This window comes from Talpa occidentalis, unplaced genomic scaffold (genome assembly GCF_014898055.3).
Source record: "Talpa occidentalis isolate TD23 unplaced genomic scaffold, MPIMG_talOcc4v2.1 talOcc4.11, whole genome shotgun sequence".
Classification (NCBI taxonomy): domain Eukaryota; kingdom Metazoa; phylum Chordata; class Mammalia; order Eulipotyphla; family Talpidae; genus Talpa; species Talpa occidentalis.
The window spans coordinates 75,770,504-75,894,618 of NW_023601104.1; the positions used below are offsets into that span (position 1 = coordinate 75,770,504).

General features: G+C 44.4%; 1 protein-coding gene across 6 annotated transcripts; it reads left to right on the forward strand.

Annotated features, from left to right (window-relative positions):
• Positions 1-23,227: 23,227 nt before the first annotated feature.
• SUSD6 (sushi domain containing 6) lies at positions 23,228-119,401 on the forward strand. 6 transcript variants are annotated; one of them, XM_037503573.2, is made up of 6 exons: positions 23,228-23,281; positions 71,949-72,150; positions 108,417-108,614; positions 109,616-109,754; positions 111,943-112,370; positions 114,279-119,401. In XM_037503573.2, exons 2-6 carry the CDS (start codon positions 72,030-72,032, stop codon positions 114,302-114,304), a joined length of 912 nt encoding a protein of 303 aa, XP_037359470.1. In that variant the 5' UTR covers positions 23,228-23,281; positions 71,949-72,029; the 3' UTR covers positions 114,305-119,401. The 6 variants fall into 6 exon arrangements, with proteins under 6 accessions (XP_037359470.1, XP_037359471.1, XP_054547236.1 ...); XM_037503574.2 differs by lacking the exon at positions 23,228-23,281 and adding an exon at positions 29,977-33,956; XM_054691261.1 differs by lacking the exon at positions 23,228-23,281 and adding an exon at positions 33,967-35,002.
• Positions 119,402-124,115: the final 4,714 nt, after the last annotated feature.

Sequence of the window (124,115 nt, forward strand, 5' to 3'; positions counted from 1 at the left end):
AATTTCCCATCATGAGGTCACCATCGTCATGACCTAATTACCTCCCAAAGGCCCCATCGCTAAATATCATCTCTTTGGGGTTAAGGTTTGAACACATAAATGAGGTGGGGGCAGGGGGAGACACAAACATCCACTCCATAGCACTCACTTACTTTAGACCAAAAGCAAACAAAAAAACCAAAGCCCACAATGCAATGTCGACATTATCTCCATTTAAATTCCTTTTTCTCAGCCCTACCACCCACCTCAGCTCTGGGCTTGTATGCCCAGAATACAGATTATTCATTCCATACTTCTAAATCAAGAGTTGGTAAATAATGATCTATGACCAAATCCACTGAGTGTTTTTGTAAATCAAGTTTTTAGGGTTGTGTGCTGATTGGTTCACAAGATGTCTATTCTGCTCTTTGAGCAGTGCGGCAGAATCGAATAGTTTTGACAGTCTCTGTAACTGACAAAGCTTAAAATATTTACTATCGTATTCCTCACTCAAAAACCTTGCTAATTCCCGTTCGAATGACTGATAACCTGTGATAGTTATCACCGTACTCTGCACCTGCAAATTCACTTTGGAGCCTGCAGGGACCTTTGGAAGGCCGTTTGCTACCAGAGCGCACGATGTTAAAGTTAGCCAGTAGAGGGCGCTGGAGGAACGCCGCAGGAGGAAGGGGCTTCTCCTGGTTCCTGTGTGCTGAGCCCTGGCTTGTTCTAGCTCTGGCCGTGGGATGAGTGATGCAGGTTTGTGGGTCATCCTGTAGCACCCTGCTTCAGCTTCATGCCCAGGGAAGTCCCTTGGTGACCTCACAGCCCTGGACCAGGTGTTTTGATCGCCTTCCCACACCTTCCTGGGGGACACCATGTGCGCTAAGCCTTGTGCCTGTAGGACACTGACTTCCACAGGGAGTCAGCTCACCTAGACCTGGGAAGATGGTTTCCTGCTCACCCTGCTGTTGTGGAGCAGCTCTGCCCAGACCAACACAATGGGCTGCAACCACATCTTCTCTAGGGAGACCTGAACCCCAACTTTGAGGAAAGAGCTCCCTTTCCAAGCTGTCTCTCCTGAGTACTCTCAGCTGAGAGAGCCCTTGAGAGTTCCCTTTATGTGTTCATATTCACTCTCCTTTCTTAGTTTAATACCTCTTTGTATCAAGCTTCCTTTGTGTAAATGACTGTGTGCTTTCTGTGTCCAGTTTAGGTAACATTTGTTAAAGGTAGAAAGTTCTATCTCATACTTTATTGAAATAATCTAGGTTCTTCAGAGTGGGAAATTAGAAAATACAGGAAAAAAGGAAGGGAAAAATCACCTGTAGCAAAAGAGTCCTCCAAAGACCACCAGCTTAGTTGCAGTGTGGTGTGTAGGTGGCAGCTCTTGTAGCCTTTTGGCGGACAGGCCCATGTCTGTTTCTGCTCATAGCTGCAGAGGGCCTGGCACATAGTCGGCCCTCCTGCTGCTGCTTCCGTGAGAGGGGATGGAGTCTTAGTGCTGTTTTTCACACCATAGGTACCGTGAAACTGACCTCATCAAAATATTTTGAGCCATGAAGCCTCTTTGCTGAATCTTCAGAGTTGAGTATCTTCAGCAGGGGATGCTCATGTTGGAGAACTGTCCTGTGGGACAGGAAAGAACAAGCCTCGCTAAACAATGGAGGTGTGTCAGCCAGGAAATCTATAGGGACTCTTCCAGGAAATCTGATGGGGTTTTCGCTCACTTCTAGAAGGGCCATGCCCCATTCCATCCACAGACCTTTTGTATGACACTGGACAAGTGCCCTCATTCCTGAGGATGTCAGGCACTGGGGGTGCCACCCCAAGGGCATTTTGTCTATGAAATGTTAGTGGTTTTGTGAGAAAGCGTGGACTGTTGCTTCAGCGGGTCCAGTCTCCCTGCCTCTTTTGCTGGGTTGTCTGCTGTTGGCTGCAAGCCCCCTACCTGCTCAGTGCCACAGGCCCCTTCCACATGCCAAGGGGGCTACTCTGAAGTTACAGCTCCTGTTCCCCACAGGCCTCTGGCCCAACTCTCTGCCAGCATACACACACTCACTCACTCACACTCTCTCATTCACACTCCTTTTATATTTGATGGACAACCTTAACTTCACACATTGTACACCACTGCCCCCATATTGTCTTAAAACAGTCATCCTGATGCTTGCATGTGGAGATCAGAATTCAGTCATTTCTGGAGGTGGTGGCCCCTTCTGTTGTGTGTTTCTCTTGGGAATCTGGAATCTGCCTTTAGGCTCCTTTTTACCTATCAAAATACATTACTGTCTCACACAAGAAGAACAAAGAGTGCTTTGGAAACTTTGTTTAAAAAATGCTTAGCTAGGAAGTCAGGAACACTGACAAGGATCAGATAGGGTTTTTGCCAGGAGGCCAGTTGGAGTAACAGGAAGATAAATAATAAAAGAGTTAAATCAGCTGGGCCTCCCTGGTGGTGCAAGGGGTTAAGATGCAACCTATTAAGCTAGCCGCAGCCACTGCAGCATGAGTTTGATCCCCAGCCAGGGAGCTACCCACATGGTGCAACAGACCTCTCCTGACTTGCCCACTGCTCCCCTCAGCAGTGTATTTCAGTCAGTCTGCCTGTTCTGTTCCCCACTCTCAGTCTGGTGAATCCTCTCACCCCCAGCACCTCCGGTCTGTACCCCGGCACTTGTATGCATAAAAATAAAATAATTTTTTTAAAAAGAGTTAAATCAGTTATAAGAGTTGCTAAACGCATAAACAAGTGATCACAATGTGACGAATGCATTATTAATGAGCTCATTATTAATTATTACTAATTAATAATTGCCACTTACAATCTGTGATGGGTAAGTGGTTCAACCTCTGAGTCTGATTTCCTTTCTTGCATGTGCTCGTTGTAGGGCCACTGTAAGAAAACACTGTAGACAATGTGACGTCAACTACAGAAACTTATTGTCTCACAGTTTTGGAGCCTGGAAGCCCAAGATTGTGGTGTCAGTTGCTTCGTTCCATGATCCTTCTCTTCGACTTGCAGGTGGCCACCTTGTCAACTGTGTCCTTATATGTCCCTCTGCACTTCCTGTGTCATCATTTCCTTATGTGGACACCTCTCATGTTGGATTAGGGCCACCATGAGGCCCCTGTTCTGACTGAATTTCCTCCCCAAAGGCCTGATGTCCAGTCACATTCTGCGGTACTAGGAGTTGGGATGACAACTAATGAGTTGTGTTTTTTTTTTGAAAGATTTTATTTTTTATTTATTTATGCATACAAGAGCTGGGGTGTATGTCAGAGGTGCAGGGGGTGAGAGGATTCACCAGAGACAGAGTGGGGAGCAGAACCGGCAGATCTACTGAAATACACGGCTGAGGGGAGCAGCGGGTAAGACAGGAGAGGTCTGCTGTGCCATGTGGGTAGCTCCCTTGCCTGGATCGAACTTGGCTACTGAGGCTGCAGATAGCTTCTTAGTGCTGAGACTTAACCCCTTGCTCCACCAGGGAGGCCCCCAACAACTAATGAGTTTTGAGGGGACACAATTCAGCTCATGATGTCCATGGACGGAAATAGCGACTCCTGGCTCTCTTCAGTCATCCAGATGCTAAGTGCCCGCTGTGTGCAAGCACTGGGATTAAAATGATGAAGCTCTGTCTATGATGGGGGAGACAGGTAATAATTTGATCACCCAGGTTCCTTGAAGGAGAGGGACTGATGGAGAATGTCCTAGTCAGACACAAAGAGGTGGCCCCTTTTGAGCTCAGGCAGCAGCAGTGAGAACAGGAGGACAGAAGAATGTCAAAGACATTCATGTGAGAGAGCGCCGAGTCCTGACTGTGAGACCGCCAGGGAGCATGATATTCATGGGAGAGTTACCAATATTGAGGAGGGTTAGGTATGAGGTGAAAGTTCTTAGGTTTCTAATTTGTACAACTGGATGGTATCACGGTGAAGGGAATTGCCATTTTCTGAGTTTGAGAAGGAAGAGGAACAAATCTTGGGCCAAGATGATGAGTTTCTCTTTGGACCTGTTTAGTGGCCAGACCCATTGGGTGTCTAACCCAAAGACAAAGAGCGTGAGCTTCAGTGTCCACAAACCTGGGTTCAAATCTCAGCATGTCCATGTCTTGGCTGGGTGATCCTGGGAGAGTTACTCAGCCTCTCTGAATTACCATTTGTTCATAAATAAAATGGGTATTGTAATATAGCCCTTACAAGGTTGTTGTTGAGAATTAAATGAAATGTCATATGTTCAGCATACAGCAGAGTATACCCATGTACCTGGTACACGGGAAGAGCTTACTAATAGCAAGTTTGCTAATATTATTGCTACATTTGGATGAAATCATGAGTAAATCCAAACTTTTGGGGGGCTTGATTATCTTTGTGCATATAGACCCTGTCTCTAACTTGGATTTCAATTTTCTGGTCCACTTGGCAATGGTACCCTCTATTTATTTTGACCTTTGTTCTTAGAGATCAGAGGATTCCCCTGATGCTCAGCTCTTTGATAGAACTGGGTAGAAGGGAGGATTATTTTGTTTACTGAAGGCAAATTTTGAGATGGGAGCTCAGTGCTCACTCCACGTGCTCACCTCTGTGTGATGCCCCTCCTCTGCTTATTTGCTTGTGGTTTTAGTTTCAGAAACACCAAACCAAATCTCCAAAACCCAGAGGAGTGCTGAATGCACCTGAGAGACCATTTCACAAGGGAGCTTGAAGAAAATATTTCCCAGTTTTGGTGGTAGGAATGCCTTGTCCCTCCAGTTCTCTAAGCAAAGCACAATGCTTCACACTCGGTGTCTACATTTGCCATTTGGGCAATGCCTCACTAGCTCCTTCTTATCTCAACAAACTCTGCTCCGATGTCACCTCTTCAATGAAGGCTTCCCAGATAGACCTTCAGTCTGGGTTGGGCACCTCTTCCTTGTGCTTTTACCATACCCTGAGCATTGCATTTGGATGGAAATCTGATACATATTTTTAAGCATTTGATAATAGAGAATTTCAAACATTAACAGAAATAGAATAAATGATCTAGTATTGTTATTCTTGCTAAACTGGAACATCTGACTTTCTTATTTGGTTCACCCACTAGATAGTGATGTCTATGACAAAAGACCTCTATTTCATATTTTGTCCTCAGCCCCTGCACCTGACGTAGTCAATAGAGATTTGAGGAATAAATGGAAGTACACTTGGTCCCATTTCTCTATTCATATTCATCCTTTCCTCCTTTTTGGGGAGGCTTTTCCCACCTATACCTCAGTCTTCAAGAGACAAGCAGGGAAGCGGCCAGGGGCACTGCCTGCAGCGTGCAGGACTGAGTGTGTCTCCTGAGACTTCTCCTCCATCAACGGCTGGTGTGGGCTCTGTCACCATACACACGTGTCCACATTTCAGCTCTGCCTTTCTTTTTATGAATGTGATAACTTAATTAACATCTCTGGGTCTCAGTTGCATTATCTATAAAAACAGAAATTATGTTTGCCCTGCAGAGCTGTTGTGAGAATCAAATGTGCAACCCAATTGCTTGGCACACAGTAGGTATACGATAAATGCTGGTTTCCTTTCCTGTGGGTTTGGTGTTGATTGCAAGGAAATGACTTCATTCTCCGGAGGAAGAATGGTTGCTATTCATTATGCACCTGGAACAATGACAACATGGTTCTTTGGAAAATCCCAGCTTCCTCTGCCCAGGCAGAGGAAATGGAACCTCAGCCACCCTACAGGCCCAAGGCTTCTGTTCTGACCCAGGAGGCCAGGCTAGTCTAGGCAAAGTGAGAAGGGGCAGGAGGGCCCTGCCCCTGTGCACCCACCCCTGACATCGCCGCCCCAGTTCTGCTTGTCTGTTCTTCTGTGCATTCATTCACTCACCCGGCTCAACGTCCTTGAGTGCCCACTATATTCAGGCTCAGGGCTATGTGCTGGGACTGGCTGGTGAACAGACAGATGAGGCCACTGTCCTCAGCATTTGTGGTATTTGTGGGTTGGGGGAGGGGGGACAGGCACACAAAAGATAAGGGCTATGAATGAAAAGTGTGGTCTATGAGAGGGAATAACAGGGGCATCTAATGTGCTTTGGAGGATGCGGTGGGGGCTTCCTTCATGAAGTGACACTGAAGCCAAGATAAGAAGGACAAACGGGAGTTAACCAAGTCAAGTTCATGGGAAGAAGAGAACCCTTCCATCCTTTCACCCTTGTCTTGCCCTATAACCTCATCAGCTTATGGGCGCCCTGCCCAGAGCCCCCTGTCACAAAACTCTACCTGGGCCTCACCTAGCCCAGCCCCTCTAGCCCTCTCACTGGCCACAGGAACTAGCATCTCCTTCCCACAAAGAAAGTCACCCTAAGATGACAGCAGAGAAATGTGTTCCCTTCCAGGAGTGCTTGCATAGAAAGCGACAGATTCCAACACTGAGAATCTCAGGGCACTCTGGCCAGTGTTTTGGGGAGTCACAAATGTCTACTGACTCTATCCTGAGCACAACCCCACAGGGAAATCTTTCCTTTCTCCCCGTGTCCCTGAACCCCTTTTCTTCTCCCCACCAGAGCAACCCAGCAATACCCAGAGCCTGTCCTTCCTGCTTTGGCACAGTCAGAAACCAGGGCCCTGGGCAGCCCAAGGGACTGGGGAGGGCACGCAGGTGTTCTGTTGCTGGGCAACAGGAAGCAGCTCAGCCCAGGGCAAAAAGGGAACTTGACGTCAGCCGAGGCTGAGGTCAGCCAACAGATGGCCTGTGAGCCACAAAAGGAAAAGGAAAGGGTCACCAAGAAGGGGGCAAGACTGCTCTCATTTCCTTTTCTTGACTAGGCTGGCAGATCAGGGCCATGCTGCTAATCAGATGCGAGACCCTATGTGAGTGGTGTACTGCAAGCTCTTCTTAACTAGCGTACCTTAGAGATGCACTACTTAGAAGTGTTTTTTATCAGGCCTTGCCTGGTGGCACAGCGGTTGAGCACTGGGCTGAGAAGCTGCCCGCAGCCTCTGCAGCGCCAGTTTGATCCCCGGCCACCAGCGAGGGTCCCACATGGTATACAGACCTCTCCTGCTGCCCACTGCTCCCCTCAGCAGTGTATTTCTTCGTTGGTCTGCTTGTTCTGTTCCTGGCTCTGGTGAATTCTCTCACCCTCCTGTGCTTCTCTGACTGTACCCAGTGCTTGTATAAATAAATAAATAAATCTTTAAAACAAACAAACAAACACGAAGAAGTGTTTCTTATCATTACATAAGGAGCTTCCTCATTCCTTTTCATTGCTGTATAGAATTTCTTGTTAAGATAGATAATAATTTAATTGGGGAAATGGGCATTTTAAAGATGCTTGCTGATGTCTTGAATCATTTAGCAGAAGTGAGCTTGGTTTACAGGAGATAACCCATATACCTCCTCGAGTTACTGAAACTAGGATTAAAATCCAGATGAGGTCAAAACCACACTATCTCTGCAAAAATGTACAAAGACTGATTGACAGGGTTTGCCCCTGGAAAGGGGAGCCAGTTGCTGGAGAATACCCTTCTCACACCTTCTAAAGAGGAACTAATTGGAAATGAGTTGTTCTGACATCAACCATAAAATTGTGTTCCTTACAGCAGGTTCTCACAATGGCACATGAGAACAGGCACAATCTGCCTAAACACATGCTTGTTCAAGCACATTTGTACATGGTGCTGGGTAAACTGCAGTTTGAGAGCTCCAGGAGAGCAAAGAGGTCAGCGAAAGGGCAAACGCTGTGCATGCATGTGGCCGACTTGGCCTCCCTCTGAGCTGCAGGTCTGAATCTGCTTGTAAATCAGCTCAGGTGTAGAATGGAGAAGGAGATCCATGGTGAATATCTCATTGCGGAAGCAGAGGCATTGGCAGCCCACAGAGGGCTGTGCTATGAGGACAGAACATACCTCGGTCCTCTACAGGACCACCTTCTTGGGCATGAGACCTGTGCGGTCACACGGGGCCCCACATTGGTGCAGACTACACTTAATTTAATGTGCTGCTCTTTTTGTCATTCTTCATTATAAAACAGGGGGCCCCATATTTTATTTTATTTTATTTATTTTATTTTTTTAAAGATATATTTATTTATTTATACAAGCACTGGGTACAGTCAGAAGCGCGGGAGGGTGAGAGAATTCACCAGAGCCAGAGCGGAGAGCAGAACAGGCAGACTGACGAAGAAATACACTGCTGAGGGGAGCAGTGGGCGGCAGGAGAGGTCTGCGCACCAGGTGGGACCCTCGCCCGTGGCCAGGGATCGAACTGGTTCTGCAGAGGCTGCGGGCAACTTCGCAACCCAGGGCTCAACCGCTGCCCCACTGGGGAGGCCCGGGGCCCCATATTTTAACTTTGCATTGCACACTGCAAATTATGCAGCTAATTCTCTCTCTATTGTTTATAGGAGAGTGGTGACAGGATTTTATTTCTTTGCTGTTTTCAGCCTGTGCTGGTAAGACCCTGGATCTGCTTGGAAGCCTTCAGGGCCTGCGGTCTTTTAGCAGAGTCTTGGGCTCGAGAGTGCTATGCCTAGACAAGAAGGAGGAAGAGGACTGGAGAAGGTGGGTAGGATCGCTGGAAAGGCTTTGTCGCCTGTCTGGCCTAACATCTCACCTACTTACTTCACCACCACACAAAGGTGAGAGTCCTCAGGGGAAAAAATGAGTCAGCAGCAGCAGCTCATACCAGTGCACACAGAGCCTGGACCATCTGCATTTTGACCTGACCCAAAGCCTGAAGGGGAAAGGGCTGGGTACCTGCTCTGGCCTGGAATCTGAGGTATGTACATTCTATGCATTTCTATCCAGACAGTATCGTGTCTCTGCTTTCTCATGGACAATACTGAAGCTCCGAAAGTTTTAATAATTGTCACAAAATCACAAGAATATAAAGTATAGCAAAGAAGGTAAAGGTCTCACTTTTAATCCCATTACCCAGAGGCAACCACTAATAACCTTTGGTGATGTCTAAGTTAGGAGCCACCTCTGCAAGGATGCACAGGAACATTGCAACAATTGACTGGGCAGTAGTCTTGGGAAACTGGGAACTGGTCTTGCTTCTCACTTTGCACATATTGAATTTTGTATATGAATATTAAAAGATTATTATTTTACATAAATTATAGTACAGAGTAGGGTCTTTGAACTATGTAAGAAATAAATTAGTACTTTAATCGTTTGGAGCATATAACATATGGTTTCCTTACTGTTTAAGCTTATCCATGGTACATTTAAAATGTATTTATAAAACTGGAACTGTGAAGCAGGCATGGGTCTGAGAAGGCCTCCTGTGTTTCTTCCATGTCAGAGACCCTTGGCTTCCCGCAGGCCCCATTTCCTATATACTTGCTTGGGAGTTAGAAACCTCATTCTACCTTGGCTGCACCTCTTAGAGCTGTTTGACCTTGAGTGAGTTATTTGACTTCTCTAAGGTATGAGAGCCCTGCTTTCTTGCTAAGTAAAATAAGGCTAAAAGACCACAATTCTTGATTCATAACCGAAATCCCAGAAGTTCTAAAGTTCTATGCCCCTACGCTTGGCATAAAAATGGTAAAGGGATGAAATCTGACCTGAACTGCCATGAGATCATTTATAGTTTTATTTGGCACCCTTGATTGAATTTTGTACATGAATTTTTCAATCATTTCAATCCAGAAAAGTTAATGTGTGGGCTACATAGTGCTTGTATATAGTATACATATCCAGCATTGTATATAATATGCTGAATAAATGACATATCACCTTTCTAAAATCTAAGGAATTCTCAGTCCCAAAACACATGTAGCCCAAAATTGACAGGAAAGATAATGTATAAAAATAGAAGGGCAGAAATTGCTAATTACTTTCCCAATATCCATCCTTATCATCTAACTTAACAAGTGATGACATAGATGCTCAAAAACAAGAAGCAACTTGACAGCAATTTTGCAGGAAAACCACATAATTAGTAATACAACGACTTCCAGTTCCCAAGAAGCAATTTAACTCAGACACCCAAGATCCCCCAAGAGTCTTGAATACAGGATACAGAATCCTGATTGGTCATGTTAGGAAAAGGAATGTGGGGTCTCCCTGGTGGCACAGGTGTTAAGACGCAGCACTATGAAGCTATCGGCAGCCACTGCAGCACAACTTCCATCCCCAGCCAGGGAGTTACCCACATGATGCAGCAGATCTCTCCTGTCTTGACACTGCTCCCCTCAGCAGTGTATTTCAGTAGCTCTGCCTGTTCTGTTCCCCACTTTGTCTCTGGTGAATCCTCTCACCCCCTGCACCTCTAGCCTGTACCCCAGTTCTTGTATGCATAAATAAATAAAGCTTTAAAACAAAAAAGAGTTATGGTCATTGTAGAGATTTTGTGATAAAGATATCTTCAGAAGTTTTCTTGCAGAAAATGACCATAGTGATGGATTTTTACCTAATCTTTCTGAAATTCACAGGTCCTAAAAGAGCCACTTTTATAAGGCCTGGGATGGAGTGGGGGTAGGGGCTACTGGGGATCTGGGGTCTTGGGATTCTGGAGTGGTTGGACATCTGGAGGCTAGCATTTGAGGGCTGAGCATGAGTTGGTCTATAGTCAGAACTGTGCGTCTGTATATGTGTGTGTGAAAACTGAAAGATCCAAGGATGCTTTATTCAGTGCTTCTAAAATGCCATAGATGGGTCCACTGAGAAAGGGCGGGAGGGTTCTTGAAGGCTGGGGCTGGGACTGTGTCTGCAGGACCTGCTGCTGCAGGACATTGAGGCCAGAGACTCTGAGGGGATCTTGGGTGTCTGAGTTAAATTGCTTCTTGAGAACTGGAAGTCATTGTATTACTAATTATGTGGTTTCCCTGCAAAATTGCTGTCAAGTTGCTTCTTGTTTTTGAGCATCTATGTCATCACTTGTCATAAAAGTCTTGTCCTCCTCCGAGGCACGTTACAGAGCAATACTTCAGCATTATCTATGAAGCTGGGGAATCCAGAGAGCAGTAGTGTAGAAAGAGTATCATTGTTAATATGATCAAAAGATACGTAAATGCACTGGGGGAAAAGGCTTATTCACTGATACCCCTTAACCCTAAAAGGGAAAAAGGTGCATTCTTAGCCTTCTCTCTTAACTGCAAATTCCACAATAAATTGTTAAAACACAACTATTTCTGCCTGAGGGTTAGTATCAAAGTTGAACTTTAAGTGTGTATATCACATCTATTAACTCCTTGGGGTTGTAGAGCTCCAGGTGCCTGGGGGAAGGCCTGGAGCCTGAGCAAGTGGGAGCAGGCCTTCCCTTCTTGTCATTCCCGACTCTCTTTTCTCCATCCACAGTTTTTCCCAGCTCCATGGAGATCAAAGCTGCTCCCTAGACCATACAAAGCCATTGCTGGAAAATCCACATAAATGCTGCAGCTCTTTGCTGACTGGGGCTGGGAGTGGTGCCAGTCCAGAGATTTGGGAAGGGAAACCTTCCAAATGCTGGATTAAGCCACAGGAGCAGATGTTGCCTGTGACTCGCCAGCATTCAGGGAGCTAGGCAGGCAGCAGGCATGGGCTGGGATTTGGATAGTTTAAGGAATTGTTAAACAAAGACGGTGGACACTGTACCAATAGAGAGGTCAAGGATAGGTCAATAACCAGGCATCCCCAGGGGTCCAAGAGCTTGAAATGGCAGTCAGTCATTTCAGAGAGAACAGCCACTATACAAATGTTCCTGCAAATACCTCTCTGACGCCTCACTCACATGGTACTCAATGGATAGTCCTCCCTCTTCTGGCTTTTCATTCAGCCTCTCTGCTTATAGATGGGACAACTGAGTGTCTAGACTTTGCAAGGGATTCAGACTTTGAGAAATGGTAGAAATAACACAGGCACTGCATCCATAAACCATGTCTGTGCATAAAAACCAGCTACTCAGATCTACTGCTGCTTTGAGAAGGTGATTGGAGAAACCAGGGATGCCAGTCAGAAGACATATTTCTCCACAGGAGTATAGTTCAAAGCACCAAGTTGCTGAATCAGGGCAACATGGAAAATAATGAAATACCAGGAGGCCTGAAAGACGTGATGAAGGATACACGTTGCTGACTGCATTGCTCTGCATAAGGGTAGATTTGGGACAAAGACCCATTATCTCACAGCCTCAGAAAAGAACATTGTATGTGGAGTCAGGAGCCCGGGGTTTGCAACCTGTTCTGACGCTTGCTGGCTGGGTGACTCTGAGCTAGTTACTTGACTTTTCTGAGCCCATGTCCTGTTGCTCAAGTGAGTTAACTTACTGCCTCATGGGGTTGTTGTGAATGTGGACATGCTCCTGTGCTGAGACTTGGGGCACACATGCCATTTTATTAGCAGCCACATCCCCAGAGTCATCACTGCAAATGTGTCTGGGGCCGGATGTTCCATCAGCCAAGAAAATTCTCTCTACTGTCATTGTGTATCTCAGCCCAACTAGGAGGAGGCTTGTTCTCAGGAGGCTACTTCAGAAACTGTAAGTACATTCCCTTGAGTCTCACCTAAGGTATCTGCATTTTGAGGCCTGTTCCCATTTGTCATGTTTTTCCCATTTATTCTTGGTCTTTGGGAGAAAGGTTTTCATTTTTCTAGCTCCCTTGAAATTAATTTTTCTCTGGAAGTATTTCTTACCACCAAGGAAAATTTGGACCTGCCTCTATACAGATTTCCAAAGAAGGGAAGGACAGAGAAGAGGAGGGGAAATTTGGAGCAGCAAATAGAGAAAGCACAGAGAGATCAAGGTGACCAGGAGCCTAATGCTGGGGGGGTCACTGCCTAATAACTGTGGGAGCCAGCAGTCCCCATTCAAATACTTTCTCCTGGACTTCTGTCCCCACCGGGATGGAGAACAGCCTGGCCCTTGTGAGCTGTGTAGGGGACACCTATGTTGATTCTAAAATCAATACAATGTTTGCCCCAAGAGTTTCTAGCTTCTCTTCCCATCTACCCTCTTGCTCTCACCAGCCCCGTCACAAGTGCAGCCTATTGTGCCCAGCATGAGGCAGGCTTACTGTGTGCCCCCCACCCCCACCCCATGAGGTTGTATAGGGCTCTGTGCTCAGAAAGACCAGGTCTTGGTTTAATGCTCTTTTTTTGTCTTCATCTTGGAGTTCTTAATAATTTTATCTTTGAAGTAGATAAGTATTTTGTAAGTGAAATCCAGTGGATTAAAGGAAGCTTCATAAGATAAGATACCTGCACACAGCAGGGCAGGCGTCAGGAACACAGAACAATCAACTTGATGGCCCCACATGCACAAGCATGCCTGGGATGAGCTGGGGCACCTTTGGGCCTCATGGTGGCCAGGCCAGATCTGGGCCCAGGTGGGTGGCAGGGATAGTGGCAGCAGCAACTACAGGAGAGAGGAGGGGTTCTAGAAGAAGGCAGCCCTAGGGCCCCTAATGGGAGGCCCTCTGTGTCCCTGGAGCCCTTCTTTGTAGTGTCTGTACAAATAATAAATCTTGAACCTCAGCTCCCAGACAGGAATTGCAAGCCTGCAGGCAGTCTATTATTTTGTTACTACGAAATAAAAGCATATATATAGACATTGCAATAGGGCATACCATGGAATTATTAGAATTCTTCAAGGAGTTTAGACCATCTTGAAAACTACTTTTCAAATGTTTTCTTCCATTTTGAAACTACTACACAGTTGCAAAGCTGATATTCACAGGCTTAGAAAGGAAAATTACATTTAAATTTTGTTGCATTCGAAGGAGAACACTATTTTCATAGGAAGCTTCAGATAAACCAATTATGAATAAGCAAGAAAATTTCAAACTTTTTCCCTTGTAATTGAAGATACAATGAAAGAATGCATAAATAAGTATTTTATTTATTTTTAAAGATTTATTTTATTTATGTATGCATGCAAGAACTGGGGTGTGGGTCAGAGGTGCAGGGGGTGAGAGGATTCACCAGAGACAGAGTGGTGAGCAGAACAGACAGATCTACAGAAATACACTGCTGAGGGGAGCAATGGGTGAGACAGGAGAGGTCTGCTGCACCAAGTGGATCAGCTCCCTGGCCAGGGATCAAACTCATGCTGCAGTGGCTGGAGATAGCTTGACAGCACTGAGACTTTAAGCCCTGCACCACCAGGGAGGCCCAAGCATTTTAAATTATATACACAAGATGAAGTAAATTTTAGTTTCTTGTATGACCTCCACAAATTTCAGGAAATGTCAGAGGAAAGCATTAAAAGGTCACTGTATAAACTTACCTTTAAAATCAAATTAAAAAAAAAATTCAGACGTGCATGAAACTCATTTGCATAAATAATTAAATCAGCTTAGAAAAATTCTTATATAGAATCACCAGCTCCAAATGCTAAAATTTATTTTTTGAAATAATTTATCACAAATTATTCCAACATCATCATAGTCCATAAACCATTCTTAATATCTCTAGTAACAGTTGCACTGGCAGAAAACTCCTCAAAAGGAAAAATTATTGAAAATAATTTATGATCTTTAGTTTGCCCAGACAACTAACATCACTCTTAATTATATTGATTGAAATAAAGTTGCTAAAACTATACATTTTGATAAGCTAATAAATGAATTTTCAGAATGGCAAGTCAGAAAAGTCTATTATCAATCAGTACAATAATAAACTATTATTTGTTGTATTATATAATAATAGGGTACAAAAATACTTTTTTACAATTTTTGAACTTATGTTGTTGCTCATGTACCACTGCTGTTTTGTAAGTAATAAGGTATTACTACAGGCAAAAACTTTATAATCTAGTACCTGTCTCAGCACTTTTTTCCTGCACTTTGAACAAAGGCTCCGCATTTTTATTATGCTAAGGGCCCCACAAATGATGGTCTGCCCTGCCTCAGTTCTTTGCAGCCTTTCTAGATTCCAGCCAAACTGGAAGAGTTTTAAGAGTTCCTCTAAGACCTTTCCCATGGCCTAGGAGTTAAATCTCAGTGCTATCACCTTCATCGCCTGAATTCCATCGCCAGCCAGGGAGCTAACCCACATGGCGCAGACCTCTGCTGTCTCACCTGCTGTGCCCCTTAGCAGTGTATGTCAGTAAATCCTCTTGTTCTGCTCCCCACTCTGCCTCTGGTGAATCCTCTCACTCCCCGTGCCCACCTTTGGCCTGTACCCAGTTCTTCTACACAAAAATTAAAAAAAAAAAAAAAAAAAAAAAAGAGTTCCTCTAGACTCCAGACCAGTGGTTTCCAAGTGGGAGTGACTTTGTCCTTCTCCCAGGGGACATGTGGCAATATCTGAAGGCATTTTTTTTTTTTTGTTACAACTCTAAGGGGCTGCTGCTGGCATCTAGTGGGTAGAGGGCAGGGATGGTGCCCAAGTTGCAGGGTCTTTAAAGGAAGGAAAGTAAATAAAAGTCAGGTGGAGGCAATGCAAATGCAGGGCTCCTGACCACACAAGCGAAATGCAGATCCAGTACACAAAGCTCTGGATTTTTCAAGAGAAGGGGGACATCTGGAGCTTTTTTATGTGAGATGTTCTGATGTTCAAATACTGGCAACTAAAAATAAAATAGACACAAACAAATAAGCCACAAGGTAGACCAAACTCCTCTGCAGGAATTAGGGGCTGAGAGAGACAATTTGCTGCCATTGGACTATGTAAACACTTACCATTTCATATTGTTATTATTTGTGAATTTCTTTGTCTCCCCACTCAGCCTGGTCAGGACTTGAGGGTGCAGCCTGGAACAAAACAATCTCTAGTATATGTTCCACGAGTGAATGAATGAATGTACAAATGACTGAACAATACTATTTGTAAACTCTGGTAATCTAGCTTAACATCATAGTTCTTAGGGGGCAGTGTCATCCCCCCCTAGGGATTGTTTGGATATCTATGGGTATCCATTGTGTTTAGTTGTTAAGGTGATTGAGGCATTAAGAGGGTGGAGTCAGGGTGATACAAGTACTATCAGGCATACATTTTGTGCTCACTGAGTGACAGGTTCTGTTCCAGATACTTTATTAAAATAAACTCATTTGATCTTTACAATGGCTTTACAAGATAGATACTTCCATCATCTTCATTTCACAGACAAGGAGGGGTTAGTTGACACAGCAAAGAACCATCCTATGTTCCATTTACTCTTTTTTTTTTTTTAAGATTTATTTATTTATTTATTTATTTATTTATTTATTTATTTATTTATACAAGCACTAGGTACAGTCAGAAGCACGGGAGGGTGAGCGAATTCACCAGAGCCAGAGGGGAGAGCAGAGCAGACAGACTGATGAAGTACACTGCTGAGGGGAGCAGCGGGCGGCAGGAGAGGTCTGAGCGCCATGTGGGATCCTCGCCCGGTGGCCGGGGACCAAACCGGTGCTGCAGAGGCTGCGGGCAGCTTCACAGCCCGGTGCTCAACCACTGTGCCACCAGGGAGGCCCTCCAATTACTCTTATATGCCCCTCTGAGGCTTATATAGAAAAAAAAAAACTATGTATAACAAACACAACTATCATGTCAATTGTGGTACTTCATTTTTCAGCACTTCACCAAGAGCTTCAGAAAATCATACAACAACCAGAAACATTGCTCAAAGCATTTGAGTCACTAAAACCACATACCTACATCCATCTGCATTTATAGTTGCCAAAGTCACGGTGAGTCCAAGTTGGGTTGGACTCAGGATGGATCGATTGTTATTTTTTTAAGTAAACTTTTTCTTGAATAACTATTTGCTTCAAAAAGTGAACATCTCATTTTGAACTTTTGCAAAATGAACACAGCCTTGAAACCAGCACTCAGATCAAGAATCAGAACTCTCACAGCACCAGGGGAGTTCCCTCATGCTCCCAGCCATATTCCCCTGCAAGGAACTATATCGTGTATTCTTAACCCTTTCATTAATTTTGCTTGTCTTTGAACTTTATGTAAATGTAATCATACCTTATATATTTAGTGTCTGGCATCTTTCAGTCATAATCATATTCATGATATTTATCCATGTTGTTGTGTGAGTGGAAGTTTGCTCATTCTTGTTGTATGGCACACTAAACATTTATCCATTCTGTTATAGGACAGGGAGAGGGGCAGCCCAAACCCCGCAAACCTGCCTATTCTAAATGGGTTCGGCCATCCGCCGCATCAACACAAAACACATGAGAGTAATGGGAAGGATCTTTAATAAAACTAGGAAACAATACAGGAAAGGCAAAGAGTCTAGTTTCTAAATGAAGCACCCAAAGTTACCCGTCCCCTCGTGGGTAAAAGTCCATCCATATGGGATCGGCCCAGAACAAGGCCCCAAAGCCTGCTACAAGTCTAAAGCATCTTCCAGTGGGGACCCACAGAAAAGGGTCACAAACAACTGGACAAGCCCAAAAGGAAAAGAGCAAAATCAACATCAAGATAAAAGCTGCCATTGTCACCTCCCCACAGGTCTCACCCACATCTGTGTCACCCAGTCCACGACCAAAAGACAAGCACAGTTTCTTTACGTGTCTCTAGGCTCCATGCGCCTCCTCGAGGTCTCCTTGCTCCATCCTGCTTCCTTCCTCAGTCTCTTCTGCCGCTTCTCCTCTTCCTGCTCAGCTCCACCCTCCCTTGGGTGGGGCAGGGAACCTCCCCCTTTCCTGGGGACCACCCTGTTACAATTCTACTGTAGGTGGAATTTGGATTGTTTCCAGTTTTTGGCTATTATGAATAAAGGTTCCATGAATATTATTGTATATTTCCTTTAGTAAACATAAAATAATATTTTTATTTAATTTTTGCAATTACATGTATAGGCAGATTAATTATCTGTGATTTTTCATTTCATTTCATGGGTGGTTGTAAAGGGGTGTTACAAAATACTTGCTATCCAAAGGAGGCATGGGTTCTCAAGGAATAGTAGTGACCCTCTGGTTTGAAGTAGGTGCTTCTGTCCATGGTCTGTTCGTCTGTTCTGCCCCTTTTATCCTGTGCTCCTTGCTAGGGAGTGCTTGACTTGTGGTCAGTGGAGGGAAAGAGGAGAAACTTGCTTTAGACTGAAAGCTGAGACATGCAGTCTAACTCCTACCACTAGAGGTCAGGCATTCACAAGGAAGTGGGTTTAGCAGCCACTTCCACGCAGGCTTCCCCTCAGCTTCCTACCCCCAACTTGGTAATTGGAGATTGAACTCTGGGGATAAAGGAAAGGAGGGATTTTTAAAAAGAAATGTTCCTAGTGCAGCTCAGAGGAGCAGATGCGACTGACACACTTTATGAGCATCAAATATGTTTCACCCACCTTCCCTGTTAAATGGAGAATCTCTGGGTCTGTCCCTGAACTGTACCCCACCAGTTTCTTGCCCCTGACCTCACTGGCTAGTAAACTTATCTAGCATTAGGTCACCCGTGCTGGGTTTACTGCTCCTACCCCCTGGCTTTTGTAGATCCATGAGCTGGCAAATGTATAATAACTTGTTTTTGGAGTGAGAATGATTTGTACTATTTGCTAATTTCTGTGGGGTAATACTTCCAACAAGCCTGACTTCAAGCTATCAATGAAACTTGTTTAAAGGTGGAATTGGGAAAAGAGCCCAAATTGTGTAATATTATATAGTATTATATGTATGTAATAGGTGTAAATAAACTTGAAAGCATAGATAAGAATACAGTGTAGTAAAATAATTAGGAAGTGATGCATTTGAGGTATTTCTTACTTTAAAACTTATAATTAATTTAATTTTATGTATATCTTTCAGTTTTTAACAAAGTCTGAGTTTAACAACCAATTCACAGAAGTCTTGGACATTTTATAGTTGTTTGGTTTTTTTTTAAAGATTTATTTATTTATTTATACAAGCACTGGGTATAGTCAGAAGGACGGGAGGGTGAGAGAATTCACCAGAGCCAGAGCAGGGAGCAGAACAGGCAGACTGACGAAGTACACTGCTGAGGGGAGCAGTGGGCACAGCAGGGGGCATCTGCTTGCCACGTGGGACACCTCCCCGGCAGCCAGGGATAGAGCCAGCGCTGCAGAGGCTTCCCGCAGCTTCTTCGCAGCCCAGCGCTTAACCACTGCGCCACCGGGGAGGCCCCTATAGTTGTTTCTTAAGAGAGAGTATAAGCAGTCTCCAGCACATCCCTGCAGGTAACCGGTCTGCTCCCTTTTTAAAAAATCATGGTTGCATACAGTGTTGTCAACCAATGTTGTCTCAGTAAAAAAGAAGTAAAAATCATATTTGCCTTTTGCAGTGCAAATTGCAGTTGTATTACTTACTGCTACTTAGTAATAATGATGGTCTTTGTCTCTGTACCTTTATTTCCTCATCTACAAAATGGACACATTAGTATTATGCCTATTTTACAGGTTACTGCAAGATAAAGGTCGATCATGTATGTAAAGCTATTATTAGCACAGTACCTGGCAGACAGTGCGACATATTTAGTAAATTGGCAGTGGCTTCCAGAGCTCCATAGCCCTTCCTCTGCCTCTCTGAAGGGCAGGGGGGTGGGTCCCTCCATCTCTCCATCTACCTGTGGCTCTGGGGTAGCAGAGCCAAAATCATACAACCCTGCCTTCCCACTAAATCACCTGAAAATGAACCTTCAGGGCAGCCTGGAGAAAGAAAGCCACCAAGGGAATGTGGTGTCAAATGACTGGGAGCTGAGTGGGCGGAGCTAGTGGGCTAGTTGTGTCCGGAAGGGCCTCAGGCTGTGGGCTGTCTTTAGTGCCTTCCTCCTTGGCTGCCAGCCTCCCAGAGCCACTGCTAGGCCTTTGGGCAAAAGTCAGGGAAGGGAAGTAGTAGGTACTCAGGCTGGCTGGCATCCTTTGGTGGGGATCTGAGTCGGTTCCCCCTAAATACACAGCATGTATGTTTTCCACCTCCTTCATTCTTCTATGCATGTGAACTGTGGCCAACATGTTTACAGTATACCTGGTCCATGTCAGGGATAAACATGTTGTCCAAGACTTGTTAGTGCTTTAGAAAGTAGGAACAGGTGGGTAGGCCATGACCCTCTCTCACACACACTCACTGGGCAGGAGGGTCACATCAGCTCAGGAGAATATTTTTCAGGGCTGGATTCAGGTTTGGAGTGTAACTACTATTGCTCTGGGCAGTCCTGCTCTGGCCTGCAAAAGCCCCCTCTGACTAGTCCCAACAGGGCCAGGTATTCCCATGACTATCCAAGTTAGGCTCTTCCTCCTTAGAAGGGGGAGCTAGGAAGAGTTGTTTCTCAATTCTGCCAGTCCATCCTCTTGGACTCTGACATTCTGGGGTGATTTGGTATCCTGAATTCTGAATTCATGAATTCTCCCCCTGTGGTTAAGGGTTTTACTTGTTTACTTTCATGGTATATACTTTGAAGGCTGCTCAAGGAATCTTGAGTGGAAACAAGTATCTCCATGCTAACACCTGTCTGATGTCAGACAAGCCAGTAATTTATTGGGTGCTTCAACTTCCTTAACTGGGGGGGGGGTGTCATAATGTTTGGAACAGGTTGCCTTTTGGAATAAACAAGAATGAATTCTGGTTTTGTAATATACATGTTACTTAATTTTTGATGTCACAAAAACTGAGTCTGTTTCTCTACATGTAAACATACAAAAATAGTATTAATAATGCTTATTGTCAAAATTACTGGTTACATGTATAAAGTTCCTACCCAGTACTTGGCACACAATAGATGCTCAATAAACAGCAGCTGTCATTCCTACTGTTCTATGAAATAACCATAGCCTTGTGATGCTGGTTACACAACTCTATAAACACACTAAAAACCACTGAATTATACACTTTAAATATACTATTATACATTTAAACTGAATTGTATGGTATGCAAGTTGTGTGGTTTCTCAATAAAGCTGTTAAATTAAAAATATATTTTAATTATAAAAAAATCAATGATTCCTCCCACTTGGTAATGTCTAAACCAACATTATTCTTAACCCTCATCTTGGAAATTATCTCATTGATGACATAAAAATATTTAACACAGGCCAGGAAATACCACCCCATTTGGCAGGTAAGCGACACCAGGGCCATAAACAGAATGTAACAGGGGCTTTTGCTCAGTTATGTACAGGAAGTCTGTGGAATCTCAGGCAGGAGGGTGAGAGAAGAGGCTCCTGAGCCAGTCTTTACAAAGGGAGAAAAGAGGCTCACCCCTGATCCTGGCAATATGAAGCAGAAGGAGATGAATGTTAACTGAGGCTTATCCAGAATGCCACACAGGGTAGAAAGAGAGGCTCTGGAATGTCATTGTAGGGCATTCCAGGCAGGAGGAAACACGATTCTAGGCAGAAAACACGGGCTCTGAGATGTGAAAGTAGGTGGCAGCTTAGTGGGCACAGGTGGTGTAAGAGGGCTCAAGAGTGGGGATGGAGAAGATTTCAGTCAAATTGTGGCGAGCACAGTTTGGCGATTTGAATTTGTTCTGTGGACGCTGGGCCCAGGAGTTTTGGGCAGTGAGTACTAGATCTGCATAGGGTCTCAGGAGTCATTTTACAAAGACATAGGTGGTGCATGAGGTCACCAAACCGGTCAGTGGTCCTGCTGACTGCAGTGTAAAGACACCCTTCAAAACCTCCCCACCTCTCCACCCCTCCTGGCCCTCCTGGCCAGCTTGAACCCATCTTCCACTATACCAAGCTGCCTTTGTAGATGATCTGACCACACTTTGCTTCTCTCCATTTGTCTTCTTTATTCTTCTCCATGTTTTCCTTGCTTCCTTCCCCTTTGTCACCTTCCTGGATCTTGGGTGGGCCTGATGTTTTGGTCCAAGGGAGTTGCTGAGCTCTATTGTAGACCCAGAGTGGTGTACCCCAGTGATTTGTGCAGTGCGGTCCAGTAGAGGGGGCAGTGAGCAGGAAGGGCGAGATGTCTATCTTTTCCAGTGAGTCTGGACCTAGGAAAGCACAGAAGAAAAAAGGCAGAACAAGGGCAGGTTTGTGGAAAACATAGCTACAGCTGCAGTTCTGTTGGGCTCAGAAGGGGTGGGTCCTTTTAGATATGGATATGTGTGCAGGGTGGAAGGGAGGCTCTTTGCCTAGTTTAAGCTACCTCAAGGACAAGACTTGCTAATTCACAGCACTTCCCCACAGAACCTTCTGGACCTAAGCTTGGTGAGCTGCCCTGAGGGGGTGTATCCTTGTCCAAAGGGCATTTGGAGGAGGGGCCTGTATGACCCATGCTGCGGCAAAGGCTAAAGTCTCTGGGTCCAAAGGCGGACTCGGGCGCTGACCTCAAGTAGGAGGAGCTCAACATTTACTGAACTTTGGACATCTCCGAGACAGGCACTGTACAGGCCCTAGGACGCAGAGATAAAAAGTCACAATACTCATGATCTAGGGGCCAGAGGTCTGCAGTGAGATTACCCATGGGGCGTAACCACACAGGCTGCAGGGGAGGACCTGCAGGTAAAAGGTGGGAGGCGAGGCTCAGCCTGGGACACCAAAGTCCTCGGTGTGGTGTGGCAGGCTTCCAGCCCCGGCGCTGAACCTGTTTTCTCAACCTTGAGATCTGCCATTTGCTTTTAGTGTGCTGAGGAATCCCTTCATAATGTCTGTTAAAGACTCCGGAGTCCAGCCCTGGTTTACTGGATTCAGAGGCTGAAGGTGGCACCCCAACCTGCATTTTGACACCCACCCTGCCAGGGCAATTTTGAGCTTGGGAGTCCACGCACCCTAGTTTGAAAAACAATACTTTATAGGGAGATAATGACCTGCCTCAGTTATGGGTCTGATGGGCTATTCAAGAGCTAATCAGGCAAGGCGCAGAGAGCGCCCGTCCATTTGAGAGCCAGCCAATTCTTTGCAGATATTAGTGCCTTAATAATCCAAACACGTCCTTCCCAAATGCAAATAATGACAGTGCAGGAACAGAAGGGCGCTCTGCAAACGCAGCGCGCTTCCAGTCGGCCGGGTCCACTCCCAGCAACCGTCGCGGCGGCCCCTTTAAGGGCTCCCTTCTCCCCGCGCCACCTCGCTTCCCGCGGGGCGCCCGGCCCGGCCGGCGGCGCGTGCGTGCTGGCAGCCGGCGGCCGGCGGGGCCTCCCAGGGGGCGGTCGCGGGGCGCGACGCCGGCGCTTGTTGCGTGCTCTCCTGGCCCCGCCCCTTTCCCGCCTCCGCCCCTCCCCCTCCGCGGGCCCCCCGCCCGCGCTGTGCAGCTGGGCCAGTGACGCGGGCGCCGCTGCCGCCTCCACCGCCGCCGTCTTCGCGTTCCATTCTCCTCAGCCGGCGACAGCCTCGGCCCCCGCCTCCCGCCGCCTCCCGCCGCCGCGTCGGCCAGCGCCAGCCAGACAAGGGCACTCGGGGCCTCGCCGCGACCGGAGAGGGCTGCGGGCGCGCGCCGGCGGCGGAGTGGGTCCCGGCGGCGCGGAAGCTGCGAGCGCCCCCCTCCCGGAGGTCGCGCGCGGTTCCCCCGGTGAGTGGTCGCGGCGGCCGGCGGCGGCGGCGCGTCATTGTGTCACGGGCGCGCCGGGCCGGCTGTCAGGGGCGCGGGGCGCGCGCGCCGCCCGGAAGGGACGCCGGGGAGCCGGGGCCGACCCGCCGCCGCCGGCCGCCCTCGCGCCCCCGGCGCCGGCCCCGCTGTCACCCGGGCGCCCGGCCGCGAGCCCCGCGCTGGAGAGGCCGGCCCGGCGCGGGGCCCGAGGGGGACCCGGCGGCGGCGGCGGGGTCGGGCCGGGCCCAGGCCGGGAGGGGGTCGGGTCGCCCGGGCTCGGGCGCGTCGGGCCGGCCTCGCGGGCGTGCCAGGTCGCGCTCCCTGCCGGGAGCCCGGGTGCAGACCGCACTTCTGCGGGTCCCTGGACGGGAGGTGGGCAGAGGCCCGCTTTCTTCACGGCTGTTACTGTTTCCCCTCAAGCTGGCGAGAGCGGCGGGGGCTGCGCCCGGGCAGGGTGACTTGGCGACGGTGGATTTCCTGAGGAAACGTGGGAGCCGGTGTTTGCGCGCCCCGGGGCGCCCTGAAGCCCCCCGCGCCTGGGCTGGACTTTAATCTCGAAAACTTTTATTATCCGGGCTGAGACTCGCGGAAACCACTTCCTGTGTATGTGTGTGTGTGTAGACTTTCTGTTTTACTCCAGATTTCTGTGCAGGTCTAGCCCTCCGCAGGGCTGTGGGGCTGCTGGAATGGAAAAAGTTACCTGTGACCAGAGTAGGAGGGGAAGGAGGTCTGGGAGACCCGGGAGACCCAGGAGGAAAAGGCGACGCAACCAAATCCTGGCAAAGAAGTCTAAGGCTGATGTTTCCACAGAGTGTTCTCTCGGTGACAGGAGGCGTGCTGGGCTTTGTTACTGTGGTTAAATGGGGCTGTGTGTGCTCTGGACGGAGGTGCAGCAAGATTCGCAGTTCTGTTAAATCTTAGGTATTTGCTCCCTTTCTCCATCTGCAGAGGTGGGAAGCGTCTCTCACCATTCTTCGTGGTGGTTAGTTCATGTGTTGCTCTTTTCATTCTGCTGGTTTAACAAATATGTATGAATGGTGCACAGACACCTTTTAGTTTTGGGAATTCCACACCCAAATTGTGGAGGCTAGTAGAGACATGTGTGGGGCATCAAATTCTGAATTCTCTGGGCTTTGCATTTTTAGCTAGATGCATATGCAACCAAATGTGAAAATTTTCACACTTAGGGGTGAGGTGTTTTCTTCCCTCTCAGTAAAGGAGGTTATTTAATTAAACAACAGAAACCATAGGGAAAAGCTCTTAAGCACCAGACTTTGTGCTGAGAACTTGATCTCACTTTAATAAACAACAAACTTTTGAGGTAAACATTGTTATTCCTGTTTTCCCAGATGAGACCAAAGCCACACAAGTCAAATAACTTGCCCAAGGTCATAGAGGTAGTGTTTGGTAGGGCCTGAAATATTAACTGCTAGATTATATTTACTTTAGGTAAAATTGGTACCTGAGTCTTTCTAGAACTTTATCAAAGGTACTTCTTCAGGCTGTTTTTTGGATCATGAAATCTTAGCTCTTTCTCCAGTGTACACACTTACGGTATGTTTGCACAACATTCTTTTGTGTGTTCTTTCTTTCAGCACTCACAAATATTTATGGGATAAAGATTGTATGCCAGGTCCTGTGCTAGGTACTGGGGATACTGCAGTAAATAAGACAGAATTCAGTCCCGCTGTCATGCAGTTCACAGTCACTTAAATCAATTAATTTTGCTTTATGTTGCTGATTTTCATTGGTGGCCATTTGCTGCTTCTTAAGGAGTGAGTTAAATAGACAACAGAGCCACTGTACCATAGCACCGGATAAATAAGACTTCATGTCCACAGCATGACTTTTTGGATACTGTAGCGGAAAATGGCATATGAAACAAATCCTTGCCTTCAGCTAGATGGGGACATGTCCCTGAGTTCTCAGAGTAAGGCTTGCCCAACCTCTGCCCTGTAGTGTTTAAACCGGGAGAGCAAACATACTGTCAAATGGCAGAGTTTGACTTAATTTGCTGAGGCCTGCCTTTTCAAAGTCCAGAATTTGAACTGAGAGAAGAGGAGGAAAGGTAGACTAACATGTTACAAATGGAGACTGGCATATGAGGAGATCTCAGTACTTGGTCTGTTTCCTGGCAGGTCTCCATCCTGTGGTGATTGAACTTGCGCTCTTATGTAATTGTGCATCTCCTGGCAGGGGATTTCCTCCTTTGCTGTTGCTCGGGCAGCAATTTCTAAATCTACCCTCCCCCTCCACACGTGTATATACCTTCCAAAGGTAATAATTCACCTGGGTTCTTCAAAGTAAGAATGTCTTTCAAGTTTGTTTCTACTAAGTATTGTTTCACTCCCATGCTTTTCCATCCCCCAGATGAAAACTTGCCTTTTGTTCTCGATCTTTCCTTGTGTTCTTTTCCATATCCTCAGCTCTTCCTCAACTGACAAACTGGGCAGCAACCAGATAACTACTGGTATCTGGGCTAGGAGAATTAGAGTATCTTTAAAATAAGCTAGTGAGTCACACAATGTTCCTTGTTTCTGTACCATAACAAGTGAACAGCAGAAAATATCTTTAGCAGAGCTGCTTTGCAAGGAGAGAGAAGGCCAGATTGTACAGGTGCTTGTCCCTTTTCCTCTAGTTTTCCATCTTCCAAGAACAATTCACTGAGAGGTGCTATAATACTCACAAGCCTGAAATGCCCACTTGGAGACCTGAATGTTAGTTCCACTGGGCCTCGGTGTGTAATTGCCACACAGGAAGAATTTTACTGAACTTCGGCATGGACATGTGATCTCTTAGTTGAAGCTGACACACAGCACTCATTTCCCCTCTTCTATCTGCCAGGGACAGTAGGGAAGTCTTGTTTAAGAGACATTCCCTCAAGCAATAGCATAAAGATGAGAATGAACAGGGAGAAGCTCAGTACCTTGTGTGTGTGTTTACTTTGAAAGCAAATACTGCACCCATTCAGGCTTAAGTGTTAAGGATTGAGACACTTGGGTTAAGGGATGCATTGGGGCAAATGCATATTTTCCCTGGGCCACCCATGTATCTCACTGTAGTAAGATTTCATGTAGTGGAATGTTGTTGTTGTTGTTGATGTTGTTTAAATCAGTATCCTTAAGTTATGTTGCCACATTCCAGGGAACTTGGAAACTAGAGCAGTGAGAAATAATATCTATAGTGTGGGAGGGTTATTTCATTATTGGTGTGAGTGAAGGATGCAGCTTGATGTTGGGGCTGGGGATTGTGATGGGTATTTGAAGCTTCTAACACTTGTTGAACTGACACCAACAGAGCAATTCCAGGACAAATTGGGATGACCATCCTTTAGTATCAATGTCTGTTTGCTTTTACCCTGAGCTTGGATTCAAGGCAATAGCCATTGTACCCTTGGAGGATCACAAATTTGTGTCTCTGTAAAAATCTTTATCTGAAAAAGTAGAGTTAAGCTTAGGTGTTAGCAGGGAGCCAGCTAGTGACCTGAGGATGTTTCCTTTTTCTTGTGCTCACATGTGTCTGTGAGGTGTCTTTTTTTTTTTTTTTTTTTTTTTAGTTCTTTGGCCTAGAAACCAGCAGGGTTCCTGTATTTGCTATCTCATCTTCTGGTTCATAACTCAAAGTGGAAGTCTCCACTCTGCTGGTAGACCTCACAGGGGCGCTGAGCTGCGTCACTTCAGCCGTGAAAGGCCACCTGTGCTACCACCAGAGCTGGGAGACAGTTGAGTCTCTGTGAAGATACGGTATAGCAACAGCAGAACATGCAGAAACTGTCATGAGAGCTGAAACGGGTTTCACAGACTCTGGCGTTGCCTATGATGTATTCTCCCTGCCTGTCTCATACATCTTGAAAAAGGAAAATAGCCTCTCTTGAAACATCTGAAGGCTGCATGCCAAGAATTCATGCTGTAGTCCAGAAACAGGATATCATTGAGGCATTTTTCTCAAACAGAAACAGATGTAGTTCCCCATTACTGTCACCAGTGTTGGTCGATCCTTAAAATTACCTGACAAAAGTGTGCCTTTAAGTGCTTTTTTTTTTTTTTTTTTGGCAGTGGCACCCCTTCCTCCCCCCCCCCCCCCCCCCCCCCCCCGCCATTGCTTGATTTGGGGAAAGTTATCCTGAGTTTCCTGATGACAGTAGTAAGTTTTTAGTGGGTTTGCAGATGGTTGAAGTGGTGACTGACAATTCTTTATTATTCGGAAGGGGATCTTACGTGGTGAAAAATTAAATGATTCAGGACTCTTTTCTGCTCTAGTTGTGGAGATTGGAACAGAACCTCAGGGGACAGATACGAGTAGGGTCTGTTTCCCAGCCTCCCTTTCTTTCCAGTCTTTCTTAAGGAAAGGGAACATCTAATCTTTCCAAATCCAATCAACTGCCAGCAGTGACTTGCCTTCACCTACAGAAGTTTTAAGATCAGAGCGTGGAATTGCCCTGGGTGTAACTTCTTGCTGCAATTTTGGCTTGACTACACTTTGGCTTCTGACAAAGCTAGTAAAGTAAAACTGGGCTTCTGAGAATGGGAAAGGACTATTTGTCCCTTTTTACCTTCTTGTTCTAAGTTGATATCAAAGAACTAAGTGGAAGTTTAAAAAGGGGAACTTGAAAAAAGGAATAAAGTGGTTTTGCTTATTTTGCATTTTTCAATTGTATTGTAGTTTAGGCAAACTGAGGGAAGATGGGGGGATTTAAAAAAATTTAGGTTTATTTTTATTTATTTATGCAAAGAAGAATTAGGGTGTAGGGCCTCCCCGGTGGCGCAGCGGTTGAGCGCTGGGTTGCGAAGCTGCCCGCGGCCTCTGCAGCGCCGGTTCGATCCCCGGCTGCTCCCCGGCCACCACAGGAGGATCCCACATGGCGAGCAGACCTCTCCTGCCGCCCGCTGCTCCCCTCAGCAGTGTACTTCGGTCCTTCTGCCTGCTCTGCTCCCCGCTCTGGCTCTGGTGAATTCTCTCACCCTCCCGTACTTCTGACTGTACCCAGTGCATGTATAAACAAAACAAACAAACAAATAAATAAATAAATAAAAGCATGCCTCTATAAAAAAAAAAAAAATTAAAAAAAAAAAAAAAAAAAAAAGAAGAATTAGGGTGTAGCCCTGAGGTGTGGGTGGGGGAGCAAGACTGAGTGTTAGGGGCTGGGGTATGAGAGGATTCCCCAGAGAGTAGGGAGCAGAACAGGCAGATCTACTGAAATACACTGCTGAGGAGAGCTGTGGGGTGAGACAGGAGAGGTCTGCTGGGCCACTTGTGGTTTAGCTCCCAGGCTGGATGGAACTCATGCATCAGTGGCAGGAGATAGCTTGATAGCTCTGAGACTTTAACAAACCCTGTGCCACCAGGGAGGCCCCCTTTTTTTTTTTTTTTTTTTTTAATTGTTAGTGCTTCGGGACAAGATTACAGAAAGCTTGGAAAACTGAGTGGTGGGAAATCACATTTCTACCATTCTAACACAAACATCATTTCTATGTATTCTACTTTTTCTATCTTTTAGTTGGTAATCACTGTACATTCCGTTTTGTATTGTTTTTTTTTTTCCATTTAGCATATTCCAAAAATGTTTTCATAAGATGACACGAAACCTTTATCATTATTTTAATGGCTTTATAACATTTCATCAGAGAGATCTGCTTTGATTTAAATATCCTCTCATATATCACAATTATTTCTGAGTTTGCTCAGCGTTTTTTTCCCTGAGGAATAGTTTTATTTGTTGCATTGTATGTCGGTTTTTAAAGTGTTTTTTAAAATAGCTTTATGGCCTCCCCAGTGGCACAGAGTGTTGAGCGCCGCGCTGTGAAGCTGTCCACAGCCTCTGCAGCGTGGGTTTGATTCCTGGCTGGCAAGGGAGAGACCCACATGGCGTGGCAGACCTCTCCTGCCTCGCCTGCTGCTCCCCTCGGCAGTGTATTTGGTCCATCTGCCTGTTCTGCTCCCCACTCTGTCTCTGGTGAATTCTCTTACTCTCCTGCATCTCTGAACTATACCCCAATTTTTTTATAAGTAAATAAATTTTTTTTTAATAAATTTTATTTTTATATTCCCCATACAATTGCAATCCCCTTATTTTGAACCCAATCCCTCCCTTCCCCCCCCATCCCCCATAGAGTGTCTCTGGTTCATAGTTGTTTGTTGATTTTGATTTTCACTTTCTTATAGTTATTCTAAATAAATAAATTAAAAAAAATAGCTTTATGAGCTAATTTACATATCATGAAGTTTACCCATTTAAAGTGTGTGATTCAATGGGCTGTAGTATATTTACAATGGTGATACAATTATCACCATAATCTTAATTTTAGGATATTTTTATCACTACAAAAAGAAGCTTCATTAGTAGTCAATTCCATTCCTTTATAGTCTCCCCAGCCTGTGGCTGCCACTGGTCTACTTCTCCATAGCTTACCTATAAATGACCATTTCATGTAAACAGAACCATGTAGTATGTAATCTTTAGTAACTGGCCTTTTTCACTTAGCATGTATTTTTTTAAAGATTTATTTATTTATGCATACAAGAACTGGGGTACAGGCCAGAGGTGAGAGAATGCACCAGAGACAGAGTGGGGAGCAGAACAGGCAGACTGACTGAAATACACTGCTGAGGGGAGCAGTGGGCGAGACAGGAGAGGTCTCCTGAACCATGTGGGTCACCTCCCTGGCCAGGGATGGAACTCATGCTGCAGAGGTTGCAGATAGCTTCTTAGTGCTGTGCTTAACCCCTTGTGCCACCAGGGAGGCCCTAGCATAATGTTGTTAAGGCTTATTTATGTTGTAGAATGTGTCAGTGCTTCATTTCACTTAATTGCTGAAAAATATGATGTATTGTTTATTCATTCATCAGCCAATGGACATTTGGGTTGTTTCTGGATTTTGGTCATTATGAATGATGTTACTGTGAACTTACATGTATAGGATTTTTTTGTGTGTGTCGACATATGTTTTCATTTCATTTTAAAAGTTGTGTTCATATTTCCGCTGTGGGGTTCATTTATTACTTGGTTTTGCAGTTTGTTTGGGGAAGAACAGTTCCTGTACAGTCTCTTGATTCAGTGGTATCCTGAATATTGCTTTGAATTAATAAAAGAAGTTACTAAGAAGAAAAAAGAATCATGTATTTATAAGGTTTGAACTCTCCAGTAACATTGTTTCCAAATATTTGAACTTAAATAGTAGCAAGAGTCCATGTAGTAAAGCCTAAATTCAGTGCATATGTACTGCTGCTTACAAAAAAAGATTTTCAGCATGAGGCCTCAGTTCTAAATCAAGTCATTGTGTTTTATGGAGAGAACTTTACCATAAACCCCACAGAGCCTTCCTTATCAAATTTAATTTATAGTTCTCAGAAGCTTTTCCCTTCCTTGTGAAAAATTCCTTGCTAGGGTTCTGTGCACCTGCTTGGAGGCTTTGCCTAGGCTGGGGAGTGGTACTTACTGCATAGTTAACCAGAGAGGTGGAGATGAGTGTGGTTTAAATGTAGGTCTGAGAAAGACTGCTCTTCAGAACAGCTCTTACAAGGCTCTTACTGGTGAACCTCAGTTGCACCCGAGGTTAAAAATATAGATCATGCCAGACACAAAGAGGAACAGATGGTGCTGCTGGGAGTGTCATTTCCTCTACAGGATCTACCCCTGGGTGGTTTTACATCATACGAGCCGTATTACTGAAATAATGCAGAGCTTCCTTGTGACCTTGTCCTAATTGGAACTCCTAACATTCTTGATCAGTAGCTAGTCTTGCTGTCCCTACTTTTAAATTCCTACCAAAAGCTTTTGAAAGTATGTGTGTGTATAGGCCTAACTTTTTAATCAGTTGGTTCTACTCCAGAGAAACGTGGGGATTGGGCACATGTCTTTTGTCCAACAAGCCAGCCCCAAAGCAGAAGCTTGAATGATTATCTCTTGTACCTCTAGCTAAGTTCAATGAACAGTCCTTCCAGAAAATTCTCCTCTGCCTCCATTCTCTGTGTGTGTGTGTGTGTGTGTGTGTGTGTAAATGTGTGTGAATGCAGCCATATTCCCTGCCACAATTCACTGCCCAAAGTTTTAGATTGGGAGTGGATACTTCCTGTTAATGTAAATTGTATTCCCAAGTCCTGAAACTCTAAAATGACTGCATGAGGTAAGACTAGACAGTTATTTAAAAAATGGAATTCTTGACAGTAGCCAGATGTTACCAAAACTCCTTGCATAGCAAACCAAGTGTGTGATGAGACGGGCTCGTGAAATACAAGTTTGAATGATGGGACTTTGGGACCGGTCTCATTCTGCCTCACTTTATAGAAAGGAAATTGAGAAAGGGCACTCAGAGCTGACTTCTCTGGATGGTGACAGAGCAAGGGCTCATGATTCCTGCTCTATTGCTTTTCAACCCCCCTCCCTCCTACTCCCCAGGAAAGAGGATTGGGAGCCCAAGTGGGGTTTATATTATTAAGAATGAATTCATGACCCTCTGTGATTGCAGTTTTGGGTCTAATAGTGAAATTACAAAGGGGAATGAATCTTTGAGTTTACTTCTTCTGAGGAAGAACTGTTCTTAAGTAGGTGCAGTTTGTGCTTAAGCTAGGGCTGCTTAATTATTTTGTCTCTGTACTGTGCTGCTTCGCTATTTAAAAAACAGTCCCTGACTTAAGGCTGATGGTTTGTGTTCTCTTAGTAATTTTCTCCTTTGGGTCCACCTTGCACAGGTGCCAGAGGTTCTGGCACTATCCTAAATGTAGTAGCACTATCTGATAATTGGGAACTTGCTGTCTAGGAGGACTGATCTCCCTTCCTTCTACCCCACCAGCAGACCAAAACCCTCCTCTGCTGTGGTTCTGATTTCCTTGGGCTTATTTTATGTGGGCTTAGCCACCCATCTGAATGTAGTGTGGACACACATTTCTAACTGTCTCTGTCACCAGCCAGAAACGAAACACGCTTCCCTGGGCTAAGGTCATATATGCTAGCTTTCCCCATCCTAGAAAGCCAATGAAGTTTTGTGTTCAATGGGTGCTACTTTTGTAATTGGCATGCTCAAGACATCTCTAGCAAATTGACCAATGGTATGTTGGTTGGTCCACACCTTTATCAACCTCTGATTTCTATCCATATCCAGGTAGAAACTGCATGGGAAGGCCATCGACATCCTTGTTTCAGTCTTGTGGGGATTTAAGAAAAACAGGCTCTGCGTTTCCTAAGAGTTCATTGGTTCTTTTTTTCTCGTTACATGCACCTTCAAATCATAATTTCTGAGCTGATAATCTGGTTGGGCTGTGAAGTCAGGCCAGTGGGAGGTGGGTACATAGTTACTGCAGAAACCAACAGGAAGTAGATCTAGTCTTTTGTTTGGGTGAATGCCTGTGGCTAGTGCTAGGTATACTATTGTGAACAAAGAACAAAATGGACACAGTACTTGTCCTGTTGGAATTAACAGACCAGGAATAGCCATGAGTTATTTAACTTGAGAGTAGTCTGAGGAATCTGTTGTGCAACATTAGACTTTCAGTTTAGCCACTCTGAAGGACTCATTCTGGCCTTTTCAGTTACATCTGTGCTGGAATCCAGCAATTACCTGTGAGGAAGGAGGGCTTAAAAAAATATCCTTGGGAAATTCCTCCGGGCCTCCCTAGCAAGATAGCAAATTGCCTTTCTCTGCCTAGCTAGGTCTAGGAGTTAGGTCTGGTGTGAGAATTCCCGCTTTTGGCTTTGATCATTGATTTTAATGTGGGAATGTTTTCTGACCCTTAAATCACTCTTTTTTGAATTAAGGAAGAAAAACAAATGTGAGTTTAACAGTGAGAAATTGGGAAATAGGAAATATGATCAGTGGTGTGTATTCCATAGGAAATTTTTTTTCTCCTATCTCCTTTAAGCCTCTATTTTATTACAGATACAAATGTTGAGCTGTGATGTCTTGTTTCCTGCAATACCTGGTTTTATAACCTGCTGGGGGCAGTAAAGGACCTAGTACAATAATGGCACAATTAAGGCTTCCAATAAACATACCTCTTTGTATATTTTGCCTCTTTGAGAGCCATGTTTTTGTAGACCGAGGTGCTAGGCTGAGTTGGAAAGTTCCCTGAGGTCAATGATCCTTTCATCCATTTCTTTGTATTGAGGCCCTGGTTGGTAAGTGGTTGATAAGGTAAAGTGGATTAAAATAAAAAAGGTTGAGTTGGTGAAGTGATTTTGACTTCGGATCCAAAATCAGATCCAAATATCCAAAATTAGAGAGTTAATCCTGCTAATTTCAGGTGCTGAATTTCTTTCTATAATTCTACCATTCTTATAAAAGCCTCAGGAGGCATCAGGTATGCCCTAAAACCAACTTACACATGTGCATTTATCATTGGCCTAATGTATATATATCAGCATCCGTTGTGAATGTGGGTGCAGGCAAGGAAGTAGTTAACACAGGATGTCTTATTTCTGTTTGTTCTCCAGATTTGAGGTCTTCTGGGGGTTCTGTTACTTCTGGAATAACAAAATATAATTGTGTGTGTCATCTCCTTTGAAGGTCTGTACATGCTTTTGAAAAATCACATCCTTGAAAGAACGGCTGTTGGGTACAACTGCTGACTGCTTTTCATCGTCTGTGTGTGAGCAACAGTAGAATGAACAGATTTCAGAGCCTTTGTTTTTGTGTTGGTAAAACTTTCTGAGAATAGCAACAAGGTAGGTATTTTTCAAGTAACACATCTGAACTCATTTGACAAGTATCTATTGAATGCTAATACTCTTTCCCATATAATTCTCCCCATAGGAATTCTTTGCAGCACACAGATTAACAGTTTTTAAGTAATTGTTCCTCGGTGTTTTAGTTAGTTTTCTAAAACCTCATAGATTTCAAACCCTTTGAGATGTAAGGGCTGGTTTGTTTCCACTGTGTTTACTATGCAATATGGACATCCGTATTAATAGCAATAAAGATTTCTTCGTTTTACAAAGTGCTTTCACAGAGGCATATACTATTATGAAGTGGTTCTAGTTCTATTTTACAGAAGGAAAAGCCAAGACCTTTGGTGACCAGTAGGCACTGAGCAGAAACTGTACTTGTAAATAGTGGCACTGAGTCAGCTGCTGCTCATGCTGAGTCAAACGTTGGTACTTCTTATTGAGAAATAGGAAACCTCCTGGAATTGCAGACTTGATAAAATGGAAGTTGCTTATGAAAAACAGTTTAACAACTCCTTTCCTGTTCTCCCATCCCTGTCTCAGCACAGGTACTATCAAGGTTGTGTGTGTTAATATGTGTGGTGTACTGATGGGACCAAATTGTGGAAGTATATTTAATTTGACAGTGTAACTTATCTAACTAAGGAAAAAGCAGCCCCTTACAGGATAAGGGACTTTTATTTTTATTTTTGGAGGAGGAGGGAAGTCATAAGGACAACACCCTGGTATCTAGAAATTCATGCAGTTTGGGGCTTACCAGAGGGTCCAGTGGGGGCAAACCAGAGCAAAATCTCTTAGTTCTTTGATTCTAAGGGCTCTATGAGAGAGGTTTATTTGAGTGACTTTGTAGTTTGCCCTGTATGAGACATTGTTGCAGTCTTCTCCTTTCTTTCTGCAGGGGTGGGAGTTAGGACTTTAGGCAGCAACAAAGGGTCCAGGGCCTCCCTGAGATGCAAACCAAAGTGGGACTGTCTTGACCTCAGAACTGAAGAGGCTTGGAGGAAACTTTCTTGTTGCTGACATTGGGAGCCCAGCCTCTTCTGTAGGTGAGGCTTAATCTCCTCTTCTCCCCGCCCCCCATCCTGCCTTGTTTTCAAAGGCAGAAGATGCGCCTGTGTGGGCAGAGAGGAGGTTAGAAGTGAAGTTCCCTCCCTAACCACCACAGTTGAGATTTGAGGAAACATAAAGCAGTGCTAGTGTTACAGGGGCAGGGTGTGCTTGGGCAGCCTGGTCTGTTTAATTCCATTTAGTTGGGAAAGTGGAGGAGTAAAACTGGCTGTGGGTCAGGACTACTAATTCCCCACTTTCCTATGATGAATGGAAATTAAGGAGTGTTTTAAGAAATGGGTACTGAGTGGGAAGCAGTGGTGGGTAGCAGGACTTGGAGTCAGAGTCGGCCTGCCTTCATTCTCAGTTTGACCACTTAGCAATGGTGTGACTTCGAGCACATTTAAACTGTACTCAGTTTTATCATTTGTTAAGTGGAGATGCAGTTTCTTTAGAAGGGTAGTTATCAAAATTTAATGATTATGTTAGGATGAGGAATTCTGGGATCATGAAGGGTAACAGGAAACTATAGCTTCTTAAACTTCTTTTTGAGTCATTTGAATTTTTCAACTATTGGCATAATAGTTTATTATGACATGATTTATTCGGAAACTCAAAAGTGCCCTCTCATGGAATTATTATGAAAATGAAATCAAATGAGATATTTAAAACATTAGTTAGAGTATCTGACAATTAAGAGATACTTAAATGGCAGTTTGAGTATCTTAGTTCCTTGGTTCTAAGGGGGAAAAGTGACATTAATTTGAAGTTGGCATATACTTTTCTAGTATTAGATTTTTTCTGTCTGTGTGACTGGGTAAATATCTGTTAAATCCCAGCTTCATCAACTGAAAATGGGGGTTAATAGTATCTTCTATATACAGGGGGTTTGGAAGAGACATGTAAAGCAGTTAGCTTTGTATCTAGCTCATAGTAAGTGCTAAGTAAATATCACCTATTAACAGTTGTTATCCAGGGCTTCCCTGGGGCGCAGGGGTTAAAGACAGTGCTTTCAAGCCACTGCCAGCCACTACAAGCAAGTTCTATCTCTGGCCGGCCAGGGAGCAACTCACATGGCACAGCAGACACCTCTCCTGTCTTGCCCGCTGCTCCCCTCAGCAGTGTATTTCAGTAGATCTGCCTGTTCTGCTCCCCACTATGTCTCTGGTGAATCCTCTCACCCCTACATCTCTAGCTTGTACCCCGGTTCTTGTATGCATAAATAAATAAATCTTAAAAAAACCAACAAAACAGTTGTTATCTATACCACTATGTTAAAGGGAGATGGGAGTTATGTTCACTTTAAAGCTATAGAAAGAGTAAATCAGTGACTTATTTTAAGGCCAGATGTTACTTTAGCAGCAGAAATGGGGCTAGTGCCTGAATATTCTCCCCTTATAGTTCAGCTTTGCCTTGTCAGCTTGGGTATCAAATCAATGAGGTCTCACAGGAAGGCAGATACAAAGCAATGGCTAGGGCTGTGGCATGAAATGCACCATCACTCTAGACCAAGGGGATTATTGACTGTTAGTTTGGTGGGGATGAGAGAGGGGGAGAGACCAGCCTGGACCATGCCCTTTCTTCACTTTCCACAGCAGATGGACTGCCTCTGGGGAATGACAAGAGGGAGGGGCTTTTTCTTCTCTTTTCTCCCTAGTCCTCTTGCTTGGCAGGTGGTGGACTCCTTAGTACTAACAGTAGTACTTAGTTGTGGGTTTAGTTCACTGAACTCTTTCAGGCCCAGAAAATCCAGGTCTGGCCTTCTTAGTTAAATTGCTCTACTGCTGGACCCTCACTAACAGGCTTACAGCAACAAGTCTGCTCATCTCTCCCCCATTCATCTGGGGAGGCCTGCACAAAGTTGTGCTCATTTTTCCTAGGAGAAGACCTCTCTCCATACCACTTTGGTCTTGCCCATGACTTCGCAGGCTCCTTAGCTCTCTGCCTATTGTGGGACTGAACAGTTGAGTTGAAGCCATACTTGGTCTCAGATAGGTTTAGAGTTTTGCTGTGGGCTCTTGTTTTGTAATACTAACAGTTAGAGCGGGAAAAACACTTGGGTGATTTCTGCCCAGTATTGTTTCTGAAGAGTTAGAGATTCTTGTCCCCAAAGTCTATACTGACCAGAGCTGACTATACCCCAGTTTCAAACTTTGGGGTAATAGAATGTACTTCTCACATGGGCCTTCTCATTTCAGTTGTCTATCAGACTCTTCCACATTTGCCTTGTTCCCTTCTTCACAGGGGTCACAGGGGTCTTCTTCACAAACCTTACCAACTGGTGAAAAATACAGGCAATGCAGTATCAAAAGTTTTACTAATCTTTGCCTGGTAAACTGGAAGAACCAATGTGCATATTTGTATAGTTTTTGTATTTTCATGGGTTTCAATTACATGTATCCTTGCCAGATTTGCCTTTAGTGGTGGCTGGCAAATCGTGTAGTCTATTTTCCCTTAGAATATATCCTTGCTTTGGTCATCAGAATTCCCATTTTACAACTCCCCACATTTTGTAATTTCACTTTCCAGTCTGAAACGTGTGAGCAGCCTGCTATTGAGGCACTCATTTTTCAGTAATACCAGCTGAGCCACTGCACCCCTAGACACATCAGCTCTGACTCCCAGCCTGATTTCTTTTTCTTGTTTATGGCAACTTGTATGCAGACCTCCAGTTCAGGGCATCAAAATGTTTCCTGTTTGACTTGATAAAAGGAAGATCGTAGGTGGATCTTAAAGACATCCTGGAAAAGGCCCTCTTAACTCTCTCTCTTTTTTAAAGATTTATTTATTTATGCATACAAGAACTGGGGTACAGGCCAGAGGTGGGGGTGTGTGTGAGAGGATTCACCAGAGACAGAGTAGGGAACAGAACAGGCAGATCTGTTGTAATAAACTGCTGAGGGGAACAGCGGGCGAGTCAGGAGAGGTCTGTTGCGGCATGTGGGTAAGTTCCCTGGTGGGGATTGAATTCATGCTGCCCTGGCTGCAGATAGCTTCATAAGTTGCGTCTTAACCCCTTGCGCCACCAGGGAAGCCCAACCCTCTTAACTCGTAGCTAATTGCAAACTAAGACTCCAGTGGAGAAGCTGCTTTATGAAAGCCCCTCTGAACCACAAGTTGTTCAGGTTGTTTATCATGTTTTATAGTATATCTGTTTGTGGGGTTTTTTAGATTTATTTATTTATTTAAACAAGCACTGGGTACAGTCAGAAGTGTGGGAGGGTGAGAGAATTCACCAGAGTGAGAGTGGGGAGCAGAGCAGACTGACGAAATACACTGCTGAGGGGAGCAGCGGGCGGCAGGAGAGGTCTGCGCGCCATGTGGGACCCTCCCCCGGTGGCCTGGGATCGAACTGGCGCTGCAGAGGCTGTGGTCAGCTTCGCAACCCAGCGCTCAACCGCTGCGCTACCGGGGAGGCCCGTATTTATCTGGTTTTTGAAGATAAACAGCTTAAATTCTGGTTTTAAGGGTGGTGACTAGAAGTTTTGGAGGAGATACTTATAGAGGAACCAAGCTCTATCTTTATTTCAGGCCTTTAATCATGAACTTACAGGAGCAGCTCCAGGGTGTCGGGAGAGGAATGGCATGCTGCCTTGGAGCTGTCATCTAGGATACCACCTTTTGGGAACCAGCTAGTAGGCAGTACCTGACCCATGTGAAGTCATATTTGGGCCTTATCGGAAATGAAGCAGATGGTGTTTCTAGTAAAACTGGCAGATATTCTTGCTGTCAGAATTAACTAGAAAATTTTACATGTAAGTGTGGATTTATGGGAGTCTTCCTTTTGGGGTTTTAGTCACACACAGAAGTGCTGTCTTTACCTTACAGCGACCTTTATTTATCCCTTGCTTGCTTCTTTCAACTCGGTGTCTTCCCATCCCTGGTTACGTTCTCTCACCAGATGTCATTTCTGATGGGGAGGTAAAAGGTAGGCCCCACCAGTCTCTCTAGTGTAATTTCAAGGTGCTGATGGGACCATGTGCCCAGAATATGCCTGCTGCACTGCTAACATTGGTGGAAAAAAGTTATCATTTTAGTCACTCCTTTGGGTTAAGACATTTGTATGTAGCAGGTATCATACCTAGAAAGGATGACTGTCAAAAGCCCAGCAAAGAAAGAAGAAAAATTCCTTGGGGAAGTGGGACAAGGCAGGAAGTATTCACTGCATGCTCTGTGCCAGGAACAGTGCTATGCCTTGGTGGGCTTATCTTCACTGTATAGATCAGAAAACTAACTTTTAAAAGGTTAAATACTGTAATTTTCTGTTTGGAGCTAGAACCAAGGTTGAAGTGATGCCAAACCCTCTGTGTTTTGTTTTTTTTTTTCCCCTTTTTTCATGGAAGATAGGATATATGTGGATTAGGAAGTTGAGATGGAGAATGAGGAGGTGAGGGAGACAGAAAAATGCGTTGGAGAAGAGGGCAGTACCAGCTAGGAGCTATAGAGGAACACTTGGGAGTGCATCTGCTTGCATGAGGGATGTGGAAAGGAGAGGTCGATTAGCAAAAATAAACTGAAGTGGAAAAAAAGAAAGAAGAGGTTGGGTTATTACTTGGAGGGGGTGTGCTGTTGGATGGTGACAGCTTTTCCCTGAAGGAAATGTTGTGGTGCTTGTTTGGGGCCTGGAGCACCAGATAGCCTCTGTATCCAGGCAGGTGGCAGTTTGGTCCCACAGGAAGCCTTTTAATCCTAGTATTTATAGACTGGCCTGTATTCTACGGAAAGACAACTCCCATTTCAGTTAGTGAAGGCAGCATTGTCTGCCTTTGAAACACCACATTTATGGACCCCCATTTGGCCCATGGGGAGGGACTGGATAATGCCCATTATATTATCCCGATTCCCTGCTGCTTCAGAGGTTGTGTGGGGACAAGTCTCTCATTTCTCTCTAAGTGACCTCTGGATGCTCCCTCTCTGCAATTGTCCCTTTAACTCTCAGGGATGAGTTGGAGTTAACTTTGGAGAGGAAGCCCTCTTGTCTTTGTGTTCAAGGTGGCTGGGAATTCCCTAGAATGATGATTCTAATTTGTTCCCCAGCTCCTCACTATAAGGCTGTGATTGCTCTGTTTTCAGTATGACCAACCCTGCATTCAGTCCAATTCAACACTGATTTATTGACACCTGCTAGTATATGTGTGTGTGGGCGGCGGGGGGTGGGGGTGGGGGGTGGCAGGGGTAGTATACAAAGATGACTGAGGCAGGTCTGACTGATGAGGGGAACTAATGAGTCATCAGCTCCAGTGGTCAGGCTAGTTCCTTTTCCTTATAGCAGAAGTGTCCATAAACTTTCAGTCTTGTTTAACTTAATGGTTTTTGTGAGGACTAAGTGTAGTAAAACTGGATTAAGGCTTTGAGAAGTATAAAGCTCTAGATTCTGTAAGCTTTCTTAATATTAGAAGGTAGACTCATAATAAAATATATCATATATTGAGTGTTTTCTGTGTGCCATGCTTGATATGTGTTACTTAATATTTTTGACAACCAATAATTTGGTAGCTTATACCCATTTTACAGTTGTGAGGATTGATCTCAAATGAGGATGAAAAATAACTGCATGGGACATTAAGTAGCAGAGCCAGCAGTCTGACCTCTTGGCCACACTGTGTGGATTCTGTGAAGCCCTGAGGAAGTCAGAATAGAGAGGGTCTCCCATCAAAGGGAGGCAGCAGAATTCTGCCTCAGAGACCAAAAAGAAGTAGGCAAAGACCAGGCCTGGCGCTCAAGAAAGCACCAGCAATTCTGCACAGCTTAATTAAATTACTGAAACCTTTTCTGAACTTGGAACCATCGTTCTTGGTTAATAATACAATTGAAAGAGAGTTTAAGCCAAGAAAAAAGAACAGAATTGCTGAGCTCAAGGTATGTGGATAGATATTAAGTGCCTCTGACTGAAATACAAGAGAGGCAAAACCTTAAAGTGAGTAGATCTTTATTCCTCTTGCAAAGGAGTGCAAGACTCAGGCAGTGTGCTTGGTGGTGGTACTTTTAAAGAACGCACGTTAAAAAAAAAAACAAACAGAAAGACTCTTCCCCTCTTTGCCTTTGCTGTTGAAGTTTCTATTAAAGATTCTGTTTTTGGTCATTAAAATGCAGTGTATCCATTTTTGGCAGTTTCTTGGCTAGAGAAATTAACCTAATTTTTTGAGGCCACTTGTAGCTAGGTTATTTCAGATGTGGAAAATTGGGAACAATTTGCTTATTGCCTTCAGATCATGGAAAAGGCAGTTTCTTCTGTCAGATGCATGTCTGTAAAGAGAACCCTCAGAGTTTCTGAATTGCTGTTTTGCTGGACTCAGTTCTGTCAACAGGTTTTTGCTATTTTTTAACATGCTCTTCCTATGACTGGAAGTGATTATCTGTCTCCTTAGTAGTTAAGGAGTATTAGCCAATAGCATCTAAAGACCTAGTTCCCAAATCTGGCGCTGGTTCAGAAGTTTTCTAGAATGCCCCAAAGGAGTGTTTCTCAAATATTGCTTTAGAATCCCCTGACCCACCCTGTTCCTTGGGAATCAGCACCCTATGGGTGGGGTCCTGGCATCCACCTATTCAATAATAGGCTTCCCTCTGCTCTGAAGTAGAACTGTGAAATTAGTCCATGCCCAGCTCAAGAGGGTGTAGAGTTATAAGAACCAATGTGAACAGTATTCAAAGTTTTCTGTTTTTTTTTTTTTTTCATAATGAACGGAAATTTTGCTTAGTATTCAGGAAGACATCTGGGATAATTTTAATATTTAAAATGAATTAAACTGTCTTAACAGAATAAATATGAACCTCTACCATGATTGCACGCTTTGAGGTGTACTGCTCAGTTTGTGACCTTGGCCTCGTGAATTGCTATTTGAGTTTTTTAACTTCTCTGAATTGCAAGTTGTTTTTTTTTTTTTTAAAGATTTATTAATTTATGCATACAAGAGCTGGGGTACAGGCCAGATATGTGGGGGGTGAGAGGACTCACCAGAGACAGAGTGGGGACCAGAACAGGCAGACTGACTGAAATACAGTGCAGAGAGGAGCAGCAGGTGAGACAGGAGCAGTCTGCTACGCCACGTGGGTTGCTCCCTGGCTGGCTGGGGATCAAACTCATGCTGCAGAGGCTGCGAACTGCTCCATAGTGCAGTGCTTAACCCCTTGCACCACCAGGGAGGCCCTGAATTGCAAGTTTTTTAACTTCTCTGTGTCTTGTCCCAAAAGGAAGATGGTAATAGTACCTACCTTTTAAGGTTGTGAGCATTAAATCAGATATTAGATATAAAATGCTTAGATTCATGCACAGTGAGTAACGAGTCAAGTGCCAGTTAATAATGATGCTACTATTATTATCCTGGGTTTCATGAGACTGTTGGGGGAACAGTGTGTCCTGAATGAATTTCACCCACTAATGTTTAATGGATTCCACTCCCACCTCCATTCCAAAAAGATCCCTGGTGCTGAGAACTACAACTCCCATCATGCCAACTCCTAGCATGACTCTTGACTTCTTTTTTTTTTTTTTTTAATAGAGGCATGTTTTATTTATTTATTTATTTATTTGTTTGTTTGTTTATAAATGCACTGGGTATAGTCAGAAGCACGGGGTGGTGAGAGAATTCACCAGAGCCAGAGCAGGGAGCAGAGCAGGCAGAAGGACCGAAGTATACTGCTGAGGGGAGCAGCGGGCGGCAGGAGAGGTCTGCGCACCATGTGGGACCCTTCTCCGGTGGCCGGGAGCAGCCAGGGATCGAACCGGTGCCGCAGAGGCCGCGGGCAGCTTCACAACCCAGCGCTCAACCGCTGCGCCACCGGGGAGGCCCGACTCTTGACTTCTTAAAAGGGGATTGCTGGGAACTGAGGGTGGAGTTAAGCAGCCTTACTTAGTATAAACGTAAAGACCTGTGGACCTGAGGGGGCTTGCTTGGTTTTCCCTTCCTTCAGTATGCAACCTGAGATCATCACCACCACAGAAATGGTGGGGAAAAAAATGAAAAGTGGGGGAATGTAACATAGAAAGGTGAAGTTCCAGGTTCCCTGTCCCACCCAAGGAAAGGTGCAACTGAGCAGGGAGGACAAGCCAGAAAAGACTGGGAAAAGGACATGAAAAAAAGAAGACTAGGAAGAGAAGACCTGGAGGAGGCACATGAGCAGTGAAACATGAAGAGGCCGCACTTGTTTCTCAGTCTTTGATTTATAGCAGGGACTTGGGGGACATGGAAGGAGACAAAAGAGACAGACGTGGGTGCAAGACCCAGGGGGAGGCTGATAATGTCAGCCTTTTTCTTGACTTGCATTTTGATTTTGTTCTTTTCCTTCCAGATTTACCTGGCCCTTTCTACCCTTTTCCTATGGTTCCCCACCAGAAGGTACCTTAGATTTGTGGCAGATTTTTGGGCGTCAGCTGCCCTGCTTTGGGCCAACCCTGTTTAGCTGGGGATGTTTCATGGGGAAACTATTTTAACCATATTCTTTCTTTTCTCTCTGTTGCACACTAATTGTAGTACAGTTCTTTTCTCTTGAAGGTCTTACACACTCTAATAAAAGTAGATTTCGTCCTTATGCAGCAGATGGCAGAACCCATTTTGAGCAGCCAGGTTTGGGTGTCCTGGGGTGTTCCTCACTTTGTCTGCTAACATTACTGGGAGCTTGATCATCCCAGTTACAGAACTGAGTCTTACAGGTTGACAAAATATCCTTTTTCCTACCAACACAGACAAGCCTACATACTTGTAATAGATCGGTTGCCATGTATAAGAAACCTAAACAGAGCGCTGGGAACGTGCTTTGTGATAGTAGGTATTCTCAGGTCACATCCTACTTTAGTTCTCTGAGTCCTTGTGTAGAGGAGCACAGCATGACTCCTCTCAGACCATCAGAATCTGTCACAGGTGGGAGGGGAAGTAAATGTGTAGAAAATGTAGAGAATTCACCAAGCTGTTTCAAAGAAGCTTTTTTTCTTTCATTCAACTGGGCTCTTTCATTCCCTTATTCTTGTTTAATGGTTGGGAAAGAGGGCTAAATTACACTTTTCCTTTGTAAGACGCACATCTCAAATTCATTTCTCCCATTAACTGGTTTGCTTTTAAAAAATTTAAGAAATCACATTTTAATACTTGTTTCTTAAAGTCTAGGAAATACAGGTCACTCTCAGTTGTGGAAAATCACTTGTAATTTCCCTTCCAGAGATCACCACTATTCACCCTGTTATTGTGCTGCCTGTCTACGGGGTCAAAGATGGCAAAGTGGCTGACAGGGTATTGGAGTTCAGAGGGAAGAGAACCAGGCTGACCCTCATGTGGCTCATAGCCTTACACTGGGTGAAGCCATTACCCTGTTTGAAGATAAGTGAGCTGTTCAGAGCAGAGTAGTCATGGCCATCTACATGTTTCTAGCAATGTTGTGTACTCAGACATTTTTGACTTGGTTCATATTGATTCTGCTCTTTGGGTTTTGTGCTCATTTTTCATATGGGTAATGAGGGATCTAGTGCCTTTTTTCTGTAAGTACTAGTATTGCCTCTCAGGGTTGATACTTCTCTATCTCATCTCAACTCCTTCACTAAATGCTATTAGGGAGTTTGTGTTTAGGAGGAAAGAACTCTTTGCTAAGGAGAACACTGCTTCAAGGTTTTTTAAATATAAAGATTCCTCTCCCCTTTCTCCTCTTCCCAGAAAAGAGCTTCCAATAAATTATTCCTCCAATAATTTATCACTGTTGTGATGGACAAAGGAATAGTAAACTTCTTATCTTCTCATCGATCGCCTTTACTCCCTTGCAAATGGCAATTACAGGAAATCCCGACTAGCATAAAAAAACAGGGACCTGTGGGAAGGCTGGAATATGTAACCTCCATTCCCAGAAACAGGTAGAAATGGCCAAGCTGACTTTAGCAGTTGGCATGCAGAGAGCCAAGGCATGGCCTGAAGATAATGACACCACTGGGAATTGAAACCTGAGTCTTCCTGCTCTCTGACTTGGATGTCAAGGCTTCCTCTTTTTGAGTCCCTTCTATCTAGTCAATAATCAGCCCCTGTCAATTCTTCCTTCTGTAGGTGTCTCTCACCATCACCCTGGCCAGACTTCTTCGTCCTGTCTGGCCTTCCAGGCTGCTTTAGTTTGTTTCTTTCTTTCTTTCTTTTTTTTTTTTTTAAAGATTTGTTTATTTATTTATACAAGAACCAGGGTACAGGCCAGATGCGCGGGAGGGTGAGAGGATTCACCAGAGACAGAGCGGGGAACAGAACAGGCAGACTGACGAAGTACACTGCTGAGGGGAGCAGTGGGTGAGACAGGCGAGGTCTGCCGTGCCATGTGGGATTCTCGCTGGCCGGCCGGGATCGAAACGCCGCTGCAGACACTAAGGACAGCTTCACAGTGCGGCACTCAACCGCTGCGCCACCAGGGGAGGCCCCAGGCTGCTTTAGTTTCTATTGCTAGGTTCATCTCCCATGAATATTGTTCTTAATCTCTAGTGAGACTGGGTAAGAAAACATGTGAGGAAATATTACCATCCTTCTCATGGCAGTGGTGCTCTTTGTGGATGCGGACAAAGTTTCTGGTGCCTCTCACATAGCAGACCTTTAGTAAATACTTGTTGAGTTGAATTAGGTTGTGTTTCCTGCTCAAGAACATACATTGTGTTACAGGGCAGGGAGAGAGGCACCCTTGATCCCCAAACCTGCCACATCAAGACAAAACATACTCTAGTGCATAAAACCTTCGATGGAAAGGAACTTTAATACAATTAGTGTGTAATACAGAAAAGGGGAAAAATATATTTTCCAAATTAAGCACCCAAGTGGGTGCTTAATTTGGGTAAATGTCCAGTGGGTAAATGTCCAGCCAAACAGGGTTAGCCCAGAACAAGGCCACTGAGGTCCGAAAGCCTGCCACAAGTATAAAGCATCTTCTGGCGGGGACCCATTGAAAAGGGTCAGAAACAGCTAGACAAGTCTGGGAGGAAAAGAGCAAAATCAAAATCAAGATAAAAGTTGCCATTGTTAACTTCCCCACGGGTCTCTCACATGCATCTGTTTCACCCAGTCCAGGACCAAGAAGTGAGTGCAATCCTTACATGCCTCTCTGATCTGTGTGCCTCCTTCATGTCTCCTTCTGGTTCTTCATCCTTCTTCCCTTCTACCAGTCTTTTTTCCTCCAGCTTCCTCTCCTCTCTGCTCATCTCCACCCTCTCTTGGGTGGGGCCAGGAACCTGGAATCTCCCCCTCCCGTGGGGACCACCCTCTTACAATTGGCTCTCCACTACTTACCCATCTAAAGCTGAATTTCTCTGCCTATTTTTCATGGCTGGGCACACTGGCTTTACTGTAAGTATTTGATTGAATACTTAATATTTTGTGGAATAACTAGAGTCTGCTATGTGGAAAATAACCAGAGGAACCATAAGAACTGTCTCTTCCGTGAAGGATCTCGAATGGACTTTTTTTCCCCCTATTCTTCCTTGATTCTTGGCCTCTCCTAAGTTTCTTCCTCCTTCCTCCCTCCATCCTATCATGTTTACTTCAGCTTTCAAGTTCCACATCCTTCCCCATGCTTATTCAGCCCTCAAGACTTTCAGGTCAGATCTCCCTTGCATTTTAAGGATTGTCTTGGTTCATATCCATTTCTGTCACTCCCTATTACCCCTAACTTTGTCCATAACTCAAAAGTAGCTGCTGCTTGTTCTTCCTTATTTTCCAGTTATTCATACCTCACAACTTAGCATTTTATTGTACCCACATAGAATACTGAAATAGCCCTCTGCCTTATTGTATGCCTTGATTGTTTGCTTTCTGGGTTTGTCGGGAAATGATACATGATAAGCACAGGTGAACTATAGGAGGGAAAGGTGATCTGATAGTAATTTGGGAGTGTGGTTTCCAAAGGATTTTGGGTAACCTGGAATAGAGGAGGGACTGGAGGCTGGAAGACCACTCAGGAATTTTAGGACTCTGGAAATCAAGATCTGAGAGAAAATGGATGGAGCAGAAAGGGTCAGACTTTTGCTCCAAGAGTTTGTCCCATGCTGAGATTCTCTTGAAACTGGTTCATGTTGGGGCCTCCCTTGTGGCTCAAGGGGTTAAGTCTCAGCTCTATGAAGCTATCCAAAGTCACTGCAGCAGGAGTCTTCTAGCCTCCAGCCCCTCCTCTGTTCCAGGTCACCCAAAATCCTTTGGAAACCACACTCCCAAATTACTATCAGATCACCTTTTCACCTCCTATGGTTCGCCTTTGCTTATCATGTATCATTTCCCGACAAACCTGGCAATATGCAAAGAAGGCACAGCCCCCAGCCCACCAGAAACTTTCAACAGACTTGGGGAGGCTGCATACCCAGCCATGGAGGTGACTGGCATGGTGCAGCAGACCTATCCTGTCTCCCCCACTGCTCCCTTCATTGTGTATTTTAGTAGATCTGCCTGTTTTGCTCCTCACTCTGTCTCTGGTGAATCCTCTCACCGGCCCCCCCCCCCCAACTCTAGCCTGCACCCCGGCTCTTGTATGCATAAATAAATAAATCTTGGGGAAAAAAAAAAAGAAACTGGTTCGTGTGAAAGTTGTATTCATTTTAGATGCTCATCAGGGTTTTCGGGAATTTGTGGTTTCTGAAAAGTGCCTGGCCATAGAGAAGCTTACAGTTTAGGAACAGACAACGAGGGGCAATAGTGAGCAGACCTGTCAGAGTGAGGACTGGGGAAGTTTGGGGGTTTAAATATATTCTGCAAACACAAACATTTTCTCTCTGCTTTGTCACTGAGACTTGTAGACTTATGTTGCATTTGTTTTTTTAATAGTAGAATCTAAAGTGAAATTAAAAGCAGCAGCTTCCTCTTGTGGCTTGAGCAGAATTTTAAGCATTGTTCTGACTTCCCCTCCATTCCTCTTTTATTTCTCAGATCCCCCTAGTGTTGTGAAACAGGTTAGTAACATCTTTGGGCTTGGGACTAGTTTCAGCCAACTGAATTCCTTGTAAACCAGTTTAAATCTATGGTAATCTAAATTTGGAATAGGTTTGGGCTACCTGGAATTCTAGGTAGGAATTGTGGTTGCAAAAGCAAAACTACTTAATTGTAGCTTGTATGAAAATAAAAGCAGCTTGAATTTTCTTCTTACAAACTTTCTCTGAAACACCTTATATCCCCTTCCCCCCCTTTTTTAGGCAAATAGTTTTCAGGGTAGAAGCCTTGTTACTCTTGAGGTGGAGGAGTATAATAAACCAGTGGGTGATTTCCCAGGTAAAATGCTGTTCCTCTCAAAAAATACTAAGTGCAGAAGTCAGGCTGCTTGTCCCACATTTATAATCTCTTCCCATTCTATTCTCAACTAGTAAGTAGTGACCTCAGTCTGCCTAAAGACATAATGTTTAAAATTTGTTTGAATGTCTGCAGTAGTAATGAAGTTTAGCCCATTTATGATGATGGTAATAACAAACACACAGTAGCAGGTACACTAATTAATTGCCAGTGAGTAGAAAGTCACTAACTTACTTTACATGAATGTGAAGTTCTTAGTGTTGAATAGAGGAGGCAGCAGCTTTGGAGGCTCTCTGCCCAAAGATTGCACTTTAGAGAAGTACTTGGAACAAAGCGGTATATTTTCTGTTAGGGGTGGGTGTGTTGCTTCTTTTGAGAAGACTTCTTATAATAGTATAATGGTTCCTCTGGAACTTGTAGCAGGATTCTTTTTCTGTCTTCTTCTGTAGTTACAGCTGCTTTTTCCCTAGGGGAACATTCATCTGTGTTAAAAAACAGAGAAAGGAAACAAGAAGTTCTCTCAAACAGTGAGGTTTGGAAATCAGAACTGCATTTGCCTTTCAGGAGGGCAAGTTCTAAACAAAGTTGTTGTTTAAGTAGAAGAAAGGGAAGTCTGACTGTGGTTCCCACCCCCAGATGCACACCACTACCACCTGCCCCTCCACCCAGAGCTTCCTAGTGTACTTGTGAAACTTGTGAAGGAGTTTAGGACACAAGGTGCCCATTATAGCCCCATTTGTTGTACTAGGTCAAATATTGCTTTTCAGCCCTTGAGTACTAAGTCAGTTTTTCTGGCAGGCCACTTTCTTACCTGAGTATTCATGTCTAACTAGGCTTCTTGGCTGGTATTAGCAAGGACAAGCCTATGGCAGTTGCATTTGAGTAGGGCGTCAGAGACAGTATCTGAAGGTATTTTGGACAAGAAAGATTTCTGATCATTAGGATGTTTTCATTATACTGATAGCTCAAAGTCTTGGAGCTGAGATTTGCTAGGCATCGAGATGAGATTAGTAAGTGTGTCTTACCCTCTTTGCCTAGCACCCTTAGTATCTTTCCACTCGTTTTAACCAACTAGCTGGTTGTTGACATGCATCTTTATTTTATTATGACAAGAGGAGGAATTCTGCTTTGCAGTTGAATAACTGTGCCTCCTATTTAGATTCAATAGGGGGTTATACTCTAAAACGTAACAAACACTTTCTTCCACTCTGTACACACTCTGATACAGAATGGGTGGCAGTCTGGAGGCTGGGGGACCTTCATAGAGCCAGTACTATTGAAGGTGGACATGGAGGTCAGAATAAGGGCAGCTGGGACCTAAAACTCCTAGGACTTGGTTGGCTGGTTGATGGCCCATCATGCAAGGTTAGAACAATAGGGAGACCTTCAGAAATGACTGTTGCTCACAGGCTAATTTAGTGTGACTAGCCAGAGGAGGGGGTGGGCTTCCTGGGGAAAAGGGTGGGAGTCTTAATTGAGACTGCCTGATTTTGCAGTAGCTCAGACTCACCTCCTGTTTCTGTATTGGCTGACAATTCCCTTAGGTCCCAGAACAACAATTTTTCATTTCCAATGGGAACCTATTTTTGCCAAAACACACACACACAAACAACAAAACTATAACCTCCCTTGAGAATTGCTGTGTATGACTGTTGCCTTCTTTCTGGAAGAAACAGGGAATTGCTCTTGTTTTCTCATGAACTACTCCTGCCACATTGGAGTTCCTGGAGACTGTTGCTGCTAGACTTCCTAATCTGGCTGAGGCCTGGATATAAGCCGTTCCTTGGGTGCTCAGAAAGGACAGAACATGGTACTGGTTTGGCTCTCTGTCTGAGAGAGGTGGTTAGATTCTGGGAAGATATTTTAGGAAACTTTGCTTTGTAAAAAGTTGGGAAAATTGAGTTCTGCTTCAGCCACTATGTTAGCCCTGTGTCCATAGGCAAGTCATGGGCCCTCTATTCAGCTTCACTTTGCCCCAAGTAAAATGGATAAGTTGGACTTTATAAAATTACCCAGAGTATCCGTAGGTAGTGGTCAGGATCCTCTGACAAACCCATGGGTCTGCTCCTGGTGAATATGACCAGGGTACCAAAGGCTGGAACACAACAACTTGCTGTTGCCAGTCCTCTTTTGCCTTCAGACTATTCCCTCTCTTGGGATACCCTACCCTCCCGTTACACCCACCTCTTTCTGCTCAGTCTGGCTAACACCTTTTAATGTCAGTGTCAGCTTAGACTGCTGCTTGCTCCCCATACTGGTGGTGTAACAGGGTGGTCCCCAGGACAGGGGGATGTTCCAGGTTTCCTGCCCCACCCAAAAGGAGAGTGGAGCTGAGCAGGAATAGAAGAAGCTGCAGAGGAGGCTGAGGAAGGAAGGAAGCAATATGCAGAGCCAGAGGAGACCTGGAGGAGGCACATGGAGCCGAGAGACACGTGAAGAAACTGCGCTTGCTTTTTGGTCGTGGACTGGTTGAAACAGATGTGGGTGAGAGATCTGTGGGGAGGTGACAGTGGCGGTGTTCGTCTTGATTTTGCTCTTTTCCTTTCACACTTGTCTGGTTGTTTCGGATCCTTTTCTGTGGGTCCCCACTGGAAGATGCTTTGGACTTGGGGCAGGCTTTGGGGCCTTGCTCTGGGCCAATCCCATTTGGATGGACTTTTACCCACGAGGGGACGGGTAACTTTGGGTGCTTCATTTAGAAACTAGATTCTTTACCTTTCCTGTATTGTTTCCTAATTGTATTAAAGTTCCTTCCCATTAAAGTCTCATATGTTTTGTGTTGATGCGGTGGATGGCAGAACCCATTTAGAGTAGGTAGGTTTGCAGGGACTGGGCTGCCCCTCTCCCTGCCCTGTAACAGTGGGAGTGTTTGCCCCTCCTTTGCATGCCATATTGCACTGTGCTCAACGCTCCTACCAGTGTGTTAACTTTGTCTCTTTATCCCTTAAATTTTTTTTATTGAGGTAACACTTATTTACAATGGTATGTGATTCAGAAATGCAGAATCCTATCTTTTAGATGTATATTACCTTTCTGGTTATACTGTGAGTTTCCTGAGAGCAGAGATTGTCTACTGTCACCACTGTATATCCCTAGTTGCTGGTGAAGTACCTGGAATATAATAGATACACAGTAAACGATGAATGATTAAATAACTTCTCCTAGTTCAGCATTTCCCAGTGTATTCTGGGAACTGTTCTGGGTCTTCCCAACACCCCCTTCCCCCAGCCCTCCCCATCAAGGCTTTCTTTCTGACTACTGAATGTGGGTGAGGGAGAACCTTAGATAATGCTGAGAGTTGTTTTGGAGTTTAAGGTTTGTCTTGTGGCATAGCATTAGACTTCTCGCCCAGAACCCTCTTGTAAAGTGTTGCTTCTACCTGGGATGTGCCTGGACTTCGCCCTGCTCCTCCCCATCTCCAGCTCTGGAGGCAGGCACCTGCAGAGGGCTGTCTTTGCCAGCCGCCTTGGGCTGGGCCATCTGCTGCTTGTGATTGCAAGTGGGGTGAGGGGTGAACTATCCTTGCAGGGAGGAGATGTGGGGTAAGCAGCTCTGACTGAAAGGCTGAGCCTGGCTCTCCTCCCACATTCTGCCCTCTCTTTCTGTGCTCTGTGTGCTGCCTTCCATAGAGATCTTGCTTTTGTTCTACCTGCTGCCCCCCACTACTCTGCTAAGGAGAACCCTTGCTGGGTTTTTGTTTACTCTGTGTGAGTGCTTTGCCCTTTTGCCCATGCCCCTAAGAAAGAGCCAGAGCAAAAATTAAAACAAAACAAAACAAAACTTGAGAAGTGAAACTTTGGGCCTCTTTCAGTCTTTGTTTAGATGTAAATGAGTCTCTTCCCTCCCCTTCCTAACCCCCCAGTTTGTGCTTTTAGCTTCACTATCCCTTTTTCCATCCTTCTACCTGTGAAGTCTGAACAGGAGGGGGCTAAAACACTTATTTGGAAGATCCTAATTGTACTTTAAGCCTTGCCCCTTTCTAGTCTTGTGTAGATAGACATGGGAAAGGAGTAACCTATCCTTATCATTCTTGGTGACTGGGTTTGGAGGTTCTGTAGTGGTGTATTCACATTTGCCCAACTGTGCAAGGAGCTGGGGAGAATGTGGAAATGTTGGGGGCATTGAATGTCCTGAATGCACTCCACAAACTCAGGTTTTATGGACTCCACCCCCATCCCAGACCAAAGAGATCCAAGGCACCCATAATGTCATCACCACCAGAGGGAGGATAGCTGGGAACTGAGGGTGGAGTTAAGCAGCCAGGCTTGGTATATAACTTAGAGGCATGTGGGCCTTGAGGGTTTTTGGTTTGGGTTTTTTTTTTTAATTATTTTTAATACAAGAACAGGGGTACAGGCCAGAGGCGTGGGAGGGTGAGAGGATCCACCAGAGACAGAGTGGGGAACAGAACAGGCAGATCTACTGAAATACACTGCTGAGGGGAGCAGCAGGCGAGACAGGAGAGGTCTGCTTCGCCATGTGGGATTCTTGCTGGCTGGCTGGGATCGAACTGGCACTGCAAAGGCTGCGGACACCTTCACAGTGCGGTGCTCAACCGCCTGCGCCACCAGGGAGGCCCCGAGGGTTGTTGGTTTTTGCCAGCCTTTAGTGGGCTATTTGGGGTTCCAGTTCAGTGAAACTGGTAGGATGTCTTCACCAATATACATACATATATCTTTCTCCCTGATTTATTCCTCTTTTCATTTTCCATTTTTGTAAATAAACCCTTCAGTAACTTTTTTTTCCTGCACTTCAGTCTCATTATAAGTCCCTTTAAGCACGCAGGTGAGGACCCACACTCTGGTGACCCATTTTACATTGGGATTGCCCTGTAATAGAAAGAATTTTTTTTTTTTTTTTAAGATTTATTTATTTATTTATACAAGCACAGGGTACAGTCAGGAGCGCGGGAGGGTGAGAGAATTCACCAGAGCCAGAGCCAGAGCGGGGAGCAGAGCAGGCAGAAGGACCGAAGTACACTGCTGAGGGGAGCAGCGGGCGGCAGGAGAGGTCTGCGCGCCATGTGGGACCCTCCTCCGGTGGCCGGGGAGCAGCCGGGGATCGAACCGGCTCCGCAGAGGCCGCGGGCAGCTTCGCAACCCAGCGCTCAACCGCTGCGCCATCCGGGAGGCCCAATAGAAAGAATCTTAAAAAGTTATCTTTACCAAGCTGAAGAGGTGACAACATAGGGAACAGAAGAGCAACATACTGGATATCTCAAACTTCAACATTCCTTTGATCACTTGGGGGTTCTTATTAAAGTGCAGATTCTGATTTAGTAAATTAAGGAGGAAGGCTGAGATTTAGCATTTCTAATGAACTCACAAGTGATGCCAGCACTACTTCTTCAGTGGTCCATACTAGCCTTCTTCTTCCCCCTGTTAACACTTGATTAAAAAGACTGACTTCGGGACCTCCCTATGAAGCTATCTGCAGCATGAGTTCGATCCCTGGGCCAGGGAGCTAACCCTCACAGGGCAGCAGACCTCCCCTGTCTCACCTGCTGCTCCCCTCAGCAGTGTATTTCAGTCAATTGGCCTGTTCTGCTCCCCACTCTGTGTCTGGTGAATCCTCTCAGCCTTCCTCACCCCCCACCTCTGGCCTGTACCCCTGCTCTTGTATGCATAAATAAATAAAATAAATCTTTAAAAATATTTAAAAAAAAAGATTGACTTTTTTTTTGGGAGGCTAGTAAGGATTTTCTTTCTTTCTTTCTTTCTTTCTTTCTTTCTTTCTTTCTTTCTTTCTTTCTTTCTTTCTTTCTTTCTTTCTTTCTTTCTTTTTTAAAGGAGAACTCTTGTTTTTTTGTTTATTTATTTATTTATACAAGCACTGGGTACAGTCAGAAGTACGGGAGGGTAAGAGAATTCACCAGAGCCAGAGCGGGGAGCAGAGCAGGCAGAAGGACCGAAGTACACTGCTGAGGGGAGCAGTGGGCGGCAGGAGAGGTCTGCACACCATGTGGGACCCTCTTCCGGTGGCCAGGGAGCAGCCGGAGATTGAACCGGCGCTGCAGAGTGCGGGCAGCTTCGCAACCCAGCGCTCAACCACTTCCGGGGAGGCCCAGGACTTTCTTATTTTAAACCTGAGGGCTTGGGCTGGCCTTTCAGCCATTGTTTACAGAACCCTTTCTTGGGTCCCTCATGCCTTAACTGCTGGCTTCTCTGGACCTCCCCTTGGCTCCATGAGTTTCCTCAGTGATCTGAGTACATAGGTATAAAACATGAGTAAATGCCCTTTTGTGTGAACCTGAGAAAGAGTCGTTTACCACTTTTCACTTTTCAGAGGATACTGACAATTGTTTTTAAGGCCACTGAGTCCCAATCTTGTGCTTAGCACAGGCCTCCCTGAAAAATACTTCACCAGTGGGAACTTCATAATTCTTGTCAACTTTTAGCCAATATCAGACAGATTTTTTTCCCGGTAAGTTGAACAGGATGCTCCATTGCCTCCTGTCTTGCATTGTTTCTGACAGTAAGCCTGCTGTGATTCCACTGAATACCATGTTTTTCCCCACCCACCACCCCCTTTGCTATTGTAGGTTTCTCTTTATCATTGGTTTTCAGCATTTTGATTATAATGTGACTTTTTGTGTTTTCCTTTGTGTGTGTTTCTTTTTTTTTTTTTTTTTTTAAAAAACTTTACAAGTTTTATTTATTTTTTAGATTATTTATTTATTTATACAAGCACTGGGTACAGTCAGAAGCGTGGGAGGGTGAGAGAATTCACCAGAGCCAGAGCAGGGAACAGAACAGGCAGACATGACAAAATACACTGCTGAGGGGAGCAGCGGGCATGGCAGGAGAGGTCTGCGCGCCATGTGGGACCCTCGCCCAGCCGCCGGGGATTGAACCGGCACTGCAGAGGCTGCGGGCAGCTTCACAGCCCAGTGCTCAACCGCTGCACCACCAGGGGAGGCCCTGTGTGTGTTTCTTACTCTTGAGGGTTGATGAGTTTATTAGATCTATAGGTTTATAGTTTTCATCAAATTTGAAAAAAATTTCAACCATTATTTCTTAAAATGTTTTTTTGTATCACTGCCTGTCCCCATATACATATGTTAGGCTGTTTTTTTTTTTTTTTATACAAGAACCAGGGTACATGCCAGATGTGCGGGCGGGTGAGAGGATTCACCAGAGACAGAGCAGGGAACAGAACAGGCAGACTGACGAAATACACTGCTGAGGGGAGCAGTGGGGGAGACAGGAGAGATCTGCTGCGCCATGTGGGACCCTCACTGGCTGGCTGGGATCGAACTGCTGCTGCAGAGGCTGCGGACAGCTTCACAGTGTGGTGCTCAACCGCCTGCTCCACCAGGGGAGGCCCCTGTTAGGCTGTTTGATATTGTTCCACCTCTGACTCATGTTATGTGTATATAATTTTGGATAGTTTTCTGTTGTTATGTTTCCAAGTTCATTAATTTTCTCTTTTGCAGCATATAATCTGATCAACCCATCCTGTGTATTTTTCACTTAAGGTATTTACATTTTTCCCACTAAAAGGTTAATTGGGTCTTCTTTATGTCTTCTATTTCTTTCTTCAGACTCATGCCTTCCTTTTCTCTGTTGAACACGTGGAATATTTTTATGATACAAACTTTAACATCCTTGTCCATTAATTCTGTCGTCGTGTTATATTTAGGTCTGCTTCTATTATTTGATTATTCTCTTAGTTATGGTTATATTTTTCTGCTTATTTGCATGGCTGTTAATTTTTGATTGGAAGCTAGACATAGTTTCATGTTGCCGTGCTGGAACTTTTTGTATTCTTTTAAATTCTTTTGGACTTTGTTCTCAGAAGTAATTCAGTAACTTGGAATTAGTTTGATTCTTTTTAAGGCTGGTTTTAAAACTTTGTTCAGAGCAGCCTTTAGTCTAGCACTAACCCCTAGGACTATGAGGGTCTCACCACTTAGGCATAACCCTTCTGAAGATTTCTTCCAGTGCCTTGTGTTTTAGATTTTTCCACTTTAACTACTGAGGACATGAACTATTTTTGGCTCTGTGTGAGCTCCCTGGGTCATGCTGCCTGCTTCCATTCGTTCTTCCCTTGCCAGTGCCACACACACATGCACAGATCAGTAAGCAACCAAAGACTCCAAGAGGGTTCTCTCTGAAGTTTTCTGGAGCTTATTTTCTCTGCAGCTCATTTTTGTCAGTTACTCTGTCCCACAAAGTTAACCACTTTTATCTCCCCAAATACCCACCTTTCTCTCTTCAACTCAGTGAGATTGTTAAAATCTTTCCTGTCCTGTGGTCTGGGCATTAGCTAGGATACTGTTAGTAGAGCTTGCTGCATTTCTTGACTCATCCTCAAGGATTGCTGCCTAATGCCGCCTATTATTGAATATCTCAAAACCATTGTTTTATATACCTGGCTTTCTGATTGCCAAAGGAAGGAGTAAATCTAGTGCCTGTTGTTTCTTCATGGCTGAAGATAGAAGTTCCTTAGACTGTCAACTCAGGCCAATTTTTAACCTTGGATACCTTTTCCTTTTATGTTCACTGTTGAAAATGGATCCATTTAGACACTTTTTATTGAGAACTCAGCCAGGTTCAGGCCATGTCAGTTTGCCAAACATTTATTAAATACCTGCTATATCCTCCAAAATAGTGTGGCTCAGTATCATACTGTACCTAGTATAACCTGTAACTTTGCCTAAAGTCTTATGCAGCATTTTTCAGTGGAAGGCTAAGTGTACACTTTCAGGTGTGATCCTGGCTTGAACATGCAAATATATACTTATTTTGAGCCTCCTTCCTATACCTTCTGATCATGGTGTCATTTAACCTGTGCAACTAATTGAACCAGTAGGCCCAATTGATAAGCAGGTGCTCAGTTGCCTAGCCACGAGTTGGGCTCAGACTGCCCTGTGGGGGGAGGGAAGGAGCTTTAAATCTCTATGTGCAGTGACACTTCTGTCTCACTTGTGTTAACAGGTGACCAAGGCAGGGCCCTGGGACCCTTAAACTCTCATACTCTCTAAAGGGATCTAGCCATCTTTGTGCACAAAAACAAAGCATACTTAGTGTGAAAGAACTTTAATAGGATTAGTGTGTAAAGAAAGAAAAGACAGAATATTCTGAATAAAACATCCGAAGTTACCCATCCTCTTATGGGTAAATGCTTAGCCAAACAGGGTTAGCCTGAAATGGGGCCAATGAGGCCCTAAAACTTGCTGCAAGCCTAAGGTACCTTCTGGCAGGGAACCATAGGAAAGGGGAGAAAAGGGCCAGGCGAGTCTGAGAGGAAAGTAGCAAAATCAGAGTATATATGTGTAAAGGTAACGGCTGCCCCATTTGCCTTTCACCTGTTTCTCTTTCAAGTGTCTCTACATGTCTCTTCTCCAGGTCTCCTTTAAGTCCCCGGTACACGTTGAAAGCTGAGAAGCACGTGAGCCCTTGTTCTCTATGTCTTTCCTCTGTGTGTCCCAGGGTCCACGTGCCTTCCACGCCACCTAGCTTCACCTGGCTGCTCAGTTCTGCCCAGAGTTAAGTGGGGTGGGAAACATGGTACCTTTCCCTTTTATGGAGTTGTCTGTTGTAATTGGACTTATTCTTTGGTAGATACTATTTTAAACTCTTCCCCAAAATGTGTGAATTATGGATTCTGCAATTCTTTTTAATAGGTGTTGTTACCCCAGGTTTTTATGTGACAAAAACAGAGGTTCACAGTAGTAAAGCAGTATGCCCAGTATGCTTCCTGTAAGAAGCAAGAGGCAGAATCAGGATTTGAACTGCCTTTTTCTGTGCCCCTAAAACCCAGATCGATTGACCCTGTTAGTAACGTTTTATTTCCCTCTTCTGGGCTCCCTCTCCTGTTTTGTTTTTGACACTTTGGCTACAAAGCTTCTCCGTATTTTTCACGTCCTACCTATATCACAGTTATTTGTCTATAGACAAATAGACTGTAAATGCTTTAAGGCCATGTGCTTCTCCCCCATCTTTGGACCTTTCATGGAACCTGCTATATTTATGTACTCTCTGTATATGTTGAATGAAGTCAGTAAGTTCCTAAAGAAAGATATATGTTAGAAATACATCCAGATGTCTTGTCTAGAGACAAATATAAGATTTCCTCATTTATGATTTGTTTCTCATTTGTTTCTCTCTCTCTCTCAAAATTTTCTGGGACATTACCTGGACTTTAAGAAGTCCTTTGCTACCTCTGCCTGAACTTTGATTAATTTGATGTTGCATTTGGAGTTTCTGTATATTTAAGGGAATTTCCCTTATAAATTAACAAGATTCCTTTCTTGTCAGATCCTGATTTAGAGCCTCGCATAGAGAATATTAGAAGAATGATTGCAACTGGACCTTGAACATACAGGCCTTGGTGGAGGGGTTCTATAATTAGAGGGTCATGTAAGGATGTAAGGGCATAAATAGAAGCCAGGGATGGGATTAATCATAGGGGAAGGAAATAGTGGGCAAGTTCTTGATTTTCCTTTTTGCTTGAGGCCTTGCAGTGACAGCTTATAGGAAGTTTGTGTAATTTTGAGGAAGAGAACAGCACAAGTCATGGTTTGGTTATAAATTAGGAGGCATCTTGGAACTTACACAATGTAAAGAACATTTGGAGCCGGAAGACAGTGTCAGACACTCTTGTTTGACTTAAGTATATTCCTTATTGGGATTGTTAAGCTTCAGTAGATGGAAATGAAGAACATGATCCTTCATCTTGAACCTGAACCTCAGGAGAAAATACTCAGGTGACATTTTTAGTAGGAAGGAGGGAAATAACAAACGGGGTTATTTATGGAGAATGTACTGCCATGTGATTGACTACAAGTTCTTCAGAGGGCCTCCTGGTGGCGCAAGGGGTTAAGTCTCAGTGCTCTCAAGCTATTGACAGCCACTGCAGCATGAATTCGACACCCCCCCCCCCACACACACACCCACTCCTAGGGAGCTAGTCCACTTGTCTCCCCTCAGCAGTGTATTTCAGTAGATCAGCCTGATCTGCTCCCCATTGTCTCTGTCCTGTCTCTGATGAATCCTTTCATTTACCCTCACCCCTCTGGCCTAGACCCCAGTTCTTGTATGCATAAATAAATAAAAATAAATCTTAAAAAATAGTCAAGTCCTACAGAAGAGGTAGCAGTTTCAAGGCAGTGGTATCAAGGGATTTTTGTTGTTGAATGTTAAGGAAGTAGGTAACTCTAATATTCATCCCTATCTTCTCCCTAGCTTTGATCAACTGTACCATAGGAGTATCTTGTCAGAGGGCTATCTATGGGGAGGTTTCTGAGCTGTCTGGACAGTTTAGGAAATCTTAACTGAAATCCATAGGAACAACTTGTGGCCCTCCCTTTTGGCCTAGGGATTAGGTCTCAGTGCTATCACTGCTACTGACTGAGTTCTATCCCCGGCCAGGGAGCTAACCCACATATGGCGCAGCAGACCTCTCCTTACTCACCTGTTCTGCTCCCCACTCTGTCTCTGGTGAATCTTCTCACCCCCAGCACCTCTATCCTACATTTTAGTTCTTCTATGCCCCCCCCCAAAAAATAGGTACAACATGTGGCATACAAATCCCCTCTTGCCACTATCCAGTCTTCTCCCTTCTTTTTTTTTTTTAAGATTTATTTTTATTTATTTGCATACAAGAACTGGGGTGTGGGTCCAACGTGTGTGTGTGGGGGGGGTGAGAGGATTCTCCAGAGACAGAGTGGGGAGCAGAGAAGGCAAATCTACTGAAATACACTGCTCAGGGGAGCAGGGGACCAGCGGGCAAGATAGGAGAGATCTGCTGTGCCATGTGGGTTAACTCCCTAGCCAGGGATCAAACTCATGCTACAGTGGATGGTGATAGCTTGATAGTGCTGAGACTTTAACTCCTACACCACCAAGGAGGCCCTCCCCCCTTTCTTTTCTTAACCTTTCCCTCACAGTAGTTCTGTCCTTACAATGTCTACTTTCTCACTTTGATTTCCTGTTTAAGTCAATGTGATCTGCCCTCACCACTCCAGTGCAACTGCTCTTGATTAGGTCATCACTGGCCTCCTGCCTGCTAGATGGGCATTTTTAAGTCTTCATCTTACTGGATCTTTGCTTCAATTTGCAAACCCCCCTCACATCCTCCTTGGATTTCTCTGGCTCTCCCTTGACATCTGTTATACATAGGCTCCCAGTTTGCTTATACTTTCTTGAGTGTCTTTCTCCTTCCTTGATTACCTTTTAAAAAGCTAGTGTTAGCCCCAAGATTCTGTGTTTGACTCTCTTCTCACTCAGCTCTTGTCCTCATCATTTTTACATGGTTCCAACCATCACTTACAGACTGATAACTCCATGATTACATCCCAAGCTCAGAGTGCTCTATAGTGTTTCACACACACTTTTTTAAAAAAGATTTATTTATGCATATAAGAACTGGGGTGCAAGCCAGAGGTGTGGTGGGGTGGGGGTGGGGGTGAGAGGATTCACCAGAGAGAGTGGGGAGCAGAATAGGCAGATCTAAGGAAATACACTGCTGAGGGGAGCAGCGGGAGAGGCAGGAGAGGTCTGCCCTGCCATGTAGGTTGTTCCCTGACAGGCTGGGATGGAGCTTGTGCTGCAGTGGCTCGCAGTAGCTTAATAGTGCTGTCTTTAACCCCTACACCACCAGGGAAGCCCTAACACTCACTTTCAATTTGCCTGTTTGATCTTTCTACGTGAATATCCTTCAAGCACCTACAATTCAACATATCCAAGAATAATCTGAACTAAATTTATTACATTCCCCACCAAAATCTGCTTGTATGCTTGTGCTTTCTCCTGTGGTAGCTTCTACTATCTAGTCACTTAAGCCAAAACCCTAGGCATTATCCTTTATTGTTCTCGCTCATTTCATCCTGTTAGTTTTGGGCATCTTCTATAGCATTTGGCATATCACCGGCAGTGAATGAATAAAGAAAACATTTGTCTTGTTTATCTGAACTTAATTATAGTTTAATTATAAACACATAATACCTTGACCTTAGTAAAGCTGAATACCTCTGGGTGTCCAAAGGCCCTTTTGGGAAAAGCTTTTAGAGTTTTTGTCACATTGAACTTATATTAAGGAAGAGGCTTACAAACTGGTGAATTGACCACTGGTCCCTTTTAGGGTTGCTTTAAGGAACTGCTGGGAAAATACAGTTAAAGATGAAGTATGTGAAGTTAGATTACACTGGCCCAAGAAGGCATTGCTCTTGAAGAGTGTTAATTGAAATACAGGCAGAGCATTGTGGGTGGATTTGTTACATACTATGGGTTTAATGCAAGGAATAGAGAATGCTTTTCTATTAGGGAGAGTAATCTGCTCCTTTTTACTCACTGATGGATTTCATGGTTTTATCCTCCTGTGTCTAACAAATGCTGAGGATATGTTCATAACTGTCATGCTTAGCCAAATTTATCTCCCTTTCCTTCTGTCTAGTCTCTTAAAAAAAGAGAAAAATGAGGAAATGACCTAAAGAATCATAGGATTTTGGAACCAGAGAAGCTCTTCAGTAGTGATCACATAGCTCAACTCTTACATTTTTCAGATAATGATGAAAATAATGATAGGTGATGATAACTTTAATAATTGCTCTTTTTGATGACTCACTAAGTGCCAAGCACTACACTAAATTCTTTACATGCATTTCCCCCATATAATACTTATGATAGCCCTATGAGATCCAACTGTTAGTGTGGTTTTATAGCTACTCACAAGGAAACTGAGGTCCAGAATGATTGGATAACTATTGGGGTACAGTATGCTGAAGCAGCTTTGCACAGATATGAAGCATCTTGCATGCTCAAGGTCAGGTTTTTCAGCTAAAGGCAGACTTTTGAATAGAATCTAAATCTCCTGACCTTGAACTCAGAATATATTTTTAAATTTAAGGATTCATTCTCTGTGGTCACTTTTGTCTCATTTCTTGCTCAACTCTTTAATTTCAGTGAAATTGAATGAAATATACGAAAGGGTGGTTTAAGGTTGGGGTTTGGGGTAAGTTTTTAGTGTTTATTTTTAAATAGGCAGCCTTCCCAGACTGACTGGGAATAGCAGAAGGCCTGAGAACCAGGAAGTGACACAGACCTGTTTATACCATCCCACTTGGGGACCTTTGGAAAGTGATCCACGGGGATGGTAAAAACTAAACATAACTGCATCAGCCAGTTCTCTTGGGTTTGCTATTTTTGACCTGAAGGAGGTATGTCCTACACAGCTATGAATGCTTCAGAAACCAAAATCTAGCACCCAAGCATCCCTTCAGTGAAAGTATATGTAAAGATACTTATTTTTTGTTAACAGACAGCAGCATACTGTGGGTCTTGGCAGACAAAATTATCACTATTTTTTTTCTCATTATCTGCTCTCCTTTGAGGAATTGTTCATTTTCTTTCTTTAACAGTTAGCATGCAAAACTGTCCTAAGAGCTCACTAGATATGTACATGATCTTCAAGGTCCTGCTCACAGCTTTCTCTTTTACCACCCCCACCACTCCCAATCAGAAGTTTTGTTTTGCATCTCCTCAGAGATCTTACAGGTCTAAAAAACAAAACAAAAAAAAACCCTTTAATTTGGCCCTGGTAACACTTTCAATATACTACAGATATATGTGTAATTTCTCTTAACATAGATAGTGAATTCCTTGAGAGGAAGAATATATCCTACTTCATCTCTGATCACCCAAGCTTTCACTGAAGACAGCCAGTAGATATTTCCTGAATTGCAGTATAGCAAAACCAGAGCCTTGAAAAGTCAGATTTAGCAAATCAACTTCCCAGACTGATTTGCAAAGTGGCTATTGAGGCTTGCTTCACTCAGCTCTGATGGGAACCAAGATGTCTTACATAAGGTATGCCTCTGGGATCTAGGAACCAATTACAGCTACTTCTACCAAGTATCTGTTTTTGTTACCTGGTCAAAATTTCAGGATTTTTCCTTCCTCTTGTTTTCTCTCTGCTGCCACTTTGCCACCTGTATTTCCTATACAGATTCTGTCTTTTGGGTTTATTTTTTTTCTCCCCTTCAGTGAACAAGTAAATGTTGAGTACTTTGGGGCACAGAAAGAGGCAGAGCTAGTGGTCTCTGCAGGAATTTACTATCAGCAGTAAGTGTAGCATAGAAGAGTTAAATAACTGTGAGTGGGCCCTGAAAGGGATGTAATTGGTTGTCTCATTCTTGATCCAGGCAGTTGTTGTGGATTCAGGAGAGCCTTTCATGCTTGTGGGCTGAATTGATGAGTTTCCCTTAAGAGTGATGAGTTTCCCCGTAAGAGGTGTAAGCAAGCTTGACCTTGTATTTGGACAACAAAAGAGGAGGGAGCCCTTTGCAGTGGGAAAGCTGGAGGAGGAAAGATTTCTAGGCCCCTTGGATTCCATTTATCTGTAAAATAGGGATATAGATACCTATTCAGTGAGGTACGGAATGTGTGTGTGTTATATGTAATGCGTATATTGTGTATGTATATGTGTATGTATACACATAGAGAAAAACACATGTTAAGTCCATGCCTTCATCCTTCTGTACAAAATATTCAGACTAGAAACCTTCTAGGTCCACCTAGACACAAACATTACTTTAGTATAGTCACATGCATAATTATTTAATTTGGAGAGAAGGAATGCTAAGTGCTTTGAAAAAGTGTTTTTAGAACTTCATGGTTCTTTTAACTAAGCTAACTTTGTGTGTTGAGCCTAGTCTCAGGGCATATGTTTCCAACCCAAAACAATGCCCTTTGGGAGTCTAAATGGAGCAGTCACAGCCTGTAAGAGCAGGAAGGGCCTCAGCCAACACTAATTTGAGTGCCATCTGATCTCCTTCACTTTTATCTCATTTTCACCTCACAGCAGCCCAGTTTGGTGGGTATTGTTAATGCAGTTTACAGATGGAGAACTGAAAATAACTTGCCCTGGACCACCTAAGTGATAGTATCCAAGCAGACTGAGATTCTGGTCCTTCCATGATCTTCACCTCCTTGAGAGATACTTAATTGAACTATTTCACATAACTGGTGAGGACAGTTATAGGAAGGCAAAATGATTTATCCTGGTTCAGTTCCTCAGGTACTTGTGAAGCTGGAACTGGAAAAGCAGTGTTTTCTAGGCATCAGGGCTGGAAATTTATGGCCTGAGGCAAGTTCCTGCTTACAGGCACTATGTGTTCTCTCTCCAGTATTCGATCTTGAATGGGTCTGTCTTGTTTTCATATGTCCTTCTCTTTTACATCTTTTCTCTTTCTGTCTGGGCCTCTGCAGCAATTCTTGTGTATGTGGAAGCTGGGGTTTTTGTTAGACATTTGTTATTTTTGGAAAGTACTTTAGGAACACTGTGTACGGATGGCCTATACAAATGTGCTGATGAATTGATTAAGTTCTAAATGGGAAAGTGAAGTCTCGAGTTTGCTGCAGTACAGAGGGAGAGATTCTAGAATAGGCCTAGGGAGATATAGAAAGGACTGCTTATCCAGAACAAAAAGAATGGATTTAACACCTTCCTTCCAGTCAGAAGTTTTGTTCATTTATGTTTTGAGAGGAAATACTTCTGGGCCCCTCCTATTCCCTAGAAGACATTCCAGATTCCTTAGAACTGAAAGGGCATTTGGGGATCATCTGGGCCCACCCCTGAGCACCAGGAAGAATGATTGACTTGACTGGGGCCTAGCCACTGTTCCTTGGTGGGTCTGGAACTGAGGATTATTTCTTGCATTCAAGTTCTAGCCATACTATAGTCACCCTGCTTGCTCTAGAAGAAAGATGTTGGAGACTGTTAAAAGAAGGCTTAGGGATGGGATATACTGTTTTTGCTGGCTCTGCTATCTGAAGCCTGAACAGTAGAGTAGGAAGCAAGCATGACAACCAGTGCATGTGAATGAGAGGTTTTGGGGGAACAGGACAAGGGTGTAAGGAATAGCAAAGCAATTAAAAAACACCTTTAACACCTATTGTACCTTGCTTAGGTGACTTATAAAGAAAACTGAAGATGATTTTTGTGAGTTGGAAGTGAATTTCAACAAGAGCTTGATGTTAGTGACTTTTGTGTTAAAAAGCTAGATATTAAGCAGCACTATTTACAATAGCTAAGCTTTGGAAACAACCCAAATGCCCAAAAATAGATGACTGGATCAAGAAGATGTGGTACATATACACTATGGAATATTACTCAGCAATCAGAAAAGATAAACACATACAATTTGCAGCAACATGGATGGCACTGGAAGGGATCATGCTCAGCAAAATAAGCCAGAAAGAAAAAGAAAAATACCGGATGGTCTCCTCATAGCAGGAATCTAGAAAACTTAAATAAGGGACCAGGAAAAAGAATAACTATAAGAAAGAAAAAATCAAAATCAGCAAACAACTATGAACCAGAGACACACTATGGGGGGTGAGGGGCTGGGAAAGGAGGGATTGGGGTCAAAATAAGGGGGTTGCAATTGTATGGGGAATATAAAAATAAAATTTATAAAAATAAAAAAAAATTTTCTTAGAATTGTATTAATTTTGAAGTACAATAATCAAAAAAAAAAAGCTAGATATTAAAAAGAAATGGGCAAGATGACATTGTGGCTCTAAAGGATCTCAAAGTCCAGTAGCACAAGGTGAGCCTTCTATGAAGCCCTCAGATGCTAGTGGCGTAAAAGAAAGAGGATATATAGAGGTTAGCAAGACTGGAAGGAGCCTTTTATCCACAGGGGAGAAACTAAACTGAAGCTATCCAGAAGTAACAATATTTTGTCATTTTGAGGGGAAGAAGGGGAAGCATTAAGATCTGATAAATGGGGCCTCCCCGGTGGCGCAGCGGTTGAGCGCTGGGTTGCGAAGCTGCCCGCGGCCTCTGCGGCGCCGGTTCGATCCCCGGCTGCTCCCCGGCCACTGGAGGAGGGTCCCACATGGCCCGCAGACCTCTCCTGCCGCCCGCTGCTCCCCTCAGCAGTGTATTTCGTCAGTCTGGCTGTTCTGTTCCCCGCTCTGGCTCTGGTGAATTCTCTCACCCTCCCGCGCTTCTGACTGTACCCAGTGCATATATAAACAAAACAAACAAATAAATAAATAAATAAAGCATGCCTCTATAAAATAAAATAAAAAAAAAAATAAAAATAAAAAAAAAATAAAAAAAATAAAAAAAAGATCTGATAAATGTTTAGATTTCTTTTGATGCTGTGACCCAGCAATTTCAGAGTGAGTGGGAGTACAGAGGAAACTGATGGGGAAGCAAAGGCTGGGGAAGGGAAGGCTTCCTTAGCTGTGGTACTTCTCTTATCAACCCCTCTGGGGCTTTGGACTTCAAAGAGTCAGGACTTCTTATCTTTCTACTTTGAAATGTAATGAACTGGTTGAATTCAGTTCAGACTTCTTGAACTGTTGTCCTTCTCATCTCTTGGCTATATCGGAGATTGGTGTAAAGACTGCTAATCAAAGGAACAAACTTTTGTTCTAGACACTGCCACTACTATCCTCTTTCCATACTATGAGACAAGAAGATTTATGTTGGTTTTACTTATCCATCTAATGGAGAGATGGACCATAGTTTATAATCTGTCCCAAAAATTACATGTAAACTAAAGCTGATCTCACAGAACGGTAGAGAAATCCACCTAGCCAAGCTTGACTGAATCAGAACCCTTTCATCTCCAGAGAAGAGCTCAGGAGACTGTAATGACCCTACCCTTCCAGCAGAACTGTAACATTTCAGAGGAATGCCAAGGCAGCCAGGCACATGGACTCTGAGATAGCCTGGGGAAAGGATGTCCTGGTTAATACCTGGCTGGCCCAACCTACTGCTGCTGCCTCCCTAGACTATGAGCCATTTTTGAAGGTGACTCCTAGGTCACCTTTAATCTTAGCAGATTCTTTGTTTAAAAAGAAGCATCTATGGCAACAGAAAGCAAGCAAACTTTGGGTAGTCAAGCACACTTGGTGAACTTTGGGCTCCTGTTCCAGATTCTCCTTAACACCAGAAGCCTGCCCTGCTTGTATCATCTTTCTGCTCTCTTGGTGTCTGGGCTAGGACTGTAAATAAAAAGAACCTGACTCATTCCAGTCTCCAGAGTAGTTCCTCATAATTTGTCTCTTTTGAGCCTCACCTCAGACTGGTGAGATAACTATCCAAAGCTAGCAACCAGCCCCATTTGTCAGATGAGAAAACAGAGGCAGAGATGAGGTAAGTGGCTTTCTCAAGATCAAAGCCATGACTTAAGGACCCGTGTTCTTCCTCTTGGGAATGGGTAGTCATGTTACCACATTCAACAGAGCCCAGTCACCCAGCTTTTGTTGCTCTGAGTTCACAGAGGTGGGAAAGGCCAGACCTTTCCCTGAGGGCTTGACAGGATAGCTCATGAGATTGCCTTCTACCAGATGCTATTGGTGAATAACACTAGTCCCAAGAAAGGAAATCAGAAGGGTGGGTGCAGATTTTCCATGATTCCTGCTCACCCAGATTTTCCATGATTCCTGGTGGGGAAAGGTGACTTCTGAAGGAAGGAGATAGGTTATGCAATGAGAAACTTGGACCTCAGAGAATTCTGTGGCTGAGAGACCTTAGAGCCCTTTTTACATGGAAGCCAGAGAACCTTTATAATCTGCCAGTTGGTTGGTGGCAGAGGTGGGACTAACTAGTAGTTCCAGATCCTCTCCTCTTACCTGTAAGTTTAGATGTTATATTCCCTGTAAGGATGAGTGCTGATTTTGAAAATGAGGCTTAGATGGAGGTCCTTCTTTAATCATATATTTTTTGTGGTGGTAAAATACATATAAAATTTGGCCGTCTTAATCATTTTTAGGTGCACATTTCAGTGGTATTAAGCATACTCATAATTTTGTGCAGCCATCACTACCATTCATCTCCATAACTCTCCAGCTGGCAAAACTAAAACTGTACGCATTAAACAGTCAGCATTCCCCCCTCCCCCAGCCCTGGCATCCACCTCTACTTTGTTACACCTGTTTTTTTTACTTAGAGGAAGTGGTCACTAACATACCAAGGGTATACTGAAGTGAAATGGTTTTCCTTTTTTTTTCCAGTTTTCTGCTATACATATTTCTTTTAAAATAATGAATACCTAGTCTTAATCTGTACTGAAATGTTTTTCCCTTGGTCTAAAGTCACAATTCAATGACAGGCTATGTTTTATCTTATTTTTTATTCTGTATTCAAAGCAGATTCTTTCTTAAAATGATTAGATGCAGAGTATGGCCCCATCTCCACAATAGCTGGGTTCTCCCATTATGGGCAGTACCCTGGGGCTAGGGGGATTCACTTTTCTTGATATTATTTCTAAAGCCTAGCCTTGCATGCAAGCACTCCATTAACTGCACTCCATTCATCTTTTCCCTTTCCTTTGATGCACTCACTACCACCATTACCACCCTGTCTGTTCTGCACTTGATTTGGTTTTAGGCTTCATGGTGCAACTGTTCCCTTGGCTCAGTTACCTGCTTAAGCAGTAAGAGAGGAGCCAGTTGTTTCAAGACAAAACAAAAACTGGAGCTCACATATGCACCTCTTCTTTTCAGTTCCATTTTGGCACCTCCCAACAGTATGCATGAGGTTGGCAAATATTTGCTACCTGCCTGTCAGGTGCCAGGACCTGTGTTAGCTGTTGAAGATTCCAAGTTGAGTAATTTATAGTCTCTGCCTTCAAGGAACATTGAGCCTAGTGAGGGGAGATGGATAAACAAATACCTATAAAATCTGGTAGAGGTGCAGTTACAGCAAGGAACCCAGGCCCTTTGGGAATAAGAAGGGGATTAAATCTACTGGAGGTGGGCATGGTGTAAAGTGTCAGAATTCCTCTCAGAGGTGACCTTCTGCTTAGCCCTGAAACTGACTATATTCCTGGTAGAGGGAGTAGTCAGGTTTATTTTCATGTCAATTTGTTGATGGAGGAGAAATGTAATATATAGGAACCCCTGCTTACATTAATTTTATATTTTATCTATTTGATAGGTAACAAAGTATAACATTCAAGGGGAGTTCCCTGTCTTTAAAATTTTCGTTGAAGTAACATTGGTTCACAACTATACAGAGGTTTCAGGTATACAGGATTACAGTTCAGTAACTGTACAAGCTACAGATCACCACTGAATGTCCAGTTTTCATCTACAGTTGATACCCTTTACCAGATTTGCCACTCCCTCCTTCCCTGTTAACCACTCAGCTCCCCTCCCTAAAGACCAGTTTCTTGATCTTGTGCATCATTTCAGAAATTTTGAGTGCATCCATCCGGAAAGAAGTGTATGTTGTGTGTGTCTGTGTCCTTTAAAAATACATGCACAAATGGTCTTCAAGTACTAATTTTGGAAGTTACTCATTATTAGTAAAGACTGAATTGCCCAGTTCTTTTTAAACCACTGCATGGTGTTATATGAATATTTGAGAACTTATTTAACTAGTCTCCCTTTGATCTCTTGCCATCACAAGTCATGCAGTGACTATCCTGCGTATCTTTTATTACACATGTATGATTTCTGGGGACATATTCTGAAAGTAGTATTGCTAGAGAATGTGGATGTTTGAGACAGATATTATTAAGTGCTCTCTAAAGAGTTCCAAGTTAATTATAAAATAAGAAATTTAAGATGCTTACCATTTGGCCACCACCCTTCAGCTTCATCCATCCTCTAAAATCCCTTTCAGGTTCATCTTCTGAATGAATTTGGTCTTTTAACTAACCTGTTTATAATTCTTGTAAGCTCCAGGTGGTTTTTAGGGTAAAGTTTAAATGCCTTAGCCTAGTCTCTGCTGGAAGTACTGTGCTCCCCTTGTACTGATCCTCTTGAGTCTGGTGCTGTCCACATCCTTGATCAGCACGCTTAACATCTCTTCCCTGATTGCCTCCCCTGGAACACCTAAAACCTTGCTCTCATCTGGCCTCATCCATTCACCACTGAAATATTTGTTTTGCACATGCTGTGATGTGGCACATGCAAGTGTCATTCTTGATAATCTGCTGGTTGTTGTTGCCTTAAGGGGATGATGACTGTCTGGTAGGGTTACCTGCTGTGGCTGCATGTAAAACACCAAAGGACCATTGCTAACTGACTGGTGGCCCGGACATATCTTTTGACTTCGTCACACCTTGGTTACGGCATCTATCAAATGAGGAAGTGGAATTTGATGACCTCTAAGATTCCTACAGATCTGATCTTATTAATAATGACAACAGCACCAGCTGTCAGTGTTTGCTGAGGACTCATAAAGTGCCAGGCACTGTGCCAAGTGCCTTTGTCTGATACTAATCCTTACTAGATCTCCCATGAAAGTAGAGTTATACTGTCCCCCTTATACAGATGAGGAAACTGAGGCTGAGAGGATTCTATAACTGACCATAAGTTCATAATAGAGGAAACGCCTTTGGATTCTAACATTCTGACTCCACTTTTTCTAGCCACATAAAGTTATATACATTCCATACATCTCTGCACATGCAGTTTTATGTGCTGTTTTGGGTCACTCACAGATCCACCGCTATACCTCTCCATGAACCTCTCCCTGTTCTACAGCTGTAAAGACTCAGGGTGGAGTCTGGGTGAAAGCTTTGGACAGAAAACTGTTTCGGTGACAACTACAAGGATGAGGACCTAGTGACTAGCTTTGTTCTTGAATCTTTGGCTCATGTTCATCGAGACCCTCATAGCTGTTTTTCCTCTGGACTGAGACAACTCATGCTGCTGTTTGAAGTAACCCTCTTTAAAAGGGTAACATAGGTAGAAATGGAAGCTTCAGACACAAATTAGGTCTGGTTAATCTCCCAGGCAGAATCTCCAGGGCAGCCTTTATTAGGCCAGTAGATGGCAGATTCTCTCATCTGTGTTTATAAAACCTTATTAGTAGAGAAGGATGTGTGTAGAAATTAAAAGGGAAGTGTGATCTTATTATTTAGAATAGCTGTTATAAAGAGTTAACAAATATAATAGGCCCACATAATGTATCATCAAGCCACCTACTTCCTGTAGGAATGTAGACAAAAATCCTTAAAAATCTGACCCCTGAGTTGTTGTTGTTTTTTTTTTAAGATAGTGGTTGCCACTCTTCTGAAATCTTTGAACTAAAGTGAGGGTTGGGGCGGGGGCTAATTAGCAATTACAGTCTTTCCCCCGCCCCAGTCATTGTCTGGAATAGCCAACAAGTGGCCTCTGGGATCACAGGTGTTGGGTGAGCCTTAATTAATTAGTCCATTTTTGAGATTCATGACTATGGAGTCAGAGTAAGATACTCAGGGGTTCATCCAGCCTTTGGTGGTTTAGCTGGCCAAGCCGGGGGCCCTTGGCTCCCTCAGCTGCATTCCTTCTCTAGGCGGTGTATTTCTCCCTTTAAGACACGTGTTCTCTATTTTTTTTTTCCTTTTGGATAGTTGAACTTGCTTAGAGTCCAAGTGGCAAAGACAAAGCCTGACTCAAGGGTGTAGCAGCTCTGTGTCAACAGCTGCCTCTCTTCCTCTCTGCTAGGGCCTCAGAGGCAGGCAAGCAGAGCTGGGGCAATTTCTGAGAGCTTTGTGGGGCCTCACAGACTCCAGGTGAGCCAGCACTCTCTCCTGGTCCTATTGGAAGGATCTGGTTCCCTGATCTTGCGGGCACCTTGTTGCAGGCCTTGGCATTTCCCCAAGGAGGAGTCGGAAAGCCACTTAGGTTCATGTGTCTTCTCCTGGCAGCAAGGAATTCATTTGCTAGAATTCTTTCAACTTTGTATGTGAGTAATAGCTTCCTTGCCCGGCACCTACTTCTAATTTGTGGTTAAAGTTTTTACTTATATTATTGTTTGTTTTTTATAGGTGAATCTGCCCCTGGCTGACTTCAGAATTCTTCTGGCTTTTGAATTTTTTTCTTTTCAAAATAACCTGGACGGATAAAAGATGTGCCATGGCAGGATAATACCAAAGAGCATCTCCTTGCTTGCCTTGGCCTCTGTGGGACATGGATTATTCTTTCCACTGGTGATCCTTAGCACCCTCCTTGGAGACGGACTTGCCTCAGGTAAGTATTGGCTCATCATCTGTGTGTAAGAAGGGAAAAAAAAATGCCATGGTCTCTTCCAAAGGCTGGGACTGGGGACTCTATCTAGTAGGCAGTTGCAGGGAAAGCAAGTTGGTGGTTGGGGGCGGGGGGCGGGGATGGTAGTAAGGAGCTAGTCCTGGGGGTGCAGCAGCAAGGGGCCAAATGAATCAGCCTGAGGAGGGCTGTATAAGGAACCTGCTGGTGATGACATTACTCCCTGCTGCCCCCAGCCTTGTCATTAGGGATAGAGGTATAGGATTTAGAGTGTGATTTGCAGGCTTTCGAATCAAACTGCCTGTGCCCAGAGCCCAGTCCTACCTGCTGGCTCTGTGACTCTGAACAAGCCTCTTTACTTTTGCAAACCTCAGTTTTCTCAGCTATAGAATAGGATAATAGTACCTGCCTCATAGAGTGGTTGTGAAGATTTTCTGGGGTAGCACAATTATTTGTGCTTTTTCTCAGAATGAGTATAGAATTTGAGGTGTTGTAATTTAGTGAAAGCAGGAAGTGGTCCCTGACACCATAAACTCTGTGATTTTTGGAGAAGCCACTTAGCCATTCTATGGGTCAGTTTTTCCTTTTGTAAAATGAAGGGGTTGACCCAGATAGACTTTATGATCATATATGTAACCCTCAATATATACTTTCATGATTCCAAGGACTTTCTGATTGAAGATGGTGAGCTGGAAGAGCTTTAACAGGGATTAGAAATATAGCAGTGAACTTTTTTGAGTTTGTATGATCCTGGTTGCTTTCAACAGTGCTCTGACCACCTTTGTAGGTCTCTTCCTGTGGTCCCCTAGCCCTGGCATCATTTTTAGAAAGGGCATACTATAGACTTCTGGGTGTTGTTGTAGGACCTTCTTCTGTATCTGCAATTACCTGTAAGGGTCTCAGTATGATTGGGCTTATCAGTAATGATGCCCTTACCAGACCTCATTAGATACACGTTTATGGCAGTTTTCTTTGGATATTCTCCCTTCGAGAGGGATGCAGCTAGGTTCTGGAATGGGACTTGGAAGGGGCTTAGAGCTGTGTGGGTTTTTTTTGTTTGTTTGTTCGTTTGTTTTGCATAGAAGAACAGTGGTGTAGGACAGAGGTGTGGGGGTGGGCGAACAGAGTGGGGAGCAGAACAGGTGGATTTACTGAAATGCATTGCTGAGGGGAACAGTGGGTGAGATAGGAGAGGTCTGCTGTGCCATAGGCCGGGGATTGAATTCAAGCCATAGTGGTGATGGTGCTGAGTCTTAACCGCTAGGCACCAGGGATGCCCCTATTTTGTTGCTTTTAGAGTGTCCATAGCTCCATGCTCTCTCTTTCACTCCCTCTCTGTCAGTTCCTACCCCATTACCCAACACATATATAATGGTGCAATCTCATCTAATATTTTTTCCCCTGAATGTTGGGAGCAACAATCACTGATTTTGTTGTTGTTTTATCATAACCTTTCTCACAACCCACATACAGATACCTCTTCTGCTGCATCTACCTCACCCCATTCTGACACTTAGCACAAACCTTTCCCATATACCTAATACCTTCCTTGGCTGTGAGGAGCCCCTGACACAGCCAAAAAAAGCCACTGATGGTGGGCCATCATAGTTACATGAGGCATCTTAGTTACGAGGTTTCAAAGCAAAATAAAGCTGAACTACAGTGTGTGCAACAAGATGAACCAGGGCCTGCGTTCATAGGGCGATTAAATCGAGAGGAGACCTCTAGAAGAGGTAACGTAGTAGTCACAGAACCAGTGACAATAGAGATCTGGTCTTGTTCACCACTGTAACTCTGGAGCAGGAGTTGGCAAACTGGTCCACAGACTAGGTCCTCCCTGCTTTTGTAGAGCCTGCAAGCTAAGAATGGTTTTTATATTTTTAAAGCATTGAGGAAAAAATCAAAAGAATTTTATTTTGTGATATGTAAACATTATATGAGACTTAGATTTCATTGTCCATAAATTATATTTTATTGGATCATAGTAATATTCATTCATGTATATATTGTCTGTGGTTGGTTTTGTTCTACAATGGCAGTATTGAGTACTTGTGATTTAAACCATGGGTCCTACCCCTGCCTGAAATATTTGCTTTAAAATGTTTGACCCTTTGTAGAAGAGGTCAGCTAGAATAAATGTGCTCAGTAAGCATGTGTTTGAGTAGAATGATTATTGGAGCAGGAAGGAAGGACTGGTCAGAGCTAGGTTGGACTTCAGAGGTTGTGCACTTGCCCAGGGTCTTAAGGACCAGCTAATTGTAAGGCTATGACCAGAAGATGGCCTAGTGCCTGTTCTGCTACCATGACCAGCTTCTTCCAAGCCTTTTCTGAAGAAGTTGTCAGGGCATGTTCCATGGTAGTATTAGTGGCAGAGCATCTGCCTTCTGTTTCTTAACTGATTTAGTTTCATCACACCTACCCCCACTCTCCTTTTAAGGGCTCCACTTGTGTCTCCTCCCATCCTCCTGCCCATTTTCCAGCTGTACCCACACCTTCCCAACTTTCCATTCAAGGTCTGTAATCAATTATCAGGGCCCAATTGTTCCAGACTGGCTGGATAAAGGGATTATTGTTCTCCAGTGTGGAAAATGTATGTCTGTGGTGTAGGCTCAGACCAGGATGGGAGAGTTGGCTCCGTTGCCTTTTTCCCTCCCCATCTGCAAAGAATCCTCCTTCCTAGCCACCCCCAATCCCTAAGTATTTCCTATTCTCCATATGTGGAGAAATGTTTACCGGCACAGGTAGGGGACGGGATTTCACTGTTACTTAGATCTAGAGCACCGAATTGCTGTCAGTGTTTATCCCTCTCTCTTGAGTGGCTTCCGGAGGAAGGAGGTACCCATGCCTTGGCCTGAAACCCAGAGCACACCTGTACGGTTGTGCGTGCTATAAGCAGTGTGACAAATTAGCTTGCCAAGAAACCAAGACTCGCAGATACTGTGAAGTCAAAGAAAGGCAATTCAGTTTTGGAAAAGCTCCTTCTTCTTCCTGCATTTCTTACCTTCTCCCATAGCTGTACCCATCACCTATTCTAGAGGCATTTAAAAATCAAGCGCTTATAAAATATCCAACCTTGTTATCCAGTGAGCTCTAGTAGAATGTGAATATGCTGTGTGTCAGTGCAAATTCATGACTGCGAGTCTTATTGGATATAGGCAAGAATTGCCCTTAGAGGGACAATTCATCTGCAGTCTCTTCATAAATATAACAGTCACCCCTAGTCTTTGTCATAATTGCTCAAGTTTAAAAGAAAAGAATCAAGTATAAAGAGGCACCAGAGAATTCATTTGTGCCATGTTTGGGGTTAAACGTTCCCTCCTGGTTTCTTTTCTTAGGATTCAGAGTTAAATAGAGGTGTTAGAGAGACATTGGGTCCAGCTTCCCCCTTGTTCATTCCTTTAGTAGTCATGGGGAGAATTTGTTGAAAATTTCCTTTTTAAGAGGGGCAAAAGGAAGCATTTCTTATTCTTCACACCAGGTCACACCTTGTGGGGAAGACCAGAATTAAAAATCTGTGCTTATCGGGCCTCCCCAGTGGTGCAGCGGTTGAGTGCTGGGTTGCGAATCTGCCCGCAGCCTCTGCAGCGCCGGTTCGATCCCCGGCAAACGGACGAGGGTCCCACATGGCGCAGCAGACCTCTCCTGCCGCCCGCTGCTGCCCTCAGCAGTGTATTTCGTCTGTCTGCCCGTTCTGTTCCCCGCTCTGGCTCTGGTGAATTCTCTCATCCTCCCGTGCTTCTGACTACCCAGTGCTTGTATAAATAAATAAATCTTAAAAAATAAAATAAAATAAAATAATATTAAAAAAAAAAATCTATGCTTATTCTACCCAATTTGCCTTTCTTCCTGGGCTAGAAAAGAATCAGGATTCCAACTGTAACAGCTTCTTGCAAATCATAGCCCCTTCCCTTTACCTGAGATCATATGAAATGTGTATGACCTTAAGCCAATCACTTGACCTCTTTTGTGTCTCCTATAAAACAGAAACAAGGTCCTTAAGAATGCTAGGCTGGTGTTGTATAGACTAATAAAAATGATTGGAGGTCACTTGTCATATAAAATGGGTGGTGTTATTCCCAAATAATAACAACAGAGTTGGTATGTGACCAACTGTTGAGTCATGCTGGGCAGGAGACTTCATACAGATGACATCCTGTACTGTCTTTAAAAAACAAAACTGAAGATGCAGAGCCACTTTGGCTTGGGCATAAGGATCTGGGAAGTAATGTTAAACCTTGCTAGATGAGGAGGCATTGGTTGTTTAAGAAATCCCCCTAGTCTTCCAGAATGCTCATCTTTTGAGAATTGTGTAGTTTGATACTACTGGCTTGCTAGCTCATATAAAAAGCTTTTGATTTTCAGCTCCTTTCCTGAGCATATTTCCTGAAAAACGCAGTAATTTACTTGTTTCTGGTTTTTTTTCTCTTTCCTTAGAATGTTGCCATAACACTTCAGGTCATGTTGAACATCACACAAGCACCTAAAGCAATTTTAAAATGGCAGGGAAAGCAGCCATCTGCATTTCTACATAACAGTCAGAAAGCCAGGCAGTTAATGTTCATTCAAGATGGAAAATATTGAGAACCAGGCTCTCAGTGGGATGATGTGGCTTTGGCCCTTAACATTGCTATGGCAGAGAGATGTTGGCAGGTGACCCTGGCTCACCTCACCATCTGTAAAGGGACCTGGAGGCAGAGATAATGTACCCTGAGCTGAAAAGAGAGGACAGGCAGGAAATTGATGCAGATAGAGTGTCATTTATATGTCAGGTTCTGTGTTATCATTTAAGACTCTCAGAATGCCTACAAGCTAGATGGTTATATAACCATTTTCCAAATGAGAAACTGAGGCAGAGAGAAGCCTGATAACCTGCTTAGAGATAGATTGTTGAAGGTGGTAAAGCAGGCTGGGATTTGTGCCCAGTTTGTCTTGTCCATGTCTGCTGAGAACCATAATACCTGTGCTGAGGGGCAGGCTTCTTTGAGACTTGTGTACCCTACTAGAACACTCAAATCAACCTTCAGATGATTATTTTGAAAGGAAGAAAGATACCATCTGTGTTTTCTTCCCTGGGTAAAGGACACAGGAGTCAACTCTGAGTTAACATGTTTCCCTCTGGTTGTTTCTGTTCTCATCTACAATGGCTCTTGGTTGTTCAGTTCCAAGTTTAGGCACAAGGTTTGCCAAGGTGGTTCTATTCTTGGAAAGAAACAATGGGGACCACAGCAAATTGTTTGCTAAATGAGGATGTAGTTCCCAAAACATCCGCAGAGCATCTTCCTGTCAGCTGCAAACACTGCTGACAAAGTGATGTAATCTCTCTGTGGTGTAATTACCTGTGACTATAAAAAGACTTGGGGGTTGTGGTAGGAGACTGGATAGGTCATTATAGGGCTTTTGAACCCTGGCATCATGAAAAGATTGAGAAATTATCCTCTGCAGGCTAATTGTTATGTGATGTTTAGAACATTGCAAACACATGGTGCCAGCCTTGTACTGTAACTTTTGAACAGAAGAAACCAGGAATCTACTTCTGGGGCACTTAAGTGGAGCTCAGTTGGGTTAAAGCCCTCATAATACACAAATTCTGCATGCTAAGCAAAGGTGCCCCACTACCCTGGCCTAACTTGTAAGCTTGGAGGTTATCCTTCTTACCTACCCAACTGTTTCTGCAAAAAGGATCACAAGGTACAAATAAAAATTAGGATTACCACTTAGAGTCTTGAGTTATTTTTAGTAGGTTTGTAGGTGAACTCTTTTCTTTTTTAAAAATTTATTCCATTTATTTATGCATACAAGAGCTGCGGTATAGGCCAGAGGTGCAGGGGGTGTGGGGTGTGTGTGTGTGTGTGTGTGTGTGTGTGTGTGTGTGTGTGTGTGTGTGTTCACCAGAGACAGAGCGGTGAGCAGAACAGGTGCATCTACTGTAATGTACTGCTAAGGGGAGCAGCAGGCGAGACGAGAGGTCTGCTGCACCATGTGGGTCAGTTCCCTGGCTGGGGATCGAACTCATGCTGCAATGGCTGCGGATAGCTTGATAGTGTTGAGAATTGACCCCTTGTGCCACCAGGCCCCTAGATGAACTCTTTTTCACCTCTTACCCAATGCGAGAGTCCTTTCCTCAATGTCACTCAGAAGTGTGAGTCTGCAGAAGGTGCGAGTAGCCCTCCCATTTCAGGCAACTTGTGCTGGTGTGGCCGCTGCCTGCATCATGTTTAGCTTTGGGGCCCAGAGGGATAGCAGCATTTATAGAAACCTTTCAGTAGTGCATTGTCAATGAGAGGGGTACCAATTGCTGACTCCTCCCAGTCCTGTTCACCTACCTCATCTTAATTAAACCAAGATAAATGTGAAATCTGAAATCATAAGGAAGATGAGGGTGAGATTATAACTTCCTATTAAAAAGAGGATTGTCCTCAGCCTCCCAGGTAGTGCATGGGGTTAAAGTCTCAGCACTATCAAGCTATCACCAGCCACTGGAGCATGAGTTCAATCCCCAGCCAGGGAGCTGACCCACATGGCGCGGCAGACCTCTCCCGTCTCACCCGCTGCTCCCCTCAGCAGTGTATTTCAGGAGATCCACCTGTTCTGCTCCCCTCTCTGTCCTTGGTGAACCCTCTCATTCCCTGCACCTCTGGCCTGTCCCCCAGTTCTTGCATGCATGCATAAATAAAAATAAATCTTTTTAAAAAAGGGATTGTCCTTAGAATTTTTTCACATAGCTGTCTCTTATCTAGTTGAATGGGATTCAATTCATAAATGCCTTAAAATACTAGCAAATGCCACCTGCAGCTCTTAATGGTGCCATCAAAGTTACTAATGCAGCTCAGTTCAACATCTATGTGTCATTATACTTCAACTCTGTGCCTTGTTTTTTTAGAGAGTTACAGTCTGATTAAGAGCATGAACTCTGGAGTCAGATTGCCTGGAGACAGATGCTACCTCTGTCTCCTTGGATAATTTTCCTGATCTCTCACTGTCAGTGTTTCCTTGGAATAGGGATGATACAGTGCCCACTTCATAAAATTGTTGCAAGGATTAGGATATTATGTGTAAACACTTAGGACTTTGCTTAGAAAATAAAGAAGTTATCTGCAGGTCTAAAGATCAGATTCTAGGGCCTCCCCAGTGGCGCAGTGGGTTGAGCGCTGCGCTGTGAAGCTGTTCGCAGCCTCTGCAGCGCCGGTTCGATTCTCCGCTGGCCAGGGAGAACCCCACATAGTGCAGCAGACCTCTCCTGCCTCGCCCGCTGCTCCCTTCAGCAGTGTCTTCGGTCCGTCTGCCTGCTCTGCTCCCTGCTCTGTCTCTGGTGAATTCTCTCACCCTTCCGTGCTTCTGACCTGTATCCCAGTTCTTGTATAAAATAAATAAATAAATCTAAAAAAAAACCAAAAAACCAAAAACAAAGATCAGATTCTAGCACCAATTGATAATAGTCTGCACTTCTGACACCGTAGTAATTAGTTCAGACAGACTCAGAATTGGAAGGTGCTCCTTTCCTCTGAATCACTTGGATTCTGTTTGATTCAATTTAACACACTCAATGAGTTATTAGATCCCTGGTGTTCCTGAAGTATTCATAACTCCCTAATTCTCAAATACCACATGAGGACAAGTAGAAAAAGAGTGGTAATGCCTCTTTGTGATGTTGGTGCCTATGGGTCAATGAGGTACTCTCAAAGGAAGCCATTCTCTTCTCTGAGGTCATATTGTTGGCATTTCAAAGCTGGGATTCCTCAAAATTGCTATTTGTGAGGAAATTTTGGAGTCATTTTTTAAAGCCTCACAAATTTAAGACTGCCAAGTATCATTTCCCCAGCACTGTTCTAAAGGCATTTCATTTCCCCAGCACTGTTCTGTAATGGAGGATTACTTTGAAAAGATTTCTAAGCACATATGGATAATACAACTTAAAAAGTCTGTTACCTTCTTTCCACTTGGTACTTCTTAGCCTCCTCCTTCTTTTTTATGCTATATTTGACAACCTCTGTCTTCTTTTTCTTTTTTAAAGATTTTTTTTTTAATGTATATAAGAACTGGAGTACAGGCCAGATGCGCATGAGGGTGAGAAGATTCACCAGAGACAGAGCAGGGAACAGAACAGGCAAACTCACGAAATACACTGTTGAGGGGAGCTGCAGGCGAGATAGGAGTGGTCTGCTCACCATGTGGGTTGCTCCAAGGCTGGTGGGGATCGAACCAGCACTGTGGAGGCTGTGGACAGCTCCACAGCGCTGCGCTCAACCGCCTTCACCACCAGGGAGTCCCTACAACCTTTTTCTTTTAAGAGCTTTTTTCTACCTAGATTCATTCATCCCAGAGGTGTTTAACTTTTGTGATTTGTTAGCTTTACCTGTAGTCACAACTTTGAAAGTACAGTTATTTAATCATTTAAAAGTTTTGGGAGTAATGCAGGGGAAAATAAACAGATTCTCTTAAAGATTTCTTTTCTACAAAGTTTTTTTTTTTTTCTTTTTTAAATTCACAGAAGTATTTTAGATGTTTCATCCCAGGAGGGGAAATGTGTTTCTTATGACCAAGTACAAACAGTGTTAAAAAATTCTGCTATAACCTTTGCTATTCTGTGTGATAAGTGACATTTTATGAAATATAAAGGGCCTAGCCATCAGTTCTTCACGTGTAGTAGACACATGTCTCCTTGGGAGAGGGCAGGACCTGTGTTATTGTCATTGGCTTAAGTTCTGACAGTTTGACCTTGTTGACTCTGGCACTGGTAGGAGGCACAAGAGAATATCCTTGGAATTGTCACACACCAGACAGGACTGAGTGGGCAGGAGTGCCTGTCAGTGTTTACTGAGCACTGGTCTCAGCACAGCATGGTGCAGGGGCAGATAGGAGAGGAAGCTTGGATGCTTCTGCTGCTTTGTCGATCACATTGCTTTGGAGACCAGATTGCAAGGACCAAGTGGTGAGCCAGTGCAGCCGCACTGAGGCTTTTGTAACCATGTGTGGTTGCTCAGAATTGCTGGCTAGTGGCCCATGAAGTTAGCTGTTAACTTCAGTAGGTTGTGTGTTTCTCAGCTTTATACCCTTCACACAAAAGTCTCTGATCTTTGAGGTCTTCTATACACATGTCTGTCAATCTTAGCTCTTGGTTTTGTAGGCAGGGACAAAGACCTGTATGTTTGAAAATTGGTTTCAAAAGAGAAAAATAAAGTCAGCCTCAGCTGAGAATGCAGAGATTTGGGCTGAACATCACCAAAAACAGTTTGGGGTGACGTACTGCAGGTGGAGGCAGATGCTTTGTCAGAGTTGAGTAGGGAAAAGGAAGGAGGAAAATGAGGAGGAGGAACAAGTTGGGTGTTGGATCTACAAGTTAAAGAAAAAACAGGGCCTCCCTGGTGGTGCAGCGGGTTGAGCGCAGCACTGTGAAGCTGTCTGCAGCCTCCGCAACGCAGGTTCAATTCCTGGCCAGCCGGGGGGCAGCCCACATGGTGCGGCAGACCTCTCCTATCTCACCCACTGCTCCCCTCAGCAGTGTATTTCGTCAGTCTGCTTGTTCTGTTCCCTGCTCTGTCTCTGGTGAATTCTCTCACCCTCCCAAGCCTCTGGCCTGTACCCCAGCTCTTGTATAAATAAATAAATCTTTAAAAAAAATACAAAAAGAAAAAACAAACACCAGTTAATGGATTAAGGATTGAGTGAGTCTACACAGGGAAATAGAGGGACTGGAGGAGGGTGTGGTTTTGGTACAAGTTGTGGGAGGAGATTGGGGATGAGAAGAATGGCAGTTGGCCTCTGCTTTGTCCACAGGAACAGGAAGTGACTAAGTGAGGCCTTTCCAGCTACCTGAGAGGAGGGGTTACTCAGAACAGGGCCCCCCAGAGCTTCCCTGTCATCCTCTGCCTCAGCCCAGCCAGCCTGTGGGAGACACGTCTAAAACTAGAACTCTGTATTTCGAGCAGTCTGACACACTGCCTGGGGTCCCATGTGGGTCTTAGCTCTAGTCACAAATTCCATGAGGAAGCTGAAGAGTGTGGGAGGCTCCTGACTGGGGAAGGAAGAAGAATGGAGGAACAGTTGTATTGGGGCATTCAGATAATTTCAGGAACTCGATATTTTGAATAGGCTGGGATAATTGGAGACCTTAAGATGAGGAGTGAGTGTGTGTGTGTGTGTGTGTGTCTGTGTGTGTGTGTGTGTGTGTGTGTGTCGGGGCAGAGAATTGTGACTTTCAACAGAGATGTGTCTCCATTTTCTTCAGACTGACCTTCAGCAAAGGAACCTGTTCTTCCTGTTGTTCTCAGTACCTTGTTGTTAGGCAGTTTAGAAGCAAATCTTTAGGATCTTCTAGCATTCAGAAATTCTGACCAGTAATGGCAGATCCTGGCCTTGCAAGAGTAATTAAGATTGTGAATAAGGGCCTCCCCGGTGGCGCAGCGGTTGAGCGCTGGGTTGCGAAGCTGCCCACGGCCTCTGCGGCGCCGGTTTGATCCCCGGCTGCTCCCCAGCCACCAGAGGAGGGTCCCACATGGCGTGCAGACCTCTCCTGCCGCCCGCTGCTCCCCTCAGCAGTGTACCTCGGTCCTTCTGCCTGCTCTGCTCCCCGCTCTGGCTCTGGTGAATTCTCTCACCCTCCCGCGCTTCTGACTGTACCCAGTGCATGTATTAACAAAAAAAACCCCAAAAAACAAACAAATAAATAAATAAAACATGCCTCTATTAAAAAAAAAGATTGTGAATAATATGATTAAATGAGATCTATCTGAAAGTGATGGGTAAATAATAAAAATCTGTTTCAATGTAAAAGATTATTATAATGCTCTTATTTTAACATCTCTTTTCTTGAATTGTACAAAACAATTGACACTAATGGATCAACGCTTTATCCATCCCTGGACAAGAGGCTGGCATTTAATAGCCCCCTTTATATATAGGAAGAAACTTAAATTTCTAGTAGGAGCTAAATCATGAGTTTGAATCTCAAATCTGTGGAATTTACATCTAAAACTTGAGCCACCAAATATTGGGTTGTTGGAAAAGTCATGATGCATTTTTGTTTGAAAAACAGAAAAAAATACGTTTTGATTTTTCTGACAACCCAATAATGATTATGCCGCATTCCTGAGATACAGTGAAAAGAGAGTAAGCAGGGCCATCAAAAAAATTTTTTTTCCACAGGAACTGGTAATGTCAGGGCAGTCAGAATCTTGAAAGGCCTACAAATCCAACATTCATTGTCCTGCAAAGCCAGAGTTTCTGTTGGGAATGAGGGCTTGGTATAAGGTAGAGAAGCAGGGCAATTAGAGTAGGTTTGGGACACAGGCAAACAGAGAGTGAACTGTCGGGGTTCTTAATTCTGTTTCGCTGTGGTTAGTGGTAACTGAGGTGGCTGGATTCTGTATCACAGTGCCAATTTCCTGTCACACAGCATTGCAAACCCACCACTCCGTCAGTGTGACCCGGTGTCAGGTAGATCCACAATAGGTGCTTATTGGATTTTGCAGGTTCCATGGTGGAACACCATGGAGGTGGGTTCAGGAACCTCTGTGTCTGGCCCAGACAAATTTACTGCAGAACAAATACTCCAGCCTACATCAGGGCCGAGGTATCTGGACAGATTGGCTCATGTCAATCCCATTTTCAGAGAGAGGGAGGCCTAGGCCCTTTGGCCTACCTTTGGCCCTTCTGAAAACTGGTCTCTCCAGCCAAGAGCCCATTCTTTTTTTGTTCACATTACTGGGTAAGGCCCTTCAGGGTCATTAGTACATTTATCCCTAAGATTGTGCTTTCCTGCTTCTGGTTAAGACTTTTTTTTTTTTTTTAATAGAGGCATGCTTTATTTATTTGTTTGCTGGTTTGTTTGTTTGTTTTGTTTATACATGCACTGGGTACAGTCAGAAGCACGGGAGGGTGAGAGAATTCACCAGAGCCAGAGCGGGGAGCAGAGCAGGCAGAAGGACCGAGGTACACTGCTGAGGGGAGCAGCAGGCGGCAGGAGAGGTCTGCGCGCCATGTGGGACCCTCCTCTGGTGGCCGGGGAGCAGCCGGGGATCGAACCGGCGCCGCGCCGCAGAGGCCGCGGGCAGCTTCGCAACCCAGCGCTCAACCGCTGCGCCACCGGGGAGGCCCCTTCTGGTTAAGACTTAAAGGACAATTTCATCTTCAGCTTACGTGCTTTCGTGCACAAGGAAGTAGAAGGATACACTGAGTTGGGAAGTTTTTCTTTCCTCTAATGGCAGCCATATGGACCTCAAGGCTTGAAATTATTGAGTCATTCAGGTGTGCCAGTCAGAAGTCACATACTTGTGAGCAAAACTAGCAGGCTGAACCTTATAGACTAGTTGCACCATTGGATCTCTGATTTGAATGTGCGTAAAAATCCCTGGGAGGCTGGCTTGTGTAGCAAATTGCTGTCCCAGTGGAAGTTATGTTGCTTCCATAAAACCTGTGCTTAGAGAGGAATGATTTAGCATCCTTTTGTTCTGGTCCCTTTACACCAGATCATCACATTCAACTGCAAGTTTTCACAGGCCACCTAATCAGTTTTTTTCCAGCATGCTCAGGGTTATTATTCCACATTCTACACTGCCTGTCAGTGTTCATGGTAGGCCTGTGTCAATATTTGCTGGACGGAGTAGAGTAGTATCTGTGTGCCTCTTTTCCTTTCTTTCAGTTTCTCCCTTAAGAAACTTTGTGTAACTTTCCTTCTTTGCTCTCCTCCCTCCTATCTCAGTCTCATCCCTTTTCCTTCACCTCCTTTTACTCACTTTAATCTGGCAGAACTAGCTATCAGTCTTTATAGGTTGAGTGTGTTAGGGGTTGGGGTTTGCTCAAGGAGATCCAAAATGACCCTAGTTAAATCCCGTGTTAGGAACATGTCCAGAGTTCTTTTTTCCCTTTTCTGCCCACTTTATCTAGGGTAACTGCAAGTTACAGAATGTTCATTATCCTAGGAGCGTTTGATAGTCTTCAGATTGAGTTTGACCCTGTTGTCTGTTCTTACTTCCTGCTCTTTGTGTTGGCAGGTTTCTAGACTTGGAGAGAATTAGCATGTCCTGCCTCTAACCATTTTCTGGCCTATCTCTTCAGCCTGGGGTTGGTGGGTACAAAGCGCAGTTTTTCCTGCCTTGGTTAATTGTCATTTAGCCCTCTGATCCTGCCTGGGCTGCTCTCAGGCAGCTCAAGCACTGACTAGCCCAAGGTCTTCTTTGAAACAGGGAAAGATTGATGTTAATTTTAATTCATTTTAAGTGAAATCATCGAACTTGATGATTCCATTAATTTCCTCCCTTCTGAACAGCTTCCTGTTAGCAGTCATTGGAAATCCTTACTGTTTCTAATTTCCCCCCAACTGCATTTCTTTAATCTAAGGCAGCTGGATATTATGATGATTTTAATGATCAGCTTTGACTCTACTTCCAGAAACCGAGACTGTTGCTGTGCTTTAGTTCACGCCTACTTGGGTGTGTGTATGTGTGTGTTTTGTTTTTAACTCTGACTTCCTCATGCCATTTTTTTTTTTCACATTATGTCAACGACTTAAGTGTTAAAAAGCAGTTAAGTATGCGCTGGGTTCTCTGCCTGGAGCTTAGGACCTCTCAGTATAATTGGGAGAAAAGATAAGATCCAGAACATCTTCATTCCCCTTGAGTGGTTCAGATACTGAATGCTTTTGGAAAGAAGAGAATCGATTCAGACATCATCCAGGAAGCTTCCAGAAGAGCAGAAACTTACGCTGGACCTGGAGGGAAGGCAGTAACCAAGCCAAGGGAGAACTGGGATGGGGCATTTCAGTATTTGTCTGGATACAGAGAAGATGGTGATGTTTGGTTCCTTCATCAGACTTAGAAAACATCCGCTGGGTTGATGCTTCTCCAGCTTTACTGTGTTTTTAAAATCAGACTCATGCACCCCTGTAGGGTAAGGAAAAATGTCAGGCTTTTCTGCCCTCCCGCCATCAGGATAGATGATGGATCCTTGCCGTCCTGAATGCATGCCTGATGGCGGGCACCTGGAGTAGGGTGTGGGCCTAGGTAGATGGGATTCACCTGGGCTGAGACTGTGCTTTTAAGGGCGGCGTCACAGGGATGCCAGCAGAAGCAGAGAAGCAGCAGAACGAACAGAAGAGCAGAGAAGCAGAGAGAATGCCGGAGAGCCCAGATAGAGTGAAGACTTGCTGGGGACTGGGAGGCCCCCCAGCACCCCTGCCTGCTGTGTACTGGGTAAATCCCAATAAAAGACCTGCAAAAACCACTGGGGACTCTGGCTCCTCCTTTACCCAGTCTGCATGGGATCCTAGAAAACCTGCAACTGTGTCCAGTCCTGCCCTTACAACCCCACACTCCCAAAGAACGATTCAGTCAGTTTGCGGTACAGCCAAGCAATATGTTTTCTTGAAGTTTGTTGTTAGTATGAGAGTCTCCCAACCTTCCAGTTCTCCTCTCTGAAGAGAAGAAGCCAAGACTTAGGGTTCATTTGTCTCCTTCCAGAGGCAGAACTCTTTAACCTATAAGCAGCCCCTATAGTCCTGTTGCATGAGCCAGAGGTGGTTTACCCTTTGAGAGACACTGCAATCTGTGGGAATGCTCGTGCATTCCATGTTGCAGCAGGAAGTGTTAGGAATCAGAGACTTGGTTCCCAACACTACAGTGGTCCATCTGCTGAGGAGTAAGAGTGCTGAAGTGACTGTGAAGAGGAGTGAGAGGGGTGGGTATTAAATGCTGTATTGTGACTGACAGTGAATGCTTCTGTGTGGCTGCTCCCTTGACTTGAAGGCAGATGGGTCCACTGAGACTGAGTACCTTTAAAACAACGTCTGTGCTTGGAGCTATTGTGTGCTACTCTGACTGTTAGGAAAAGTATTTTTATAGATGTTGTTTAGTAGCTTAGTTTTCATATGAGTGTATTTTGAAAGGTGAGGGGTCAGTCAGTTGGAGGGTGGAAACAGGTCTGGGATCCAGGGTAGTGTACATTGAGAGCCCTGGAAAAGGTAATCTCATGTCTTCCATGGGATTTGTCAGTCTTGGTAGATCTTATGCTTTCTGTCTGTCTTTTGGGACCAAATGAAACCCAGGCTGATTGTGAATATTATTAGTTACCAAATACTCTGTTGAGAAATGATATACTTTTCTTTTGGGGTATTATTTAGCACAATAGGTGAAAATGAATGAATATTTAAGTATGCAGTATTGTCCAGGTAATAGCCACTTTAAATCTGTTACCTCATTTTCAGATTTTCAATGAAAACTTTCAAGCATTGAAAAATTACAGACTAATGTTATAGCTGGCTGCTTGCTACCCAGATTTAATATCTTGCTTCAGATCATTTCCTCCAGAGGTAGCCAGTATCCTAAGTTGATGTGTATCTTTTCAGCTATGTTTGTTTTCACCTGCTTACATGTATTTACATATTTTTGTACATTATATGTACAAGTTTTGAATACTTATACATGAGTTTCTAAGCAATATAGAATATTGTTTCATGTTTTTAAAATGTATGTAATCTTTCATAGCCTCTTTTTTTCACTTAGCATTACAGTGTTAGCTTTATTGTTTACTTTTTAAAAAAAAATTTTATTTTTGTGTAGAAGAACTGAGGTGTAGGCCAGAGGTTCAGGGAGGTTAAGAGGATTCACCAGAGACAGAGTGGGGAGCAGAACAGACAGATCCACTGAAATACACTGCTAAGGGGAGCAGTGGGCAAGACAGGAGAGGTCTGCCGTGCCATGTGGGTTAGTTAGCTCCCTGGCTGGGGATATTTCTAGAATGAGTTTCCTTTGTCTTATTTAAGAAATTCTTTCCTATTCCAATTTCATAAAGGTGGCTCCTATGTTCTAGAAGTTTTAGAATGTATTTTCATGAGTGGTGTCTGCCATTTTTCAGGCCCCTTCAGCCCCCAGAAATTGTTTTTAAATTTTATACCTTCTGGGGCCTCCCTGGTGGTGGAAGGGGTTAAGCACTGCACTATGAAGCAAACCACAGCCTCTGTAGCATGAGTTCAATCCCCGGGCAGCCAGGGAGCAACCCACATGGTGAAGCAGACCTCTCCAGTCTTGCCCATTGCTCCCCTCAGCAGTGTGTTTCAGTCAGTCTACGTGTACTGTTCCCCACTCTGTCTCTTGTGAATCCTCTCACCCTCCACATCTCTGGCCTGTTTTTACCCCAGTTCTTGTATGCATAAATATATAAAATCTTTAAAAAAAAAATAAAATGAATTTTGCACCTTCTCAAAAATATTTATATATCCTAAATGTAAACTTTCCACATCTGTCCTTATGATAGATTTTTTTTTTAAAGATTTATTTATTTATTTATACAAGCACTGGGTACAGTCAGAAGTACGGGGGGGTGAGAGAATTCACCAGAGCCAGAGCAGGGAGCAGAGCAGGCAGAAGGACCGAGGTACACTGCTGAGGGGAGCAGCGGGCGGCAGGAGAGGTCTGCGCGCCACGTGGGACTCTCCTCCGGTGGCCGGGGAGCAGCCGGGGATTGAACCGGCACTGCAGAGGCTGTGGGCAGCTTCGCAACCCAGCGCTCAGCTGCTGCGCCACCGGGGAGGCCCCTTATGATAGATTTTTTAAAAAGTTATTTGGATGGGGGTTCAAGGTAATCTAGCATTTTTGCACACTACAGCTTTCTCTTCTTAAAATGATGCACATTCTTTTTGGATCATTGTGTTCATTAGTTCTCTGCAGCTTATTGTCCAGAGGACCAGAACTCACCAGTAATAGGGATTCTGGAAGTATATCTCCTCTCCAAAGTCTTCAGTTTTCACTGGACAGTTGGCTTTCTGTTAGCAAAGAAGCAACAGCACTTTTCTTCCTGATTGTGCTGGTATGGGTGGGTAGGCAGGCTGCCAGCAGATTAACCACAGTCAGAGGTAAAAACGATGGCCCCTTCCAAGAAAAAAATAAGTCTGCCGACTTCTAAGGCCTCATTATCTCTTGCTAGACTTTTATTGGTTTCTCTGTCTCTAGTGTCTTGCCTACTTCCTTCCCTTCAAATCTGTCTTCTATCCTTCTGTCAGAGTAACTCAAAATCTCTAACTCTTTAAAGAAAAACTCAGGATTCACTATAAGGCTTATAGTAAGGTCTATACTGCTTAGCAACATATTTCTCGTCTGTACTTGCATCATCTTTCCAGCCCTGTGACCACCTCCCTGTCCTGAAACTTTACCAGGCATTTTATCATTCCCATAATTCACCGTGACATATACCCCCAATGTCATGCTTGTGCTGTTTCCTCTTTCTCAAAGTTGTTCACCATTTGCTGGGGAGAGCCTGTTTGACTCTCAGCCCCCGCAGAACTCAACAAGTATGAATTCTGGTAGGATAATTGCTTTTTTCATTCTTAGTCTCCCCACTGACTCACCCTTTCCAATTAAAGACAGAGTTAATTTCTATTAGTCTTTGTTTCATTTGTCTTCTATTAGTCTTTGTTAGGGGACAGTTGCTACATCTCCATCCCTACCCTGTATGTTCCTTCCTCATAAACTGTGTTTACAGGATTTGCCCCCGTAATGTTAATAACTGCAAAACAAGGGGATTTCATTTTTGTGGTTAAGGAACTGTGATATAGACACCCTAATAAATTGTCCAACATCCTAGTAAGTTCAGCATCTCTTGCCTGCAGAGAGGGAATAAACTGAACAGACAGAAACATCTAGACCCTTGTTTTCCTCACCACCAATTCAGTTATTGCTTTTTTTGAAAAATGATAAATTGACTTATTTTAAATTAACCCATTTAAAAAGTGGTACCTGTGCTGCTGGCAGCGAGGCCCTCTTCACAGAAAGAATTGTGGATGGTGCTAGTTTTCCTATTTAACCACACCCACCATCCTGCACCCCCTTCTGCAGCTTAGGAAATAAAATATCATGAACCCTGGAAAACTGTTAGAGATGCAGCTTACGTAGGTTAACTTTTACTTTCTGAAATAACTTTATCACAAGAATCCACATGGTGCTGAGAAAAGGACATCCTTCTTCTTAGACTACAGACCTGAGTGACCTGCAATGAGAGGGCTGAGGCGTGGGGGCCAGGGAAAGGGAAGGCTCTGTGTGGGATGAGGGGGGCCACTCAAGTCAGATGGCTGGAACTTTTCACATCTTTATTACATCTGAAAGAGTTATTGATCTTGTTAGCTTCTTAAGGTCCTTTCATTGGTTCTTGAGAATGGTCACTAGGGAGATGGGGAAAGTGAGACAGCAAAAGGGGTTGTTTTGGCTCATGTTGCGGATGCAGGCAAAGCTCAGGCCTGATCTGCTGCATACGCTGCCTTCTAGTCTGTCCACACAGGCAAGATGGATATTGGCTCAGTTCAGGAGAAGGGGCTTATGCTAAAGAGGTGAGGTCAGAACACTTATAAAGGGTGTGTTACTAGCTATGGAAACATTAGGCTTTTATTTGGACTTGGATTCAAGTGGTTTACCTTATGGGCGATGCTTTTCTTTCTTCTTACTTGAAAAGTACTGCTCATGTTGCTGTAATATTTTTTTGATTAGTAGTAGTTTTTAAAGGGAAATGAGTAGCTAGATAAGCCTTGGGGAATCAAAGAAAGTGATTTGAATTCTCTCCTTCTACCCTCCTTGGCCCATGCTGCCACCCCTGAAACACAGGCTCTCTTGGAATATGTGAGAAAACAATCCTTATAGTCAAATATATGAAAACAAAATTATGGGCCCCTCCCCTCAAAAAAAAAAAAAAAGAGTGTGGTTATTACAAAGGGTCTTGACATCGACCAGAGGAGTTACTGTGCACTTGTTTTTAAATAACAGTTTCCTGGTATTTGTAAAATATGGTCATAGTCACACTGTGTTTAGGATCACATCTGTTGTTTAGGGTGTGTGAGAGAAAGGGAAGGTGGGGAGCTCCCCAGAAGTACCTTCTGCAGTATCAAATGAAGCATGATGTTGGACTTTCAGATCTGAAAGTACTAATCTGGCCCTCAGGATTTGCTTCTTTTCCCCCCACTGCAGCTCAAATCTCTCCTGTTCCCAGCACAACAGGCTCCTTTGCCAAGGATGAAGAGCCTGGATGTCAAATCCTTTCTCTCTGCTCTGGCAGGGAAGCTGTTCTATTTGTTTTCCAAGAAGCCTTTTTGCTCTTGGGGAATTTTTACTTTCCTCTTATGGGAAGTTGTTTCATCATTTCCCAAAAATATACTGCATCTCTTGTTTAAACAGGGTGCCCTTGAATAGCTTTGGAGCCTGAAGGGATGTGGGGGTGTTGTGAAATCCTTTCTTTGATGTTTTGATGCAAGCTGAAACGCTACTGTCTTTGGGAAGAAGTTTCAGAATTTGCCAGGACTGGGTCTAAAAACAGAGTGTGGGAAGGAGAGAGCTGGAAAGCAAGAGGTGGGGTCTTCTTAGGCATTTATTTAGACCAGTCCATGTTATAAAGAGATATCAGCCCTTCCATATACAGGTTCCATCAAATATTTTGTCCAGTGCCTCAGATGTGCCCAGAATGGTGAAGGTGAATGCTCCGCCTTCTTGAGGAGCTCATGGTACCTGGAGAGACAGGACCAATTCACATGTAGCACTGCTTAACAAAATAATATATAGCTGTGATTAGATTGTATAACTATGGTTGATTTATTTCAGAGGAAAGAATTTCCTATAGAAGAGAATACTCAGATTAGACTTTGCATTATGGACTGGGTTTGAGTTGATGGAGGGGAGAATGGAGGATATTGAAAGGAGAGGAAGATGGATTGAGAAGAGCCAGAAGACTGGGCTGAGGTGAAACCAATGGGATTTGATTTTAGAGAAATGGGACAAGCCAAATTGAGAACAACCTTGGATAGTCAACAGAAACATTTAGACTTATAGAAAGATATTGGCAATTTTTTGAAGATTCTTAAAACATCATTAGGAAAAATGTGGTTTTGGGGGAAGTACATTAGTCTGTCACAGTAAACTGGAGTATGTCCCTCCATGGTTCTTGGAAGGGATTCATGTTGTTGGTACTGGGAGGGAAGAATGGCCTGGTAGAAGGTTTCTTCTGCTTGTGTGAGCGTAGTCTCATGGCGCCTTTGGCCTTGACCCTCTGCAGTGCCCCCTGGTAGGGTACAGCAACTCGGACCATGAAGTTGTTGTAGACTGAGTTGGACCAGCTATTGGTGCTTCCCTGGGTAAAGCTTTAACCATCCCTACTTGGTGTGGAGGTGATGTCCCCTGGTTGGCCAGTGGGCCCAGAAACAGCAGGTTCCAGGCCTTCAGCTGGTCATGTTGGAATGCCAGGATTATTGCTTAGGTCCAAATGACATAAGTCACCTCATACCTAATCAGTAGTAAGAGTGCTGTTTCCCAAACCCTTGACATTGCTGAGTACTGTTACCTTTCCCCTGTGCCCTGCACCTGTTTAACAATTTTAAATAAGGAAATTGGATAACTTTGAATTGTAAGTAAAATCAAAGAGAATCAGTCAAAAACTACTAGTAGTTGTTCTTGGTGAAAAATGGAAATTAGGAAAATAAATTTTTATTGAAAAAAGATTCTATCAGTGAGAACAAACAAACATAACCTTGTTATGCTTATCGCAAGATCTATCAATTTCCGGTAGAAAGAGGGAAAAGTAAATAACTGCCAAAGAAGTTATTGCCCAGTTCTCCTAAGTCAGAAAGTAAATGGCAATTTCTACTAGCTCCTGTGCCTTGGCTGGGCCTGCCACACCCTGCTGACCCACCCCCAAGCTCAGGTTTGCAGTCCTGGGAAGTGAGATTCCTTAGGCTCTTCCTAGCCTAGGCCAGGGTGCAGTCCTGCAAACACTCTGCTGCCAGCCTTAGCTTTCTCCACCAAGGGGCTTGGGGCCCTTGCAGCAGAAGTGCTAGGAAGGAGCAGGAACACTTAGCTTAGAGTGTTGACTCTTTCACGTCATGTTATTGCCTTTAAAACCCCGAGCTCTTTTCCTCTTCATGTGAAAGCCATGAGGCCCCAAATACTTTATTCTGGATTACTAGTAGATAACTATTGAAATCATTTGTTATGGTTGAGTAACAAGGTGGTCCCTAAAACAGGACTTGACTTCCAGTGCCTCTGCCCACAGCCACAGAAGGCCCAGCGGTGTACACATTGGTTTACTTTGTCCCTCTGAGAAATGAGGCTAGATAGGAAGATTGAGGGGACGGGTTGAGGGTGAAAACATCAGGCCCAGAGTTCAGAATCAGTTACTTTGCAACTTCCAAGCCCTTTTGGGATGTGTGGTTTTGTCTGGTTTTGCAGAATAACTGCAAGTTCTAATGGACTAGCCCTAGAAGACTTGTACAGCGTATGGGAGGTACAATCAGTCTGTTTCCCATAGGACAAATTGCTCTTGATTGGAGAAGAAACTCTTGTGCTTTTATCCCACTGAAGGTTTTGCTGGAGGATTCTGTAAAGACTCTAAAGGTTCCCCGAATTGCATGTGTGACAAGCCTTTTCCATCAACAAGGCATAGAGGATCAGGAAACCCAGAGTGAGCTGTCATCCTGAGTGCCAGGCCTGTGGCAGGTGCTGACTGGCTTGACTTCCCTCACAGTGCAAACGTCTGAGCACTGGATGAGACCTGGCTCTTCGTTCAGTGCAGGTGTGTGTTGCTGTGTGCCAGAGATCCTTCCTCCTAGACAGCTCCCTCATTTGTATCTGCGACTACCTAAGAATGTATTTTCTTTGCACTCATCAAAATAATTCTGGGCCTTTGGGGCTAGGGGACTAAGGGAGCAAGGAATCCAAATTCATTATCTCCTGAGGTAGTTCTGAAGCAGTGCTGAGCTGTCAGCTTTTAAACCTCTTTGTCTTAGGAACAACCTGTACTCTGGTACATTGTAAATCAACACCCTCAGTCGCCTTTGTGTAATGAATTTGGACTTTTGTGAAGCAGCTGAGAAAGAACCTCTTTTTTTTTTAATTATAAATTTTATTTTTATATTCCCCATACAATTGCAACCCCCTTATTTTGACCCCAATCCCTCCCTTCCTCACCCCCCCCCCCATAGAGTGTCTCTGGTTCATAGTTGTTTGTTGATTTTGATTTTCACTTTCTTATAGTTATTCTTTTTCCTGGTCCCTTATTTAAGTTTTCTAGATTCCTGCTATGAGTGAGACCATCCAATATTTTTCTTTTTCTTTCTGGCTTATTTCGCTGAGCATGATCCCTTCCAGCGCCATCCATGTTGCTGCAAATTGCATGTGTTGATCTTTTTTGAATGCGGAGTAATATTCCATGGTGTATATGTACCACATCTTCTTGATCCAGTCATCTATTTTTGGGCATTTGGGCTGTTTCCAAAGCTTAGCTATTGTAAACAGTGCTGCTATAAACATAGGGGTGCAGGCGCTCTTTGGAATTGATGTTTCTGTGTCCGAAAAGAACCTCTTGAGAGGTAGTGAGGTGTGGCTGCCTGCCAGCCTGCAGCACTCATCCGTGTTGCTGGTTCAGTCTGTACAGCCATGTATGATGGAGTGGTAGCTTGAGTTTCTGCACCTGAATTTTGTAAAGATGAGTTAGAAATGGAAAAATGGCATTGCTGATGATAGCTACAAGAAAGTTAGTTTTTCTAAAGAAAAGATTTCAAAATTCAGCGGAATGTGCCAGAAGTGGGGACTCAATAGCTGTTGAACACTCCCTGACGTAAATCAGCAGCCCCACTCAATTGTGAATAGTAAAATATACACAGAATTAAGGGATAATATATAAAATATCCAAATTATATTATTCAAGACTCTATATAAAGAGTGTATAATTAGGCATTTTATGATCTTGTTTGACTGCCTGAGAAAATATGATTTCCTTATAATATGTAAATCTATTATTTGACTTTGGGTGCCCTTTTCAGAGAAATGGGGGACCACCTGTAACCTTGTTCTAAGAATCATACAAAACAGACCATTTTATAAGTGTTAAAGGCCTTTCCAGAACTGTGAGAGTCTGTGCTCTAGAATACATTCCTCTTTGAGCTACTCTCTTGATCTATTGCCTTAACTCCTATGTTATGTACTCATTTATGTGCTAATTTGCCATCTTTCCATTTAAATATTAACCAAGACTTTAAGGTAGGGCTCCCATTTAAAACACTAGGTAGCTCAAATATTGCTAGCCTTCTTTACTTGGTAAGCCCCAAGTTTGGGTTGAAAAAGAGAAAACCAAAAAAAATAAAGTATCTCCTAGATAGACTGAACTTTTTCATATTCCCCAGTCTCTGTCCCCAACTTTGTGGATATAGAGCTGTGGGTATGTGCTTTCAGCAGCTAAGTTTTAAAGAAAAAACAACCAAACCTCCCACAGCAGGGTACCATTATAATAGAGAGAAGACTCTAATGATAGCAGTATTTTAGGCTCCCCCCATGCCTGGCTGGCCATGGCATGGAGTTGATAAGCATACAGTGTCTTTCATACTTGCCATTAAAACATGTTAATTAAGAGAATTCAGCTGTGGCACCAGCTGGGGATGTCTGGCTTTGTGGAAGATTGCAATTAGATGCTTTATTTTCAGTTTTCTTTTTTCCCCTTTCAACTTTGGTGGAATGCCTATGAGTGTAAGGGCTTTTAGTCTCAGCAGTATAAATACTTTAATGTGCCTAATTATGTAATCATACACTTATACTCGTCTGTGTACACACACATGGTTTTGTGGATTTTTATCCCGTTTTCTAGTACATGAAACATCATTGCCTGCTTTTTCTTGGTATGGTGGAGCCAGACCCTTCCATACATTGTGTAGGAAGCAGAGGCACCTAGTGATTTTCTGATTATGACCTGTACTCTGCCCCTCCCCTGCTTGACCCTTTTGTGAGCAGGTTCTTTTTCTTTCAAATAATTAGCATCTCAATAGTTTCCTAGCAAAGTCAAGGTAATTTAAATAGAATTGGACTTTATAATACTGTATCTTTTCTTTAATTTGCAAGTGCAGTCTTTCAGAGCGTGTAGTGTTATTTTTCCCAGTCCTCTGTTCTAGGCAGGCGTGGAGCATGAGTCTGGACATGAGAGCTCATGCATGCAGGCACAATGAGAGCCATTGATTTCTGGCATTCAGCTTGTGCAAAGAGGTCCTGTGGCCCCAGCTGTTAGAGCCAGGACCTGGGAGCAGCTGCTTTCTGAGACCCAGTCCTCTAGGGATAGACCATCTGCCGCCATGTGAGCGAGCCCTGGGAAAGACATTGACCACAAGATACCTTTGTATTCCTTTTGTCTGTCCCAGTCCCTCCTGTTCTTTCCTCCACCACCCCACCAAGGCAAATTCAAGAAGCATGATGAATCTGCACTGGAAAATTCATATGGCTTTCGCCCCGTCCTCTCCCTGTCTGCACTCCACCATACCAGCACACATAGTTCCATTGGAAAATAGTTTCCAGAGTACACAGGCAAATATTGTATGACTGGCTTCTTCAGTTGAATTAGTACTGTGGAGCAGCGACTCATTTTGTTATGAATAATATCAGAAGGGCTCTTTAAAAGTCTCATTTTATGAAAGAGTTTTCATTTCCTAATCCTGTATTCAAGGCCCTCCCTCTTCTGGTGTCAGTCTGATTTTCTAAGTTTCCTCCTATCTCCTGGTAAACCTTGGAAATATTTATTGCTTTCCGTATACACCCTACCTTATCTTTCTCCACCTTTGCTCATGCCTGATCCCCCCCTGTCATCTCCCCCTGCCGGTCACAACCCCACAGTCAAAGCTTTTATCCCATGACTACAGTCCCACTTCCCCCTAAAGAAACGACCATTTCTTCCATCATTTCTGACTTTTTCCCATTGGATTCATCGTCTTCAGAACTTCCTGTTGTAGCCCATATTGATTTCTACCATGTGTCTTTTATGATCATTTATTAGATAGTAAACTTCCAGAGAGTAGGGCCTGTGTATTTTTCATTTTCTTGCCCTTCTTCCCCCATTGCCTGCGACAGCACTTTGGTACCTCCCAAAAACTTTGAAAGAATGAATGGAAAAATGTAATCTTTCAAATGAACCCTGGGAGATAGAGTAGATTTTACTATTATTATAACCTGGCTGGAGCTCATTATCTTTATCCCCAAAGAAAATAAAATCTCCTTAGGGAAAGAACCATATATTACTTGCTCTTGAATTTCTAGTACCAACCAGGCACATAGTACGTGTGCAGTAGATATTTGTTGAATTAACAAAGGATTTCCTATAAGGAAAGTGAAACAAGAGAGTATAAGAATCAACACTTGTAAATGTTTTTTACTCTCTTCTGGACAAAAGTTAATGAACCTTTTTTTTACACCCACTTCTTGGAAGATAGAGAATTAAAAGATGTTTTCTGTGCTACCTGTGCAACACATTTGGACGCAAATTATCTTCTGATGTACAGAATGTGTGGGGATATCTTCTGGGGATATCTCATACTCAGGTCACTGACGAGTGGCTTGCCAAAGTCAAGGGTCCACAGACTGAGAGAAGCCAGGGGAGAAGACAGGAGCATCGACCTCACTGTGAGACTCTACCCCGTCAGCCTTGGTCAGGCCTAAGTCTCACTAGTCAGTGTATTGAGGTCACTGTGTTTTAATGATCAAGGAGACAGTATGCTGGAACCAGGCTGATAAATATACAGGCCAGACTCAAATGTGTGTGGGAGGCAGCGGTTCCAGACATGTGGTAAAGTAGTTTGAGGGCCAGGCACCCTGATTAGACATTGTGGCAGGTTTGCATGGATTCCTGTTGTTTTAAAAAACCCTTTTCAAAGGCTTATGTATAACTTCCTCAGAAAAAAACTTGTAGGATGGATTCACAGGAGGTGAGAGGTTCCCTGCTATCTGGGAGGCCGAGAGAAATCTGCAGGAGTGTTCTGTGGAGCACAACCCTTTGACTGACCTTCCTAAACCCATATGGTCCAGAACTGTAGAAACACTCAAATGGTAGAAAAGTAAAAAAAGTCCCCTGGGTTTATTCATCTCCTCACTGCTCTTGGTCAGCTGATGGTAGTACAGGGTGACATTCCCCTTCTAGGAGGAACAAAGGAATCCAAGAAAGACCAGCTGCTTTTCTTCTGGTGGCATGTGAGACTTGGTCATTTTTGGCTTCATCTACCCATGTTCATTTGTCACAGTGTTCTGTACTTGTTGGTTCAGAGGTGATAAAGAAAAGGCCTGCAACCCTGAAAACTTCCATTTCCCTGGTCTCACCCCAAAACTTTTCCTTTTATTGCTCCAGGCCTGATGCAAGCACCCCAGAATGTGCAGGGCTCACTTCATGCCTGCTTAGACTCGTGGTCTGAGAGTTATACCTTCTTGTCACAAGGAGACGCAATCACATCTCTTTCTTCAGATAAGACGTTCAAACTTTTATTCCTCAGTTACTGGTGTTTGGCTAGTTTTAGGCAGGTGTTTTAGGACATCACCTCAGCAGATTTTTCCCACCATCTGTAATTGAAGTTTACCAGTTATTTCCTTTCACTCTTTGCAGTTATATATGCCTGTGAAGCAACTGGTGGAAGCAGAAAGCTCTCTGACTCACTGTTGGGTAGTACATGGCAGAAGTTGTTTATTTCATGCTTCGACAGAGACACCCCAGCAATCCTGAGCCTTGAGTAGAAAGGCAGCCCATTCTGCATTAATGGCAACTTTCTTTTCACATATTTCTCATGGAAGACATACCTTCTCCCACTTGCAGAGTTGTTTCTTGTGACCCTTAAATAGCTCTATTGTTTGCAGTGCTCAGAGGTTAGTGAAGGAAACTGTCTGTCTTGCTCCCCTGCCTCTCCTGGAAAAATGTGGCCCCACTTGAGATACGAACTGGCTTCTCTGGGCTCAAGTAAACTCACCAGTCCACATTCTTCTGTAAACAGGAATTATTGTAACTTTTGTCTGGATGTTTTCCACCGCCATACTATACTTTTGTAGCTCTTGGTGTAAAATTTTCTAGTGGCATCTGTAATCAAGGAACTTCCCTATAATAGAAGGTAAACTAATGTTTGAATCCAGACTCTAATATTTAGTAGCTGTTGTAACCCTCAGGCCATTACTAAATTTTTCAGTCTTCTTTCCTCTGAACTAATTTTGATCCCATCTTTCTCATAGGGCAAGAGTGCCCAATGTAATGTCTCATAATAAATGTTAATTCTCTTCATCACTTCTACCCTATTGGACAATGGAGATCATTACATTTGTTTTCAGTGTTTTCGGAGGCTTCCTCTCTCCTCTGCGTACATGGCACTGGGCTTGGCATTAGGCCTTACCATTTGATGTTAGAATTAGAAATGAAACCACAGCTCTGACCTTTGTACCCAAGAGTCCAACTCTGTTTTAAACTTCAAGCCAGACTCCTAAGTTAATTATTATCCTTCATCATTACCCTTCTGAGTTTGGACAGTGCCTTAAGCAGCTGACCTGAGCCTTCTAATCCTGATGACCAGCAGGCATCCTCCTGGAGGTGGGGAATTGTGTGTCTGTGTGTGGGGAGGGGGTAGGTGGCAGGGAACAAACACACATGCTTAGTTAGGGTGGAGGACATGAGACCAGGAAGTAGCAGTGCTGATGAGAAAAAAAATAAACATTGTCTGCTTTCTCTTAACCCTTAACTACTACTCTCAAGCACATAGTAATATTTGTTAATACACATGGAATAACCAGACTCCTTAGGTCTGTGCTTCCTAGCTCTACCCACCATCATGGGAGTGTGATTATGGTACAGCTACCTAGGCTCTGCTCTGTATCACTGCACTGGATGGGGGCCTTCAGACCCCGAGTGACCCAGGCCTGGAGCAGTAGGGTGAAAAAGAATGGTCTTTTTGCAGGACACGAGCAGGGGTCAGCCTGTTACCCTGTGCCCCTGGCTGTGAGAACAAGAGGAGATGAAAGGGTAACATGCTATGTAGAGTGCATATGTCAGTCAAGAGTAGCCCAGACTGTCTTCTAGAAAGGAAGTGGGGAAGGGACTGGTATATTTTACTGAGCTAGAGCAAGGAGAGACAAAGCAAGATCTATCCCTGCTCTGCCAATCTCCTCTCCAGATATCCAGAAGTTTCTGAAACAGTCCCATTTTTTTCTTTTGCCAAAGTCTTTGCCCTCCTCCATTCTAAAAGCAGAGGTAAGGGTTAGTTTTCTATGTGAAAAATTCATCAATGCCTGATATGTGCCAGGCTGATGCAAGATACTTTTAGGTTCGCAGTTTTAGTAGTCCTCGCAAATACTTCATAGAGATGGGTATGGCTGTTTGGAGTAAGGTTCAGAAGAGCTCAGGCAGTTGACAAGGTTGCAGATCACGTCTGTAGGTCAAACCCAGATTGTTCTGTCTGACACCTAAGACCATGCTTTGCCCTTTGGTGACCATATCCTATTAGGTTAGGAGTATATTTTCACAGTTGGATATGACATGAGACATAAGATGTGCTATGCACAGTGATTTTCTTTGCTCTAACCTGTACTTGACTCTTCTGAAGAGTTAAATATCTAGAAATTAACTAAGGAGATATGAAGGACTTATACAGCAAAAATCGTAAGACACTACTAAAAGATACAGAACAAGACATAAAGAGATGGAAACGTATTCCATATTCATGAACAGGAAGAATTAATACAGTCAGAATGACTACTTTACCAAAAGTAATACATAAATTTAATTCAATCCCTATTAGAATTCCGATGATGTTATTCAAGGAACTAGGGGGAGAAAGTAATTTATATGAATCGTGAAAGACCCTTGAATAGCTAAAGCAAAAAATAAAACAAACAAAAATAACAGGGAACAGAATCAAAAGCCCAGAAATCCACATACATACATACATATCAATACCTAATTTGAAATGTGGGCAAAATTTTACAAGGCAAATCCATTTTCTACCAGCTATTTACTATCTACCAGAGTCTATGCCAAGAATAGGGGTTATAAAATGAGTAGAGCAAACGTTTGTGCTAAGCTTAGGTGGGTGGGTGGGGTTAGTGGAGAGATGGGGGAAGAACGGACGTTTGAGAAAGTAGTTAGAGACAATAGAGAGGGGTAAAGAAGATGTATGGGAACACAGAGGAAAAATGAAGCTATTGTTACTGACCACGTCTTTTTTGTTGTTGTTGTTTTAAAGATTTATTTATTTACGGGGTACAAGCCAGAGGTGTGGGGGAGGGGTGGGGTGAGAGGATTCACCAGGCTCAGAGCGGGGAACAGAACAGGCGGGTTGATCGAAATACACTGCTGAGCGGAGCAGCGGGAGAAGCAGGAGAGGTCTGCTTCGCCGTGTGGGTTTCTCCCTGGCTGGCCGGGGATGGAACTCATGCTGCAGAGGCTGTGGATTGCTTCATAGTGTGGTGCCCAACCTCCTGCTCCACCAGGGAGGCCCACTGACCACTTCTTGTATAACAGATCCAAATATTGGGTGCTTTACCAGCATGATTGTGATTAATCTGCATAGCAACCCTGTGAGGTAGATACCTTTAGTAACCCCATTTTTATATATGAGGGAACTGAGAAACAGGAGGATCTGCCCAAGCCCGCACAGGGTCGTCAGATCAGTACTAACCTGGCTGTTGTTGCTTCAAGGCTCACTGTGGGTTGGGTACTTCTCTGATAGTTCTCTTTGGTGTGGTGTCGGAGCAGGCGACCTTGGAACTACATCTTGAAAGATGGGTGGGGTTCCAGGTGACGCATGTGCTTTCAGGTCAGAGGAGAGAAACAGCAGTTCTTTCTGAATGACTAAGGACTTTGGTGACTGTTTCCAGTGACAAGAGTTTTCATGTTTGGGACCGGGTGCAATAAAGAAAACATTCCTCCCCCTTGTTGGCTCTGAAAGCATTTCCCCTCTTGTGAGATTGGAGAGAGTAAGCAAGCAGCTCAGACCTAAAATAATATGGACAGGTTCCGCAACCAGAGCAGTGCTCGGCCCTGGCCTCTCCTAGGAAAATGACCACGGGGGTCCTGCAGGAGTTGCAGCTGGGAGTCTGAGCTTCAGGTGGTAGCTCTAGGTGGTTTCTCCCAGTCCTTTCCCCTGCCCCAGGGCCACACCCTGGGAGAGGTTTGAGCTAATGCCTACTGTTCTCCCTCCCCCCTCAGAGTGTGAGAAGTTCTCATGAGAAAAGGGATTCTGGCTGCACAATGGGCTTCCTGTCTGCCTGCTGGGGAGGTTTGTCTTAGAGGCAAGGAAGGTTGTAAATGGCATGAGAAATGTCTCTTCCTTCTCAGTGAAGCTTGTTTTAGACTGTGGACTGTTTGAGTGGGGGTCAGGAAGGCAGAAAGCTTGGGAGAGCAGGAACTGAAGCAGCCCTTGGGTATCTCTTGAGTAATTGAACTTCTCCTTCCTGTTTCCCTGCTCCCACCACATGCCCTAGTCAGGAATCTGCCCCAGCCGATGCAGTTGCTTATGTAGACAGGATGCTTCTCAAACTTCTCACACCCTGTGCTCAATTCAAAAACCACAGTGGCTGTTGAACTTTCGTGAATGAATCTGGAATAGCTAGCTACCTGACCAACTTTAGGCAGATTTGCTGAAAGAGACCTCAGTGGTCATCTGGTTTAGTGTGCTGTGAACTAAACTCAGCCGCATAGAGACGAGTGTCCACAGCAGCTGCCAGATTGTCTTTGTCACTGGGCTTCCCTCTCTGTGGCTCCCTTTCCCGAGTACAGCTATGGACGGAGAAGTAGACCCAAAAGGGTCCACTGTTACTGCCCAGTGCCATGGAGTAGGAAGTCAGCCTCCCTCGGTTCAAATCCTAACTGTACCCCTTACTAGCTGGGTGACCTTTGACAATTTTTTTTAAAGATTTATTTATTTATGCATACAAGAGTTGGGGTGCAGGCCAGAGGTGTAGGAGGTGAGAGGATTCACCAGAGACAGGGTGGGGAGCAGAACAGGTGGATCCACTGAAATACACTGCTGTGAGGGGATCAGTGGGCGAGACAGGAGAGGTCTGCTGTACCATGTGGGTCAGCTCCCTGGCCAGCCAGGGATTTGAACTCGTACTGCAATAGCTGCAGACAGCTTCATAGTGCTGACGCTTAACCCCTTGCGCCACTAGGGAGGCTCTAACAAGTTTCTTAACTTCACTTAATCAGTTTGCTCATCTGTATAGTGTTGTAACATGTTTCTTACAGGGATTTTGTGAAGTTTAAATAAGTCGTACATGTAAAGTACTTAGGCTAGTGCTTGGCATTTAGTAGGTGGTCAGTAATTACTGAGCTGTTTTTACAGAGATTTTTTTAAGGAGGCCTCAGAAAAAACCTCCTCACTCTCGTAAGATGTGATCATTCACCCTTTCTTATGTCCAAAAAATGCACATTTGAGTATCTTTTTTTTTCTCTGTTTCACCCCGCTGTTTCTCTGGCTCTCTCTGCTCCTAACAAACCATTGAGGGCTAAAAGTAGAACTTGGACCTTCATCTATCAAGAAAGAGTTTTGAGAGCAAGCACATTAACTGTGCTTTTTTAAATCAACCTGAAAGAACTGTGTTACCTTCTTTCCACATCTCACCTCTTAGCCCCAGCCAGGGTACAGTTCTGAACCCTTTCCACTGTTTTCAGATCTCCAGGCTCCTCCAGTGCCTCCCACACACACTTGTTCTCCACTGAGGATCTGTGCTGTTCAGTACAACAGCCACAGCTGCAAGTGGCCATGGAGAACCTTGAAATACAGTTATTCTGACTAGAGATGTGCTGTAAGTGTAAAGACTTAGGAAAAAAATAATCTAAAATAGGGCCTCCCCGGTGGCGCAGCGGTTGAGCGCTGGGCTGCAAAGTTGCCGGCTGCCTCTGCAACACCGGTTTGATCCCCGGCCGCCGGCAAGGGTCCCACATGGCGCGCAGACCTCTCCTGCCGTGCCCACTGCTCCCCTCAGCAGTGTATTTCATCGGTCTGCCTGTTCTGTTCCCCACTCTGTCTCTGGTGAATTCTCTCGCCCTCCTGCGCTTCTGACTATACCCAGTGCTTGTATAAATAAATAAATAAATCTTTAAAAAAGATAATCTAAAATATCTCAACACGATTTGATGTTTAAAATCACCTCTGTGGCTGTATTATATTTCTCTTGGGCAATGCTGTGCTAGACATGGCATCCATTTATTCCTTCCCTCCCTCATTTTTTGCTGTTTTTCTTTGCCTTGGACTCTTCCTTCTTCTGGTTACCAGCAGTGCTTGAATGAATAGGTGTCTCTGCCTAGAAGGAGACCCCAGGATAACAGAAACGAGCACCTTCTTTGGTTTACTTTGCAGCTCACTGGGTGCTTGTCTGTGTCCTCTTTAGATTGTAAGCTTTTTGAGCGCATAGTGTTATCACATACACCTTTACAGCCCCACCCATTCTAATTTCTTGACGAAATTACCACCACTAGAGACATTCACGGCACTGTTTCAGCTTTGTCCCTTATGACAGTGTCAGTGTGCTGGGTTGGGTTGTTCCCTGAATTCCCAGGAAAGCTTTTCCTCCTGTCATACTTTCTTTTGATACCTTCATTGTGTATTTATTTCTCTGTGCCTCGTTGTCTTCTTCTGAATGCTGCCACACTGATTTTAGTTTAAAACTACATTATTTTAAACCTGTGAGCTGGCAGTTTCTTAAGCCCGCAATCACTGTTTTAAGAGTGGAGTTTTCTCAGTAACTCTCCTCAGCCAGAACCTCCTTTGTTGAGTCTTTTTAAAATGCACTAGGTATTTAAATGTCTGGTTCTCCTCCTCAAGCTGGTCTTCACACTCCCTGTTCCCCGTTACCACCTTTTAAAGGCCCAAGTATTTGTTCAGTTTGTTAAACAGAACATGACCCCTGGGCCTTTCCTGGAGCTTGTTTTGATTTGCTTTTTATGGAATCTTATAAAAGTTTGTTTTGTTTTAATTTGCTTCTTCCCCCTAAAAGGCTGATTCCCCAAAACAGAAGCAAAACATTTAGAAGGGCTAGTTAAGGGTTCTTGTTGGTTTCTTCCGAGGGTTTTAGGCTGCAGTGACTCACAGCGAGATCATTTTGCATCTTCTCCATCTGCTCCCTCACCCATTGGTTGGACATCTTTCACTGAGAGACTACTGTCCACAGGGCGCTCTGCCTGCAGAATTGCTTGCCGCCTCCTGTTGCTCGCTGGCTGTGGGAGTTAAAGGAAAGCAGAGAAGCAAACTATGGCGAATTAATTGATTTTTTTTTCCTGTAAAATTACTGTCTTCTGGTTTTCTCCATCTCTTTTTAACATTTTGCAGCTTTGCCAAATCAGATGAGTTTATCATCTCTCAGAGTTAAGAACAGAGTTTGAAACTCCCTTTGGGGACCTGGGGTTGTCAGAGTGAGCCTGATGCACAGATTAAGTCAACTTCTTGCCCAAAACAGAGACTTCCAGAAGTCGTGAAATGATTTATTTGCTCTCTGGTGTTTTTCCCTTTCCTGTTGACACAGGTTTCACCAAGAGGATCCTCTGGAATCTCTGCCCTTTGCCCAGACTCTCTTATTCTGTTCTTTGACTGGGCAGAAGGACCGTATTTTTCCTACTATTCTTGGTGTTTTAAAATGACCTTGCCTCCCCCCATCCCCCAAGCTTCCTTATGTCCTTCTTTGGACCTGGAGCAGAATGCAATGCTGAATCCATGTAGTTGATTCCTTTGTTTCCTTTGTATGACCTTCATGGATAAATGTGAAGGAGCTTTTGTATAGTTTATTTTGCCACACTTAGGGTTGCTATACTGTTGACATATTCTTAAAGGCTGTCTCTACACCTGCTCCATCTTCTATCAACTTCCACTCTTTCTGTCAAGTTCTGCCCTTCTCATGACTGCTCAAAGGCTCCCGTTTTCCTTTGGATGTGGTATAAATACCTGTTGCAGTCAGGTCCCAGGATGCTTTCATTTCTCTTCATTTGTGTGTGTTTGGGGGGTTAAGTTTTCTTTACTAGACTGTACAGTTCAGCTAAACTGGGCTACTTGATGTTCTCTGGGCTTTACCCTGTAGTTTCTTACTTTGATGCATTTGCTTCGAACTACCACGTCCTATCCTGATGAAATAAAACCCCATTTGAAATGCCACTTCCTTGTCTTCCATACACAAAATGTGATCTTTCCTGCTTCAAGATTCCTCTCTTGTGCCACCAAGCACGTTCTCTGAGATGTACCAGAATATTCTGTGTGTAGGATATCTTTGGGAGAATACTGAAGAAGCTGGAGTACTGCCTTTGAGAAAGGAATTCAGTGACTAGGGGACAGGTGAAGGACTTTTCATACCCTTCTAACTTTTTGGATTTTATACTATGTGTCCATATTTTATGTGTGTACTTAACTGTCATGTCCCTGTTTAACTACAGGCACTGGAAACCATGCTTGTCTTTTTCAACCTTTTTCAGAGCATAGCAGTGGTCCTCCACAGTGATGAATAAATATTAGTTGAATTGAAATGAAATTGAATTGCAAGTCACTTTACAGGCCTTGCTTTTTTCACTTATAAAAAATGAGTGTTGGGTGACCTGCAAGGTCCCAGTCAATGAGTCCGTGAAGATGTGGGCTTTATGGCAGAAATACTCAGCAAAGCAGGAGTGACTTCACAATCAGCAGCTCTTTCCCCAGAGCATCTTTCCCAGCACTTTGGACCTGTGAAGGGGTCCTGCCTTCCCTGGGGAGCTGCCTGGGTCTCTTGCACCTTGTTGCCCTGAACAAAACTGAGAATATGTAAAGGGTAACGCAATTTGTTGAGTTTTTAGAAATTTGCCTGGCCAGCTCTTTGAACTACTTGGCCAGAGTTTAAAGATGCACCAGAGTGGGTATTTCTCTCTCTCCTGTTCAAGACTTTGGGGATGGTGGGTAGTGTGGGAAGAGTCTGAAGGTGTGTCCTTAGGACCAAGGGGGCTTATATAGGCTATTTACTAGTTTCAGAAAAACTGCCCAGATTCCTGGATCCTGTGGCTCCTACCCCAGCTTTGTTTTGTTTAAATCTTTTTAAAAATACAGTCTTTTTTCCCTGTTTGAATGATAAGCAGCTTGAGGGCAGGGCACCATCATCTCTTTTAACTTGGCATCCAACCCTTGGCTTGGCTGGCAGTCAGCTTGCTTAATAGCAGTTTGTAGGTTGAAGGAAGTGGTGTTTGGTGAGAGGCTGGAAGGGCACATCTGCATGAGAGAGTGGTGGGCGTGCTCTGAGTGGGAAAGCACCTTATCAGACAGTCCAGAGACACTGTCGTCTGGCGCCCAGTCCCTCCAGGTTGTCAGAGGAAGTGAAAAAAAGGCAACAGTTGTGATTCTTATACTGCGCCTGGAGGAGAAGTATTAGGGGGAAAGGATGTCCTGAGCTAATCCCATGCAGGCATTATGGACCCCACCCCCACTCCAGACCAAAGCCATCAGGACATTGGGAAAGACAAATCCCGTCACCACCAAAGGGAAGGTGGCTGGGACCTGAGGGTGGAGTTAAGCAGCCAGGTGTGGTATAAAAATCAAACACGTGGGCCTTGGGGGTCGCTCTCTTGCTCGCCTCCTGGCTTCACAGCTCCTGGCTCGCGGCCAGCTCTCAGGGTGCCATTTGGGATTCCAGATCGGCGGATCGGGTAGGATGCATTTAAAACTTTGTCTCCCACTTTTCTCCGTGAGTTGTACATTTCCTCATTTGCCCCTTGTAAATAAACCTTTATTAACCTTTCGCGTGTGCCTGCAGTAGAGCATTGATAAGTCCTTTTAAGCACGCGGGTGAGGATCCACAGTCAGGTACCCCGTTTTATATCAGGGCTGCCCTGTAATAGAAACACTGTCTAAAGGTGGAAAGAGCCCAGGTGGAATAGAATCAGAACTTGGCTCTGCCATAAGACAGAAGGTAAAGGTGCTTTTAAGCACATTCAGTCCTGCCTGAATGAAAAATGTGGGATTTACTATGGCATAGTGGTCGGTAATACCAGTGACTGCTGCTCTGGTGAGGGAGTGGAGGTGCACGGGGCACTTGGGAAGTCTCTGGGCCTCTGAGGCCCAGATGGCATATTGTTATCTGATGGAGTTCATTCTGGTATTGATGCTGGAGGCTTTCCTCATGCAGGTTACCAGCAGTTCACTACTTTTCACTGATACATTGTGGGTTTTAGTAGGTTATATTGAAATATAATACGTTTTAGATGTCTGTAAGTTCAAGACTTTAGTCAGAATTTACTGTTCACCCATGGATATAGTTCTGAGGTACAGTTGGACAGTTGGGGTGGGGCAGGGCGGAGTATGGAGAAATGTTGCAAACAGCTGAACTGCTCCTATCAGCATGTTTCTCTCTGACAGTGGCAACCTGAATTGGCCAACAGCCTTTGCAGGCAACTGGCTCTTTGCTCCTGTGTTTCTGGTTGAAGCCTTCAGAGCTGTCCTCCGCTGTGCCATTGACAGATGCGCACTGGGAAACCTCACCATTGTATCTCTGCTCTTTCTGTCTTTGCAGTGTGTTCCCTGCCCCCGGAGCCAGAGAATGGTGGCTACATCTGCCACCCCCGGCCCTGCAAAGACCCCCTGAACTCAGGCAGCGTCATCGAGTACCTGTGTGCTGAAGGCTACATGTTGAAGGGCGATTACAAATACCTGACTTGTAAGAATGGCGAATGGAAACCAGCCATGGAGATCAGCTGTCATCTCAACGAGGGTCAGTTTGGCCAATTGCTGTTGGAGTTCTGCTTTCTTTTAATTCATGGGAAGTGGCACCCCCTTCCTCCAGAACACCCTGTGTTGTGGGGCAGTATAGCTCCTTTTTGATGACCACAGCCTCCCTTCTTTCGGGGAATCTGTGTCTTTGTGAAGGACAGTAGGGTTACTGGTGTGTGTCCAACGGTGTTTTCAAGGGAATCACTGAGGGGCTTGGTTCCTTTAGCAAGGCACCACTTCTGTTTTGTAAAGTCCCTTTGATGCCTGGGATCTCTTGTTTGCCTGACCAAGTGCAGTGACCTTTGGCTGTGTTCTGCTAACACATGAGCACGATGTTAATACCTTCTATAGTAGCTCTTTTATGTTATTTTTTTTCCTTGAATGGAAATGGACTGTTTTATTATGGAACTACAATCCAGCTGCTGCCTCCCCCCCCACTGCCTCCCCCAGTAGAGCATGACAGGAAAGTTCAGCGGCCTGCAGTGAAGTGTGTCATACAGCCATCTTTGTGCCTTACACTTAGGCTTCCAGACTGTGACATCCCAGAGAAGGGAGGGGACTAGCCTGAGGTTTTATAATTAATGCTACAGGATCTTAGAACAGGGGATTAGTACAGTTCAGTTCTTATCAGTTTTCCTCCCACACAGGGAGAAACATGAGTGGGACTTAAGATGGTGGGATGGTGGATGTTTATGAACCTGTTATTGAGAATAGGATCACAAGTGGTTTATAAAGGTAAGGTCTCCAGGGGTAGGTGAGTTTACGTGTCAGATGGTCTTCTAAGGCCCTGAAGTGAAGGGAAGTTTAGATTCAGGAATGGGAGAGGGAAATGGCCCCTTCTGTGGTGTGTAAAAGCACACTGCTCATTCAGTCCTAAAGCACCCAGACTGCTTCACGCCTGTTTACGATGCCATGCAGAGGATCCTTGACAAGAACTACTGTGGAGCTCGTGTTCTACATGTTTCAGTACTAAACACTCCTGACAATGACTTGTTTCTGCAGACAAAGATGCGCACACATCACTTGGAGTTCCCACACTCTCCATAGTGGCTTCCACTGCCAGCTCCGTGGCTCTCATTCTCCTCCTTGTGGTGCTGTTTGTGCTGCTGCAGCCAAAGCTGAAGTCGTTCCATCATAGCAGGTGAGCCCAATGGCAGTAGGTGCTGCAGACTTAGTTGTGGGGAACTGGCCTTTGACTGGCAGAGGGTTGCCAATGAGCCTACTAGCTTCTGCTGATCTATGTGTGTCCAGGGGGAGGGTCGAGGGCCCTCCATGTGTTAAACTTATAGATGTGCCTGGCACTGTGCTTGTTTTTGCGTATATTAATATTCACAGGACCAGTACAGATAAGGAAACAGAGGCTCAGAGAAGTTAAAGTCATTCACTCAAGACCATCCCTTTAGATGATGACAGAGTTGAGATTTGACCTCACATCTGTCCAACTCCAAAGCCATGTCATTTTCCCTGGTCCTCAAAGTGTGGTTCCAGTAGCAGCATCACCCTGGAAATTTGCTAGGAATGCAGAATTTTACACTCCACCCAGACCAATGGAATACACTCTGGGGCTGAGACCCAGTGATAATGGTTTCACAAGCCCTCCAGGTGATTCTGATGCAGACTCTTGTTTGTGAGCCACAGCTCTGTCCCCCTGCTTCCCAACCATGGCTACACGTAGAGACCACTGTGGAGCCTTAAAAACAAATACCAGCACCTGGGCCTCCACCCGCAGACATCAAATTTATTTGGTTTCGAGTGGGATCCTGGCTTTAGTGGTGTTTATAAAATTTCCCGGTGGTTTTCATGCAGACGGGATCTGCGACCTCTGCATTATACCATACTGGAATCAGAGGAAGTGATTTTCTTGTTTGTCTTTGTCACTTTCCAGTTGAGTGCATTAGCCTCACATCATCCCAGACTGAAGGGGTGAGGTTGGGAGGGGGATGGCAAATTGGGTGCGCTGGCCCTGAGTGGATACCTTAGTGTGTCCTTCTCTCCCAGGCTGTCATGACCTCTGCGATTGCTTAGGTTGCTGTGGCAGCTCCTCATTCTTTCTGAGGAAAATGGTCTTATATTCATTCACAGCCCTTCATCAGTCACTGTCGTCGTTCAGAGGCGTGAGGGAACAAACTATTCTGCCTTAAATAAAATGCTCCTGCTTTGGAATTTACAAATAAAGAGCAGGCTATATTCAATCTCTGTGTACTATGTGATTTTTCTTTGTATTTTGTTTTGTTTGGGGGAGGGGCTAGGATAGCAGCTGTTTTTAGTTGTTAAACAGTACAATAAAAAGGATTGAAGAGGAATATTTACTTTAAAGCATTCGCTGTTTTCAAAAAGTCAAGCTGATTTACGTGGCATTTCATCTGAATTAGGGAGGTTTTCCCCCTTATAGTGAACTAGTAAGACTGTTAAAAGTTACCTGCTAATTTTGCCTGACTTGAGTGGAAAGGAAATTTAGTTTTCACTATAGACCCTGTTTAAATTTTGTACTGTGTGTATGTATTCCTTTTTTAAAAAGTTTTATTTTGATTGGCAAAAGTTAAGCATATGCCAGAATACACACTGCTTTCTGTGTCATCTTGCCATCGTTTCCCTTCCTTCCAGAAACTTCTGAACACTTCTTTATATTACCACTTAATGTGATCCTCACAGCATGTATACCATTTGAATTAGATAGTGCGGGTTTAATCTGCAAGCACAGATGAGGAAGTTGAGAAGTACTAACACAGTCTAGGGGTAATACGGTCCAACCGTAGACCATATGTCTCCTGATGTGGTGCACTAGGAGAACATAGCATCACCTGTGCAGTGCTCTCAGCAAACGTTGACCTGGATCTAATCCTGAGGAAACAATTAGACAAGTCCAAATTGTAGGATATTGTAGGAAATAGCTGACCATAACTGTAGGAAAAAATGTGAACGTCATGAAAGAAAACCTTAAGTGGGCTGTCCAGATTAAAGGAGATGAAAGAGACAGCACAACTACCTGTACTACATGACCCTTAATTTGGCCCTAGATGCAGATAAACTTGACAGCAGTTGACTTGGATCTATTTTGGATAGTTGGGAAAATTTATATTACAGTATTATACCAGTGTCACATCCCAGCTTCCTCCCTTACCAGCTGTGTGACTGTGGGCAAATAACTTCTCTGAGTCTCATCTGCATTTTTGGCAAATCTCTACCTAGAAGGACTCAGGTCAAGCATTCACTGGGATTAAGTATATAAGCCCTTGTATTGCTCAAAATTGGTTGGTGTTATTGATATTATGGCATTTATTTGTCTCTTTGTTTCCTTTTTCCTTTTTCTTTTCCTCCTCCGGTTGCAGGCGTGACCAGGGCGTATCTGGAGACCAGATCTCCATCATGGTGGATGGAGTCCAGGTTGCACTACCATCATATGAGGAAGCTGTGTATGGCAGTTCTGGTCACTGTGTGCCACCTGCTGACCCCAGAGTACAAATTGTGCTGTCAGAAGGGTCTGGGCCCAGTGGGAGGCATGTGCCGAGGGAGCAGCAGCTGCAGGACCAGGGAGCCTGCTCCTCTGCAGGTGGAGAGGAGGAGACCCCAGGCCAGTCTGGACTATCTGAAGCTCGGGGCTCTCGGGGCTCAGAGACTGTGATGGTGCATCAGGCAACCAGCTCTTCCTGGGTGGCCGGTTCAGGGAACAGCCGACTGGCACACAAAGAAGCCCCAGATTCAGAGAACAGTGACATACAAAGCCTTTTATCCCTCACGTCGGAGGACTACACAGATGGTAAGTGCCCTGTGCTGATCATGAATTATTAGCTGCTCAGGATCCTTGCTGGGAGTGAGGACTATGAGCCTCACTCATAATTGATACATTTGGGGGCAAAGAAAGATAACACCTGGACTACTAGCATAAGATAGGATTTTACCCTTAGAGCTCCAGTGGGGCTTTGGACTCCCTAGGGAGACTTTTCACTATTTTCTGTGAATTTTGGAGTCTCTGAAACTTATTTGTGGCCACAGAGCTGTGCTAAATCAAAGGACAGAAAGCTGGTTGGAGTAGGGGCTAGGTTCTGTCCTTTCATTATGCTCTTTATGTTTCTGAAAGAGCATTTAACTGCTTTTTAAATAGGACTATGTCAGGTCCTATACTAGTTGGTTTTCTTGCATTATCTCACTTTAACCTCAGAGTATGCACAGATATAGGCATTATATTATTACTGTCCTCATTGTACAGATGAGAAATCTGAGGCTCAAAGAGGGCAAGCCCCTGAGGAAGTGGCTGAACTGGGATTTGAAACCTGATGGATCTGGCTCCAAAGCCTGCATTTATAACCCCACAAGTGCCATGGGGTCTGGATCCTTTGTGGCAAACCAGCACAGAACAAAATTGCCATTTCCTGATACCTCTGCCTTTGCCTGAGCCTGGAGGGTGGAACATGGATATTACTTCTTTCACTTGAAACTACACCTTGGCATGAAATCCCAGTGTGATTCAGGTTGCAGACTAGATACTGCTCTTTTGACAATGAGGACTTCTGTACTTACCAAACCCTCCTAAAAGAACCACAGCAAACTTCATGTTGCTAGGAATCCTGAGCACAGTAAATATCCAAGGCTTAGAATATCTAAACGCAGAGAAGGTGTAAATTCTTTAATACAGATCATGTTTATAGAATTTCCTGGTTATCAGCTACGTGCTACCTTTTGTCTTAGTGGGATATAGATCTGGCAAGGGGTCATTAAATAGTTGACACAAGCTTAAAATGGAAGCCAGTGACCCCATAGGCAGCCAGCTACACATATTTTGTGTTCACACATGTCAACACGTTTCCAAATACAAATCTCAACCCTTAGTCTTCTTAAGGGACCAAAATGATGCCTGCTCCTCCCTCTCTCCCCCTTGCTACCTTGCTTTGTTCCATGTATTAAACAGGCAGTTTTGAGAGCCCATCTTGTGCCTCTGCATGGATTGTTGGTTATTTGGGAAGATGGAGCCTAAATAATAGATTCATTGTCAGAATGAAGGATCCAGAAACCAAGACTTAGGTTATTAAATTTATTGCCAGTCATGCCTGAGCTAGCAGTCTGTCACAGTAGTACCATAGGAATTCAGGACTCGAGGCATCAGTTTAGCCCCAATGATACATGAGAAGATTGAGACCTAGAGAGGGAAGTGATTTATTCAATACTGCGTAGTTGGAGGATGGCTTTAGAGAGGAGGGGGTGCTTCTGCAAGGCTTAGTAACCTCTAGGCTGAGATTAAGGATAGAAAGAGAAGCAACTGGTGCATCCCTGGTGGCCTAGGGGTTAAGTCTCAGCACTATCACCACTACTGCCTGAGTTTGATCCCTGGTCAGGGAGCTGACCCACATATGGTGCAGCAGACCTCTCCCATCTTGCCCACTGCTCCTCTCAGCAATATATTTCAGTCAATCTGCCTGTTGTGCTCCCCCCTCTGTCTCTGGTTAATTTTCTTCTCCCCCCTCCACTTCCTGTATCTCTGGCCTACAACCCAGTTCTTCTACACAATAAAAATTAAAAAAAAAAAAAAAATAAGAGAAATAACTCAACCAGCAGAGCTAAGGTGGAGAGAATAAATTAAAGACTGCACAAACTGCAGTGGGATCAGGTGTGTCGCAAAGAGACCCATATGGGATTAACCACTGGGCTTTCCTTTTTTCTCTTCCTGCAGATATCCCACTGTTGAAAGAAGCATGAGGATTGTCATCAGCCTCTCTTCTCCCTGAGATGGTCCTCTCTGCCTTTCCTCCCTCTCCCTGTGGGTTTGAGCACCCTGTACTCCAGCCACCCTGCCCGGATACCTGAGCTGCCACCTGTGTATCTGTGTATCTCTGTATCTCAGAGGGCTTGTAGGCCCACCTTGCTGGAAACTCAAGGAAGATTTTTCGCCATCTGCCTGCTGGACAGCTGGAGGAACAGGCTTTTTCCTGGCCCAGTCTTCCCATCTGTGTTGGGAATCTAACACATATTTGAATGTGTTAGATCAAACCATTCCTTTCCCTGAGTCCTCTGGGTCCCCTCCAGCCAGCTCTTGGGTGGCAGCCCCCACCAGCCTATGTGGGCCTAAGAGCCGCTGTGTTTACTTGTGCCTTCCCCCAACCCCGTCCAGTTTTCCTGTCACAAAGGCTTGTTACTGTCCTACAGGCCTTAGTGGCTGCACTGCTGGCCTCTGCCACTTCGGGGGGCCCAGGCCTGGGTCTGGCCAGCTTTCTTTGAGGTCTAGTACCACCACCCTTGGCAGGAGCAGAACCAGAAGTGAAAAGCTATGGAGCCTAGGGTGGCTCTAATTGGGACATGAGTGTGGGTCCCTAGCTTGCCCTTGATTAAGACTGGTGGTACATTTCCTTCCTTGGTGGAGGATGTGGAAGATCATGTCAAAGCCATCCCAGCACCTGATGTTTAGCTTAGGGGTGCCGACTCCTAAACCTGTTGAGTTTCCAGGAAGCATCAGATGATTCTGAGAGAGGGAAAGGTGGCTGATTATGATTGTTCTCCTAATACGCAAGCTCTCACTTCCTTCTTCCACATCAGCCTCCCTGGCCTTGGTGTTTGCTGTTTCCCTGAAGTATGAGGGGAAGTTGCATGCTGCCTCCTGGGTTTTATCCCGGGCAGCTTGGGCTGCCTTGCTGACCATAGTGACCTGAAATGAATCATCCTGGGACAGGAGAGTTGCTGAGATGCTACAGAATGCCCTTCTGGTCACTGGCAGTTGGGGCATGTTGCCCCCTTCTGGGTTTGTGGAGAGGAGGGGAGCCTGAGAGTCACAGACTGAACCCCCAGGCAGCTGCAGGCAGCTCCAGCCCAGTCCTAGGGGTCCTCCTCACCACAGTCACGTGCCTTAGTACCTGTGCCCAGGAAGCCGCCTGCTGCTTGCTGTGCTGCTGCTTTTCCTGCATCTGCCCTCCCTGCCATCCTTCCACATGTCACAGCTGACAGACAACTGGTCTTCCCTGGCTCCTTGGTGAGGGCCTGAGAGTTTGCATACACCCCAACTTTGTCGGCCTGCAGTGGAAGAATGGAGCCCTGGTGTTGAAGGAGTGGACTCAGCACTCCCAATGCTTCTGCTCCAGCAGAAGGCTGACAAGTCTAGGGCTGCTGCCATCTTCAAGGGATGTAGCATTAAGGAATGTTTTGTTTTGTGAGCACTGGGGCTGGAAACTTGAAGCTGACCCCAGGTGGCACCCCTGCTCCTCCCCCAGCCTCTCGGTTGGGGTAGTAAAAATAATAAAGAGCCCAATATACTTTCAGTACCTGACCTAACAGGGTAGCTCCTGGCGTGGGTGGCCTCAAAAATTGAGGGGAATGACCTCTCAGCCTCCTGCCTCCACTCTCACACACGCACTTTACTCTGCTCATCCAGGCCTCTCGCCACCTCCTGTAGTCTTCCTTCCTCTCAGGGTAAGGGCAGTGCCTGCGTGCCTGTGGTCATTCCCACGTCTCCCCTTTCCCACCCAGGAGCCCTTGTGTGCTGTGCCCATAGTCCAGGGAAGTGTGGTTAGAGATGGAACAGGTTGGTGAAGGTGCTAGAACTAGAACACAAGAGCCTCTGAGGAAGAGGAAATGTGGGTGGGGTGTGTGTCCTCGGCCTCAGAAAAGACGGTTTCCTGCGGTTGCTGGCACTGGTCCCATCTGGAGGGGCGTCACTAACGACCCCAAACTGCCTCACCGTAAATGGACTCTCCTCCCACCGCAGTGCCCTTGTCTTCCTCCCAAAAGAGAGTAGTGGTGGCAGAGCCAGTCTCACTGCTGAACTTGCAGCTTTTATTTCGTCTTTTAAAATCTGAATTCTATTCTAGAATGATTTTAATGAAAGATCTTACCCTTTTTGTATATCATAATTTTTCCCCGTTTTGAGTTTATTCAGCTTGGCCTTTGAAAAAATGAAAAGCCTTCCTTACGAAGCTTTCCACCGAGTCTCCCTTTAAATTACTCCTGGGTCACAAGCCCAGACTTGCCTACCTGTTAGGAGAGAAAAAAGTCTGGAGCCTCCCCACTGCACCTCATCCCCAGTAGCTTTGATGAGGCCCATCTCCCAGGGGCCCCTGGGCCTGTGGGTACAAGAATCAGGCCTCCCGTTGCTGCTGACTTCTGTGTAGGCTTCTCACAGTTAGTTTGCTTTTCCCTGAAGCAGTTTACTTAGCTGTCAGCCATGTGCTGCCGTTTCTAGGGCTTCTGGGCTTTGTCCTCTGGGAGGGATTAGGGACTCCACAGCTGCCTTGAGGTGGGGCCTATTTCGAATGAGGCTGCCAGAGGATCTGAAGCAGGTGGGAAAATTATCCACAGCCTCTCTTCCCAGCAACCCCCTGAGGGCTCCAGCAGAGGGCTTGTCCAGGAGAACTTGGTCAGCACCAAAGAGCAGTAAAAAGGTGTATTTTTGCACATGGGAGCTGAACCAATGCAGGTTTTATATCCTGGCAAGTAATAGTCACATTCCACCGACTTGTAACAGGCCAGTATATGGTGAAAATCACCTAAAATTCTCATCCCTTTCAATGCCTTACTGCAGTAGGTAGGCTCCATCTGCCATTTCTGAAGCTGGTGTGCTGTATTCCCATTTCACTGGAGTGAACTGTGGAATGGACTGAGTCCTGGCACTTCGAGTTCTTTTGGTTTTATAAAGCAATTCAATGTGCATTCTAACACTCCACTTGCAAACGGAGCTTAAGCTAATGTTGTCTTCCCTATTCATCTTTTCCTCTTCCTCTCCCCATCCCTTCCACTTGAAAGTTCTGCGGAGAAGCTGGATGGCAAGACAAAGGTATACTTTTCCTGCTTCGTTAGTGGTGGCACAGGGAGAGATGACGCTCGGCCTTCTCCCCCCACCCCACGCCCAGCTTTGCTCTCAAACCACTTGCTTCCCACACAATAATGTCACATCCATTCCCAGGGAGCTGGTCCTTACAGAGAGGATGGAATATGCTGCGAACATTTCTACATCCTTGGCCTTTGGTTTCCCTTAAAGAGAGAGGGCCTAGTAGGGAAGTGGTACTTGGCGGCTTAGTTCCAGATGTGCTTGCTGAAGACCGCAAGGCTGGTAACTGCGCTTGTGGGACCTGCTGAGACTTGCAGTTGTTGGCTTAGGGAAAGTTGTTTCTGGTGCCCTGGGAGGGGCATGGGATTTTGCTTACAGATGTGTGGACTGAGTGGCACAGTAGCAGATTCCCCAGAAAGAAAGGCAGCTGGCTCAGCTGTGCTGGGAAGCAGGACCTCTTCATCTGCAGCGGAAAACTTTGTGGAATTTTGAACAAATGTCCCAAGGTGGAAGCCTCTGCCAGGCAGCAGAGCTAGCTGGAGGGGATGCAGTGGTAACACACTCGCCTTGTCAGGCAGGGAGGAGAGATGGCCATGGCTTATGTGGAGGCCCACCACACCTGCCCTGAATTCTTACCGCACCACTATGGAATCCTTTGCAGAATGGTACTCATATATAATGGTTTAAAACGACACATGCATTATTGACTCTGTGCAGGATGTCAGTCAATCAATTTGGGTTTGCTTTATTTTATTTTATATATGTATTTTTTGGTATCCTGTACATTGCAGTGGGTGTGAAGATAGTATTTTAATATTTGTACAAAGTTTAATTTAATTTTAATTCTATGTATATAACTGCATTTCTAAATAATAAAAAAAAAAAATTCTTATGGAGGCAGTTGTGAGATATGTGATCCTTCCATAAAGTTTCTGCAGAACCTTGCAGAGGATGGAATATGCTGGGAACATTTCTACATCCTTCGCCTTTTTTTTTCCCCTCAGAGAGAAAGGCCTCGTAGGGAAGTGGTACTCGGGCTTGGCAGCTTAGTTCCAGATGTACTTGCTGAACACGGTGATGTGGGACCTGCTAGAACTTGTGGCTTTTGGCTTAGGGAGATATGTAGGTAAGACTGCATGAAGGGGTGACACGCTTGTTCTGTGAGGGGGTGCCCGGCAGCAGATGAGACAGGGAGGTGATCTGTGCTGCAAGGAGAGCACAGACAGAAGTGGAAACGCATCCCCTCACTTGTCTTTAAGTGTGTGCAGGGTGCCAACTACTTGCTCACGCTGGGATTCGGCAGTGAACAGACCTTGTGTTTGGGGCCTGCGTGGAATGTCTAATACGCTGGCAAGCCCCACAGTTCCAGTGGTGTGCAGTGGTGGTGCGGACAGGGAAGCGTAAGGTGTGGCGGGGATGGCAGTGTGGCGACAAAGAGAAGGGTCAGTTCAGTGAGGCTGGGGGACAAAATGCTACTTACGTGTGGGTACAAAGACAGCAGAAAGCGCAATTTGAGAAACTCAAGCACCAGTGCCTGAGGCAGGGCCCAGAGGAGAGTAGCTCAGGATGAGCCAAGGAAGGATGGCAACAGGAAAGAAGGTGAGGAATGGCTTAGTAAATGGGGGTGGGGGCGACGTGCTCCATCTCTTCTGAAGAATGCATTTGGGGGGGATAAAACATACTGTACCTGGAGACCGTGTAAGTGTTATAGGGCAGCCCCAATATTGAATGGGTTCCTGGCTGTGGGTCCTCACCCATGCGCTTACAAGGGACTTATGAATACTCCACCACAGGCACACACAAAAGGTTAATAAAAGATTTATTTACAGGGGAAAAGGAAATAAGGAAAATGTACAACTCAGGGAGAAAATAGGGAAATAAAGTCTTTAATGCGTCCTACCCGATCCGACGACCTGGAAACCGAAAGGCACTCTCAGAGCTGGCCGGATGCTCCGAGCTGGCGGAGAGCCAAAATGGGGGACCCCTCCAAAGGCCACCTGTCTGGCTTTATACCCACCTGGCTGCTTAACCCCACCCTCAGGTCCCAGCCACCTTCCCTTTGGTGGTGATGGGATTTGGAGTTCCCAGTGTCTTTGGCTTTGGCCTAGGGTGGGGGTGGAGTCCACAAAGCCTGTATGGAATTAGCTTTGGGACATCCTTTTCGCCCTAACATAAGGAGTTGTCGGTCTTGTAAGGAAGAAGGTAGCTTGAGCCAGGTGAGTAAATGGCAGCACCATTCTCTGAGGTAGGGAAATGGAAGGGAAACTTTGGGAAGGAGAAAGCTGGGAGGTAAAAAGATGAAAAGGTAGAGGTGAAGAGGTCACTGCCAGGCTAGAGGCTGGCCATGCTCTCAGTTTGTGGGTGTAAGAGCCTGTAGAAGAACGTGCAGGACACTTTGGGATAAGAAAACCAGGTGCACTTTCGCTGGCCCTGGGCACTGGCAGGGATGGTCATGATGTGTTTCTCTAATACAGTGTTGGTTGGGAAAAGCTTATGGAGTCATCTCTACCAGCTACGCAGTCTTAATCTCAGCACCAGCCCTCTTAGAATCCACGCAAACATCACTGCCATTAATGACAAGAGGGTGAAGGAAAGAGCACTTTACCAGCTTTTCAAAGTGATGATGGTAATAGCTGATTCAAAGCACTAGGTAGCAGGCAGATTCTATGCCCTTTATTAGGTGTGTATAAACTCAGGGAATCCGTAGATGGGCGCCATAATAGTCTCTAGCCCTGTGCCACCTAGAAGGAAACGCATAAAGATTTGCATTAGCTTATCCAAGGTGAGGCCAAGTAGTTCTCCAGAGCCTCCACCCCGCCAGACACTGCCTGCTTCTCAAGGTGCTCACTGCATTGCTTCTGTCTCTTGGAGGCTGTTCTGACCAGTGGGCATCATTTTCTTTTTTTAGGTAGAAGAAAACTAATTTCAAGGCATGGAAACAGCACACTTTCCACTGGGATTAAAAAACAACTTTCACAGAGTAAAGTGTGCCCAGCTCCAACCCCTCCTGGGGGTGGAATAGCAGGCATTTAAGTTATGCAGAGCCTGATAAAACGTTCACAGAGCAGCAGGAATTGTTTCTGCTCTAGGAAAAAAAAGAGCAAAGACTTTTAGCGTCTTCCAGTGACTGTGTAGTTGTCTTTGTCTCCGGAAACCAAACTACCAGGCAGAAACATGTCCCAGCAGGTAAGGAATTCGGGAAAGAGAGACTGACAATGTGGGGTCAAGCTTGGGGTTGGGGTAACTTCCTTGATGACAGGTGAGGGAGGACAAAGGTAACAGCCTGCAAGCCCTGCAGGGCTGCTGGGGAAAGGCTGACTTTGAAGTGGTGGCCTCGGGGTGGAAAAGGGTGGGAGAGAGAAAAGGAATGCCCTGCTCTGCTTCCCAGCTCCTGCCTCCCAGCTTGGAAAGTTTTGATCCCTGGAAAACAACGAAAGTAGGAACAATCTCTCAGGTGGGTCTACCCAGACGACTTAAAAGTCTTTAGGCACGCCAGAGTAATACATGTTCATTTCAGAAAATTAAAGAAAGTTAAACTCACCCACAATACTACATCTAGTAGTGTTCGTTTCTGTATACATACCTCTCTCCAAAAGTCACTTCCATAGTTGTTTGGGATTTCTAAACTTTATAATCGATTGCGCTTCCCCCTCTCCAATTCATCGGCATCATTTTTAATGGCTGTACATCTTTCTATTGTATTGGTAATTTGGACTTTAAGGTTGTTCCCAATTTTTTTTTTAACTCAACCAATGGCCTTATAGCATTTTTAATTATTTCCTTTGGATTAATTACTGGAAATGGAACTGCTGAATGAAAAAAACCACATTTTAGTGACTTTTGATAAACCTCAGAATGCCCACCAAGAAAGTTATTCCATATTATACTATCACTGGCAGTGTTCATTTCCCCACAACCTCACAAGTATTGGGAATTGTTTTAAAATATGTGCAAAAATTTTTTAAATGCCGGTTAGAAGAAAATGGTATTGTTTCGATTCACATTTGTTTCATTATCCCTTAAGTCGAATTAAAAAGTTTGCTTACTCTATATAATAAAGACATTGAAAATTGTCCAAATTTGACATGTAAGACATCCATGTTTGAGAAAAAAAGTCAAAGCTACAATTCCCCCTCTAAATCATTAAATAAATAAAATAATGCATATGTATGTATAATTTCATCCCAACCTCCTGGGCACTCCTGGGTGGTCAAGGAGTGTTGCAGCACATGGTGACTGCCCCATGACACCCAGTGTCCCTGGAAAAGGAAATTTGACTCCGTAGGAGTCCCAGTGGCCCAGCCAGGCAGCTTGAACTGTCCCTGAGCCTGGAGGAGCAGATGATTCTCTACTTGGCGCCAAGTATAGAAGGTTTGCAGGTGTGGGCTTCCCCACAGTGGAGCTTCACCGGGGAAGAAAGTAGGCCTCAAACAAAGACAACCTGATTCCTGGGGCTGGGACCGAGCATCTGGAGTGATGAGGGTACAAGAAGGCAGGACCATGGCTCACCACAAAGGCGCTGAGCATGGGGCCCGCTGTGGCTTCTGGAGTGGTCTTTTGAAGTCTTTGGAAACCTGGGCTCCACGGACTTGAGGAATGTTTGGTGCTGTAGTCTTTGGGGGATGGCCATTCCCACTTCTACTCCAATCATTTGTTCATTCATTCACTAATTCATTTGACAACCTTTTTAGGATTCATTTTACCCAAAGCTTGGTACTATTCCTGGGGTGCAGGAGTGAATAAGACTCAGTCTTTGTTCTTAGAGTTTGCAGACTAATGGAGGAGAAGGAATTAAACAACTACTTAAAACTTAAGACAGAACTTAATTAAAAAAAAAACAACAAAGCTCAGGTGGAGCATCAGCTAAGGGCCTAGAGAGCCAAGGGAGGAGGAATTCTGTGTGCGGGGAAGGAGGGAGCTTTAAGGGAGCCTATATTCCCCTGAGAAGGTCCATTTGTTTTGCGTGGGAAGGATGGATTGAATGTCAATGCTATAGGTGGAGCCACAGGTGAGAAGTGGGAAGAGGAGCACTTATCAGGCCCTGAGACCTAGAGGAGCAGAAGTACCAACATATTAAAGGATGAATCATGAGTCATTTATTGTTGCCATTTATGCAAGTTAACCCAAGAGGTCAGATATGGGCAATTTCAATCTTGTATAGAATTGATTTAATATCTGCTAAAATTAGAAATGCCTTTCTCCTCTGGGATGATGAAATCTTTATTTTAATCACAAGAAAGAGCTTTCAGGACTCCCATGCACAATTGTCCAGAGAGACCTCTTGCCTCAGGGTCTGTTCCCTTTAAAAATAAGGGGGTTGCAATTGTATGGGGAATATAAAAATAAAATTTATTATAAAAAAGAAAGAAAGAAAGAAAGAAAAAAGCAGAGCACAGAGAACCGCTGACCTCCTGGTCTCCACCGCCTGCTCCTGCCTATTGCCTGCAAGAGCATCTTCAGAAGTCACAGGAATGGCTCAAGCCTCTAGGATAGGGTCAATTTGCCTGCTGTTTGTGGAGGGCAACAGAACCCACTCTTGTAAGCAAGTGTCTGTCAGCAACAGCCAGGCAGTCATTCCAACAATAAGAGATGTTTTTAGTGTTCTCCTTAGGGCAGAAATTGAGGCCCATCCAGCAGAATCCAACTGAATAGTTACAACCAACTCTAACACACTTTCCTTATCAAGTTCCCTAATTTTTCATTAGAAATATTCAAAAATAACCAAGCGCAAAAGAAAAATCTCAAAAATATCTACTGGCAGTATAAATTAGTACATTCTATTTTTTTCATTTTTTTAATTTAAATTTTATTTTTATATTCCCCATACAATTACAACCCCCTCATTTTGACCCCAATCCCTCCTTTCCCCACCCCCACCCCTCATAGAGTGTCTCTGGTTCATAGTTGTTTGTTGATTTTGATATTTTCTTTCTTATAGTTATTCATTTTCCTGGTCCCTTATTTAAGTTTTCTAGATTCCTGCTATGAGTGAGGCCATCCGGTATTTTTCTAAATTAGTACATTCTTAATGGGAGGTAATTTGGCACCAACCATCAAGATTACAATGCAGTTCCTCTTCCTTTCTCCTACTGAACAATTCTAAAGTCATTAAATGGGAGCGGAGTTAAAGTTCAGAAAGGGAAACAAAATGAAACAAACAGAACAGACCTGCAGTATCAGATTGGAACTGCTGGCATTACTATGACTACCTCTTGGGTTTTGATCTACATAAATAAATATTGAAGTAATATATAATGTGTGTATGCATCACACACACAAATACTGCCTACTACTTCCCAGAGGTCTTGGGACAGTGACACCTCCACATTACCTAGAGTTCACATCTTGTCTTTTAAATACTATTTCCCACTCAAAGGAACTGGGGCTCCTTAGAGAAATAGCTGATTCCAGAGCTGAAGCAGGAAGATTCCAAGATGAGCCTGGAACATTTTGTTGTGCCAGAAAGCCAGAGAGCGCCCAAAGGATGATGGGTATCTGCCCAGAGAACTCCCACTGACCAAATAAGGAACATTCTGGGCATCAAAATACATAGCAATGGCAGTGGAGTATAACCCACGGAATAAAATAGGCCACGTAGATAAACAGAAGCCTGGGAGACAGTACTTTAATCAAGAAGGACAAATGAAAATCATATACCACCCGGTAGGTTGTAACAAGGGAACTGGCATCACTTCCAGGATATTTCCACCAAAATGGAACATAAATCTAATCATGAAAATAATGAGATAAAACCCA

Coding starts and splice junctions, on each gene's coding strand:
- SUSD6 (XM_037503573.2), top strand. CDS start 72,030: ATGTGCCATGGCAGGATAATACCAAAGAGCATCTCCTTGCTTGCCTTG. Junction 109,755..111,942: donor AAGTCGTTCCATCATAGCAG/GTGAGCCCAATG, acceptor CTCCGGTTGCAG/GCGTGACCAGGGCGTATCTG. Junction 112,371..114,278: donor GTCGGAGGACTACACAGATG/GTAAGTGCCCTG, acceptor CTCTTCCTGCAG/ATATCCCACTGTTGAAAGAA.